General features: G+C 40.3%; 2 protein-coding genes across 5 annotated transcripts; both read left to right on the forward strand.

The window, feature by feature from the left end:
• The first annotated feature begins 2355 nt into the window (after nt 1-2355).
• On the forward strand, nt 2356-64599 carry LOC308394998 (uncharacterized protein). Of its 2 annotated transcripts, XM_080879649.1 has the most exons (34): nt 2356-2492; nt 16219-18669; nt 20125-20186; nt 20493-20531; nt 20642-21052; nt 21253-21476; nt 21747-21916; nt 22135-22269; nt 22848-22946; nt 23049-23916; nt 24104-24205; nt 24307-24341; nt 29014-29166; nt 29319-29450; nt 29735-29782; nt 30324-30449; nt 30916-31042; nt 33388-33558; nt 33633-33667; nt 33861-34025; nt 34139-34279; nt 35256-35294; nt 35376-35516; nt 38152-38231; nt 38356-38379; nt 38614-38962; nt 39642-39695; nt 39915-42554; nt 42644-42722; nt 50575-50685; nt 55846-56133; nt 63864-63980; nt 64067-64188; nt 64277-64599. In XM_080879649.1, the coding sequence occupies exons 2-34, from the start codon at nt 16492-16494 to the stop codon at nt 64349-64351; spliced, it is 9540 nt and encodes a 3179-aa protein (XP_080735775.1). In that variant the 5' UTR covers nt 2356-2492; nt 16219-16491; the 3' UTR covers nt 64352-64599. The 2 variants fall into 2 exon arrangements, with proteins under 2 accessions (XP_080735775.1, XP_080735776.1); XM_080879650.1 differs by lacking the exon at nt 29735-29782.
• Nucleotides 64600-67997: 3398 nt separating this feature from the next.
• On the forward strand, nt 67998-104180 carry LOC308394981 (uncharacterized protein). 3 transcript variants are annotated; one of them, XM_080879627.1, is made up of 35 exons: nt 67998-68134; nt 74825-76974; nt 77143-77319; nt 78762-78823; nt 79130-79168; nt 79279-79689; nt 79890-80113; nt 80384-80553; nt 80760-80894; nt 81493-81591; nt 81694-82561; nt 82749-82850; nt 82951-82985; nt 83536-83688; nt 83869-83997; nt 84218-84256; nt 86179-86307; nt 86786-86912; nt 87656-87826; nt 87901-87935; nt 88170-88334; nt 88454-88588; nt 89571-89609; nt 89691-89831; nt 90447-90526; nt 90649-90672; nt 90914-91262; nt 91638-91691; nt 92155-94791; nt 94881-94959; nt 97842-97952; nt 101889-102176; nt 102892-103008; nt 103095-103216; nt 103305-104180. In XM_080879627.1, the coding sequence occupies exons 2-35, from the start codon at nt 75106-75108 to the stop codon at nt 103377-103379; spliced, it is 9390 nt and encodes a 3129-aa protein (XP_080735753.1). In that variant the 5' UTR covers nt 67998-68134; nt 74825-75105; the 3' UTR covers nt 103380-104180. The 3 variants fall into 3 exon arrangements, with proteins under 3 accessions (XP_080735753.1, XP_080735751.1, XP_080735752.1); XM_080879625.1 differs by having other exon boundaries at nt 74825-77319; XM_080879626.1 differs by having other exon boundaries at nt 74825-77319; nt 86182-86307.
• The last annotated feature ends 39999 nt before the right edge of the window (nt 104181-144179 follow it).

Genomic DNA, 144179 nt, shown 5'->3' on the forward strand with positions numbered 1-144179 from the left:
AACTACTGTTGTTGATAAAAGGACTGTGAGGGGAGGCCGAATTCAGAGTTGGCTGAGTTCGGGTGAAGAGCTTACAACTCTAGACCTGACTGGACTTCCCTTGCAAGTAAAAACCGATGGAGCTCTGAGTGTCTTGCTTCCTTCACAGTAACAGGCCACTGAGACAGCGAGGTCTGCAAGTTTAGACCTAACACTCACCATCTACACTGGGTCCAGAGGGGATCCTAGAACAGAGCTGGCCCTCCATATCAGCCTGTTCTCTTCCTGTCCCCAGCAGAGATGCTGCCGCCCCCGCAGACAACACCGTAGCAGATGGCCTAGGCCAGGGGTCAGCAACCTTTAACACCCAAAGAGCCACCGGGTTTCCACGCAAAAAAAACACTGGGAGCCGCAAATACTTTTTGAAATCTAAAATGAAGATAACACTGTATATATTGTTGTTTTTTTACCTTTATGCTTTGTGTGAACAACTAAAGTAAGTAAAGTTTATTTATTAAGCGCTTTTCACAGACAGTCAGTCAAAGCGCTGTACACAAATATTAAATTAAACAATACAATCAATAGACATTGTACACAATGTAAAAGATCAAATGTAAATAATGTAAAGAATATAAAATATGTAGATCAACAAAAGGCTTGTTTGAACAGAAAAGTTTTTAACTGCTTTTTAAAATAATCCACAGAGCAACTAAGGTGTGTTGCTTATGAAATCCATGAAGTGCTACAGAGAAAATTACATTTTATTTATGTAATTAACACATTTTGAACTCTTAAAGGAATATAACAAAAGGAAAGACACCCAGCTGAACTAAAATGATACATGTAGCAAACAAAAACTGTTGTGAGCTGCCACCCTCATTTCGCCTTTGGGCTTTTGGAGCCTTGACCTGACTTTTCAAAAGTAATGAGAGCATGAGGGTGGTAATGGATGTTTGTGTCTGTGTGTGCCTGTATGTCTGTGTCTATATGTCAGGTTGGGTATCAGACGCCACCTCTCTGGGGACATCTCAGGCCCTCCAAGGTTTGGAGGCCTATCTCCCCCCACCACCACTTCCCCTCCCGGTGGCGGACTCCCTCAGACATTGGTGCGTTGGTGGTTCTTTGTGTCTGGGGATGGGCGTCCAGGTACACACCGGCTCACTCCTTGGCGGCCGCTTATCGGGGCCTGGAGCCTGGGGCTCGCTCGGGCCACTTCGGAGGTAGGGTGCCCTCGGCCTGAGGCTCGGTCACTCAGGCACAGCTGGCTGCCGGCGGAGCTCACGGGCACATCACTGCAACTCCCCCTGGCTTCTGCTCCGCTCCTGCTGAGTGACCCGTCATCTGGGACTCTCCTCAGCTCTTTCTGGGACAGTGGCGCAGCTGCCCCTCTGTGGGTCTTCCTTGGTCTCTTGTGTTCTGGGGGCCTCTGGATGTCTGGAGTTTTGATCTCCTCCATACCTGCTTCATGCCCTGGAGGACGGGGCTGTGCCCCCCCCCCCCCCCCCCCCCCACCCTCTAGCAGATCATTACATGAAGGAACCTTTTAAAAAAACAAGCGCGTCCATGCTCACAGGTGTACACACGGGTGATCACACCCACAAACTACACCCCTTTTGGCTCCTACCTCAAAGCACACTGTGTTCTGTTGATCTTATGTGCTGCACAATAATGTTTAATATTTAGTATTTACTGTCATATTCCCATATATCATTGTGATGTTGTTTATTATATTACTCTTGTTCTCTTCTGCTTGTTTTCTGCTTGTGGTCAATAAAGAGATGCTGAAAAGCATGTTCATGGAAACATCGTCGGATCTGCCGTGGTATGTTTACAATAAGACTTATGGTCCCAAACCTCTGCGCATAGCGTCTGCAAATCGGGGCTTCAATCTTTACGGAGGACTAAGCAGTCATCATTCAATATATTAAAATTTTATGAATAAAAGGGGAACTTGTGATATTATTACTTGTGACTGCATTAGTATTATAATTATTTGGCAGAAAGCTTATTTCAGGGAGAATCATACCTTATTTCCCCCCTTTGCCATGCTTCCTTTTCGCAAACTTACTCATGTCTCACAGTCACAACATAAATTATATTTCTATAATGTAAAATTAATCTGTGCAGCATTGGTGATGGGGTGTAAAAGTAATTTCACATATTAAAATGCAGGCTGTGTTATAGTGGTAAAAAAAGATATGATAGATCATCATCAAGGACATTTATATATGAGTTGTTTTCAGAAAAACAAGTGCTAATTCCTTCTAATAATAAGAATAATATCAATAGTATGATGCACGGAATGCGTTAGTGGAATTACGACAGTATCTTGAAAGTTGTCGTTTCCCTTCGTGCTTTTATTTTGAAGGCAGACCATTGAAACGGAAATCGTTGCGCTGGGTCACGTGGTTAGCGTTTCCTTTCCGTTAGCAAAGCTGTAGATTGCAAGAAGTTCTTCGTGAGGATTCATTTGAGCACATCAGAACAAACGGATTCCACACATATAAAGCACGGTATGTACCCCGAGTTGTTGTAAAAAAAAAAAAAAAATCCCAAACAAACCTGCAAGCGATCAGCTTTTCCTTACAGCCGCTGTTTGTCGAGTTGTGGTGGTTAGTGATGGGCAGATGAAGCCCCATGAAGCACTGAAGCTTTTCATCCAATTGGTTCACCCCAACGCGAAGCTTCATGAAGCTTCATTTGCTCTAGCAAAAATAATAGCTGGCATGAATTTGAAGAGTGTGGCATTTTGCACACAGCCTGTAAATGTCAACAACAAAAGGAGTGTGTAAAACATGTATATTGTAGTGATGGCAGTATACTGTGTATATTTATAGTGGCAGTATGGGAAATGATTATTTGGAAATGCTTGAAATGGAAATGATCATTTACTGTGAGGTGAGGTGTGGTTGGGGTGTGGACAGTGGTTGTGCTTTTGTAACGTTGAGGTATGGACAGCTACACACTACCTGTTCACATTTTATTCTGTAAAAACTAAATTTTCACTGCTTTTATGACCTTTTTAGTGGGGAGAACATAGCTAGGATTTAATGATTTAACAAATCTTTTGAATCCTTTGTCCTCCACAATGCTAAATGGCTGGGAGTCCTCAATCACCATGCTGACCAGGTCTTCGTCTATTTGAGATTGTTCTCCTGAGGAAAGACAATAAAGATAAAGCACAAATATAAATATCACATACGTAACTTATAACAGTTGTATAATATTGTTATATCATTTAGTAACATTACTGCATCCTATATTATCATTGCATTTGATGGCTCACCTGGTCTTGCTCCACAATCGGTGTCCCCCTTATTCTCATGCAAAGCTCTGTAGTGCCTAAGCATGGATAAGGTGTTGTTGTTGTTATATCCCAGCTCCCTGGCACATAGAAAACACTTCACCTTGTACAAAAGTCAAGACAGCTCAACATAAATTGTATTGCACCATCAGTATCATGAAAATACATCTTCTGTAGAAATTTACATACCTTGTTGGGAGGAATAAGATCAAAATGTTCCCACACAGGGGAGGACATCCTCCTCTTCTTAGCTGGCTCCATTCTCTCCTGACTTTCCTCACTCTCATAAACCTCCAAACGGTCTCCAAACTCTCACTAACCGCAACTCTCCATCAAACACCCACATTTTGATTGAAGTCTGAGGGGTTTATATCGCTGTCATATCTCGCGGCAAAGTTCGAACCACTTCATGAACCAGTCACGTGGTACAGCCGGGCAGCGAGGCTTCGGACGTCATCATTTTCAGCTCCTCCCATAAATGAAGCAAGCCTCGATACGCGCTTCGCGGAAACGCCCCCTCCATTACTCGACACACGCTCCGAAGCCTCGATACAGAACGTCCCATCACTAGTGGTGGTAGTTTGTAAGCGGGCCTGCAGGACGTTGCATTGCTCCTCGGTAGCTGCATACATTGCCTTGCCTTTTTGCCTCCTTGTGGCTGGACTGGTGGATTATGGTCTCGCCTCATATCTCACTGCTGCACGGATTTTGCGCAATCCGACTTAACTCAGTGGCATGACTGTCGTTATCCCACGTATCTCCGCAGCCACCGTTTTCCTTTATTTTCATTGCAAGCTAGTTAGGTGGGAAAACCCACGGGAACAGCCATACTACACTATGTGACTGCATTAGTATTATAATTATTTGGTATATAGCTTATTTCAGGGAGAATCATATAGCTTATTTCAGGGAGAATCATACCTTATTTCCCCCCTTTGCCATGCTTCCTTGTGTGGACGCTTCACCTCTTTGCTCTTGAATGCTTTGCTTCTTATATTGATTTTTATTGATTTTTATGCTGATTTTTTCCCTTTTTTCCGTGTGAGCTTACCTGCGATAACTTCTGGACACTTGTAGATCATTAGGACTAGAGTGTTCTTAACAGAAACAGCAACATTTTATGGTTACCTTATCCTCAGCGCTCCGTGTGTCTGTGGCCTAGACACAGCTGAAGCCTGATTACAGCGTCTGGGCACCGAGCAGCCTCAATAGCCTGGAAAGGTGCTAACCGCTAGGCTAACTAGCAACAAGATGCCTTCCCTCTCCACAGATGACTACCACAGCCTCCTGCAGAAGATTGCAGTACTGGAGACAAAAATTCATCGCTTAGAAGTAAACGTGGAGGTAAATGGACTGTGTGGAAATGAAACAACCTTGCCTTTGATTCAAAACAATGGCGATGAGCAAGCTAGTACACAGCTAAGGAGCACAGATAACATGACCAAGAAAGTAGACTCTGTGCATTATTATAAATCCTCAAGTGATAATCCCCCCTTAGACTGTCTTGGTGCAAAACCAAGACATAAATCATGTCTCCTGGAAGGGGGAGGACGTATCACAGGCAGGGCACAGCGAGCTGAAATCTCTGAAACCGACTGGCCTTCACTTCCTACGAGACAGAGAAGCTCTTCTACCCCTGTATACGGGAGGAAACAGGACTGGACAACCGTGAATAGGAAGGTTAACAACAAACCTCCAAAACAACTGAATGTGAAACTGCAAAACAGATTTGCTCCACTATCAAAGGACCCTGGATCTATATCGGACAACCATCCATCTAAAAGCAGCGAAATAAGGTCTGAAAATCTGTTGAAAAGTGAAAGGCCACAGGGAAAGCTAAAGGCTAGGCCTGAAACTCTGATTGTGGGTGACTCTGCCGTAAAGGATGTACAAAGGATGTGCGGTAAGAACACTAAAGTCCTCTGCTTTCCTAACGATATGGTCAACAACCTGAAGGAGAGAATTCTTCAAATTGCAGATGAATATCCAACTGTGACAAACATTGTTCTGCATACAGGGTCAAACGATGTGTCCAAACAACAGTCGGAGGTTCTGAAACGGGACTTTACTGGATTATTAAATACTGTAAACTCTCTGAATGCAGCTGTATTCATCAGTGGACCTGTACCGCCGGTCAGAGGAGGAGACGAGAGATTCAGCAGGTTGTTTACACTGAATAAATGGCTTATATCAGCATGTGCTGACCACTCAGTGCATTTTATCGACAACTTTAATATTTTTTGGGAACGCAGGCATCTGTTCAAAGCAAATGGATTTAATTTTAACAAGTCAGGGGTGAAACTGTTCACCTCCAACTTGTTTTATTCCATACGTCATCCATCCGTGCTTGGTGCCAAGGCTGAGATAAACGAGGAGTTATCTCATAAAGAGGAACAAACAGTACTCCAAGAACAGACAAAGCCCAGCAGAAACCTTGAGGAGGAGCTCCATTTGCCCCCACCCGGGAAGAGCCTCAGAAAGGAGAGACATCCATGGCATCTGAGGAAGAGCCTCAGAAAGGAGAGACATCTAAGGCAAGAAGAGGGGTCCCTATTTGCCTCCAACTCTCTCAACAACACCAACGACCAGGACAAGGGACCACGACCTTCCCCAGTCCCCCAAACCCCTGACAGGCCATCACCCTCCTCCCCCTCCCTTTCTCCCTCCTCCCCACACCTGAAATTCACTGAGGAGATGATGGAGCAGGTCAATGCTGGGCTCAGATCTACCCCCCGTCCCAATCCCTTTTTGTCCCCCATAAACCCCCCACCAGAGCGGCCAAAGGTTCGCCATCGAGCCCCACCCTCAACAGAGCAATCGAAGTCACATTGCCCAGCCTCGCCCCCCTTAGTTCCTCTTCATGCCCTGTCTCCGCAGTCTGATATGTGATATGTGAAGGGTCCGGGCTGTGAGGATTATGGCAGTGATGACTTTTCCCAGGAGAAGCTGGGACCCTGTTTACTAGAAGGTTTTAAAATTTCTGTACTTTTAGGTGACAGGAGACATGTGGCCTGGTCAAAACACAGAGAGCTGCACTCTAAAAGATCTTTAAACATAGTAAACATACCTTGTGTGCCACAGACTGCTCCCAAACATGAGGGGACAAGTAATACCTCTAAAACACTTAAGTTGGCTTTATTAAACATTAGATCTCTAGCTGGGAAAACATTTTTAATTAATGATTTAATCACTGAGCACAGCCTTGATTTTATGTTTTTAACTGAAACTTGGTTGGACCAAAGTAACAGTGGAGCTGTTCTCATCGAGACGACCCCTCCTAACTACAGTTTTATCAGTGAGGTCAGGGCGAGCAGGAGAGGAGGAGGGGTTGCTGTCTTATTTAATGAATCATTTCAATGTAAGCAGCTATCTCCTGGAAGTTTTCAGTCTTTTGAATATGTGGCTTTACAGCTGAAGGCCCCATCCAAAGTTGTGTTTCTTAATGTTTACAGGCCTCCCAAATACTGCACAGACTTTTTTAATGACCTCAGTGAACTGCTGTCTGTGATCTGTGTTGATTTTGACTGTGTAATTATTGCTGGGGATTTTAACATTCATGTGGACAACCCTCAGGACAAAGGGACTAAAGACCTGAGTAACACTCTGGGCAACTTTGGGCTGACTCAGCATGTAACAGAGGCCACACATAATAGAGGACACACTCTTGACCTACTGATCTCCAAAGGCCTGAGCATTTCAAAGGTTACTGTGTCTGATGTGGGCCTGTCTGATCATTACTGTGTTTTCTTTGAAAGTAAAATCTCAGCCCACACAAATATATCAACAACAGTGATCACAAAACGGTGTATAACTGAACACAGTAGTGCAATTTTTAACCAGGTCTTCCCATTAACACCTGACCTGCCCAGAGGGTCAGTCAATGAGCTCGTCAATAGCTTCAATGCTAACATGTTAAATGTAATGGACACTATTGCTCCCATTAAGGTGAAGGTTATCTCTGGAAGGAAAAAGTCTCCATGGAGAAACTCCACACTGCTGAAAAATGAAAAAAGAGAGTGTAGGAAAGCTGAGCGCAGATGGAGAAAAACAAACCTCCAGGTTCATTATGACATTTATAAAGAGAAACTTCACAATTATAATTTACAACTGAGGAATGCAAGGAGGTCCTACTTCTCTGACATCATCACTAAAAACAGCCATAATGCTCGGGTCTTATTTTCTACAGTTGACAGGCTAACAAACCCTCCTGTGTCAGTGGCAGCTGAACTTCATTCGACCATGGCCTGCAATGACTTTGCCAAATTCTTCACTGAAAAAATCCAAAAAATTAGACAAGCAATTGGTACATCAACAGCAGATCCAGGATATGTACTGTGTCCACCAAAAAACTGTTTAAACACCATGAAACAGTTTCAACCTATTAACAGCAAAGACCTGGAGGACATCTTAGGTCAACTGAACTCCTCCTCCTGCTGTTTAGATGTCCTGCCAACAAGTTTTTTCAAAAAGGTCTCAAAGACTTTAGAGTCAGACCTGTTACAGATCGTCAACTTTTCTTTATTATCAGGTGTGTTTCCAGAATCACTAAAAACTGCTGTAATCAAACCTATACTGAAAAAGGACAATCTTGACAAGACACAAATGAACAACTACAGGCCGATCTCAAATCTCCCGTTTTTAAGTAAGATCATTGAAAAAGCAGTTTCCCAACAGCTCAGTTACTTCTTAAAACAGAATAATTGCTACGATGCCTTCCAGTCAGGTTTTAGACAGAACCACAGCACTGAAACCGCTCTGACCAAAGTGTTTAATGACATATGTCTGAATACAGACAGTGGAAAAATGTCAGTCCTAGTTTTACTGGATCTCAGTGCAGCATTTGATACAGTTGACCACAACATATTACTCAAACGACTGGAGAACTGGACAGGTCTTTCAGGAACTGTACTAAACTGGTTCAAAACATACGTAGAAAACAGGAAATACTTTGTATCAATAGGTAACTTCACATCTGAGCAGACAAGTATCACATGTGGAGTTCCCCAAGGTTCCATCTTGGGACCCCTTCTGTTTAACATCTACATGCTCCCACTGGCACAGATTATAAACAACAACAAAATAAACTATCACAGCTATGCAGATGACACACAAATATATATCACAATGTCACCAGGAGACCGAGGCCCTGTACAGGCTCTTGGTAAATGCATTGAGGAAATCAATGACTGGTTGTGCCACAATTTTCTCCAGCTAAACAAAAACAAAACTGAGGTAATAGTCTTTGGCGCCAAAGAAAAACGATTACAGGTCACCAGAGAACTTCAATCTATACATCTAAAAACCACAAACCAGGCGAGAAATTTGGGTGTAGTGATGGATGCAGACCTAAACTTAGAAAAACACATTAAGACAATAACAAAGTCAGCTTACTATCACCTCAAGAATATATCAAGGATAAAAGATCTGATGTCTCAACAGGACCTGGAAAAACTAGTCCATGCATTCATCTTTAGTAGGCTTGATTACTGTAACAGCATCTTTACAGGTCAACCTAAAAATACAGTCAGAAAACTACAGCTCATTCAGAACTCTGCTGCTCGAGTCCTCACTAAGACCAAAAAAGTGGACCACATCAGTCCAGCTCTGAGGTCCTTACACTGGCTGCCTGTCCGTCAGAGGATAGACTTTAAAGTTCTGATGCTGGCCTATAAAGCTCTGAATGGTTTAGGACCAAAATACATCAATGACCTCCTGACCCAGTATGAACCATCCAGATCCCTCAGGTCATCTGGATCCGGTCTTTTATCAGTTCCCAGAGTCAGAACCAGACACGGAGAAGCTGCATTCAGCTTTTATGCTCCTTATATCTGGAACAAACTCCCAGAAAGCCTCAGATCAGCTGAAACACTCAGTTTATTTAAATCCAGGTTGAAGACTCACCTGTTCTCAGCTGCATTTGAATAAAGCACCAAATCCACACTTTAAGCTTAAATTTCAAAACTTACATTTAACTACTGATTTTATCTACTGTTCTGATTTTATCTGTTTTGATTTTATATACTGTTGTTTGTTTGTTTGTTAATTAGTTAGTTAGTTTATTTGCTTGTTTTATTCAATTTTAAATCATGCTTTTTATTTGTTCTTGTTTCTAATGTCTCTGTAAAGCACTTTGAATCACCTTGTTGTTGAATTGTGCTATACAAATAAACTTGCCTTGCCTTGCCTTGCCTTCCTTTTCGCAAACTTACTCATGTCTCACAGTCACAACATAAATAATAATTTTATAATGTAAAATTAATCTGTGCAGCATTGGTGATGGGGTGTAAAAGTAATTTCACATATTAAAATGCAGGCTGTGTTATAGTGGTAAAAAAAAGATATGATAGTAGTGATGCGCGAAGCGATTCGTTCAATACCTGAGAATCACTTTACTGACTCATGAATCATGATTCACAAGCTCAAGTGACTCACTGACTCATCCCTGTTGCTGTTAGCAACAATGTATCTAGCTTATAATTACAATTGTGGAGAAAAACACAACATCCAGTATCGTAACAAAAAAATTTCTGCTCTGAACTGGAAGAAAAACCCCCGAGTAGAAGCTCACGTCAAGAAAATAGCTCCTCTGCTAGCATCGCTCTGCTAACATGCTAACAGCACATTTGAGCTACTCACCCCCTCCCTTCCTGTGCTGAATCGTAAGCATAAGCGAATCACTCAGGACTCGCTCACCCCCTCCCTCCTGTGCGGAATCATAGAGCGAACGAATCACTCACTCACTCACTCACTCACCCCCTCTCTCCCTCCTGGCTCACAGCTTCTTCTTCTTCTTGGTTGGCAACCAATGTTAAGGTGCATTACCGCCCCCTGGCTCACAGCTCAGTGGACATTTAGATGAGAAAATATATATTTAACACATTTAAGGAAAATACTAATAAAGTATGTACCCAGAGTTGTTGTAAAAAAAAAAAAATCCCAAACAAACCCACAAGCGAACAGCTTTTCCTTACAGCCGCTGTTTGTCGACTTGTGGTGGTAAGCGGGCCTGCAGGAGGTTGCAGTGCTCCTCGGTAGCTGCATACATTGCCTTGCCTTTTTTGCCCCCTTGTGGCTGGACTGGTGGATTATGGTCTCACCTCATATCTCACTGCTGCACAGATTTTGCGCAATCCAACTTAACTCAGTGGCACGACAGTCGTTATCCAACGTATCCCCACAGCCACAGTTTTCCTTTATTTTCATTGCAAGCTAGTTAGGTGGGAAAACCCACGGGAACAGCCACACTACACAATCCCACAACACATTTTAAATGCATTCATAAAAGGCAGCATTTACAACAAATACTGACAACATGAATTCTACTGATTGAGGAAAAACAACCACTTGTCCTTCACTTATGATAAGCCCCCACTCCACAGACCTGGCTTGTATTAAAGTTTTCTCTCCTTTAGTGATGCACGTTCAGGGCTCGCAAAATTTCAAAATCCCTGGTAGCCCTTCGGGCAGGGACTCTTCAGCTTTTGGTAGCCCAAAATAAATTTAAGTAGCCCAAATAAAAGAGAGAGCAATTTTTTGATTGATGTTTTGTTTCCGTTACAATATTATACATTAAAGTATAATATTGTAATGGAAACAAAACAATCAAAAAATTGTTGAAACACAAATTACAACATTGTATAAAAATTACAATCGTCAACTCAAATACTTGGTTCTAATTGAACAGAAATTTCTATGAACTTGTAAGAACTGTGTAGAACATGAATCAGTCTGTTTCAGATCCTGAATTTGAAATTTCCACTGAAGTTACGGTTAAGAGGCAAGTGGAACCAAGATCTAGGACATTTGCTTTTCTTTTTTTTTTTAAAGTTTGCAAAGACTGCTAAATTTTGCCAGTGGTAGTTCACTCTTTGCAACATAGTACGCTGTTCTAAACAGATTTTTCAGGTTTATTTTTAGTATGTTATTTGCAATTGATGTTTGTTCTGGGAAAGATATTGCAGACTGAGCAATAATGCATTTCTTGCATTTCTCATGGGTTCTAATGGGGGCCTTTCTTAAAATGACTGGTCCCAGTAACAAAGGCGCTTGTCGACTCAGAAATCGAGGGAAAACCAACAACACACCCAGCAGAACATTATGTTATTTACACGGGTGCACATAAGTGGTCCGCATGTGCGCATTCACTGTCAAAATAAAAGACACTCACCAGATAAGAAGTTGCAATGCGCGTTTGCGTCCTTATAAAAGGCAGTGTTTTTGTCCGCTAGAGTGGGACTTTCACGGCACATTCTGCACCACATCTCTGTGCGTTCATCATTTGTTTGAAGCCAGCTCACCTCCTGCAACCACTTTTCCGAGAATACGCGCTTCTTTTGTGGTTTGGACTCCTTCTGACATTTCTTTGGAGATGGAAGAACACCAAAGTAATTGCTTAAAGGAGCTTGCTTCAACATCTTTAAGAGTTCTAAACAAATGTCTGTCCATGTTTAAGCTTGCTGCGGGAGATTTCACTCGTCATGTTTGCATAGTAAGCTAACGACTGATAAGACGATGTCAGAGGAATTGGTGTGCAAATGATCGTCACTCACCAATCAGTACTGTCGCTCTCTATACACAGTTCGCACGATTGCAAAGTGAAAGCAAAAAACAAGCGCAAATTCTTGCTCACTGATGCCAATGACATAATTATCCAGCTACATTTCCGAAAGAATGCAAAAGCATTGACATATATTTTTCCTTCCTATGATAGCCCGACGGGCAGGGCAGAAAAAGATTTTGGTATCCCGACTGGAAAAATCACTAGCCCCGGGACGTCGGGCTAGCGATTTTGCGAGCCCTGACGTTAACCCCGCTCTTAAGACTCATCCCAGACGTAATGGTATTGGTTATCAGTGGCCTGGCATTAGACATTAAGACAGTTGGACGCTCAGACTATGGAAAAGATCGCCTGTCATTAACCTGCTCCCACGCATGTGCAGTGAGCAAAAATCACTTATCCACTGCTGCAGGTGCTTACTTAAAGGCAGTGTAAAGACAGCTGCAATGTAGGGTAGGCTAACTAAATCCTTGACTAAAACTACAGATGTCATTAAGGCCTGCACAATAAATTGAAAATTGATTGTCATCGCGATACCAGCCTGTGCGATGGGCCCATCGCAAAAGATGACGTATACTGCGATAATTGGGTACCTTAAAATGTTTACACACGTGCTTTAGAGAATTTACCAATCAAAGAAACCCCTTTATACATTTGACCAGTCGAATAGAGCCCTTCACGGCATTAACCAATTAAATGGATTAGAGGCCCGCCTCCTACGCAGGTGGTGAGCGAACAACGCTGCAGCAACGAGTCAGAGTTGTAAAGGCTGAGAGCGAGACGCATGACGAGAACGCTACTGAATATGAACTCGTGCCTAAAAAAAAAGATAGTACCTCGCTTATTTGGAGGTACTTTGGATTTGATAAAGACAACGTTCTCCAAACACAGGTACTCTGCAAAACTTGCCGAACACTCGTGGCAACCACCAGAGGAAACATGACTACTCTGAACCATCATCTTCAATACAACCACAGAGAACTGTTTGAAGAGTTCCAGAAAGACAGGGCAAACCAAACAAAGGTTGCTAATGTTAAGACAAAGAGCACCGCAGTCCAAAAGCCGTCTCTGTATTAGTTTTTCAAGTGGGACTCCTTATGAGAAAGCGTCAAAGCGCTACAAAGAAATAACAGAGGTCATTACACATTTTTTGACAAAGACATGATGCCTATAAATACAGTTAGCAGAGAGTGCTTCACCAGTCTGATACATAAAGTGGACCGGAGACACCTCACAAAATTACTTTTCCCATGTCGCCATTCCACAAGTGTACGAAACATGCCGCAAGACCGTCATGTTTGAACTGAGCCAAGCTGAAAACTACGCAAACACTACAGTAAAGTTTCCTCTCCAGTTTTGACTTACATCATAACTACTTTGTGAGTTGTAAAATGATGAACAACTGCATTGAGATAATTTGCAGTATAATTTAAGTTATGTATTTAAAACTAATTCTAGAGACCAGGAAGGATGTCTTTCAGAATTCAAGCCTCAGAATTTTTTTTATGGGGGCAATGTTTCAATGTTAAAGTGCACTTTGTTGTTACACTGCTAATACAGCAGCTTTATTTAAATAAAACTTGCAGTAAAACGGAAACTATGTATTTGTTTTTTTTATATTTATTTTATCGCAAGTCATATCGTTATCGCAGTATTGATCATAGTTATCGCACATCGCAGGTTTTCCTAATATTGTGCAGCCCTAATGTCATTAACAACTAATCATGTTGTGTTTAGCTGAGCTGTTGGTTAGTTGTGTTGTTCTATATTACCACTTAAGGATCTATGTTTTTTTTTAAACATTTATTTATTTCAGTCTTTTCTCCTATTGCGTTATTCTTCTTTACATCTGGTAGGTGTGTGTATCTATGCAATTCACTTTCTCTTAAATTACTTTTAAGCATAACCTAGCTAACACAAGCAATACAACCACCCCCCCCACCCCCCAAAACAAACAAACAAACAAAAATAGTAACATTGAGGGAAATCATTGAGTCATCATTGATGTCATCATTGATGACTTTGGTAGTAAGGATCTATATAGAAGACATGCACCAGTCCAGTTTTGCACTGGATAACAGTTTGTCCCTAAAATTAGAGAGCCATCAAAGCACAAAGGGAGCAAACAGCAAACGTTCAGTAGTTTGTAGCTGCAGTTTTACCAACTAATTTTCTTTTGAGGTTTGCAAAGGTTTTCAAAAAAATAGTCATTGGTTTTCATTCGTGACAATGCTTTCTCTCACTGTTGCTGTTGTTTAATGTAAGAATTGTTGGGACGCTTTTACTGCACTTCTCGGAACATAGCCTGTTGCATATGTGAAAAGTTTGTAAAAAGTCCTTACATAATGATCAGGACAATGTCTGTGCAGATAGTGTATGGATTAATTAAATTATTCCACGGTGTAAAATGATTTTACAGTGACACTAAAGTCACTGAAAGTGGAGAGAGCTTATATAACCAGTTAAATTAAGTGCAAGCAGACAACAGAGCATCAATTATGGTACTCAACTTTAGTCCCTTATCTGCTGCAATTCAAGATGAGCGGAGGAGTCTAATCATGTCCTCTGAGGAGACAGAAGATCATCATAAGCTGCTCTATGCCACCAACCTGCCACTGAGCATGCTCCTTTGGTTTATGCGATCATGTTTAGGGGGTAGGAGGATGTGTTCATGACAATGGCAGTTTGCACCGGTTGAGGTCCATCTGTGTGCTGTCATTACCAGAAAGTCAACAGCAGATCCAGCTTCCTTCACCAACTTTCCAAGCCATACGTCATCTCTCTTCTGAATGCTGCCTATCCAGCACAGCACTGCAACTTGTGGACTGGACTTGAAGATCGTCATAATAAAAAAACACACCCGTGTAGCAACATATGCACACAAATTTGTGTGCATATGTTAGTTCAACCTTATTGGGTACTAATCATGGGTCTTGTTAGAATCATCTGGACATTGGACGACTAGCGTGTATGTTCTGTGTCTCTATCCACAGATCAGGGACATGCAAAGGATAGAGAAGGATAAGATAACCTGCTTTGGAAGATCTAAACTCAACAAAAATATAAACGCAACACCTTTGTTACTGCTCCCATTCCCCATGGGATGGACGTAGAGACCTAAAATTCAGTCCAGATACACAATATAACCATCCCTCCCAAACAGTGGTCACAAATCAGTCCAAATGTGTGGTAGTGGGCACATCTGCCATATTGAGATAATCCATCCCACCTCACAGGTGTGCCACATCAGGATGCTGATCTGACATCATAATTATTGCACAGGTGTACCTCAGACTGCCCACAACAAAAGGCCACCCTGAAATGTGCAGTTTTTTTGCGCTATTGGGGGTCTGGGGACCCAGAACCGGTCAGTATCTGGTGTGACCACCATTTGCCTCATGCAGTGCAACACATCGTCGCATGGAGTCTATCAGATTGTCAATTGTGGCCTGTGGAATGTTGGTCCACTCCACTTCAATGGCTGTGCGAGGTTGTTGGATATTCGTGGGAACTGGTACACGCTGTCGTATACGCCGGTCAAGCACATCCCGAACCTGCTGGATGTGGAGGTCCTGGGCTGGTGTGGTTACACGAGGTCTGCGGTTGTGAGGCCGGTTGGATGTGCTGCCATATTCTCTGAAACGCCTGTGGAGACGGCTTATGGTTGAGAAATGAACATTCAATGCACGGGCGACAGATCTGGTTGACATTCCTGCTGTCAGCATGCCAATTGCACGCTCCCTCATTGCTTGTGGCATCTGTGGCATTTTGCTGTGAGACAAAACTGCACATTCCAGGGTGGCCTTTTGTTGTGGGCAGCCTGAGGTACACCTGTGCACTACCCATGATGTCAGATCAGCATCCTGATGTGGCACACCTGTGAGGTGGGATGGATTATCTCAATATGGCAGATGTGCCCACTACCACACATTTGGACTGATTTGTGACCACTGTTTGGGAGGGATGGTTATATTGTGTATCTGGAATGAATTTTAGGTCTCTACGTCCATCCCATGGGGAATGGGAGCAGTAACAAAGGTGTTGCGTTTATATTTTTGTTGAGTGTATTAACCTTATTCTTCTGAGATTAACACCTCCTTTCTATTTTGTTGTTGTTGTCTCCTGTGTCTCTATTGTTTTAATCTCTTGTTTTTTCTTTTTCTCTGTTTTTGATGCTTTTGTTTCTACCTTTCCTTCTTACTAGTGAAGCCCTGAAGATGATACTAACAGAATGAATCCGAATGAATGAATGATCTTCGGGAAGTCTGCAAATTAAGAAAAGGCCTCCCAGACGATGGATTTCATCTTTCCAAGATTCTGAGGCCCAGTACAACTGATTAACCTTAATTCTTTGTTTTCTTTATTTTTAACTTTCCAGCTTTCCATTGTCATTGAAGCGTTACACCCCTTCTCCTGCACCAGGGCCCCAACAGAGCCCCCTACTGGGTGGGCTCCCAGGAAGCTTTTTACTGATCGGACAGCAAGCTGCATGCTTGCGGCTGGCTCAGCTGAAAGCCCACGTTGCGTTGACACAGATAAATAACGCTATTGCTGTTGATGGTCGAACCAACACACCTGCCCCATTTATACCCACAACACCCCCACAGCTGCAGCCATCAGTCTACTAAACCTTCTGAAGGTTGCTAACACCATGTCCCATCCCTCATATAACCCCTATGCCTCTGGGAAACAAAGTTCAGCAAAGGGGCACTATGGACAGTCCAGTATGCAGGCAGAGAGAGACTCTCATAAGACATCTCCTCATCTTGGGCCTGGGTCCAGCTTTAGCTCTTCCGGAGTTTCATCTGCGACTCCTGCAAAATCTGGGGGAATAATGAGCTACAGGCCAGAAGCGAGTAAGACTTCAATGGAAGAGGACATAAAGAGGTCCATAGACATGCATATAAGTAGAGCCAGAGAGGATGTGAGTCATCAGCCTGTAGACAAGAGCAGTCATTTTACTCAAAGACATGAGTATCATTCTTCAAGCAAAGATGTGACTTCCTACGTGTTGTCCTCAAACTCTCGAAGACCCCCTGATGTTGCAAGTAGCACTAGCTCCATGGACTGGTTGCCAAGCTACAAACGGGAAACTGAGGATGATTCGTCTAAATACTGTTCATCATCTGCTTCATTGAGCTATCAAAGCACTGGCGACAGTAAGTTTAATGCCTCGAATGAAAGAGAGCGCAATGTGCAATCCATTCCAGGCTTAGGTGATTATGACTACCCAGTGCCAGACAAACCTGTGGGTTCTGCAGAGTCTACTCGTCCCAAGTACACTTCAGAAACAGCTGTGAACATCCTTATGCAGTTTGGACTTGAAAAAGGGGACCTGGAACATCTGATCTCATACCCAGAAGATCAGATGACTCCTGACAACCTGCCTTTTATCTTACGACAAATCCGCATGGAAAAGGCAAAGAGATCTGCCACAGCAGATCCATCAAAATCCTACTATGATCCTCATTCCACCACAAGTATGAGTGGAAAGGAAAGGTTAAGTACTTCAAGAGGGGAAGGGATGTGCCGGGATGAATTGTCACCTATTGTCCAACCAAGTAAAGTGATTGATTATGGACATACTGGAAAATATACTGGAAGCTTTGGGGATGAAATTGGAAGGAGCAGCAGTGGAGCCAGTAGTGGTGGAACTGGAGGTACGCTGCTGATGGGCTCCTATGATAGTAGCGGTCACAGTCGAGAATCACTGCAAAAAAGTATGACAGAGGTGAAAAACAGCACCTTGGTTTCTTCCCGTGATCAAGGCAGCTCTTTTACCAGTCATGGCTCAATGCGAAGTAGTGGTCCAGCTCAACAACTGCACACCCAACCGAACCAGTCATCTCAAGAAATCTTCAAAGGTTTCTCTCTGCCGAAGACGGACACAGACATAAGATCTCTTAAAGCAGAAGTCACTAAAGCCCTTCCGTTGAAAAATCCAGAGCCAGATCGCTATTCAGCATCAAAAAGCCAACTAACTCCTAATATAGTTCATAGTGTGCATCCAAGCCGACCTGGCCTTGTACTCATTGGCAGCAGCAGCAGCGACAGTCACATCAAAGACAAGAGTAAGACTCACGGGCAAGTATCAAATGTTTCTGAGCAGATGAACAAACAGCAAATGAAGCAGAAGCAGGTACAACAGCAACAAGTGAAACAGACAATGCAACAACCACCACCAAAGCAGCAGCAGCAGACGCAACAACTGAAGCAGCAGCAGACGCAACAGCAACAACTGAAGCAGATGCAACAACTGAAGCAGCAGCAGACGCAACAACAACAACTGAAGCAGCAGCAGACGCAACAGCAACAACTGAAGCAGCAGCAGACGCAACAGCAACAACTGAAGCAGCAGCAGACACAACAGCAACAACTGAAGCAGATGCAACAACTGAAGAAGCAGCAGACGCAACAGCAACAACTGAAGCAGACGCAACAGCAACAACTGAAGCAGACGCAACTGAAGCAGCAGACGGCCCAGGTACCTAACCTGCCGATTGGGTTGCAGCAGATGCAGAATCAGCCAGCTGTGCATATGGGACAAGCTTTGCAGTCTCAAGTTTTTTCGGCTGCAAAGCCAGTTCCACAGCCGTCCCTCATGCCAGGGCTCATGATGCCCGCTCCTCCGGGTCTCTCTCCGCTAATGCAGAACTTCATGAATTTCATTCATATACCGCAGCCCGCTTCCACGAAGCAGCTTCCAGCAAAGGTAGAAGTGACAAGGAATATCCCAGTGCTGGCCCAGATGCAAGACTACACTGGCGCTTCACCTATGGTCTTTCCTCATACCTGCTCTTTATGTAACAAGGAATGTACTCAGATGAAGGTAAGTGGAAGATTGTTCGATGTTTTTGCTTTCTGTCGGTTTTTATTTATTTGACATGCAATGTTTTTTGTTTTTGAATTGATTTTGGATCCCATTATAGAATTGTAGTTTTGAAAAAACTTCATGTATGCTACTTTAAAGTCTATTTGGTTTGTTTTATACACTATTCCTTCATAATGATGACTGTAGGAAGACTACCAACTTGGAATACAAACATTTGGACAAATTTTTCACATATTTCTGCAATTCAGTATTCTGTACCAGAATTTCTGAAGGATTACAGCGCAGACTAAAGTTAACTATATGTCTATCAGATATTGTAATTGAAAAACACTACTAATAAGAGACCTTCAGAATATTCAGTGGTCTGTACTTGCAATTGATAGATTTAATCTCTTTTAAAATGACATAAACTGATGCGAAGACATTCAAGGCTTTTGCTAACAATGGAACCAAGGCCTCGGATGACATGATGAGGAGAAACCTGCAAACCTGATGAGCCTGTGCATCAGAAAATGTTGGAAGATGGCTGTTTTTTCATTTGTCTCTGTTCTTGGGCTGCTGTTCCACAGTGCACATTCAGCTTTGCTTTTTCTGGAACTGTTGCTGAATGTAAAAGTTTCCCTTTTTGTCTTTTGTCATTAGAGTTAAGAATAGTGTGTTTTGTCCTTTATTTCACATTAGTAGGCACCTTGTTTTTGTGTAATACTTGCTTCTTTTTCTTTTTTTTTTTACTCATACTTTCTTTTTAAGTTAGTGTTTTTGTGTCCCAAAAGGCAACATCATTTACTACCACAAACATAAGCACCCGCTGCGCCCAGTCATGAGCTACACAAGCACCAGATTTGATTTGTTGTTGAATCTCTCTTTATGGATCGGCCTTCCTTCGCTGCACCAAATTTCACATTTGAGCTCCTCGTCAAAGAAACAGCGCCTTCCTCTTCTGGCCTATTTCAACATCATCTTCCTGTCGCTACTCCAACTGTGATCGTCATAGGTGGTGCATTTTGTCCTAATCCAAACTTGGCCTCTACTGCGCTGACCTTCTTGGAGCCTCGGGAAAGTTTGATGACATAAGAAGAGCCTGAGAGTCCAGAATCCAGAGCCTAAGATGATCCTTTCGTTTTGGTTGTGTGTAATCAGATGTTTGACTTGTGTTTTCTATATATACTAAATAATTTCACTTTTAAAATTTTATCCCAGGAGAGGTATAATGTGTCATGCTTATTTGTTCCTGGTTTTTGGCCTATGAAGGTTTAAATACAATCCAAACTCCTGGCTAATGTTATAATGCTTCTGCGTTCAGTGAAGGACTAACTGTTAATATTTTAAGAATTTTTTTAAGGCCACTGCAAAGTTTAGTGACCTTTTATCAGCAAGTGATGTCAATGACAAACGTTGCTCCTGATAATAACAAACCTTGTCTAAATGTTTGTGTTTTGTTGTGACCACTAGGATTGGGTCTCCCACCAGAATACCAGCCTTCACATCGAGAACTTCAAACTTCTGCGAAAGCGGTCAATCTTTCTTCTCTGTACTTCGTGATTATGAACCGATATCTTTGGGGCAGCACAACCATGGGTGTGCCAAAATGATGCCGGGGTTGTAATGCTAGGATAGCTTCCTAAGAACTGTTCATTTGTATTTTTTTAATTTAAAGCAACTTAATGATTTGCAGCATTTACCATGCGCCATTTTCCCTAACCTAAATTGTTGAAAGGCTGAATACATTTCTGAGTTTCTGGATTAATGAACAATAATATATTTTTAAGGACATTCTACCTTGCAACATCTGACAAAAATGTATCTGTGTTTTTCCACAGATACCCAGAATGGAACGGTGAAATAGCATCACTGCTAGAGTAATTATCTTCATTTGAAGTCATTTGGCAAATAAAAAAACATGCCAGTATTGGAGGCTTTCATTTTCTTTGATTTAACATGTGCCTTTCTTTTTATATGCAATTGTTAGTGCATCAGGTGCCAAGCCCTCTCCCTCAACTTCTGCTGAGACTTCCCAGAAGAAAACCAGACATGAGAGTCGTTCCCGTTCCTGCAGCCCCCGGAGCCATCGTGACTCGGAGCGTAGCAGGGACAGGCAAAGTAGCCGTTCCCGCTCTCGCAGCCCCCGCACTCATCGTGACTCGTTGCGAAGAAGAAATAGACGAAGTAGCCGTTCCCGCTCCCGCAGCCATCATGACCCGGAGCGTAGCAGGGACAGACGAAGTTGCCGTTCCCGCTCCGGCAGTTCACGTCGCCTCCGTGACTTGGAGCGTAGGAGGGACAGACGAATTAGTCATTCCCGTTCTCGATCACGCAGCCCCCGAAGGGAGAGACACAGAAGCCGATCACGATCTCCGTACAGCTCCAGACGTAATCGCAGGTCTGTCCAACATACATTTTGAGAACTAGGATCAATCAAAAAGATTTAGCTCTCCAGTGGAGAGGGCGAAATGTAATTTATTTAATAATGTAAACTTAAAAACACTTAATTGGTGGACTATTTTCCTTTTGTATCCATGCTGCATGTGTGCTTTGAGATGTTTATGAGTCATTAAGTTCTTTGATCCATACTTCTTTCAGGTCCCGGTCTCATTCTGACTCCTCATGGTATGACCGTCCTTCCTCTTCACGATATCGATCACGCTCAAGGGGACGTGAGAGACGATCCTCGCCGAGAAGAAGAGATGAGAAATGTTCATCACCAAGGAGAAGCTGGGAGAGGCGATCGTCGACAGAGAGGTCATCTCCTATGCGAAAGTTGAGCAGCTCGAAGATCTTGGCAAAGAAACTGCTGGAAACATCAGGTTTGAAAATTGCTTCTTGGTATTTTTTGGTATGTACTCATTAGGTTTTTCTAAGCTCAAAGCCCCCCCCCCCCCCCCCCCCCCCCCCAACACACACACACACACACACAACATTAACTTTACTAATGCAAATTATAAATAAAGACCAGTACCACCAGAAATGTCAGTATAGTTTTTTCTACTATTATAAAACTTTCAGAAGCAGTAGATGATTTTTGAGACTTGGGACCCACCAATGTGTGAATCTCTTTTGTACCTGTGGTATTTTAGCTCTCCAGTCCTTATCAAAACAGTCTGACCTGGAGACTGTCGTCAAAACTTTGGCTCCTGCCCTGCTGGCTGAGCTAGCCAAGATGAAGTCGTCCCCATCAACATCATCGTCCTCACGTTCTGCATCTCCAGAATCACTTAAAGGGAGGCCTAGCACAGAGAAGACCAAGGTGACTTCACATGATGCCTTTTTTCATGAATGGACAGTTTTGGACAATTTATAATGTGGTCAGTGACAGGTGACAGTGACGTGATTGTTGATGCCACAAAACCAAGATTAAATCCTTCAGCACAAATTTATACAAGCACAAACTTTGAGTCCAGTTGTCATGATGAAATCTGCATTTGGTTCATATTGTTCATATTTTTCTTCGCTGTGTTTCCGCAGGCTGCTAAATCTTCCCCTCCAACCATGGTGAGGCTACAAGGGATTGTCAGTAGTCTCTCTCACAGTGAAGTGATTTCTGCTGTGGAGAAATTCGGAAAAACCAAGTCAGTTGTTTTGTTTAGGTCAAAATTACAGGTATGTACACTGAAATTTGTTCACTGTTATAGATGGATGACTTCATTGACCTGCTTGTGAATCTAGAGAAAATGTGTCTCCTGGTTTGCTTCTGCAATCGAAGATAGATATTTATGCATCGTAGCTACAATTCTCTATAAATGTACTGTCCATTCATGGTTGTTGTCCTGCATTCATCATGCGGTTTAAAGTCAGTTGGTTATCCTTACTTTCCTTCTGTGGTCTTGCAGCCCTCACATTCAAGGCTACTTTGGATTATACTGAGCTTTTATATAGACATCGCAATGTCAGAAAGTTTCTGCTCAAGTCTAATCCTATGAAAGCATACACAATGTATTTTGTTTTTATTTTGCTGCTTTGCATTATGCATTTTTTAAAATCTATATATACACATTGCACTAAAAACATCCTTGGAATCGCACTGGTTTCTTGCAAGTTGCCACCGTTGCTTGTAGTTTGCTTGGAAAACTCAAACTTGTCATCAAATACTTGTAAGCTACTGACAAGTGCTCATATATGATTTTAATAGTTTTGGTAGTAATCCAAATTAATGTGTGTGTGTGTTTGTGCACACCCAGGCAGTTGTGTGTTTCAAGAAACAGGAAGATGCTGAGAAACTGAAGAGCTTAAAGAACTTTGACATAAAAGAAGTAACTGTCAGTGTTGTTAATGAAAAGGTAACTTTGTTTTCCCTTGAGAAATACAAATATTAACATTGCAGCTCTTCTGTGGCAAAATAATCAGTTATCTGATTAATCCGAAATTATCTTTGTTTGCAGGAAATTGCATTCAAGAAAACCACAAAAACTAAACTGGAAACTACAGCAAAAGTCTCGGTTTCCAAAGCGAAAAACATCTCAGCTGAGCAGAAAGCTAAAACTGTAAAAACTGGTGATAAGGCTGAAGAAGCAGCTTCAAGCCTCGAAAAATCTAAGAGTAAATCTACGAAGAGTCCCGAAAAGCAGCCTAACACCAGTGATTTGAAAGGAAAACGTAAACCCAAAGGGTCTCAAACCGGTGCTAAAGAAGCTGTGGTGGCACCTAAAAATACAGCCAATACTATGAAGGCTGTTGAACCAATTAAAGGTGCTGCAGTTGATGGTGAGCCAAAAGTCTTGACTTCCAAAGCAGAAACGGCCTCAACGACGCAGAAATCTAAATCAGCAGGAACTCTGAAAAAAGAAAAAGTGGATCATTCTAAATCAACAACGTCAGAGGATAAGCCTGATGTAGAGACAAAACACAAGAAACCTGAAACAAAGATTCATGAATCTGCGATGGGGCCTAAAGGTGAAGCACGAAAATCATCAGCTTCTGAAAGGGAGGACCACACAGAAGTTGAAACTTCTACTGACGGCAAAGATAATCAGACGTCACCAACTATATCAAGTGAGAATCAACTACCAACTAGTGCAGCTGAGACCAAGCCAAATACATCGCCACCAAAACCCACTGATCCACCTCAGAAACCACAAACTGTCATCAAAAGTCCAGAAGATTCACTCAAAGCTTCAGAACAGACCGAACAGAGCTCAGATTCTGCTCTACAAGAAGAAACACAACAGCAGACTGCAGGAAAATCACCTGAGATTTCTGTGGAGGCAAAGCAAAGAGTTGAAAGTGTAGAAACGGTTACAAAGGACAAAGGTAAGTGGACAGAAAACACCTTCAAGTGTGGAGTATCTTTGACAGCAGGATGTTGGACGGAATCAAAAGCTAAAGACTGTGCTTCATGACGAGAACAGTTTTCAGATTTTTATTTAAATCAGCTGGGTAATTTGCATCCTATCTAAACTACCACTATTTAACTTAACTACATTTCCTTTATTCTAAGTCTCTGTGACTGCAAAGAAGATCTCAAAGGATCAGCCGGTCGCTCCTACCCACCCAACATTTGAGGAACTGATAGAAAAGCAACTATGTCCAGAAAAAATCCGTAAGAAATCCCCAAAGATCTGTATGAAAGATTTCCCAGTGTGAACATAATTTTTATTTTATAATTACTTTTTTGTTTTTCTTTTGCTCTGCACTTTACAGTTTGTCTCAAGACAGTCAGACTTCCCCGTAAAAAGGTAACATTAAAAAAACACTTAAATTATACCTGTAAGAAAAACATGCTTTGTCAAAGTGGTTAAGTTTTGATCTGAAATAGTTCAATTTGTTTTAAAAGTTTATAGTTGGGTTATATCTCATTGTCAGGTGACACTCAAGTGGGTGTAAATGTAGAAAAATGTTAAAAATTCAGTAGGTATGTCGCAATACCAGAGATTTACATACACTAATAGAATTACACAAAGCATGGTTACCAATTTAGTACCAAAACAAAATAATTATCGTGTATCTCCAAAAGTTGATTCTGTTCATCTGGACGTAGCGTTTTGTGGGAGAACCGTTTTGTCACCCATCCAACTGACTTCTTCAGTCTCAGCTGACTGCAGGTTTCCCCAAATCTTATAAACAGTACATTTGCATAATGACTGAAACCAGCCCACTGAAAGAACAGTGGGCTGGGAAGTCAGTCCCTTAATTTTAATTATGCAAATTCTCATGACCATTGATCAACAACCACTGATCAAAACCCATTGATCAATGGCCATGAGTACTATTCACAGAGAGTTGGAGAATGGCTGCAATCACAGCATTGTAAGATGGCGAAAAATTATCTTGTATACTAACACATATTAAAAGTCTGTACACCTCACCCCTGGCGTCGTTGCCCACCTCTCAATTTTAAATACACATATACATTGAGGGCTAGCAGGAGGGGCTATGCGCTTACCTGCTGCTCTCTGGCAGGTAGCTCCATGCCCTCCTGGGTTTTAAATGCACCTTAGAACACATATGCATCAACACTACATATAAGCGGCCGGAGGGAGGTTTGGAGTCTTCTCTCACCCCTGTTCTCTGCGGCCTGCTGGAGCGGGGGGGCTAGGAGGAGGAGTTGGCCGTCCAACTGCGGCCTGGAATGTGGGGCCTCCCTGCTGCTGTGGAGTCGGGCGGTCTGCTTCTCCCCACCACAGGGAAAAGGGTAACACCACCTGGGTCTGGGTGCAGTTCCCCCCTCCAGGGGCAAGGGTACCTAGACCTGGTTCATAGACAGTATTGGGAAGGTTACTTTTAAAATGTATTCCAATACAGAATACATGCCCCAAAATGTATTCTGTAACGTATTCCGTTACGTTACTCAATGACAGTAACGTATTCTGAATACTTTGGATTACTTAATATATTATCATGCTTTTTACAACTACGTGAATGTACTATTGCTGTGTGATTTATTACTATTACTGAAGGTCCGCGACTCCGAACTGTAGTAAAGGACCTCTGACTAATACGGCGGGGTCCCTGTCGGCTCGTAGCCAAAAAATAGCTTTACTTTGTTGTGTGGGTCAACTTTTCTTGCGAGAGACAGAGAGAGGCGTCGAAAGGCTGCTCCAACGGAACTTATTGTTTTCGGAGGAAAACATGAACACGGTGTACAGTCGAGTCTTAATAGCTTACTTACAACTGGGCTCGTCAGCCACTCTTCTTGGCTGAAGTGGTTATTATTATATTTACATGCTTCCAGCTCCCGTTTTTCCTCGATGACAACTCGTACCTTTCCACTCCCCTTTTTCTCCCTCCTCGCGCTCACAGACCCATAACGTGTATGGCAGTCCATTCTCCCTGCAACACGGACTACACTGCCCATGATGCTACATTCTTTAGAGCTATGCTTGTAGCATTCCGCCTGTTAGCTTAGCACAACAACAACGAAAAGGCGCTCTCTCACCCAGGAAACACACAGTTGCAGAGAGAGAGCGTTGCCCTGTAACCATGGCAACCGTAACGCTGCCGCCTGGAACAACAGAATGTAGCTGTCAAACAAAACCCAAACAGTCCTGACCCGCGACAATATGAAACAGGAAAGTACCGCAGTGTAATCCATTTATTTCAACAAAGTAACTGTATTCTGAATACCACCTTTTTAAACGGTAACTGTAACGGAATACAGTTAACAACAATCAACAACAATCTTTATTTATAGAGCACATTTAAAAGCCTTGGGCATACCAAAGTGCTTTACATAAAACAATAAAAAATAAAACAGTTCACACATTAACATCAAATTCATAAAAGTAACGGATTATGTTCACAGGTAAAAGCCACCAATAAGAGTAAACTGCAACACATAGGTTATAGCAAGGTAAGACTGTACCACCATGATAAAAGACACCAATAATGGAAAGAAAGCAGAGAATTTAATACAATAGGTCACTGCAAGCAAGCCAGCATTTAACTGGTAGAAAAGGCAAGTTTAAAAAGATATGTTTTGAGCCGTGATTTAAAAGAATGAATAGAATCAGACGCCCGGATGCCAATCGGGAGATTGTTCCACAGCTCCGGTGCAACTAGAGCAAACGATCGATCACCTCTAGATTTCAGTCGAGATCTGGGCTGAACCAACAGTAACTGTGAGGATGACCTTAAAGCCCTAGCAGGAGCATATGGGTTTAAAAGTTCCTTAAGATAGCTTGGTGCAGTGTTATTGGTAATTTTAAAAGTAAACAACAAAATTTTAAATTGAATTTTTACTCATATTTTGTATTTTAAATACGTAATGGCGGTACATGTATTCCGTTACTCCCCAACACTGTTCGTAGAGTACGCTTGGGGAGTGTGATTGTGTGTACAGCGTCTCTTTATGTCTGTCTCCACGTTGGTTGAGTGTGGAGTAAGTGCATATGAGAGCATGAGGGTGGGAATGGATGTTTGTGTCTGTGTGTGCCTGTATGTCTGTGTCTATATGTCAGGTTGGGTATCAGGCGCCACCTCTCTGGGGACATCTCAGGCCATCCAAGGTATGGAGGCCTATCTCCACCCCCCACCACTTCCCCTGCCGGTGGCGGACTCCCTCAGACATCGGTGCGTTGGTGGTTCTTTGTGTCCGGGGAAGGGCGTCCAGGTACACACCGGCTCACTCCTTGGTGGCCGCTTATCGGGGCCTGGAGCCTGGGGCTCGCTCGGGCCACTCCGGAGGTGGAGTGCCCCGGGCCCCTTGGCCTGGAGCTCGGTCACCCAGGCACAGCTGGCTGCCGGCGGAGCTCATGGGCACGTCACTGCAACCCCCCCTGGCTTCTGCTCCGCGGCTGCTGAGTGAGCCCTCATCTGGGACTCTCCTCAGCTCTTTCTGGGACAGTGGCGCGGCTGCCCGTCTGCTGGTCTTCCTAGGTCTCTTGTGTTCTGAGGGCCTCTGGATGTCTGGAGTTTTGATCTCCTCCATACCTGCTTCATGCTCTGGAGGACGGGGCTGTGGCCCCCCCACACCCTCTAGCAGATTATTACATGAAGGAACCTTTTAAAAAAACAAGCGCGTCCATGCTCACAGGTGTACACACGGGTGATCACACCCACAAACTACACCCCTTTTGGCTCCTACCTCAAAGCACACAGTGTTATGTTGATCTTATGTGCTGCACAATAATGTTTAATATTTAGTATTTACTGTCATATTCCCATATATCATTGTGATGTTGTTTATTATATTACTCTTGTTCTCTTCTGCTTGTTTTCTTTTTTCTTTCTCAACAGGTGATCGATATATGCATTTTTTTTTTCTCTCTGCTTATTCTGTTGGTTTTTGGGGGGTTTTTTTTGCCCTCCCCCCCCCCGTCCCTCTTCTCAGCTGTTTTTTTTTCTCTCCCCCTTTCCTTCTCCCCTTCTTTCCCCCAGTCAAGTCTGTCCCGTATTCAGCAAATGAAAATAAAATAAACAATAAAAGGTGAATCAAATGGACCATTATGGCAAGGCTGGGATGGTCAATTTGGTAAATCCGTAAAGTAAATCCGTTGGGCATCTTTCCTCGCCTTTAGACAATAATTCTGATGGCAAAAGAGCCAAACGGGACAGGCAAAAAAAAAGTCTGTTATTAAAAAGCTAATTTGAAATGTTCAAATTATATGCACAATCATCCAGGACATGGTGGTTTTGAGTGCTTAAAAAAAATAGGGGTTTAAGTAGGGGGCTTGAATACCTCAGCAAGTTGTTTTAAAACTAAAGAACCTTTTAAGAAGCATAAGAGATGAAAGTTCCTCACAAATTAATAGAAGCCCAGCTTTTCTTTTTAAGCAGTCTACTATCAAATCAAATCAAATCACTTTTATAATCACATCACATGTGCAGGCACACTGGTACAGCACATGTGAGTGAAATTCTTGTGTGCGAGCCCCACAAGCAACAGAGATGTGCAAACACAACAACACAAACGAGCAAAATACAAGAATGGCCAACCTGAAACGAATAAATATATGTACAATATATAATAGTGTATGCATTTCTGGATGTGTATACTAAATATTTTACTACAGAAACAGTTTTTCCTTCCTGAGTTTGAAAAGCGCAGTAGTGCTGTTTACACATTGCCTTTTGTGAATCAGTTATCACTCTTTAAGGATCCACCTTAAATGAAAAGTACTTTCATAGCTGACTCTTACTGCCTTTTTTTTATCAGTGAGTCAAGGTTGAGCTGTACTATGTTTAAAAAAGAAAAAAGAAAAAAAAGAAATCAAACCAAAATCAGCATCAGAAACATTTTGTACTCAGTATTTTATTCTGATGTACCTCATTGTGTTCATAGTTGTAGACAGTGCTCAAAGTGAGGCACAGTTTCTAACTGAATGTTTTGCCTTTTTGAGATTTCTGTCCGGAATTTCTTCAATTGTAAACTAATCTAAAACGCTGACTTTATTCTTTTCTTTTGCACAGCTTGTTTCGCTTAAATGCAAGATGCTGTTAATAAGCAACCTGCCTAAGTATCGTGATGGCTGTTATGAAGAGGAGGACATCGCCGATCTGCTCACTCCACACAGATTTGAATATTACGACGATACGATCTACGTTATACCACAGGCGCGCATGGTAAGCACCAGGCCATGGATTTGCATTGGGCTGGATTATTACCTTCATTTTAATGGGATTCTAAATGTCTTTTCTAAGACGACCTAACTAACATTTAGTTATTACGTATTTTGTGAGCGCAGTGTGTCAGTGTTTGTTTGTTTTTCCTTCAGGCTTTTGCCCTAATGCCGACAGCAATGGCAGCCAAAAACATCGTGCTAGCATCAGAAGATAAACATTTTTTTCTCAATGGGTCTAAACTTCGACTGCAGGTTGTGAAGAACAAGAATTTTTTAACGACCCCGGTGAGCACTGTGTTTAGATAATACACTTTACTGTTGTGAGATATGTTATTAAAAATAATTGAAAATCTGTTTCTGCTTGTTGATGGAAACAGTATCCTTAAAAGCAAGCTGATGTTTTTAAATGTTCAATCTATTTAAAATGTGGTTGTAAGTAAAAAAAAAAAAAAAAGTAATATTTTGTAGAGGCTATAAGTAATAAAAAATACTCTTTGAACTGAAATCAATTTAACAGAATCCAACATTTATTTGATGTAATGACTTTTAACTATTTGTTTTTCTTTCAGCTTGAGTTTTATATATATCTGATGAATCGGCTGTGTTATGTTAAGAAGGTAACACGCACACATATCTCAGAAACAAAGACTACACTAGAATACCTTATAAAGTATAGAGTATAAAGTTATAACTGGCAGCACTCACATCCAAGTCAAAACACCTTGAAAAATATGAGCATATATTAACACATGGCTAGGAAAGGTTTGGATAACTTTTTTCCTGCAATAAGTTAAATCCTCATTCAAAACTGCATTTTGTATTTTAAAAAAAATGTGGTTTTTTTTGTTTTTTTTGTTTTTGTCTTTTTATTTGAAACATGCAAAAAACTAAGAACCCAGGAAAGGGCCAAAAGTGGTTTTCTGTGTACACAGCTAAGTTTAAATATTTTCTCAAACAATGTTATCAACAAAAGCAAGAGCTGCAATTATAAATTGTTTGGATAATGAAGATAGCTGCCAGGGTGCATACTGTTGTGTGACTATATGTGCAAACTTATGACCTTGATCTTGGAACTGTAGTTTAAGAAAGCATGAAATATTGTTAAACTAAATACTGTTTCTGGTTTGTTTTAATGTTCACCCGGGTTTATCGAAACAGATAGGGATAGATATTGGAGAACGGACAATCTACATCAGGAACATCTCACCAGACGAGTTCCGGGATCTCAGAGAAGCTTTGGGAAAAATCGGTATTGTAAGAAACTACCTGCCTCTTCTCTACAAGGTATAAACACACTTATAAGCAGCAACAAGTGCATGTTTTAAAAGTCTGTGAAAGGCTGTATGAGATGTATGTGTTTATGTAAGTGTATTCTTAACTATCCCCCCAAAATTGACAGACACATTAAAACAAGATAATGTGACTGGTTTTGGATGCTACTTATCTTGATGAAAGCACAACTGCAAAACTATAAAGATAGTAAAGAGAGACTGCAGGTAATCTGTTCGCTGTAGCACATGATTCTTCATATGCTCATGCGCACTAGTGTTCATCACATTAGAGCATTAGTGCAGGGGTCACGTTGAGCATGGCTCCAGTGCTTCATTGATCCAGGATTTCTGACTTTTGAATCCAGTGAACTCCACAATAAAGCTGTGCTTAGCTCACTGTTTCCATGTGTTCCATTTTCTACCATTTAGAATGTGAAATTAAAATGTTTAGAGTAAATTTTATCTTTCTTGTGTTTCAGGTGTTAATTGAATTTGAGTCTGTGTGTGATGCTGATCGCCTTGGTGTTTGGTACAGCCTTCTAAAACGGGCCACTGGCCACAAATTGTCAAGGGTGGAAATACCACACAGTGGATTTACATCACTGCGTGAGTGTGTTTTGAATGGGGTTTTAAATAAATGTGATTTAAACGGGGGAAAAAAGGTGAAGTTGATGGAAGGTCATCTGGTAATACCCTGAATATGGTGGGTTGTTTTTTTGGCTGTAAAACCTGTCTGGTAAGGGTAGCTGCTTTTGTCCTGCTGGCCTTCCTGTACTGTGGGATTGCTTTGGGTGAGGTACAGTGGGGCAAAAAAGTATTTAGTCAGCCACCGATTGTGCAAGTTCCCCCACCTAAAATGATGACAGAGGTCAGTAATTTGCACCAGAGGTACACTTCAACTGTGAGAGACAGAATGTGAAAAAAAAATCCATGAATTCACATGGTAGGATTTGTAAAGAATTTATTCGTAAATCAGGGTGGAAAATAAGTATTTGGTCAATAACAAAAATACAACTCAATACTTTGTAACATAACCTTTGTTGGCAATAACAGAGGTCAAACGTTTACTATAGGTCTTTACCAGGTTTGCACACACAGTAGCTGGTATTTTGGCCCATTCCTCCATGCAGATCTTCTCGAGAGCAGTGATGTTTTGGGGATGTCGCCGAGCAACACGGACTTTCAACTCCCGCCACAGATTTTCTATGGGGTTGAGGTCTGGAGACTGGCTAGGCCACTCCAGGACTTTCAAATGCTTCTTACGGAGCCACTCCTTTGTTGCCCGGGCGGTGTGTTTTGGATCATTGTCATGTTGCAAGACCCAGCCTCGTTTCATCTTCAAAGTTCTCACTGATGGAAGGAGGTTTTGGCTCAAAATCTCACGATACATGGCCCCATTCATTCTGTCCTTAACACGGATCAGTCGTCCTGTCCCCTTGGCAGAAAAACAGCCCCATAGCATGATGTTTCCACCCCCATGCTTCACAGTAGGTATGGTGCTCTTGGGATGCAACTCAATATTCTTCGTCCTCCAAACACGACGAGTTGAGTTTATACCAAAAAGTTCTACTTTGGTTTCATCTGACCACATGACATTCTCCCAATCCTCTGCTGTATCATCCATGTGCTCTCTGGCAAACTTCAGACGGGCCTGGACATGCACTGGCTTCAGCAGCGGAACACGTCTGGCACTGCGGGATTTGATTCCCTGCCGTTGTAGTGTGTTACTGATGTTATACATTGGTCGTATTGTCCAAAGAGACTCTTGTCTTTGGACAATACGGCAAATATTGTCGTCTTAGTGGGTGATGCACAAAAAAAGCAAGTGAGTTGAAGATTACAAGGAGTGGCAAAAGCATACTGATACTAGAGACAGATTAAAATCCATCTAATTACGGGCGCTATAGAGCAAGACATGGTGTAACACACAACTTAGTAGAGCTGCAGAATTCTGAAAAATTCTCTTATAAATGTCACTTTCTGAACTCCTAAAGTTTGCTTAGAGAACAAAATAAGGACTTATTGGGCTGAACCACAGACTACTGTGAGACTTTCTGGTGGAAAGAAGACACCTCACGGCCTGAAGAACCACGCGCCAACGTGATACAGATGAATCGAACTAAGTCTCATCCGACCTAACTGAAACGGCAGGCATGACTGCTGAAGAACTGAAAGCCAACACTAAACCCCCTGCGAGGAGAACTTTCTGAAGTCATAAAAGAGGAACTTAGAGATATTTTCAGAGTTCAGTTTTATCAATACTGAAATACAAGTAGTCAGGTCCGAAATAACTAACACTGCCAGTAACCCCGGTTATTCTGAAGTTTCCTCAAAAATTTCAACAGTATGATTGAGCTCAGGGCTGTGGCTCCTCACTACCAGATATTGCAAAATCTATTTTGTCTCCAGTGCTGCACCAGCTGCTCCCATCTCCACCATCGTGGAAACACATCACATCTATCACACAGAGTCTGGATAATAATCTTTCCTTCACTTTCTGTTTGTGAAACAGTCATGGATATATTTTTCAGTTCTTCCCTGGACTGTGGATAAAGTGAAGTCCGAGAAAGGTTGCAACATATGCAAAACTGCTGCTTTATCGTCATCCACAATAAATTATTGCAACGCATTCCCTCAACTTTTATCCACTAACACTGTGATTCTCCTTCCCACAAATCCTTTGATGCTCATTGGCCCCTCCAGAAATCTTTGGTCCATCAGCGGTCAATTCCCTTCTGCTTGTCTCTGCCCTAGACACATGAACCAGAGCCATTACTTAAACTCCACTTTTTCAGACTGGCATTTGGTCTAACTCTCTAATCATTTTTCTCTGATGCCTATGATACCTTGGATATCTGTAAAGGTGCTTAAAGTTAAACTGAAAGTCAGTTAAAAACCTGACACACACACAGAAAATAAAAAATAAACAAAACTTATTTTTTCTTGTGCAGCACCAAGATTGCCACACAAAGCTTTGCCAGACAGCGATGTTGCTGTTGACGGGGCAGCTGTCCCAACAGAAGATATTACCGTCCCACAACGCAGCACTTCACCATATTGGATCACAATGACAACTAGTCCCTTTGTGTTCCCCACTGTCGCTCCTTGGTTCACAATCCCAGGTGAGAGAAACTAAAATTAACTTCCAGATATAAAGTGTTGACTGTTACTAACTGTGTGTGTTTTACACTTCTAGAGTATTTAACTGTCAGGGAACCTGATGACATTGAGGTGAGTGCATTTTATAAACCAAGGTTTCATGTGTTAAACAGGAATCCTTGAGTAAATACCAAGAGGCGTCCATTTTTTTCATTGGTTTCATTTTGTCTTCTCTATGTGGTCAGTTATAGTAATATATTTTTTAAAAAGTACTGCAAAGTTTCTCTTCACATAAACTTTGGTTCTTGAACCTTGTGTCTTGTAGAAAGCCCAATCTCAAGGTTCTACGTTCTCCACGATCATGTTGACTGGTTTGCCAGAAGGAAACTACAGACAGGAGGATGTCGCCAAGCTGGTGTGGCGTTACTTCCCTGATCAGACTGTTCAGACTCTGTACTACAACATAATCGTTTTATCACTGCAGAGGAGGGTGAGGAATAGACCCAGCAGGCTGATACAGAGAAATTTGCAAATTTAATTCAATTTAATGATTAATATTGAATGTTTCCTCTGCATCATTTTGTCCCCTTTCTTCCTCTCCAGGCCTTTGTGTTTTTTAACAGCTGGGATGCGTGCTGCGATTTCGCCAGAGATTACCTCAAAGATCCAGTTACAGTTGAAGAGCGGAGACGGAGACTAGGAATCCACATTGTTTTACAAGACGTGCATCCTGGTTCAAGTGAGGTATGAAAATGGAGCAATCGGGGGCTGTTAAATCAGGGGCATGCTCCTGTTTCACTGAAACTATTCAGATGACAATCAAAAAAGATTCCTCCTCTAATGAGTGAGCACAGCATCATCCTTCTCTGGGCTAATATTAATAGAATGAGACTCAGAATACTTTATTGATCCCTAGGGGGAATTACGTTGGTTACAGTACAAACGGTAACAAAGACAGATAATACAAGAAGTAAGAAATAGCACAATATATACATACATATAAGTCACTTATTGATAAATATCTGAATAAGAAATGGAAAAACTAAAAATATGGATGAATTTCAAATCAAGTATTTATTATTATTTTGTCTGTATTTGTTCCTTCCTTTTTGCGACAGCAGCACAAAAGCTGCATGAACTTTATCCACTTTTCTGTTCATAGACGACAGCCCACGTCATTCCGCCACCACTTTAAAGTTTCCACAGAGCTTCTTGTGAAGTCAGTCCTGTGTAAACGTTAAAGACCCAGACATAGGTTATGGAGTGTTTCACTGACTATTAAGCAATGCCCTCACTTATTTTGAAACTTCAGTTGCTGCTAACCTTCTAGCTTCAGCGTTTCCCATCTCAAGGTTCCTTGCGGGCTAGCTATTCAGGCCCTTTGTGAGATCTCTCTCCACAGCTACATGTTAAGAGGAATTGAGGTCTGACGACTGTTGCGGAAAGTCACTGAGACTCAAATAGCATCAAATAGTTCCTGGAAAACTTTGGTTATATGTTATGTCGTTACTGTCCTGAAGTATGAATCCTTTGCCACAAAGATGCAAACCAGGATCGAGTTACTTCTCACTTACAGTGGAGTCCAATATTTATCTTATTAAATGGGGTCAATAGAACATTAAAAACACTCTAACCAGGAGGAGAGTTATTCAATAGTTATTTTACAAACAGAGGATAAGTAATTGATGTGAGCCGCTTTCATCTTCTACTCTTTTCACAGGAGAGCATGTACAGAAGCATGATGAAATGGAGCAGCACTGTAAGTCAGCAGTCACATAAATCTGTCCTGTAAAAGCAGCAGGCTCGGGTCTCCCTGATCTTAACACTGGTTGTTTTTCAGCATGTTCCAGAGTCTGAGTCTCTGGAGGACCGGCTGCTGATTGTGGAGGTCTCCGAGGTGAATGTGGACCTTGTCATGATGATCATGAAAGTGGTGGCTCCCATTGCTGCTTTTGTCAGATTTTTGCCGCTTGCCAACAGGGTACGATTTCATAAACACCTGCAAATTTTTCACGTTTTACATCTGCAAGGCTTGTTATGGTGTCTGCTGCTCTTAAAATGCAGCTTTTTCTGAAAAGTCTTCAGAAGGTTTTAAGCCTTACATTTCACCCGCAAAGCTGGTACAGTTTGGTTCAATTTAAACTGCTTAATAAAATTAAGGGAACACTTGATCAATGTTCCCTCTAAGCTGCGTGCGTGCGCAATTGCGCACTTCTGGCACGGTCTCTGCGCACAGGGTTAGGGTTAGAAAAAACCTAAAAAAAAAAAAAATCTAACCTGAATTGAAATTAAATTAAAGCTTTAACAATTCTGGTTTGCAGTGTTAGTCAGTAAGTGACTGGCTGCCACCTTATCCCATAGTCCAGCCAATCACGCGATTCACATTCGTATATACGCAGCTAATCAACGTCATTGACAGGCTATGACAGCGTCCTTATGTGCCAACACCGGTGTTTTAGCTAGCAAAGCGGCGTGGCTGATGTGGAGTGAAGCCACGTTAATGACAACGTGTACAACCATTGGAGATGTGAGCAGGACAGACGGAACAATTGATGGAAAACGTGTGGACGTTACACCAGTTTTTAAATTGTGTTGATTGGCCACGTAAAACCAGAGTTATGATAAAATATATGCAATGTTTGGTTTTCTTCCTGAATACTATCATTGTTTATATTTACTGCGGGAAGAAACGGTAAAAACTGCGTTTTATAAGGAAAACATTTGAAAGCACTCTGAGCCTGTGAGCAAAAACAAAACCAAAAAAACCCTACCCTTTCCTATTGGTGGAAAAATGTACCATCTAGACCAATCAAAAAATGATATGGCAACATGGTATTTAGTTGTTTAGGAAGGGGGATGTTTTGGAGTGGCACAAAAAATTTGTTTGGCATCAAATTTGATGCAGAACAGCTGATTGTTCTGTAAATAGTTTGAAATGTTTGTTTAAAAGAAGCCTGGACTGCATTTTGGGGTAAACAGCTGCAAAAACCTTTGTTTGCATAACTCAGTTACTTTGTGAAGAACTATATAATTAATTGCCCAACATTGGTCATTATATACTGTATTTTGCAGTCAGAGAGTTACAGGACTCTCTACCAGACCACAGACTCATAATACAAGTCAGAGCTTTATAATCTAACAAAAAAGAAAGTTGTTTTCAAAAAGTTATTTTTCCTTCCAATAGTGTTAACATACTACACAGATCATGAACACGATTTCTTTTCTAATTTTCATTATAAGTGGGCTAAAGCAGTTAATTAAAAGTAGTCTAACATAAATGTAAATGCTGTAATTTGACTATTTTTAATAAACCATGTAACATGGATGGATTCGTTGCTGGCGTGACCACAGTGCACACGTCTGCTGTTGCTCACAGTGGTCCAAGGGACCGTTCATGGAATTTGTGCGTTCGCTCAGACACATGAAAAATTAGAGGGAACATTGCACTTGATCATTGCAGAATAACAGTCAGTTAGAATTCAGAGAACTTCAGTTTGGCTTTAGCAGTCCTTCTCCTTGTACAAAGTAGAGGATACCTGCTGAATGGTCATTGCTCTTCTATGGCCCTGTCATGAACCAAGCAGCCAGGAACACACAGGCACAAATGTAATCTTCAAAAAATGGGTTTTATTATACCCCAAAAGGACAAGATGATTACAAAAATTCTAAATTTTTAGTGATCCGAGCCGAAAGAACCGGTTCTCTAAAAAGAGTTGGAAATCCCATCACTACAAACCATTATAACACACCATCTCCTAATATTTTCTCCACACTGTTGAGGCCGCACTGTTAGACACGGCAGATCTTCTTGTGACTGCCATTCAGGAGGAGCTGGACTGCCTATGCAACCTGAGTGAACTGCATGCACAATTCCACCAACAGTGAAAATCAGAAAAAATTCAATCAGGGAGGATAAAGAAAGCAATAAGTGGTTAACATGGAAAATGAAGACATTAAAAAAGTTTAACTGGTGTAACTTTCTTATACTGTGATGATCAAGTGGTTTTTAAACTATGTTTTTAAGTTTATCTTATTTTATTCTGTTTCCAGCTTTAAGCAAGACTTTTAACATTGAGAAACATTTTAAATGAGTCTGAAGGAGACTTTGTTTTTTTAACACTAGTTCAGCAAGTTTTAATATTCAGACAGTCCCTGCAGCAGGCAATCTGAATTTTACATGCCTTTGCAAATACTGGTGAAGGACTGCCTGAAATGCACTAAGTTCTCAACCAAGTGATAATCTTATGACCTGTCCAGCCTTTCGTCCTGGCCCATCTAGCAGGGAAGATGCCTGCAGTTTGAGACAGCACTAAGTTATTCTTTTATTGTTTCTTGCTCAGTGGTTTTATTCTCTAATCAAAAACTTTACAAAAGTATAGAAATATGTTTGCGTTTATTTTCCATTTGCAAGTTTAAAACACCAAGATTTTTTTGTTCTTTTAACAAAAAGTTGTACTATCGTAGAGGGCAGTAAAGAAACTCGCCAGGACCTCTGTCCTGTTACTTTCACAAATTGGGCCTGTAGCGCACCCTTTGAGTACCACTGTGTTGCTCAAATATCCTCAGGAAGAAAACAATTGTACTGTCACTGATGTAATATCTTTCTGTTTTCTCAGATATGCATTGAGATGGCTGAACCTGGTGGATTAACACAGGTGATGGAGAGCAATGTCACCAAGGACTATTTATCTTCTTGGTAAGTGTGTCCCACAATCAGAAGTGAGACAAAGAGGAAATTGATTTTAGACTGTGTGTTTTTATTTTCTTTAAAGTGTCTTCATGCTTGTCTGACCTTGTGCTTTTTTCTCTCCTCTTCATAGGAGTAAAGTCGGACGTATTGAGTCGTGAGTATCTTTCATTTTCAGGTTTAATGGCAGAGTCAAAACAGTCATGATGACTGCTACACTCCTCAAGGTTGTGCTATAGTAAACAGTTCCCAAAGATCCAGAAAGAGAAGAGTGTGATTTAGCAACTCTAGATTAGAAATTTGAAATGGAATTTCTTATTTCACATTAACATTTTGTGACAACGAACCTCTTTTCATAGTAACCTACTGGCATCTTTGCTTTTAAATTCAGTTTGAAGAGTCTGAAACAGCGTCTGCAAGACTCGGGTGAGAACACACTTAACCTCGAACTGGAAACCGAGAAGGCCGCAGAATCGACCGCTGTCCCGCAGCCAAGTGAGGAAGGCCAGAAAGCAGCAGTGAAGGAAGAGGGGCCACCACAAACTTTGGTCACTACTCCTGATGCAAACGCCGCCCCCGCCGCTTCTAGCGCTGCTCCTTCAGCAACAAGCCCAGTCAAGTCTGAGGAAAAAGACTCAAAACTTCATCGCATCAACTATGACCTTTTCATGGCCATTACAGCGGCGCTTCGTGAGCATAGACAGGGTCGAGAAAGTAGGGCACAGAGCAAGGACAGAGAGGTAACACTTTAAATTTCACTGTGTTGTCCCAAAATATCTTAAGACACTAAAAGCCTTATGTTGGAGATCACATATGAGCATTGTATAGTAGTACACTGTTGATTGTTGCGGTAAAGCTGCAGGCTGTATGAATAATTAATGCTGATAATAATAACAATAATGTATACTTTATTGATCCCCCTGGGGAAATTACTCTCTTTGCATTTGACCCATTCACTCAGTGAAGCAGTGGGCAGCCACTAAGCAGGCGTACCTTGCTCAGAGTAGCCGTTTAGTGGATTTGAACCCCCGACCTTCCGATCACGGGGAAAGTGTTTTCGAAGTCTGTATTTCACATAAGTAGTAGACTGGCAGTTTACGTCTGTGACACCTGATCAGCCGAAGGCAGAGCAGAGAAGGAGATTACTCACTCCCCATTGTGACAGGCGGAGATACTGTCCACTATACTAATGAGGAAGATACCATTTTTAGATTTGCATTATTTCTGGAACAGATAAATTAAAGCGAAGGTCATCACTACATATAGTCTTATTTATTTTTTGCAAGCTTGTGTATGTCCAATTTTTGGCGTCACCACTCATTAAACACCTTTCAGGCTATATTTTAGGTGTTTATCAAAACCAGCACAGAATAATACGAAATTAATTCAGTAAATTTTTTTTCTTATCTTCATTTCCAGAGCAAAATCAGCAGCCCTAGTAGGGCACAGGATGAAGACGCACCAAACGAAAAGGTAAAAGTTCATCAGACCCACGAGGATTTCTCTTGTGGGTGGTGGGGGTGGGCGGCTGGGCTAACTCAAACGCTTAATCACTCTGAGAATATTGGTCATGTGGTTACTGGTCATATAGGAGGTTTTTGTGGACAGAGGGACATTTGTTGATAGTTACACTCTGATTACAGGGTAAGCTGTTTCATGGCTCCACAGACTGTTTTTGGTTTTTCCATCTAGGTTCAAGTTGATAATTTAAAGAAGAAAGTTTCTTCAGAGAGCCGCCCTTTTGGTGAGCTGGATTTCAATGTGGACGACTTTGTCACTGTTGATGAAATTAACGATGACGCAGCAGACGCAGACCCCAATGGTGAAAGCTCCTCTTCAACTAAGCCAAAGTCCACAGAGAATGCAGAAAGTCAAAGTTCAGCTGCATCTCCTGCTTCCAAACGAACCTCAGCAGGGTCCTCCAAAGACTCCAGCAGCTCAGCCTCTCCCTCATCCAAGCCCACGAAATTTTCTGAGAAAAGCAGTTCAACCTCCTCACTACGAAAAAGTAAAGACTCATTTGACTCCACCAAACCCGAATCCTCTGTGAGTGTCAGTAAGCCTGTTTCCTTTTCTGGTGAGAAAACGCAGCCAAGCAAACCTCCAGACAAATTGACGCATTCTTTGTCCTCGGGTTATAGGACCCGTTCAAAAATGGCATCAACCGCTGCTGCAGAGCTAACAGAGGAGAGTGCAGCAACAAAGTCTGACCTCAAAGTGTCAGCAAAGGAAAATCAAACTAAAATGGAAACATCATCAGAGACACAGCCACCTGCAGAGGGATTAGGGATGAAGAGCCAAACACAAACTCTGGAGACTGAATGTAAGAATGACGCACACAAAGAGTCAAAGAAAAGCAAAGAAGATGGGGAAAAAGACAATGCGGGGAAATATCCACAGGAGGAGGAGGATGATGGTGAAAGTTACCAGATCCTTGATTCGATCGACGAGCCAACAGATGAACAGATAGATGAAGATTCAAACCAAGAGACTAAAACAGAGTCATCAGGGCCTGAGCAAACCCAGAGTTCGCATGAGGGGGAAAGTCAGGTCTTGAACAGCATTGATGATAAAGGCTCAGAGGAGTCCAGTAAAACAGAAACGGATGCTCCTCTCTATGTGATAGACAACGTTAGTGAAGACCAAGCCAGTACAGTCCAAGGGGACAGTCATCTGATCAAAGATGAAGGTGCCACAGCAAAGCAGCTGTCTGAGGAAAAGATTCAAGAACCAGATGCAGCTGATAAAAAAGAAGGGTTGGATCCAAGCATGAACCAAACTCCAAGGTCCAGTGGAGATGGAAAAGAAATGAATGAGGAGATGCTCTCAGAAAAATCAAGCAAAGCTTCCAAAGCATTTTGCCAAACTCTAAATAATGAAAAACAAGAAAACAAAGGCAGTTCAGCAGATGTTACTAAACAGAAAGCCTCTGAGAAGTTAGATTCAGTCAATGATCACACCAGAGGAGAAGATGACGAGAAGAAACTTAATACTTCGAAAGCAGTCACTGAAGGAACTGAAGAAGAGGAAGAAGCTTACCAGGTAATTGATTCTGTGGAAGAAGAGCCACCGACCACAGAGACCCAGGCAGAGGCTGAGAACAAGGAGGAAAAAACCAAGAAAGACGTTGAAGTGGCTAAACAAGCTGAAAGACCAACAAGAAGGGGTAGACCGAGAACAAGAACATCTAAAAGAGAGGAGAAAGAGACACAGGAGGAGATGATCTTTGAGGTAGTGGATTCTGTTGAAGATGAATTTGTTCAAGATGTCTCCACCACAGAGAGGCCTGGTAGAAGGAGGTCGGCCAGAGGAAACAAAGACAATAAAAAGACGCCAACTTCCACAGTTACATGTATAAAAACCGTCAGGGAAGAGGAATCTACGTCCGAGATCCTAGACTCAGTGGAGGGTAAGGCTGCCATGAACGAACCAACCATCACAACAAGGTCAACCAGAGGAGGAAGAGAAACTGAAGAAGACGTCTCAAAAAAAGACAAGACACCAACGAGAAGGAGGCCGACACCTGCCAGAGATTCTCAGGAACCAAACAAGGAGGAACCTCAGCAGACTCAAGTGAAAGAGAGCACACCAACAAAGAAGAGCGAGGAGAATGCCACCTTTACAATAGTAGACCCAGTGCAGGATGAAGTTATTAAGGATGAACGGGCCAAAACTCCGGAAAAAAGAAGAAGGGGAAGACCAAAGAAGGATACTAAAGTAACTAAAAAACAAGCTGCCTTAAAGAATGCTGCATCTAGTAAAGTGGCTGATGAGGAGGAGGCCATTTATCAGATTGTTGACTTGGTTGAGGATGAGACGGCTGACAATGAGCCTTTGAAAGACCAGAGTACAGAAGAGCCAACAGTGCCTAAAGACGATAAGGACTCAGCATCGCCAAAAAATGCAGATGAGGAGGAGGTGGTCGATAAAGAGGAGTGTTTGGATCACACTGCTGAGGTTAGTGATGCTCTATCTACTGAAGACGAGTCTGGTACAGCAACGAAGGAAGAGAAGCCAAAAACAGATACTAAAGAGGCCACTGGGTCCCAAAGTGAGGCTGCTGCACCAGAAGAAAAGACAAATCTGGAGGAAGACACCCTGGAGCTGGTCACTCTGGATGAGGTGGGAGCAGATGATGCTGGGGAGGAAAGAGCAGTGGAGGGTCAGGACTGGAGCAGGGAGATCACCAAGGGAGAACCTGCAGAGCTCATCACTCTGGATGAGATTGTTGAAGAAGAAGAAGAGGAGGAGGGGGAAAAGGCAGAGGAAAGCACAGTGGAGCCCCGCCCACCAACACAGGAGAGCCAATTGGTGGAGGCCGCAGACATAGAGGTAATGTTGAGATTTATTTGAACATCTTTGTTTCCTCTTTAGTAAAAACAGAAAACTCGATGGTCGTGATTTCGTGTCTTTGTTTTTAGACTTTTGCGACAGCAGCTGAGGTAGAAGAGGAAGCAGAGAAGACATCAGGATCTGCTAAACGCAAACATGATGAAACAGGTCAGTTTCATTCTCCATCCATCCATTTTTTTAACTGCTTGTTCGAGTTCGGGTCGTGGGGGCAGTCGGAAGTTCAGACTTCCCTGATAGCCTCATTGCTGGATCTGCCCCGGGGCCTCCTCCCAATAGGACACAAATGACCTTGAACAAGAAAGCCTGCTCTGCTGTTCAGAACTGAAGAAATGTAAACCAAAGCACCTAGGAGTCTCCCAGGAGGCATCCTAGTCACACACTCAAACCACCACCTCAACAGAGTTTGATTTGCACGGTCAGATTTTGTGGAGGAGAAGCGAATGTGTACAGCATAGTTTTTGTTGGCAGGGCTCTAGAGTGCGTCACAAATGTGACCAAATTTTTCAATGGTGCGACTAAAATAAACCTTAGGTCACACCGGTGCGACCAGCTGTTCGAGTAACAAAAAAAAAAGTCTCTGCAACTCTGAAAGTCCAGATATTCCTGTAGTCTTTAGTACATGTTTGAAAGTGCAGGTGGATAGAGAGAGTTGAGTATCTTGAATTAAGCGATATTGATTCATTAAATCCTGAATAGAGTTTTAAATATAAATGTATTTTGCCAGAAACACCAGAATCTCGGGTTAAAGCTCACAAAACTATTTCAACAACCACCAAACAGCAAACGAGAGAGCAGGTAAATGGATTCCACACAAAGACGTAAACACAGAGCGGACCCGACACATCAGAATCAGCTTTCTCTTTCTCGGCTTTCTCACCCAACGGCCTGTACACGGACACACCGTCGGGCTGAAAGCCGACAGCTCACTGATTCTGATGCGTTGGTGGGTCTGCGCTTTGTGTTTGTCTTTTTTTTTTTTTTCTTGATTCTGAGTAGCAGGTTTTAGGGCTGAACGATTATGGAAAATAATCTAATTGCGATTTTTTGCCCCAATATTGCGATTGCGATGCGATATGCGATTATTTTTTAAGGTCTTTGTCTTCTGTATTATTAAACAAAGACAAGCAATACATCATATAGTATGGCCAATACTATATTACATTAATTTTAAACTGTTCTTTCCTGGAAGACAGACCTCTGTTATGATGACATGAGGTGATGCATGAATTGATGACTGACATTTTTATTTAACTTCTTCAATCACAACAGTATATTTGAACATACACAATAGTTTATTTTTAGCTTACAAACATCTGAGCATAAAGTGCTGACAAGGAACCCTGGTGTAAACATTAAAATGAAAGTCAGTACAATGTGCAGATTGCAGAAATATACATAAAAAAAATCAGTGGCTTTACCACACTCAGTTTTTCGACATCTGTGAACTACTAGACAGTCATTCAATTAAAAAATAATATTAAATAAATAAAACTAATAAATAAAAAATACACACATCTTACTGATCTCTGCAGTCAGTAACATTACACATAAAGTGCAAACATAATAGCAATTGTATAAACACACACACAAACACGCCTTTAAAATTTAAAGGCGTGAAATTGGACGGTCTAGTTCTGATTAGCGTCACCGCTGTCTCGGTGGAGTTTAATAAACTCGGCCGTCTGCTTCTTGCTATCTAAAATATAACCAGACACTGGTGTAAATTCTCGACTGTCTCATACTTCTGTTTAATAAGTTTTCTGTTTGACGTTTAGTCAGCTGTGTGAAAACCAAGGGGGAACCCACCCGGGGGATTAATAAAGTTTTATTTTATCTAATCTAATAACTTTAATCTCAGCCAAACCGATTTACTCACGAACAAACAAAACACTGAAAAAAGCCCAACAATAACATTTTTAGGTTGTCTAAGTGACTTATATATTACGTTTAACCCGAGCGGCGAAACTCCGCGGTGATCTGAAAATGATGTGCCGGGAGTTGTGCCGTTCTCGGCCGCATCAGTAACCCTCGAGCTCCCGGCTAGCTGTCGAGCTGGTGGGTAGCAGACGCCTCTGAAAACGTCGAAGCACTTTTGCAAATATGGGATATCTTGATAAACCGAGCAGATATTTGATGTTTACACAACTACTTTCTCGCCTGAAAATATGTTAAAAGTTTATTTTGTGACCCTGAAAGATTAGTATGAGTAATTTTAAAACTTAGTAGCGGCCGCCATTGCTGGAAACTGGAGTTTGGCTGGGCCGCGCTATGAATTCTGGGATATGGTAGTAATTTGGACAGCCTTCGGCGCGTCGCTGTGACGTAATCGGTCTACAAATGCGGCCTCAGGAGGATGCAGCCCATGAATTTGGACATGTCCAGAGTATAATCGCAGCCTTTGCGGTTAGAAAATTGCACTTGATCATGTCGCGATATTATCGCAAATGCGATATATCGTTCAGCCCTAGCAGGTTTTGTCTCTCTCAGACCAAAATTCACTGATCCAGCAGCAAAAGAAGCAGCAAACTGCGCTTCACATTTGATAAACATCGTCATGAATTCCCTCTGACATTAGGGCTGTTCGATATAACGATATATATCGGATGACGATATAAAAACATCTATCGTTTCATTTTACGCTATCGTTTGTTTCGTGGTGTCGCAAAATAAACGGTTTACGGTAATATTTTTTAATATTTCTCTTATATTTATCTGCTATAAAAAGCCAGGCCAGGAAAATTTCCTTCATGTCATAGAAATCAGTGATGATACCCAGCCCTAGTGAGTAGCCTAGGCCCAATAGAAGTGGATGTAGCTGTGGGTAATGAGAAAAGATGAAAAGAACTATTGATAACTTTTTTGTTAAGTCCTGATCCGTCTGAAATTCATAGCCAGTGCTCTGACACAGAGCCATCAACCTCTGAACGCTGAAAAAGCACAATGTATCCAGAAAGCGCATTATATGTCGTGATGAATGCACTGCGCAAGTGTCCCCTCTCGCCACTGCCTTTCAGCGGCAGGCAGCAGCAAACAGGTCGTCAGAGGAGGCTGATGTGATGATTAAGTTTAATATTGTCTACAATATTGCCAAAGAGTGCCAAAGCACTTTAAGCACAAACACAAAATTGTTAGTTAATCATTTACAAATCAATATTGTCTTTATGGACATCAATTTCCCCCCCAAAACTATACTTCAGCAATGAGCAGGGCAGTGTTGGAAGGAAATTGAATGCAAAACAATAACCAATATGCACATACAGGTAGAAATCTACAGGACTACATTTCCAAAATAAGAAATCCTTGGCTAAAGGCCACACTAGGTGTTTGGAAAATGGTGGCAAAAGAAAATAAGCTGCAGAAGAATATAAAAATATTAAAATGGTGTGCATATGATTCGGAATTTACACCAAATCATGTAGACCCTAGTTTTAAAAACTGGATAGGTAAAGTAATTACATTCATATGCGGTATTGTAAAGGAAGATGAAATTGTGAGTTTCCAAACTTTAAAGCAAACATTTCATTTAGAAAACCAAAACCACTATAGATACTTACAGTTAAGAAACTTTTATACTCAAAACATTAAAAACCAAATACCTACTACAGCGAGGCCATTTATCCAACTCTTTTTAAATGCTCATAAGTCAGAAATTAGGAAAGGTGTAATCTCACAAATATACAAAAGTCTTCATGATCTCAGCAATTATTCAACCAAGTATATAAAAGAAAGATGGGAGAAAGAGGGAGGTCTGGTGATTACAGAAGAGGAATGGCAAAACATTTGTTCTTTTCATTGGAGAAGAACAAAATCACATATTTGGAAGTTCAGCTAGAAAGGTTTTGCTTGTTTTTTCATTACCCCAGCTTTAAAGGCGCATTATGATGATGGAAGTTGTGAATGTTGGAGGAACTGTGGCTACGAAACCTCACACCACTACCATATAATTTCGGTTTGTAAGAATATTAAGAATTACTGGATAGACGTCCATACAGTGATGCAAAACACATTTAGTACATATTTACACTTTGATTTCAAATCCATATTTTTAGAATACATACCCTCAGACATAAAGGGTATGTATAAATACTTACTTTGTGTGCTGCTAGCTGCAAATAAAAAGGCACTGACCAAAAGGTTCCACCAACATTAAACAGCTGTATTGATGTAACTTTGGAGATTCATAATATGGAAAAGATTACTTATTTTAGTGAATTTTGAGTATGAGAAATATGTAAAACACTGGGGAAAATGGCTCCACTGTGTGAGTTCCATAAGGCCATCATTGATCATCAATATCATTGATATTCATCACTGAAGGAATGGCTGTTTAAATATTTGTTTATTTTGTTTGTTTGTTTATAATAACGTACTAATCAGCTACTTAGTGTGTTGGCTTTTCAATTGCCATCTCTCTGGATGTATATAGTTACAAACTGTATCTAGTGGCATTTGATTAAAGCATTTATTCAATACATTTCGTATATAGTTTCAGTTAGGTTGTTACACATATGAGAGTGGCTTCTATCTGCTAAGAGGTCATGAGTTTAGTTGGCGAGGGGAGACAGAATGCATTTGAGGTCGAGACACACATACACACATACACACACATACAGTGGGGCAAAAAAGTATTTAGTCAGCCACCGATTGTGCAAGTTCCCCCACTTAAAATGATGACAGAGGTCAGTAATTTGCACCAGAGGTACACTTCAACTGTGAGAGACAGAATGTGAAAAAGAAATCCATGAATTCACATGGTAGGATTTGTAAAGAATTTATTTGTAAATTAGGGTGGAAAATAAGTATTTGGTCACCTCAAACATGGAAAATCTCTGGCTCTCACAGACCTGTAACGTCTTCTGTAAGACGCTTTTCTGTCCCCCACTCGTTACCTGTATGAATGGCACCTGTTTGAACTCATCATCTGTATAAAAGACACCTGTCCACAGCCTCAAACAGTCAGACTCCAAACTCCGCCATGGCCAAGACCAAAGAGCTTTCGAAGGACACCAGGAAAAGTATCGTAGACCTGCACCAGACTGGGAAGAGTGAATCTACAATAGGCAAGCAGCTTGGTGTGAAAAAATCAACTGTGGGAGCAATCATCAGAAAATGGAAAACATACAAGACCACTGATAATCTCCCACGATCTGGGGCTCCACGCAAGATCTCATCCCGTGGGGTCAAAATGATCATGAGAACGGTGAGCAAAGATCCCAGAACCACACGGGGGGACCTGGTGAATGACCTGCAGAGAGCTGGGACCAAAGTAACAAAGGTCACCATCAGTAACACACTACAACGGCAGGGAATCAAATCCCGCAGTGCCAGACGTGTTCCGCTGCTGAAGCCAGTGCATGTCCAGGCCCGTCTAAAGTTTGCCAGAGAGCACATGGATGATACAGCAGAGGATTGGGAGAATGTCATGTGGTCAGATGAAACCAAAGTAGAACTTTTTGGTATAAACTCAACTCGTCGTGTTTGGAGGACGAAGAATACCGAGTTGCATCCCAAGAACACCCTACCTACTGTGAAGCATGGGGATGGAAACATCATGCTATGGGGCTGTTGTTCTGCCAAGGGGACAGGACGACTGATCCGTGTTAAGGACAGAATGAATGGGGCCATGTATCGTGAGATTTTGAGCCAAAACCTCCTTCCATCAGTGAGAACTTTGAAGATGAAACGAGGCTGGGTCTTCCAACATGACAATGATCCAAAACACACCGCCCGGGCAACAAAGGAGTGGCTCCGTAAGAAGCATTTGAAAGTCCTGGAGTGGCCTAGCCAGTCTCCAGACCTCAACCCCATAGAAAATCTGTGGCGGGAGTTGAAAGTCCGTGTTGCTCGGCGACAGCCCCAAAACATCACTGCTCTCGAGAAGATCTGCATGGAGGAATGGGCCAAAATACCAGCTACTGTGTGTGCAAACCTGGTAAAAACCTATAGTAAACGTTTGACCTCTGTTATTGCCAACAAAGGTTACGTTACAAAGTATTGAGTTGTATTTTTGTTATTGACCAAATACTTATTTTCCACCCTGATTTACGAATAAATTCTTTACAAATCCTACCATGTGAATTCATGGATTTTTTTTTTTCCACATTCTGTCTCTCACAGTTGAAGTGTACCTCTGGTGCAAATTACTGACCTCTGTCATCATTTTAAGTGGGGGAACTTGCACAATCAGTGGCTGACTAAATACTTTTTTGCCCCACTGTAGTAGGTAGTAGGGCTGCACGATTTTGCATAAAATGAGAATCACGATTTTTTGGCTTAGAATTGAGATCACGATTCTCTCACGATTTTCTTTTCCAATATAAATATTTATTGCACTTATTAACTGCACATCAACTTCGTAACAGTTGAAACTGAACATAAAAACAATAAATAAACATAAAAACAACAATTGTCTCACGTTTTGTTGTTGCCGCAAAATGTTGTACTGTTTGAAATTCCGTCTCCACCGTTGCTCGACACTGCGTGTATAGAGCAGGTAGTGCAACAATAGAAAAATAGTTGCGGGACGGCACTGTGTAGCGTTTGTCTAGGGTGTTGATCATTTTCCTAAATCCCTCGTTTTGCACAGTGTTGATGGGAGCCATATCTTTGGTCAGGTGATAAGTGATAGCCTCCGTAATTTCTTTGTGCCTGCGGGAGTTCGACGGGTATAGGGAAGCGCTGTATAAGGTTCCCGTTATTGATGTTTGGGTGGTTGACTGGGACGGATTTTCTCCTGTCACTTTCTCGTCATCCCTGACGTTCTCTCCGTTGTTTTTTCCTTTTTTCCTTGCTAATTTTAGCATCACACGGCACAGCTTCTGTATCACGTGGTATAAGGCTCCGCCCTTGTCATTTGTTGAGCAGGAAGAGTGAGCGCTTGTTTTCACGCAGATTACGTCCCGGATTAAAATGCGGTACAGTCGTCGTCGTCTTTTTTTTTTCTTTTTCTTTTTTTAATCGTTGCCATTTGGAAATGAGATCGCACATAAGTATGAATCGAGATCGCGGTTTTCTAACGATTAATCGTGCAGCCCTAGTAGGTAGACTCATTTCTAGGTAAGAGTTCATGCCTAGTTTGCAAGCTTGTAACTGCATTTTGTGCCTGCATAAGTGACAGTTTGTTGCAGGACGTGCGTCTGATGTTCCAGAGATAAGCAAGAGCAAGAAGATCTACAGGAAGCACCTGGCGTGGAGACGGAGACAATGTTCTTTTCAAATGAGTCAAAAGTCATTAACAGAACATTTGTGGTTCCGAAACTTATGCATGTGTTGTATCTGCTTGACGCAAGAGGGGGCGTAATAATACCCTGATGATATAATACAACGCCTTGTGTATTGTTAGGAGGAGATCTATGCTGATTGTGTGACAGTGTTCATCTTCCCACGCGTGTGTTCATTAAAATCATTGTTTGACCTAACCCTCCTGGACCAGTGTTGTGTTGTACCCCTCCTCAATATCTGAAACAGTAACACTGTACACATGTTTCTTTGTTTGTGTGTTTTGTTTTTTCCTTTTCTTTCTCTGTTTTTTCATACCTGCATGAAGGAAAACTACTTGAAGTGATGGCGGTCATCCAGACAACTGTACATATGAGTCTTAGAACAAAGGAAGCCATCAAATATTGTACATTTTATTTTATGCATAACTTCAATAAACACTTAAATAAAAAAGCAAAAAAAGTGTACATGTCAAACTGCAGTGTTAAGTGAGGCGCTTGAAAAATTTGGGTGTGCCTAACTAAGGTAGTCATCTACCTTGCTAAGAATTGTCTCATTCAACTAGTTCAACTTCAAGAAAAGCATTTAGATTAAACTTAAACCTATATCATCCCTTAGGAGAAACAGGAAACTTTATGCTTGACAGAAATATTGTTTTATTTAAATGGAGATTTTCCCACATCGCCCTCTTAGAAGACAGCATTTAACTTGGGTATATTTCAACACAAAATGAAAGTTTTTACTGTCAATACTGCCTGTGACCTCTGATTTCTTGTTTTAGAGGAGAGTTTCAATTTTGTGATGGTGGACGAGGTGGGAGAGACTGTGGAGAAGGAGGCGGTAATTGCCAGGACAAGAGGTCGACCCAGGAAGAGAACCAAGCAGACCCCGGGTCAGTGTTGGGAAGGTTACTTTTAAAATGTATTCTGTTAAGTTACTCAGTGTGAGTAACGTATTCTGAATACTTTGGATTACTTAGTATACTGTCATTGCTTTTCACAACTACATGAATGTAGCAATCACATCCTGCAAATTCCTGTTTGTTCTTGGCTTGTAAGCCCAAATCTGACTGAATAGACAATATATTTACTGTAGGGGAGAAAAGACTTACAGTGGGGCAAAAAAGTATTTAGTCAGCAACTGATTGTGCAAGTTCCCCCACCTAAAATGATGACAGAGGTCAGTAATTTGCACCAGAGGTACACTTCAACTGTGAGAGACAGAATGTGAAAAAAATCCATGTATTCACATGGTAGGATTTGTAAAGAATTTATTTGTAAATTAGGGTGGAAAATAAGTATTTGGCCACCTCAAACATGGAAAATCTCTGGCTCTCACAGACCTGTAACGTCTTCTGTAAGACGCTTTTCTGTCCCCCACTCGTTACCTGTATGAATGGCACCTGTTTGAACTCATCATCTGTATAAAAGACACCTGTCCACAGCCTCAAACAGTCAGACTCCAAACTCCGCCATGGCCAAGACCAAAGAGCTTTCGAAGGACACCAGGAAAAGTATTGTAGACCTGCACCAGACTGGGAAGAGTGAATCTACAATAGGCAAGCAGCTTGGTGTGAAAAAATCAACTGTGGGAGCAATCATCAGAAAATGGAAGACATACAAGACCACTGATAATCTCCCTCGATCTGGGGCTCCACGCAAGATCTCATCCCGTGGGGTCAAAATGATCATGAGAACGGTGAGCAAAGATCCCAGAACCACACGGGGGGACCTGGTGAATGACCTGCAGAGAGCTGGGACCAAAGTAACAAAGGTCACCATCAGTAACACACTACAACGGCAGGGAATCAAATCCCGCAGTGCCAGACGTGTTCCGCTGCTGAAGCCAGTGCATGTCCAGGCCCGTCTGAAGTTTGCCAGAGAGCACATGGATGATACAGCAGAGGATTGGGAGAATGTCATGTGGTCAGATGAAACCAAAGTAGAACTTTTTGGTATAAACTCAACTCGTCGTGTTTGGAGGACGAAGAATACTGAGTTGCATCCCAAGAACACCATACCTACTGTGAAGCATGGGGGTGGAAACATCATGCTATGGGGCTGTTGTTCTGCCAAGGGGACAGGACGACTGATCCGTGTTAAGGACAGAATGAATGGGGCCATGTATCGTGAGATTTTGAGCCAAAACCTCCTTCCATCAGTGAGAACTTTGAAGATGAAACGAGGCTGGGTCTTCCAACATGACAATGATCCAAAACACACCGCCCGGGCAACAAAGGAGTGGCTCCGTAAGAAGCATTTGAAAGTCCCGGAGTGGCCTAGCCAGTCTCCAGACCTCAACCCCATAGAAAATCTGTGGCGGGAGTTGAAAGTCCGTGTTGCTCGGCGACAGCCCCAAAACATCACTGCTCTCGAGAAGATCTGCATGGAGGAATGGGCCAAAATACCAGCTACTGTGTGTGCAAACCTGGTAAAGACCTATAGTAAACGTTTGACCTCTGTTATTGCCAACAAAGGTTATGTTACAAAGTATTGAGTTAGAGCTGGGCGATATATCGAGTTTTTAAAAAATATCGATATATTTTTATACGAGATATAAGATGTGACAATATCCTTTATATTGATATAGTCTGTTACGTTATAATTATACTTGTGGAGCCGCAAGTTTGCGTCTCTTTCCTCCACTTTCGTCTTTACAAAGTTACTCGGCCTCGCCTCTCCTTCACTGAACACAACTCCCCTCCTCCCCCATCGCTTCACCTGCAGGAAGCGACAAGATCAACACGGCAAATCTCCGTTAACGAGTTACTGCGCGCATCGACCCGTGCGTGGGGCTGGACGCCGTCAACGTGTTAGCTAGCTAACCACGCTAACGAGCTAACCACGCTAACGAGCTAACCACGCTAATGCCATGCAGCCCAGAGGTGCTGCACGGACTAAAATCCTTTCATTTTCTCAAAAGTTGACAGCGCGCCTTATGTATGAATTCTGGTTGTGCTTGATGGCCGCGAACTGATTTTATGCTGAACACGGTGCTCAGCAATCTGTCAAAAAATGTTTTAGTACGACTTTGGTAAGCTACGGAGCTGCACCGCTTGATGGATTGTCGGAGCATTATGGCTGAGCCTCGCGGAGTGATACGTACGTGCTTCAACGTAATATTACCTTACTGTGTTTAGGGACCATAAATAGCACCTGTTAAGAGACGTGGTTGCACAATTGTGAGCTTTTTGTTATGCACAAAAACAACATTGTTTTCTTTTATTTATGGAGCATTATTATTTAATAAATGCTCATAATTTATTTTTGAGTAAATTTTATGTACATCTGCTCTATGTTAATAAAAGTGCCTGTGTGACATCTGGGACACAGCTTTGTCTAAGAACTCTCTTTTTGTTCTTACTTTATGGCTTTAAAAAATATATTGAGATATATATCTTATATCGCCATCCAGCTAAAAAATATCGAGATATGAATTTTGGGTCATATTGCCCAGCCCTATATTGAGTTGTATTTTTGTTATTGACCAAATACTTATTTTCCACCCTGATTTATGAATAAATTCTTTACAAATCCTACCATGTGAATTCATGGATTTTCTTTTTCACATTCTGTCTCTCACAGTTGAAGTATACCTCTGGTGCAAATTACTGACCTCTGTCATCATTTTAGGTGGGGGAACTTGTACAATCGGTGGCTGACTAAATACTTTTTTGCCCCACTGTATGTTAACATAAGATAAGATGTTTGCTCGGTGGCGAGTAGCCTTCCGTAATAGTAATAAGTCACGTAGATACTGAAGTGGCACATAACCCAGGAAGCTACCACAACTAAAGCAAGGTAGTTGCAGCAGGCTAACGTTAGTTTTTTAAAAAGAACTTCCAGATGTTTCTTTAGGTTGGAGCCTTTAGACCAGGAGTGTCAAACTCAATTGCACAGGAGACCAAACATCAAGGCACACTTTAGGTCGCGGGCCAAACAAGATAAACATTTATTGAACACTAAAACAATGTTTTTTAAACATGAATATGAATTAAAAACAGACAGGAATATTATTCCAGATTAAATAAACTTAAAAAAAAACAAAACTTTAATTTTAAATAATTTGCTCTCCATAAAAACATATCCTGTCAAAATTCTGCAATTTAGAAATATGAACATGCTGCCAAAACCCCAGAAAAAAATAAATGAAAGCATTCACAAGGTTGGAGCCGCATGTAGACGGAGCTGGGGCGTTGCTTCAGGAATGGAACTAATAACCCGAGGGCCATTCAGTGTCGTAATTTTCCATGCTGTACAGTGCAGCGAGGAATGCCCAGACCTCTACATTGGAGAGACCAAACAGCCACTTCACAAGCGCATGGCACAACATAGAAGAGCCACCTCCACAGGACAAGACTCAGCAGTCCATCTGCATCTTAAGGATAAAGGACACTCTTTCGAGGATGCCAATGTTCACATTTTGGACAGAGAGGACAAATGGTTTGAAAGAGGAGTGAAAGAAGCCATCTATGTCCACTGTGAGCGACCATCTTTGAACAGAGGCGGGGGTTTACGACACCAACTCTCTGCCATCTATAATCCAGTTTTGAGATCCCTTCCCAGACGCCTTAACGCCCACTCACATCCTGGGCCATCTGATCTCAGGAATTCACATGATAAGGTGGGGCCAGGTTTCACAATGAACTCACCCGAAACTCTGGCTGATTGGGGCCCACACCCAGTTTCACACCTTGGCTCAGGCGATTAGAGGATCATCAGGGGGTCCTTTTGTCCCTCTGTGGGGGGTTACTCCCACTAGGTTTATATCTGGGACTCTCCACCATTTGACCTTAGAACTGAAGAAGCTTCTCGGATGAGAGGTGAAACGTCTCTTAACTTAAAGAAGTCCAGACGCTTTTCTTTGCAAGTCACTTGAAATGCCTTCACCGCATCATACATGCCATGTCCATGAACTGACAGGTTTCCTTGCTGAGCTCAAAACCTCTATTGAGAACTTTTCCCCAACTCAGTCAGCAGACCTCTGTATGATGAGGAATGTCGGCAAACTCTGAATCTATTTCCCACATAAAAGACTGAAACTGACGGTGATTTAAACTTTTAGCTCAGATAAAATTTACGGTTTGTGTTACGGTGATCATTACATGCTCCATTTTTGGGACTTTACCACACAGCCTTTCCTGGTGTGTGATATGCTGTCAACTCACCGGTACATTTCTCCTCCTGCATCAGCATCCTGCTGATTAGTCTGCTTTTTTCACCGCACAACACCAGCGCTCCATCTGTTGTAAGTCCAACAAGTTTGTCCCAGAGCAGTTTCATGTCGGTTACACTTTGACATACGTTTCTGCTCAGGCTCACATTTGCCAAAATCTGCGTTTTGTCTGGACACAAGATGTTGCACACCTTCATCATGAAGCTCTTCAGAGTGCAAGGCTGATGTGGCTTTCTCCTCTGATGCAATAAAACTTGCTTTCACAACAGCTTCACTTTGTGATTTTGCTCTGGTGAAAAAAGTCTGCTGAAATGTCAGATTCTTCTTTAGCTCTTCTACTTTCTGTAGTTTCTGCTCAGCATTTAGGTTTTTCAGCTTATCCTGACGTTTTGTCTCGTAGTGCCGTCTTAAATTAAATTCCTTAATTACAGCCACATTAGCTCCACTAATAAGACACACGGGTTTACCAGCATGTCTGTAAACATATATTCAGTCTCCCGCTGCCGGCGCTGAAAGGCTCTGCTTTCAGAATCAACTTTCCATCTCTTGTGCTGGCTCCAGGTCGTGTAACTGGCGCACATACACAGGACACTTACATTAGACCCTCTCATTGTGTGTTTTGTTTGGGTTTCCAGCAATGTACCAAAAGTAGAGAGGGCCTAACATATGAAACAGAAAAATACGGCAGTTTAATCCATTTATTTCAATAAATTATCACCTATTTAAGGAGTAACTATAATGGAATACAGTTACTCATATTTTGTATTTTAAATGCATAACATCCGTACATATATTCTCCAGTGGCTGGCATCTGGGATAAAGTCGTGTCAGAGCTCTGAGACATGAAGCTTAATTAATGTTTTTTTTCCTCCCACAGTGAGAAAATCTGCTAGAGGGAAACCAGGGAGCACAAAAGAGACGGAAGAGGAGGAAACAACAGAACCACTGCCTCCAGCTTCTGTTAATCCCACTTTATCACAGGACCGAGACTCATCTGCGCCACCAGGTGACGGCCAGGCGGAGAGCCAGAGGACCGAAGAGGAAGCAGAGACCCAGCCTGATGCTGCACCTGCCTCTGCTGGACAGCAGCCAGAGTCTAAGTGTCCTGATAAGGAGACAGAGGAGGGAGAGGAGAAGGATGGATGGAGCACGGTTGGCATTAAAGGTACAAAGAGCTGCTTTAAATCAACAAACTGCATCACTCTGACAGCGAAAACACAGTAAACTGAATATTAAAAGAAAAATTGTATAGCCTGCTTCTGTTAGCCTACTAATAGCTTTGAGATGCATTTCCACTACCTTGTGGTGGTGGTAATATGTTTTGTGGTTGGTGCTAAGGGCCCCAGTGTGTGCCAAGAATATATCCCACACCATCATCCGCCTGAAATTTTGATACAAAGCAGGATGGATCCAAGCTTTCTGACCCTGCCTGTTAACTTGTTATTTTCTGTTTTATCGCGAGAGTTCTGTTGCCCGCGAGAGGGTTGTTGTTGTTGTGAGTGAAAAATGGCGGAACGAATAAAGCGCTGTGGATGAGAGTACGACGTCGTGTCTTTTCAGTTAACATTGGTAGCAGAGGATGGTTTCCAATTACAAAGTACCACCAAAGCTTGATGAAGCCAGGCCATACGAATGCTGGAAGAATGAAGTCAATATCTGGAGACGAGTTACGGAGCTGGATAAAAAGAAACAGGCACTCGCGGTGGCGCTGGGGCTCGAGGGAAGAGCCAGAGAAATGGCCATGGAGATACCCGTGGAAGATTTGGACAAAGATGACGGTATGGAAATACTGCTTGCAAAACTTGACGCGGTGTTTCAGAGAGAAGAGAAAGACCGCGCTTATGAAGCCTACTCGTGTTTTGACTCCATTGCAAAGAACCACAGCGTGTCCATGGCAGACTACATTATAGACTTTGAACAGCGTTATAACCGGATGAAAAAGTACAACATGACGCTGCCTGACGCTGTGCTAGCATTTAAGCTTCTAGATACAGCTAGTCTTGATGAGAAAAGTCGACAGCTTGCACTGACAGCGTGCACGGACTTAACGTTTGCGTCTATGAAGTCTGCACTGAAACGGATTTTCGGAGGGAAAGTAACCGGAGTTTTCAGCGGAATTCAACTGAACCAAGAAGCAGTTTTCTTTACGGAACAAAAAGGTCCCAAATACAAACGAAACAACGGTACTTCGTCGCGGAGTGGACAGCGACAACCACTACAAGGTACCAACCCACTTGACAAGTTTGGCAAGCGAACAAGATGTGCTATTTGTCAGAGCACTTACATATGTTATATATATATATTATATATATATATATATATATATATATATATATATATATGAAAGCCCAACAAGAAGAGGGCTTTCAGAGGGGGCAACAAAGAGGAGGTGAGGAAGATCCAGGTGTTACTAAAGGACAAGATCAGAGAGGCTAAGGACAATTACAGGAGGAAGCTGGAGTGGAAACTCCAGCAGAACAGCATGAGAGAGGTGTGGAGGGGCATGAAGACCATCACTGGATTCAGGCCAACCAACAGCAGGGGAGCTGAGGGAGGTGAGAATAGAGCCGACGAGTTGAATCTGTTTTTCAATAGATTCGACACCACAGTGTCTGCTCCCACCCCCACAACCTCACCTGCAGTCAGCCTGGAATCCAGAGCCACACCACTGTGCCAGCCTCTCTCTTCACATGTTGCCTCCTGTGAGAGTCCTGACACCCCTCCCCCACCCATCACCTTCACTCAATACCAGGTTGAGATGCAAATGAGGAGACTTCACTCAGGCAAGTCTGCTGGACCAGACGGAGTGAGTCCCCTTGTCCTCAAGACCTGTGCCCCCCAGCTGTGTGGAGTCTTTCATAAACTGTTTATGCTGAGTCTGAGTCTACAGAGGGTCCCGGTGATGTGGAAGACATCATGCCTCGTCCCTGTACCAAAGACGCCTCGTCCCAGTGGCCCCCAGGATTACAGGCCCGTGGCACTGACCTCCCACATCATGAAGACCCTGGAAAGGCTCATCCTGGACCAGCTGCGACCCATAGTAAGACCACATCTGGATCCCCTTCAGTTCGCTTATCAGCCTCGTCTCGGAACAGAGGACGCCATCATCTACCTGCTCAATCGTGTCTACACCCATCTGGACCAGCCGGCGAGCACTGTGAGGGTCATGTTTTTTGACTTTTCCAGTGCTTTCAACACCATCAGGCCGACCCTCCTGGGTGATAAGTTAGCAGCGATGCAGGTGGATGCTTCTCTGGTGTCCTGGATTGTTGATTACCTGACAGGAAGACCACAATATGTACGTCTCCCACAGTGTGTGTCTGACAAGGTGATTAGCAACACAGGGGCACCACAGGGGACTGTCCTCTCCCCCTTCCTCTTCACCCTCTACACCACAGACTTCAGCCACTGCACAGAGACCTGCCATCTTCAGAAGTTTTCTGATGACTCTGCGGTGGTTGGATGCATCAGCAGGGATGATGAGACAGAGTACCGGGCTGTGGTCGACTCCTTTGTCACGTGGTGTGAGCAGAATCATCTGCAGCTCAACGTGGCAAAGACCAAGGAACTGATCGTGGACTTCAGGAAGACCAGGAAACACTTGACCCCTGTTTCAATCCATGGGGTCAGTGTTGACATTGTGGAGGACTATAAATACCTTGGAGTACACATTGACAATAAACTGGACTGGGCTAAAAACACCACAGCACTTTACAGGAAGGGCCAGAGTCGTCTCTATTTTTTGAGGCGACTGAGGTCCTTCAACATCTGCCAGAAAATGCTGAGGATTTTCTATGAGTCTGTTGTGGCCAGTGCGATCCTCTATGCTGTTGCATGCTGGGGGAGCAGGCTGAGGGTCGCAGATGCCAACAGACTTAATAAACTGATCCGTAAGGCCAGCAATGTTGTGGGGATGGAGCTGGACTCCCTCAAGGTGGTGTCGGAGAGGCGGATGCTGTCCAAGATAAAGACAATGTTGGATAACACCTCCCACCCACTCCATGACATGTTGGTCAGTCACAGGAGCTCGTTCAGTGAGAGACTGAGATTACCAAAAAGCACCACTGAACGACACAGGAAATCTTTCCTGCCTGTGGCCATCTCCCTGTACAACGCATCCACTTAACACAGTGTTTGCTGCTACAACTACACATGTTTCTTTTCCAAATATTTATTTATAAGTGACTTATGTATGTATGTATGTATGTATATATATATGTATATATTGTACTATTCTTAGTTAGTGTATTGTCTGTCTTGTCTTAATGTTGGTTTAAAATGGAGCACTGTAACAAAAAATAATTTCCCCCAGGGATCAATAAAGTATTCTGATTCTGATTCTGATACCACTGGGCGAAAGACTGTCCTCATCGTAATGGTGACCAAGTAAAGCTAACTGAAGATGGGAAAGTGGAGGAGTGTAACATTACTTTGTACACTAAAGCCTCAATGACAGACTCTGAAATCTTCCTGACTGAGGCATTGGGGTCAGCCATTATTGATACTGCATGTACACGTACAGTTTGTGGTCAGAAGTGGCTAGATAGTTACATGCGTGACCTCAGCCAAGGCCAAGTAAACAAGCTGTTGCAATCAGAAACCCCCAGCTCCAGACCATTTCGCTTTGGGGATGGTATTGTAGTGTATTCCAGCAGAAAAGTGAAACTTCCAGTCAAAATTGGACAAACAAAATGTGACATTGAAAGTGAAGTAGTTCCTGTTGACATTCCACTACTACTGAGCAAAACGTCTCTCAAGAAAGCAGGGACTGTTCTAGACATGGAGAATGACAGTGTTGTCATGTTCAAGCAGCCTGTTCCCCTAGAGCTCACTAGTTCGGGACACTATTGCGTGGACATTAGAGATGAAAATACTACAGAAAACTGCAATGAAAATGAAGTTCTCATGGTAACTGCTGAAATGTCTACAAAAGAGAAACAGAAAGTCCTTGTGAAACTTCATAAGCAGTTTGGTCATGCATCTGCAGAGAGGTTATTGAGGCTCATCCAAAGCTCTGGCAATACAGATAAACAATGTGCAGTTATTCTACAAGAGATAGTTCGTGACTGTGACATTTGTCAGAAATATTGCAAAACCAAGCCGAGACCTGCTGTTGGTCTACCCCTGGCTTCTGAGTATAATGAGACAGTAGCGATGGATCTACATGAGCTGGAGCCCAATGTGTGGTACCTTCACATCATCGACCACTTCACACGCTTCAGTGCCGGCAGCATCGTAAAGACAAAGAAAGCTGCAGAGATTGTCAACTCCTTCATTCACACCTGGATAAGCATTCACGGTGCCCCCAGACGGCTCTACACAGACAACGGCGGAGAGTTCAACAACACAGACATCCGGGACATGGCTGAAAACTTCAACATTGAGGTAAAAACAACGGCGGGGTATAGTCCCTGGAGCAACGGACTACTGGAGAGACATAACATGACACTTACAGAAATCCTCCTGAAGGTAAAAAAGGAACGTGGATGTGACTGGCACACTGCGCTAGACTGGGCCCTTATGGCCAAAAACAGTATGCTTAATGTACATGGTTATAGTCCACATCAACTTGTGTTTGGCCAAAACCCCAACCTTCCTTCTGTGTTGATGGATAAGCCACCTGCCTTAGAGGGCACAACTGTAAGTGCAAGAGTAGCTGAACATATCTCAGCATTACATGCTTCCAGGAAAGCATTTACTGAGGCAGAGTGTTCAGAAAGGATCAGGAGAGCACTACGCAAACAACTTAGGCCTACAGATGACAAATATGAGGCAGGAGATAAAGTATACTACAAACGAGTCGACTGTACAGAGTGGAAGGGTCCAGGTGTAGTTATTGGGCAGGATGGAACTGTTGTATTTGTAAGACATGGGGGGACTCTTGTAAGAGTACACCAGTCAAGATTGACTAAAGTGGATTCACAGACTGGAGATAAACAAAAACCACACAGTACTACTGATGATGACAACAAAGACGCAGTTGAAAATGATGACACTGACACACCCGATGGTGAACAGAGTATTAGTGAGGAAGAAGACATCACTATTGACAGAGAAACTAACACTACAGAAAACATGTCTGTCACACACACTACAGAAAACATGTCTGTCACACAAACTGCAAATGAGCCCTCTACACCCACTGATCATGTCTCTGCAAATGTAAAGTTAAGATCAGGACAGCTGATTGCTTTTACCAACAGAGACAACGGTGTTCAACACACAGCCAGAGTGCTAGGCAGAGCGGGAAAAGCAAAAGGGCAATACAAAAACTGGTACAATGTGCAATATCTTGAGCATGATGGTAGTGAAGGTGAAAAGAAAGCTGTAGACATGTCACTTGTTGATGGTCTTTGCACTGAAGCTGAAAACAGAGATGCAGATGTACTCATAACAAAAGATATTTCCTTTGATTCTGCTAAGCAGCAGGAGATTGAGAGCTGGCAAAGTAATGGTGTGTTTGATGAAGTGAAAGACCTGGGTCAAAAATGTGTGTCTACTAGATGGGTCTGTACACTCAAAGAAACTACTAATGGTGTTGTCCCAAAGGCTCGACTTGTGGCACGGGGGTTTGAAGAGGTAAATACTAAAGAACTACAGAAAGACTCTCCAACATGTGCGTCTGAGTCCCTCAGACTGGTGCTAGCTGTGATATGTCAAAACAAGCGGAGAGTAAATTCAATGGACATTAAATCTGCCTTCTTGCAGGGAATGGAACTGTCAAGAGACGTCCATCTTCGTCCCCCACCTGAAGCTGGCAAGGACAATGTTCTATGGAAACTGAAAAAGTGTGTTTATGGACTTGCAGATGCTTCACTTTATTGGTACAATAAGGTCAAAGACATTATGCTCAAAACTGGTGGTAAAATATCACAGGTTGATCCTGCAGTGTTCTATTGGCAGAATGAACAATCTGAGGTTACAGGAGTGCTTGCATGTCATGTTGATGATTTCCTTTGGGCTGGTTCAAGTCACTTTGCAACTCATATCATTCCTGTACTGAAATCTACCTTCCTTGTGGGCCGTGAAGAACATGACAGTTTTTCTTATGTTGGTATGGACATTTGTACAGTTAATGATGTAATAGAGGTGCATCAACAACTTTACATTGACAACCTACAACCGGTTCAGTTACAAGCAGCACGGGCTGTACAGAGGGAGGCTTCCTTAAGTGACACAGAACGTGAGCAACTCAGGTCAAAAATAGGACAGATTTTGTGGGTTGCCAAACAAACAAGGCCTGATGTTATGTTTGACACATGTAGCCTTGGATCTAATATCAAAGATGCAACTGTACAGTCTATTCATGAAGTGAACAAAGTTATCCGTAAACTTAAGGCAGAGAAAGTGACTCTTAAGTTTCAGCACTTGGGTAACAGTGAGGATCTGGCATTGATTGTTTTCAGTGATGCTTCATTTGGCAACCTTCCTGATGGCGGTACTCAAGGAGGGGCATTAATCGTCCTTATGGGTAAAGGAGGAAAGTTTTGTCCTCTCTTCTGGCAGTCTAAAAAAATCAGGCGCATGGTCAGAAGTACACTGGCAGGAGAAACTCTTGCCATGTCAGATGGAATAGACAGTGCGCTCTTCCTGGCAACACTTTTTTCTGAGCTTACAACTGGTAACTGGTAACACTGGTCTGAACGCTCTTCCTTTGATCTGTGTGACTGATAATCATTCCTTGTTTGATGCACTCAAGTCTACTAAGCAGGTTACAGAGAAGAGACTGAGGCTAGAAATGAGCAGCATTAAAGAGCTCATACAAGCCAAGAAAATCAGACAGGTTTGTTGGTCTGATTCAAAATCTCAACTTGCTGATTGTCTGACAAAAAAGGGAGTTTCACCTTTAGCCCTTCTAAAGGCGCTAGATGAAGGACTCTGGATACTGTAATCCTTTATTTACAAAGTTGTCTTTGCATTCAAATGTACCATTGTTTATTGTGTGCAATGATAGTATGCTTCAAGTAAAGCAAAGCACTTTTGAAATGTTTTTTTGTTTATATAAATATATACATATATGTATACAAATGTTTACAGGGATGTGTTTATACTTTTATTTTTTTTTTTTTTAAGAAAGAGGGAGATTGTTAACTTGTTATTTTCTGTTTTATCGCGAGAGTTCTGTTGCCCGCGAGAGGGTTGTTGTTGTTGTGAGTGAAAAATGGCGGAACGAATAAAGCGCTGTGGATGAGAGTACGACGTCGTGTCTTTTCAGTTAACACTGCCATCCTAATGTCACAGCAGAAATTGAGACTTTTTTTTTCTTTTACAGCGTTGCTGATCCTGTGTGAATTGGTCCCTCAGTTTTACGTTCTTAGCTTAGAGAAGTGGAACCCAGTGTGGTCTTCTGCTGTTGCAGCTCATCTGCTTCAATGTTGGATGTGCTGTGTGTTCAGAGATACTCCTCTGCATACCTTGGTTGTAATAAGTGTTTATTTGAGTTATTACATTCTCATCTGAACTCAAAAGTGCATTTTCTTCCAGTGAACTGCTGCTCATTTTGTCTTTCAGACGATTTTGTGTAAACCCTAGAGATGCTTCTTTGGGAAAATCCCATCAGTGAAATGCTAAGATTAGCAAACATGCCACATTTAAGTCCACGAAATTACTTTTCTTCTTCATTCTGATGCTCAGTTTGAATTTCAGCAGGTCATCTGACCATGTCTACATACCTAGGTCACTGAGTTGCTGCCATGTGATTGGCCGATTAGAGATTTACATTAATGAGCAGTCAAACAAGTGTACCTAATAAAGTGGCTGACAAACATTTCACCTTTTCAAATAAATCAAAAATCATTTGTTTAATTACTTAAGTTATATTTTAATATTTTACAAACCCGGTGGCTCCTGCAGCAGATTTGTTGATGATTAATGTGTCGCTCTTTCCATTTTCAGTTGTGGGCAAACGCAGGAGGGAGCTTGTTGGACCTGAGGCAAAGCGATCTCGCTCTCAGTCTCCGTGTGTTGTAGCAGACTTCAGACTGCCTCAGTTCAACCCCAATAGCCCCCTCGGTGAGACACACACATAAACACACACGCACGCGATTCAAATGCTGTGTTAACACTTGTCTAATTTTCCTGTTTCTACTCCTCTGCAGGTCAGGAGTTTGTGATCCCAAAATCAGGATTTTTCTGTAACATCTGCTCTGTTTTCTACCTGAATGAGAAGACCGCCAAGGAACTCCACTGCTGCAGCCAGAAACACTACAACAACCTGCAGGTACGCATGCGCACACACCATTCAGTACACAAAATCACACTCTTGGCCTAACAATGTTTGGTTTCTCACTTTTCTGTTTTTTTTGTAGAAATATTATGAGAAACGTCGACAAAGAGCTTCAAAAACGTCATCTCAGATGTCTCAAGGCGCCGTTTCTGACTGATGGACCTGATCTACTGATTATTTTAACACATCACTGTGGAGAACAAGCCAATGTTTTTGATCCTACTAGTTCAGAAACTAAACTAATCACCGTGTGGTACCTTTTGTTGTAAATGATATGTCTTCATTCATAAATTGTTTTGTTTTTGTTTGTACAGGCTGGTGAAGAGAACAGTTTTAAAATGTTGTTATTATTTTATCTTTTATGTGAAAATGTTATTGAAAAATTAATAAATTTACTTAACAGGTCATCAGGAGGTACCTGACAGGTGTTAATAGTTTATTAAATCTTTTTTTTTTTTTGGTCATTTACATCTTTGGCTTCAGTTTCTTTAGAAGAAAAGGGTCCATCAACCTGAGTGTGTCTCACACTTTCCAGACTCACTGGCTCAAGTTTGAAGCTGAACAAACCACCAAATTCGGTCAGAAGCTGTGAGGTTCAAAATGAGAAAGCTGAACTCTTGATAAGAGAGGTTTAAGGCTTAAGAGAATTTTAAGTGTCTGTGTCGTTGTTTTCACTCTCTAACCCAGCATTTTAACATTGAGACAGTAATATTATACATACCACATTTCATTACAAGGCAAATCAGTGTGCTTAACGGAGAAGAACACAAAATCTTGGTTTACGATGCCAAATGGAAAACGGCAAAATCTAATTTCAAAAAAACAATGTCACCTTACTGCCACTAGAGGTCAGTAAATAAAGCCCAGAGTTTGTTTGAGGCTGGTTGAAGGCACTGAGATGTAAATACACTGTGCGGAGGTGGAGCAGTGCCTTGTGAGAACAACACATCTGCTTAACCTCCTCTCATAGTAGGTGTGGGGCTGGAGATGAGAATGGGAAAGCACTCAGACAACCGGACACAAAGACCCCAAAACACAAACAGGACAAGTAGACCATCAGTGGTACATTTATTTAAAATAAATCAGTCCCCTCATCAGAGTATATGATTCTTTCTCACGCACCTTTGTTTTGTGTCACCCTGTTTTTTCATCTTTGATGACACAGAATTCCTGACTATCTTTCTGGTGTGCTATAATTTTATTATTTTTATATAAGATAAGATAACCGTTATTAGTTCCACACGTGGGAAATTTGTTTCGTTACAGCCAAAACTGGACAGTGCAATGTTACAGCAGCGAAAATTTAGAAAAAATACTGCAATATATGATAATAAGAATAAGATACTGTACACAATAAAACAGAATAAAATACAATTTAGTCAGAAAAAGAGAATTGCACATGTGTGGATTTGTGTGTTTGGTCAGCTGCAAAATCTTTGTTGTGGAGTCTGACAGCAGTAGGAAAGAAAAGACCGGCAAAATCTCTCCATCCCACATCATGGGTGCCAGAGCCTGCCACTGAAGGAGCTGCTCAGTGCTGTCAGAGTCTCCTGCATGGGCTGGGAGATGCTGTCCAACAGGGATGACGGCTTAGCCTCCATTCTCCTGTCACTCACTGTTAGAGAATTGTAGATCAATATGGTTGTCATTGTGCAAGATGATTAGATCTTTAGCAAGAATGCTCACCTCTGTTTTCTACACACTGGTTCGTTAAAAGGTTACGCCATACATGGGGTGACTAGGGACATCAGTGAAAGGTCACAGTGATATGTGGTGTAGCAGAAAATGTCACACACACACATCACAGACGTACATGTTCACATGTGAGTGTCTTAACTGTCATATGATAAATGAAATGTTTGTGTAACTACTGTTCTTGATAAAAGGACTGTGAGGGGAGGCCGAATTCAGAGTTGGCTAAGTTTACAACTCTAGACCTGACCGGACTTCCCTTGCAAGTAAAAACCGATGGAGCTCTGAGTGTCTTGCTTCCTTCACAGTAACAGGCCACTGAGACAGCGAGGTCTGCAAGTTTAGACCTAACACTCACCATCTCCACTGGGTCCAGAGGGCATCCTAGAACAGAGCTGGCCCTCCATATCAGCCTGTTCTCTTCCTGTCCCCAGCAGAGATGCTGCCGCCCCCGCAGACAACACCGTAGCAGATGGCCTAGGCCAAGGGTCAGCAACCTTTAACACCCAAAGAGCCACCGGGTTTCCACGCAAAAAAAACACTGGGAGCCGCAAATACTTTTTGAAATCTAAAATGAAGATAACACTGTATATATAGTTTCTTTTACTTTATGCTTTGTGTGAACAACTAAAGTAAGTAAGTAAAGTTTATTTATTAAGCGCTTTTCACAGACAGTCAGTCAAAGCGCTGTACACAAATATTAAATTAAACAATACAATCAATAGACATTGTACACAATGTAAAAGATCAAATGTAAATAATGTAAAGAATATAAAATATGTAGATCAACAAAAGGCTTGTTTGAACAGAAAAGTTTTTAACTGCTTTTTAAAATAATCCACAGAGCAACTAAGGTGTGTTGCTTATGAAATCCATGAAGTGCTACAGAGAAAATTACATTTTATTTATGTAATTAACACATTTTGAACTCTTAAAGGAATATAACAAAAGGAAAGACACCCAGCTGAACTAATCCATGTAGCAAACAAAAACTGTTGTGAGCTGCCACCCTCATTTCGCCTTTGGGCTTTTGGAGCCTTGACCTGACTTTTAAAAAGTAATTGGAAAAAAAGCACTATGCTTCTAAAAAAACTAGATGTTTCCAAAATTCTGCCTAAATATGTATTTTACCTGGTTAATGTGTGTGGCGGGGCGTGGTCTGCAGGGGAGTCGGACGCACCTGAGGCGCAATCACGCCTCGCCGCCTTAAAGTCTGTGCTCTCTCTGCTGTTGTGTTGTCGGGCTGTGAGCTGAAAAGCTACAGCCGGCTGTATGCGTACAGCAACCGTGTGTGAAAAGTGGTCAATAAAGAGATGCTGAAAAGCATGTTGATGGAAACATCGTCGGGTCTGCCGTGGTATGTTTACAATAAGACTTATGGTCCCGAACCTCTGCGCACATCGGGGCTTCAATCTTTACGGAGGACTAAGCAGTCATCATTCAATATATTAAAATTTTATGAATAAAAGGGGAACTTGTGATATTATTACTTGTGACTGCATTAGTATTATAATTATTTGGCAGAAAGTTTATTTCAGGGAGAATTATACCTTATTTCCCCCCTTTCCCATGCTTCCTTTTCGCAAACTTACTCATGTCTCACAGTCACAACATAAATTATATTTTTATAATGTAAAATTAATCTGTGCAGCATTGGTGATGGGGTGTAAAAGTAATTTCACATATTAAAATGCAGGCTGTGTTATAGTAGTAAAAAAAGATATGATAGATCATCATCAAGGACATTTATATATGAGTTGTTTTCCTATGGAAATAGCGCCACCGTGTGAAAAATTAATTATAGTACACTTATCCTGCGGCCACTATAAGCCATCACAGAGAAAGATGTAGTGAAACTTCCAATAACACACTCAATAAAACATTTAGAACTCACAGTTGTATTTTTCTAAAAAGTAAACAAATTTTAAAAAAGAAAAACAAGTGCTAATTCCTTATGATAATAATAATAATAATAATAATAATAATAATAATAATAATAATAATAATAATAATAATAATAATATGATGATGCATGGAATGCGTTAGTGGAATTACGACAGTATCTTGAAAGTTGTCGTTTCCCTTCGTCCTTTTATTTTGAAGGCAGACCACTGAAACGGAACACGTTGCGGTGGGTCACGTGGTTAGCGTTTCCTTTCCGTTAGCAACGCTGTAGATTGCAAGAAGTTCTTCGTGAGGATTCATTTGAGCACATCAGAACAAACGGATTCCACACATATAAAGCACGGTATGTACCCCGAGTTGTTGTAAAAAAAAAAAAACCCCAAACAAACCTGTAAGCGATCAGCTTTTCCTTACAGCCGCTGTTTGTCGACTTGTGGTGGTAGTTTGTAAGCGGGCCTGCAGGAGGTTGCGGTGCTCCTCGGTAGCTGCATACATTGCCTTGCCTTTTTTGCCTCCTTGTGGCTGGACTGGTGGATTATGGTCTCACCTCATATCTCACTGCTGCACGGATTTTGCGCAATCCGACTTAACTCAGTGGCATGACTGTCGTTATCCAACGTATCCCCACAGCCACCGTTTTCCTTTATTTTCATTCCAAGCTAGTTAGGTGGGAGAACCCACGGTAACAGCCACACTACACAATCCCACAACACATTTTAAATGCATTCATAAAAGGCAGCATTTACAACAAATACTGACAATATGAATTCTACTGATTGAGAAAAACAACCACTTGTCCTTCACTTTGTCCTTCACTTATGATAAGCCCCCACTCCACAGACCTGGCTTGTATTAAAGTTTTCTCTCCTTTAGTGATGCACGTTCAGGGCTCGCAAAATTTCAAAATCCCTGGTAGCCCTTCGGGCAGGGACTCTTCAGCTTTTGGTAGCCCAAAATAAATTTAAGTAGCCCGAATAAAAAAGCGAGCAATTTTTTGATTGATGTTTTGTTTCATTTTTTGTTTCCTTTACAATATTATACTTTAATGTATAATATTGTAACGGAACCAAAACAATCAAAAAATTGTTGAAACACAAATTACAACATTGTATAAAAATTACAATCATCAACTCAAATACTTGGTTCTAATTGAACAGAAATTTCTATAAACTTGTAAGAACTGTGTAGAACATCAATCAGTCTGTGTCAGATCCTGAATTTGAAATTTCCACTGAAATCACAGGTAAGAGGCAAGTGGAACCAAGATCGAGGACATTTGCTTTTTTTTAAAGTTTGCAAAGACTGCTAAATTTTGTCAGTGGTAGTTCACTCTTTGCAACATAGTACGCTGTTCTAAAGAGATTTTTCAGGTTTATTTTTAGTATGTTATTTGCAATTGGTGTTTGTTCTGGGAAAGATATTGCAGACTGAGCAATAATGCATTTCTCATGGGTTCTAATGGGGGCCTTTCTTAAAATTACTGGTCCCAGTAACAAAGGCGCTTGTCGACTCAGAAATCGAGGGAAAACCAACAACACACCCGGCAGAACATTATGTTATTTACACGGGTGCACATAAGTGGTCCGCATGTGCGCATTCGCTGTCAACATAAAAGACGCGCACCAGATAAGAAGTTGCAGCGCGCGTTTGTGTCCATATAAAAGGCACTGTTTTTGTCTGCTAGAGTGGGATTTTCACGGCACATTCTGCACCACATCTCTGTGCGTTCATCATTTGTTTGAAGCCAGCTCACCTCCTGCAACCACTTTTCTGAGAATACGTGCTTCTTTTGTGGTTCGGACTCCTGACATTTCTTTGGAGGTGGAGGAACATCACAGTAATTGCTTAAAGGAGCTTCTTGACATCTTTAAGAGTTCTAAACAAATGTCTGTCCTCCTCCAGAAAATCCTATGTGCGCAAACACGCGTTGCAACTTCTTATCTTGTGTGCGTTTTTTATTTTGACAGCAAATGCGCACCTGCGGACCACTTATGTGCAGCCCTGGTTATTTAGCTCGTCATATTGCAGCCACAGAAATTCTTTTGTCCATGAAACCATAAAGCTGCACTTTCTTTTTGCCTTATAGTCTGATTTGCCATAACTTTTCCGTTTTGTGGTAAGCTTTTCTTTGGCTGTCACTTCTTCACCCTGACCTGTCTTATTTGGCTCAGCAAAACTAAAATATATATCCTGCTGCTTTTACACACGCGCTCACATAACGCTGAGCGATTCTCTGCGCGATCAACCTATCACATGTTTAAGCTTGCTGCGGGAGATTTCACTTATCATGTTTGCATAGTAGGCTAACGACTGATAAGACGATGTCAGAGGAATTGGTGCGCAAATGATTGTCACTCACCAATCAGTACTGTCGCTCTCCATACACAGTTCGCACGATTGCAAAGTGAAAGCAAAAAACAAGCGCAAATTCTGGCTCACTGATGCCAATGACATAATTACCCAGCTACATTTCCGAAAGAATGCAAAAGCATTGACATATATTTTTCCTTCCTACAATAGCCCGACGGGCAGGGCAGAGATAGATTTTGGTAGCCCGACTGGAAAAATCGCTAGCCCCAGGACGTCGGGCTAGCGATTTTGCGAGCCCTGACGTTAACCCCGCTCTTAAGACTCATCCCAGACGTGATGGTATTGGTTATCAGTGGCCTGGCATTAGACATAGAGCTGGGCGATATAAGATTTTTTCATATCACGATATGTTTTTTTCATTTCAGGCGATAACGATATCTATCACGATATAAGCCAAATAACTATATTTGTAAAATTTAAATGTGCCGTTGCTCACAAGTAAAATGTGAAATAATCAGCAGCTTGTTTTTATTTAAATATTTATTTCCCATAATAAGTTCAACAGGGTAGATGTACTTAAGGAACATGAGACTTTTTCAGATAAATAAAGGCAAATATTGCAAACTACACAAAAGGCAGCCGCTAAATCGTTTAAGTTTCAAAAGAGAACAAACGAAACAAACTAAATTGTCAATTCCACTTAGAAACAAAATATTAATTCTAAAAATAAATCTTAGTTTGTTTTACAGAAGAACAGACAAAACTGACTAACTTTTGTCAATATCAAATAAACTGAGAACTAAAAGGAAATTCTCAATCTCTCCTTGTTGTATAGCTTAGCTTTTCAAACAGTTTTAACAGTTACTTTAGTCTGACAAAAGCCGAATGACGAATTAGCGCTTCCAGTCAGAGACTGAGGCTACGTCCACACGTACACGGGTATTTTTGAAAACGGAGATTTTCCGTTTTCGTTTTAAAAAATAATCCCGTCCACACATAAAGGCAGAAATGAAGGAAAACGCTGCTATGAACATGCCAAAGCAGCAGGTGGAGCTAGATTCCTAACCGTGCAGAAATGTTGGCCAATCAGAAGTCTAGAAGCCTCGGTGGGAAAAAGTAAACAAAGCTGGGGCATAGAAGCAGAACAGAGTCGTATGTGTGGACGGACAGTAACTGTGTATATGTAAGCATTTAAACACTGCAGAGAGTAGAATTAACAGTATTGTAGAAATTCATTTAACCGAAACAATAACGTGGCGCACAGTGTGACGCATGCACCAGTTCATTGTATTTCCAGACTTGCTTTCGGCACAATTTACAGTGCACGCTACTCTGTTTTTTGTCAGACTTGAAATAGCCGAAATACCTTCACACTACGGAACTTCTATGGCTCTTCCGTTCGACAATCTCTCCGGCATTGGAACCATCATCTGTTTTCTCTTCGGTCACGCTCGGTTGATTTTTCTAGTCGGCACACTCATTTCCTCCATTACCCGGGCGGTACGGTGGCTGGCTGCTTCCCAAACAAATACACATGTGCGGCTTGGCACTTGTGCTGTACGTAACAAGTCACGTGACGTGACGCCGCGGCTGTGATTGGTTCGGCTCTGCGCTACTTAATTTGGATTGGCTGACCCTTTTTTTTTTTATTTTATTTTTTTTTTTTTAAAAGGACAAGAGCGGCGAGGTCTATCGCAATAGTTTAATTTCTCTATCGAGTAAAAGGTATATCGCGATACATATCGTTATCGTTCTATCGCCCAGCTGTAATTAGACATTAAGACAGTTGGACGCTCAGACTATGGAAAAGATCCCCTGTCATTAACCTGCTCCCACGCATGTGCAGTGAGCAAAAATCACTTTTCCACTGCTGCAGGTGCTTACTTAAAGGCAGTGTAAAGACGGCTGCAATGTAGGGTAGGCTGACTAAAACTACAGATGTCATTAAGGCCTGCACAATAAATTGAAAATTTATTGTCATCGCGATATCAGCCTGCGCGATGGGCCCATCGCAAAAGACGACGTAAACTGCGATAATTGGGTACCTTAAAATGTTTACACACGTGCTTTAAAGAATTTACCAATCAAAGAAACCCCTCGTGCCTAAAAAAAAAAATAGTACCTCGCTTATTTGGAGGTACTTTGGATTTGATAAAGACGACGTTCTCCAAACACAGGTACTCTGCAAAACTTGCCGAACACTCGTGGCAACCACCAGAGGAAACATGACTAATCTGAACCATCATCTTCAATACAACCACAGAGAACTGTTTGAAGAGTTCCAGAAAGACAGGGCTAGCCAAACAAAGGTTGCTAATGTTAAGACAAAGAGCGCAGCAGTCCAACAGCCGTCTCTGTATTAGAGTTTTTCAAGTGGGACTCCTTATGAGAAAACGTCAAAGCGCTACAAAGAAATAACAGAGGCCATTACACATTTTTTGACAAAGACATGATGCCTATAAATACAGTTAGCAGAGAGTGCTTCACCAGTCTGATACATAAAGTGGACCGGAGATACCGCATCCCCTCACGAAACTACTTTTCACATGTCGCCATTCCACAAATGTACGAAACATGTCGCAAGACCGTCATGTTTGAACTGAGCCAAGCGGAAAACTACGCAAGCACTACAGTAAAGTTTCCTCTCCAGTTTTGACTTACATCATAACTACTTGGTGAGGGGTAAAATGATGAACAACTGCATTGAGATAATTTGCAGTATAATTTAAGTTATGTATTTAAAACTAATTCTAGAGACCAGGAAGGATGTCTTTCAGAATTCAAGCCTCAGAAATCTTTTTATGGGGGCAATGTTTCAATGTTAAAGTGCACTTTGTTGTTACACTGCTAATACAGCAGCTTTCTTTAAATAAAACTTGCAGTAAAACAGAAATTATGTATTTGGTTTTTTTTATATTTATTTTATCGCAAGTCATATCGTTATCGCAGTATTGATCATAGTTATCGCACATCGCAGGTTTTCCTAATATTGTGCAGCCCTAATGTCATTAACAACTAATCATGTTGTGTTTAGCTGAGCTGTTGGTTAGTTGTGTTGTTCTATATTACCACTTAAGGATCTATGTTTTTTTTAAACATTTATTTCATTCTTTTCTCCTATTGCGTTATTCTTCTTTACATCTGGTAGGTGTGTGTATCTATGCAATTCACTTTCTCTTAAACTACTTTTAAGCATAACCTAGCTAACACAAGCAATACAACCGCCCCCCCCCCCACCCCCCAAAACATACAAACAAACAAACAAACAAACAAACAAAAAAAAAAACCAGTAACATTGAGGGAAATCTGTTGTGTTCACTTTTGGCCTCCAAATATTGTCATTGTCTCTTATTTTGGCATTGATGTCATCATTGATGTCATCATTGATGACTTTGGTAGCAAGGATCTATATAGAAGACATGCACCAGTCCAGTTTTGCACTGGATAACAGTTTGTCCCTAAAATTAGAGAGCCATCATAGCACAAAGGGAGCAAACAGCAAACGTTCAGTAGTTTGTAGCTGCAGTTTTACAAACTAATTTTCTTTTGAGGTTTGCAAAGGTTTTCAGAAAATCGTCATTGGTTTTCATTCGTGACAATGCTTTCTCTCACTGTTGCTGTTGTTTAATGTAAGAATTGTTGGGACGCTTTTACTGCACTTCTCGGAACATAGCCTGTTGCATATGTGAAAAGTTTGTAAAAAGTACTTGCATAATGATCAGGTACACGGTCTGTGCAGATAGTGTACGGATTAATTAAATTATTCCACGGTGCAAAATGATTTTACAGTGACACTAAAGTCACTGAAAGTGCAGAGAGCTTATATAACCAGTTAAATTAAGTGCAAGCAGACAACAGAGCATCAATTATGGTACTCAACTTGAGTCCCTTATCTGCTGTAATTCAAGATGAGCGGAGGAGTCTAATCGTGTCCTCTGAGGAGACAGAAGATCATCATAAGCTGCTCTATGCCACCAACCTGCCACTGAGCATGCTCCTTTGGTTTATTGCGATCATGTTTAGGGGGTAGGAGGATGTGTTCATGACAATGGCAGTTTGCACCGGTTGAGGTCCATCTGTGTGCTGTCATTACCAGAAAGTCAACAGCAGATCCAGCTTCCTTCACCAACTTTCCAAGCCATACGTGGTCTCTCTTCTGAATGCTGCCTACCCAGCACAGCACTGCAACTTGTGGACTGGACTTGGAGATCGTCATAATAAAAAACCACACCCGTGTAGCAAAATTTGTGTGCATATGTTAGTTCAACCTTAATGGGTACTAATCATGGGTCTTGTTAGAAACATCTAGATGTTGGACGACTAGCGTGTATGTTCTGTGTCTCTATCCACAGATCAGGGACATGCAAAAGATAGAGGAGGATAAGATAAGCTGCTTTGGAAGATCTGTTAACCTTATTCTTCTAAGATTAACACCTCCTTTCTATTTTGTTGTTGTTGTCTCCTGTGTGTCTATTGTTTAAATCTCATGTTTTCTCTGTTTCTCTGTTTTTGATGCTTTTGTTTCCACCTTTCCTTCTTACTAGTGAAGACCTGAAGATGATACTAACAGAATGAATCCGTATGAATGAATGATCTTCGGGAAGCAGAGTCTGCAAATTAAGAAAAGGCCTCCCGGACGATGGATTTCATCTTTCCAAGATTCTGAGGCCCAGTACAACTGATTAACCTTTATTCTTTGTTTTCTTTATTTTTAACTTTCCAGCTTTTCCATTGTCATTGAAGCGTTACGCCCCTTCTCCTGCACCAGGGCCCCAACAGAGCCCCCTACTGGGTGGGCTCCCAGGGAGCTTTTTACTGATCGGACAGCAAGCTGCATGCTTGCGGCTGGCTCAGCTGAAAACCCACCTTGCGTTGACACAGATAAATAACGCTATTGCTGTTGATGGTCGAACCAACACACCTGCCCCATTTATACCCACAACACCCCCCTGCCCGACAGCTGCAGCCATCAGTCTACTAAACCTTCTGAAGGTTGCTAACACCATGTCCCATCCCTCATATAACCCCTATGCCTCTGGGAATCAAAGTTCAGCCCAGGGGCGCTATGGACAGTCCAGTATGCAGGCAGAGAGAGACTCTCATAAGACATCTCCTCATCTTGGGCCTGGGTCCAGCTTTAGCTCTTCTGGAGTTTCATCTGCGACTCCTGCAAAATCTGGGGGAATAATGAGCTACAGGCCAGAAGGGAGTAAGACTTCAATGGAAGAGGACATAAAGAGGTCCATAGACATGCATATAAGCAGAGCCAGAGAGGAGGTGAGAAATCAGCCTGTAGACAAGAGCAGTCATTTTACTCAAAGACATGAGTATGATTCTTCAGGCAAAGATGTGACTTCCTACATGTTGTCCTCAAACTCTCAAAGACCTCCTGATGTTGCAAGTAGCACTAGCTCCATGGACTGGTTGCCAAGATACAAACGGGAAACTGAGGATGATTCGTCTAAATACTGTTCATCATCTGCTTCATTGAGCTATCTAAGCACTGGTGACGGTAGGTTTAATGCCTCGAATGAAAGAGAGCGCAATGTGCAATCCATTCCAGGCTTAGGTGATTATGACTACCCAGTGCCAGGCAAACCTGTGGGTTCTGCAGAGTCTACTCGTCCCAAGTACACTTCAGAAACAGCTGTGAACATCCTTATGCAGTTTGGACTTGAAAAAGAGGACCTGGAACATCTGATCTCATATCCCGAAGATCAGATGACTCCTGACAACCTGCCTTTTATCTTACGACAAATCCGCATGGAAAAGGCAAAGAGATCTGCAACAGCAGGTCCATCAAAATCCTACTATGATCCTCATTCCACCACAAGTATGAGTGGAAGGGAAAGGTTGAGTACTTCAAGAGGGGAAGGGATGCATCAGGATGAATTGTCACCTATTGTCCAACCAAGTAAAGTGATTGATTATGGACATACTGGAAAATATACTGGGAGCTTTGGGGATGAAATTGGAAGGAGCAGCAGTGGAGCTAGTAGTGGTGGAAGTGGAGGTACGCTGCTGATGGGCTCCTATGATAGTAGCGGTCACAGTCGAGAATCACTGCAAAAAAGTATGACAGAGGTGAAAAACAGCACCTTGGTTTCTTCCCGTGATCAAGGCAGCTCTTTTACCAGTCATGGCTCAATGCGAAGCAGCGATCCAGCTCAACAACTGCACACCCAACCGAACCAGTCATCTCAAGAAATCTTCAAAGGTTTCTCTCTGCCAAAGACAGACACAGACATAAGACCTCTTAAAGCAGAAGTCACTAAAGCCCTTCCGTTGAAAAATCCAGAGCCAGATCGCCATTCAGCATCAAAAAGCCAACTAACTCCTAATATAGTTCGTAGTGTGCATCCAAGCCGACCTGGCCTTGTACTCATTGGCAGCAGCAGCAGCGACAGTCACATCAAAGAAAAGAGTAAGACTCACGGGCAAGTATCAAATGTTTCTGAGCAGATGAACAAACAGCAAATGCAGCAGAAGCAGGTACAACAGCAACAGGTGAAACAGACAATGCAACAACCACCACCAAAGCAGCAGCAGCAGACGCAACAACTGAAGCAGCAGCAGACGCAACAGCAACAACTGAAGCAGATGCAACAACTGAAGCAGCAGCAGATGCAACAACTGAAGCAGCAGCAGACGCAACAGCAACAACTGAAGCAGACGCAACAGCAACAACTGAAGCAGACGCAACAGCAACAACTGAAGCAGACGCAACAGCAGACACAACAGCAACAACTGAAGCAGCAACAGCAACAACTGAAGCAGCAGCAGCAGCAGCAGCAACAACTGAAGCAGCAGCAGCAACAACTGAAGCAGCAGATACAACAGCAGCAACTGAAGCAGCAGCAGCAGATGGCCCAGGTACCTAACCTGCCGATTGGGTTGCAGCAGATGCAGAATCAGCCAGCTGTGCATATGGGACAAGCTTTGCAGTCTCAAGTTTTTTCGGCTGCAAAGCCAGTTCCACAGCCGTCCCTCATGCCAGGGCTCATGATGCCCGTTCCTCCGGGTCTCTCTCCCCTAATGCAGAACCTCATGAATTTCATTCATATACCGCAGCCCGCTTCCACCAAGCAGCTTCCAGCAAAGGTAGAAGTGACAGGGAATATCCCAGTGCTGGCCCAGATGCAAGACTACACTGCCGCTTCACCTAGGGTCTTTCCTCATACCTGCTCTCTATGTAACAAGGAATGTACTCTGATGAAGGTAAGTGGAAGATTGTTCGATGTTTTTGCTTTCTGTCGGTTTTTATTTATTTGACATGCAATGTTTTTTGTTTTTGATTTGATTTTGGATCCCATTATAGGATTGTGGTTTGGGAAAAACTTCATGTATGCTACTTTAAAGTCTATTTGGTTTGTTTTATACACTATTCCTGCATAATGATGACTGTAGGAAGACTACCAACTTGGAATACAAACATTTGGACAAATTTTTCACATATTTCTGCAATTCAGTATTCTGTACCAGAATTTCTGAAGGATTACAGTGCAGACTAAACTTAACTATATGTCTATCAGATATTGTAATTGAAAAACACTACTAATAAGAGACCTTCAGAATCTTCAGTGGTCTGTACTTGCAATTGATAGATTTAATCTCTTTTAAATTGACATAAACTGATGCGAAGACATTCAAGGCTTTTGCTAACAATGGAACCAAGGCCTCAGATGACGTGATGAGGAGAAACCTGCAAACCTGAAGAGCCTGTGCATCAGAAAATGTTGGAAGACGGCTGTTTTTTCATTTGTCTCTGTTCTTGGGCTGCTGTTCCACAGTGCACATTCAGCTTTGCTTTTTCTGGAACTGTTGCTGAATGTGAAAGTTCCCCTTTTTGTCTTTTGTCATTAGAGTTAAGAATAGTGTGTTTTGTCCTTTATTTCACATTAGTGGGCACCTTGTTTTTGTTTTTGTTTTTTTTTACTCATACTTTCTTTTTAAGTTAGTGTTTCTGTGTCCCAAAAGGCAACATCATTTACTACCACAAACATAAGCACCCGCTGCGCCCAGTCATGAGCTACACAAGCACCAGATTTGATTTGATTTGTTGTTGAATCTCTCTTTATGGATCGGCCTTCCTTCGCTGCACCAAATTTCACATTTGAGCTCCTCGTCAAAGAAACAGCACCTTCCTCTTCTGGTCTATTTCAACGTCATCTTCCTGTCGCTACTCCAACTGTGATTGTCATAGGTGGTGCATTTTGTCCTAATCCAAACTTGGCCTCTCCTGAGACGACCTTCTTGGAGCTTCGGGAAAGTTTGATGCCATAAGAAGAGCCTGAGAGTCCAGAATCCAGAGCCTAATTGACCTTTTGTTTTGGTTGTTTGTAATCAGATGTTTGACTTGTGTTTTCTATATATACTAAATAATTTCACTTTTAAAATTTTATCCCAGGAAAGGTATAATGTGTCATGCTTATTTGTTCCTGGTTTTTGGCCTATGAAGGTTTAAATACAATCCAGGCTCCTGGCTAATGTTATAATGCTTCTGCGTTCAGTGAAGGACTAACTGTTAATATTTTAAGAATTTTTTTTAAGGCCACTGCAAAGTTTAGTGACCTTTTATCAGCAAGTGATGTCAATGACAAACGTTGCTCCTGATAATAATAAACCTTGTCTAAATGTTTGTTTTTTGTTGTGACCACTAGGATTGGGTCTCCCACCAGAATACCAGCCTTCACATCGAGAACTGCAAACTTCTGCGAAAGCGGTCAATCTTTCTTCTCTGTACTTCGTGATTATGAACCGATATCTTTGGGGCAGCACAACCATGGGTGTGCCAAAATGATGCCAGGGTTGTAATGCTAGGATAGCTCCCTAAGAACTGTTCATTTGTATTTTTTTAATTTAAAGCACCTTAATGATTTGCAGCATTTACCATGAGCCATTTTCCCTAACCTAAATTGTTGAAAGGCTGAATACATTTCTGAGTTTCTGGATTAATGAACAATAATATATTTTTAAGGACATTCTATCTTGCAACATCTGACAAAAATGTATCTGTGTTTTTCCACAGATACCCAGAATGGAACGGTGAAATTGCATCACTGCTAGAGTAATTATCTTCATTTCAAGTCATTTGGCGAATAAAAAAACATGCCAGCATTGGAGGCTTTCATTTTCTTTGATTTAACATGTGCCTTTCTTTTTATATGCAATTGTTAGTGCATCAGGTGCCAAGCCCTCTCCCTCAACTTCTGCTGAGACTTCCCAGAAGAAAACCAGACATGAGAGTCGTTCCCGTTCCTGCAGCCCCCGGAGCCATCGTGACTCGGAGCGTAGCAGGGACAGGCAAAGTAGCCGTTCCCGCTCTCGCAGCCCCCGCACTCATCGTGACTCGTTGCGAAGAAGAAATAGACGAAGTAGCCGTTCCCGCTCCCGCAGCCATAATGACTCGGAGCGTAGCAGGGACAGACGAAGTAGCCATTCCCGCTCCGGCAGTCCACGTCGCCGCCGTGACTTGGAGCGTAGGAGGGACAGACGAATTAGTCATTCCCGTTCTCGATCACGTAGCCCCCGAAGGCAGAGACACAGAAGCCGATCACGATCTCCCTACAGCTCCAGACGTAATCGCAGGTCTGTCCAACATACATTTTGAGAACTAGGATCAATCAAAAAGATTTAGCTCTCAAGTGGAGAGGGCGAAAAGTAATTTATTTAATAATGTAAATTTAAAAACACTTAATTGGTGGACTATTTACCTTTTGTATCCATGCTGGATGTGTGCTTTGAGATGTTTATGAGTCATTAAGTTCTTTGATCCATACTTTTTTCAGGTCCCGGTCTCATTCTGACTCCTCATGGTATGACCGTCCTTCCTCTTCACGATATCGATCACGCTCAAGGGGACGCGAGAGACGATCCTCGCCGAGAAGAAGAGATGAGAAACGTTCATCACCAAGGAGAAGCTGGGAGAGGCGATCGTCGACAGAGAGGTCATCTCCTATGCGAAAGTTGAGCAGCTCGAAGATCTTGGCAAAGAAACTGCTGGAAACATCAGGTTTGAAAATTGCTTCATGGTATTTTTTGGTATGTACTCATTAGGTTTTTCTAAGATCAAAGTTGCGCCCCCCCCCCCCCCCCCCCCCCCACACACACACACACACACAACATTAACTTTACTAATGCAAATTATAAATAAAGACCAGTACCACCAGAAAATGTCAGTATAGTTTTTTCTACGATTATAAAACTTTCAGAAGCAGTAGATGATTTTTGAGACTTGGGACCAACCAAAGTGCGAATCTCTTTTGTACCTGTGGTCTTTTAGCTCTCCAGTCCTTATCAAAACAGTCTGACCTGGAGACTGTCGTCAAAACTTTGGCTCCTGCCCTGCTGGCTGAGCTAGCCAAGATGAAGTCGTCCCCATCAACATCATCGTCCTCACGTTCTGCATCTCCAGAATCAGTTAAAGGGAGGCCTAGCACAGAGAAGACCAAGGTGACTTCACATGATGCCTTTTTTCATGAATGGACAGTTTTGGACAATTTATAATGTGGTCAGTGACAGTGACGTGATTGTTGATGCCACAAAACCAAGATTAAATCCTTCAACACAAATTTATACAAGCACAAACTTTGAGTCAAATTGTCATGATGAAATCTGCATTTGGTTTGTTCATATTTTTCTTCGCTGTGTTTCCGCAGGCTGCTAAATCTTCCCCTCCAACCATGGTGAGGCTACAAGGGATTGTCAGTAGTCTCTCTCACAGTGAAGTGATTTCTGCTGTGGAGAAATTTGGAAAAACCAAGTCAGTTGTTTTGTTTAGGTCAAGATTACAGGTATGTACACTGAAATTTGCTCACTGTTATAGATGGATGAGTTCATTGACCTGCTTGTGAATCTAGAGAAAATGTGTCTCCTGGTTTGCTTCTGCAATCTAAGATAGATATTTATGCACCGTAGCTACAATTCTCTATAAATGTACTGTCCATTCATTAGTTATAGTCATGCATTCATCATGCGGTTTAAAGTCAGTTGGTTATCCTTACTTTCCTTCTGTGGTCTTGCAGCCCTCACATTCATGGCTACTTTGGATTATACTGAGCTTTTATATAGACATCGCAATGTCAGAAAGTTTCTGCTCGAGTCTAATCCTATGAAAGCATACACAATGTATTTTGTTTTTATTTTGCTGCTTTGCATTATGCATTTTTTTAATCTATATATACACATTGCACTAAAAACATCCTTGGAATCACATTGGTTGCTTGCAAGTTGTCACCGTTGCTTGTAGTTTGCTTGGAAAACTCAAACTTGTCATCAAATACTTGTAAGCTACTGACAAGTGCTCATATATGATTTTTAGTGTGAATGTAGTAACGTAATAGTTTTGGTAGTAATCCAAATTAATGTGTGTGTGTGTTTGTGCACACCCAGGCAGTTGTGTGTTTCGAGAAACAGGAAGATGCTGAGAAACTGAAGAGCTTAAAGAACTTTGACATAAAAGAAGTAACTGTCAGTGTTGTTAATGAAAAGGTAACTTTGTTTTCCCTTGAGAAATACAAATATTAACATCACTGCTCTTCTGTGGCAAAATGATCAGTAATCTGATTAATCCAAAATTATCTTTGTTTACAGGAAATTGCATCCAAGAAAACCACAAAAACTAAACTGGAAACTACAGCAAAAGTCTCTGTTTCCAAAGCGAAAAACATCTCAGCTGAGCAAAAAGCTAAAACTGTAAAAACTGGTGATAAGGCTGAAGAAGCAGCTTCAAGCCTCGAAAAATCTAAGAGTAAATCTACGAAGAGTCCCGAAAAGCAGCATAACACCAGTGATTTGAAAGGAAAACGTAAACCCAAAGGGTCTCAAACCGGTGCTAAAAAAGCTGTGGTGGCACCTAAAAATACAGCCAATACTATGAAGGCTGTTGAACCAATTAAAGGTGCTGCAGTTGATGGTGAGCCAAAAGTCTTGACTTCCAAAGCAGAAACGGCCTCAACGACGCAGAAATCTAAAACAGCAGGAACTCTGAAAAAAGAAAAAGTGGATCATTCTAAATCAACAACGTCAGAGGATAAGCCTGATGTAGAGACAAAACACAAGAAACCTGAAACAAAGATTCATGAATCTGCGATGGGGCCTAAAGGTGAAGCACGAAAAGCATCAGCTTCTGAAAGGGAGGACCACACAGAAGTTGAAACTTCTACTGACGGCAAAGATAATCAGACGTTACCAACTATATCGAGTGAGAATCAACTACCAACTAGTGCAGCTGAGACCAAGCCAAATATATCGTCACCAAAACCCACTGATCCACCTCAGAAACCACAAACTGTCATCAAAAGTCCAGAAGATTCACTCAAAGCTTCAGAACAGACCGAGCAGAGCTCAGATTCTGCTCTACAAGAAGAAACACAACAGCAGACTGCAGGAAAATCACCTGAGATTTCTGTGGAGGCAAAGCAAAGAGTTGAAAGTGTAGAAACGGTTACAAAGGACAAAGGTAAGTGGACAGAAAACACCTTCAAGTGTGGAGTATCTTTGACAGCAGGATGTTGGACGGAATCAAAAGCTAAAGACTGTGCTTCATGACGAGAACAGTTTTCAGATTTTTATTTAAATCAGCTGGGTAATTTGCATCCTATCTAAACTACCACTATTTAACTTAACTACATTTCCTTTATTCTAAGTCTCTGTGACTGCAAAGAAGATCTCAAAGGATCAGCCGGTCGCTCCTACCCACCCAACATTTGGGGAACGGATACAAGAGCAACTGCGTCCAGAAAGAATCCGTAAGAAATCCCCAAAGATCTGTATGAAAGATTTCTCAATGTGAAGATATTTTCTATTTTATAATTATTTTCTGTTTTTCTTTTGCTCTGCACTTTACAGGTTGTCTCAAGACAGTCAGACTTCCCCATTCAAAGGTAACATTAAAAAAACACTTAAATTATACCTGTAAGAAAAACATGCTTTGTCAAAGTGGTTAAGTTTTGATCTGAAATAGTTCAATTTGTTTTAAAAGTTTATAGTTGGGTTATATCTCATTGTCAGGTGACACTCAAGTAGGTGTAAATGTAGAAAAATGTTAAAAATTCAGTAGGGATGTCGCAATAACAGAGATTTTGTAGTCAGTATAGACACTTAATAGAATTGCACGATTCTTGATTACCAATTTAGTATTGTAATAAAACAATTATCTCATGTACTAACACATACTAAAACTCCTTTATTAAAAAGCTAGTTTAAAATGTTCAAATTATATGCAAATTATATGCACAGTAAAAAGAAAGTTACCATCAGAAACATTTTGTAATAGGTATTTTATTCTGATGTACCTCATTGTGTTCATAGTTGTAGACAGTGCTCAAAGTGAGGCACAGTTTATAAGTTAATGTTTGCATTTTTCAGATTTCTGTCTGGAATTTCTTCAATTGCAATTGTAAACAGATTCTGAATTTCTTTTCTTTTGCACAGCTTGTTTCGCTTGATTACAAGGTGCTGTTAATAAGCAACCTGCCAGAGTATCACGATGGCTGTTACGCAGAGGAGGACATCGCCGGTCTGCTCACTCGACACAGATTTGAATATTACGACGATACGATCTACGTTATACCACAGGCGCGCATGGTAAGCACCAGGCCATGAATTTGCATTGGGCTGGATTATTACCTTCATTTTAATGGGATTCTAAATGTCTTTTCTAAGACGACCTAACTAACATTTAGTTAGTTAATACATATTTTGTGAGTGCCTGTCTTCATGATTATTCAGTTGAAATCAGTGTTTGGTGGTTTGTTTTTCCTTCAGGCTTTTGCCCTCATGCCGACAGCAGTGGCAGCTAAAAACATCGTGCTAGCATCAGAAAATCATGATTTTATTCTCAATGGGTCTAAACTTCGACTGCAGGTTGAGAAGGGCGACATTTTAATGACGCCGGTAAGCAATGTGTGTAGATAATGCACTTTACTGTTGTGACAGATGTTATTAAAATTATTCGAAAATAATCGGTTTCTGCTTCTTCTTTTTTTAAAGTGTGATTATAAATTTTTAAAAATATTTTCTTTTTGTAGAAAAAAAACATCTTTAAGCTGAAATAAATCAAACAGAATCCAAAGTGATGTAATGATTTTTAACTTTTTTTTTTTTTTTCTTTCAGCTTGAGTTTTATAAGTCTCTGATGAAACGGCTGTGCTATGTAAGTAACACACATATCTCAGGAACAAAGACTACGCTAGAATACCTTTAGATTTATTGGTCAGAGTTAGAGCTGGGCGATATGAGATTTTTTCATATCACGATATGTTTTTTTCATTTCAGGCGATAACGATATCTATCACAATATAAGCCAAATAACTATATTTGTAAGATTTAAATGTGCCGTTGCTCACAAGTAAAATGTGAAATAATCAGCAGCTTGTTTTTATTTAAATATTTATTTCCCATAATAAGTTCAACAGGGTAGATGTACTTAAGGAACATGAGACTTTTTCAGATAAATAAAGGCAAATATTGCAAACTACACAAAAGGCAGCCGCTAAAGCGTTTAAGTTTCAAAATAGAACAAATGAAACAGACTAAATTGTCAATTCCACTTAGAAACAAAATATTAATTCTAAAAATAAATCTTAGTTTGTTTTATAGAAGAACAGACAAAACTGACTAACTTTTGTCAATATCAAATAAACTGAGAACTAAAAGGAAATTCTCAATCTCTCCTTGTTGTATAGCTTAGCTTTTCAAACAGTTTTAACAGTTACTTTAGTCTGACAAAAGCCGAATGACGAATTAGCGCTTCCAGTCAGAGACTGAGGCTACGTCCACACGTACACGGGTATTTTTGAAAACGGAGATTTTCCGTTTTCGTTTTAAAAAATAATCCCGTCCACACATAAAGGCAGAAATGAAGGAAAACGCTGCTATGAACATGCCAAAGCAGCAGGTGGCGCTAGATTCCTAACCGTGCTGAAATGTTGGCCAATCAGAAGTCTAGAAGCCTCGGTGGGAAAAAGTAAACAAAGCTGGGGCATAGAAGCAGAACCGAGTCGTATGTGTGGACGGACAGTAACTGTGTGTATGTGTAAGCATTTAAACACTGCAGAGAGTAGAATTAACAGTAACAGTATTGTAGAAATTCATTTAACCGAAACAATAACGTGGCGCACAGTGTGACGCATGCACCAGTTCATTGTATTTCCAGACTTGCTTTCGGCACAATTTACAGTGCACGCTACTCTGTTTTTTGTCAGACTTGAAATAGCCGAAATACCTTCACACTACGGAACTTCTATGGCTCTTCCGTTCGACAATCTCTCCGGCATTGGAACCGTCATCTGTTTTCTCTTCGGTCACGCTCGGTTGATTTTTCTAGTCGGCACACTCATTTCCTCCATTACCCGCTGGCTGCTTCCCAAACAAACACACGTGCGGCTTGGCACTTGTGCTGTAGTAACAAGTCACACGACGTGACGCTGCGGCTGTGATTGGTTCGGCTCTGCGCTACTTAATTTGGATTGGCTGACCTTTTTTTTTTTTTTTTTTTTAAGAGGACAAGAGCGGCGAGGTCTATCGCGATAGCTTAATTTCTCTATCGAGTAAAAGTTATATCGCGATACATATCGTTATCGTTCTATCGCCCAGCTCTAGTCAGAGTATAAAGTCGTAACTGGAAGCACTCACATCCAAGTCAAAACACCTTGAAAAATGGGGACATACCCGTTTTTTCAGATATTCATACAGGGTTAGGAAAGGTTTGGAGAACTTTTTTTCCTGGAATAAAAATTTAAAACTGCATTTTGTATGTTTTTTTTTTTTAAACATTTGTTTAATGATTTGAAACGTGTGCAAAAAAACTACAAAATTGGGAAGGCGCCAAATGCGTTTTTCACAGCACTGTGTGTACATTGGTTTAAATATTTTTTCAACCAGTGTTATCAAAAACAGCACGAGCTGCAATTATAAATTTGAATAAAGAAGATAGCTGCCAGGGTGCATACCTGCTGTGTGAATATAAGTGCAAACTTATGACCTTGATCTTGGAACTGTAGTATGAAAATGTTTCGAATGTCATACTGTTTGTGGGTTTTTTGTTTTTTTCACGTTAACCCGGTTTTCTCGAAGCAGCAAGTGACTGACAATGGAGCACGAACAATCTACATCAGGAACATCTCACCAGGCGAGTCCCGGGATCTCAGAGAAGCTTTGAAAAAAATGGATTTTATAAGAAACTACCTGCCTCTTCTCAACAAGGTATAAACACTCATAAATGCCAACAAGTGCATGTGTTAGAAGTTTGTGAAAGGCCGAATGAGATATGTGCTTGTGTAAGTGTATTCTTAACCATACAGAAAAATTGACAGATTAACTGCTTACACACCAAACTAAATGACATGCACCAACCCTCATAAATCCATCCTTAAAAAGAGATAATGTGTCTGGATTTGGATGCTACTTATCTTGAGGAAAGCACAACCGCAAAACTATAGAGATAGTAAAGACAGATTGCTGTGAAGCACTAGTGTTCATCACATTAGAGCATTCGTGCAGGGGTCACGTTGAGCACGGCTCCAGTGCATCATTGAGCCAGGATTTCTGACTTTTGAATCCAGTGAACTCCACAATAAAGCTGTGCTTAGTTCACTCTTTCCACGTGTGCTTAGCACTTATTTTTAACATTTAGAAGATAAAATTAAAATGTTCAGAATAAATTTTCTTTCTTGTGTTTCAGGTGTTTATCGAATTTGAGTCTCTTCGTGATGCTGATCGCCTTGGTGTTTGGTACAGCCTTCTAAAACAGGCCACCGGCCACAAATTGTCAAGGCTGGAAATACCACACAGTGGATGTACCTCACTGCGTAAGTGTGTTTTAAATGGGATTTTAAACAAATATGATTTTTTTTTTTTTTTAAAGATAGGTAAAGTTAATGGAAGGTCATCTGGTAAGGCCTTTCTTTAGCTTTCTGTTTGTGAAACACTTTTGAATATATGTCTGTGAAGGTTCTCAGTCATCCAGGTCATCGTAGTCAAAGGAGCTTGCAAAGAAAGGCGTCTGGACTTCTTTAAGTTGCTTGAAGACGTTTCACCTCTCATCCGAGAAGAATATATTTTTCTCTTGAATATATTTGTCAGTTCTCCCCTGGACTGTGGATAAAGTGAAGAAAAACTCCTGCTTTATTGTTGTCCACAATAAATTATTGTGACACATTCCTTCAACTTTGATTCACTAACACTGTGATTCTCCTTCCCACAAATCCTTTGATGCTCATTTGCCTCGTTATCTCTCTGACCTCTTTTCTGGCCCCTCCAGAAATCTTTGCTCCATCAGCGGTCAATTCCCTTCTGCTTGTCTCTGCCCTAGACACATGAACCAGAGCCATTACTTAAACTCCACTTTTTCAGACTGGCATTTGATCTAACTCTCTAATCATTTTTTTTCTGATGCCTATGATACCTTGGGTATCTGTAAAGGTGCTTAAAGTTAAAATAAAAGTCAAAACATTGAAATTACTGGATCACTGTAAACATTAAAAACCTGTTGTGCTTTTTCCTTTTCTTCCCCCCACAAAAAATTAAACAAAACGTATTTTTGCTTGTGCAGCACCAAGATTGCCACACAAAGCTTTGCCAGACAGCGATGTCGCTGTTGACGGGGCAGCTGTCCCAACAGAAGATATGATCATCCCACAACGCAGCACTTCACCATATTGGATCACAATGACAACTAGTCCCTTTGTGTTCCCCACTGTCGCTCCTTGGTTCACAATCCCAGGTGAGAGAAACTAAAATTAACTTCCAGATATAAAGTGTTGACTGTTACTAACTGTGTGTGTTTTACACTTCTAGAGTATTTAACTGTCAGGGAACCTGATGACATTGAGGTGAGTGCATTTTATAAACCAAGGTTTCATGTGTTAAACAGGAATCCTTGAGTAAATACCAAGAGGCGTCCATTTTTCCAAATACCGACCTCAAAAGCCACATTTCTCTTTTTCTGCTAAACTTGGTTTCATTTTGTCTTCTCTATGTGGTCAGTTATAGTAATATATTTTTTAAAAAGTACTGCAAAGTTTCTCTTCACATAAACTTTGGTTCTTGAACCTTGTGTCTTGTAGAAAGCCCAATCTCAAGGTTCTACGTTCTCCACGATCATGTTGACCGGTTTGCCAGAAGGAAACTACAGACAGGAGGATGTCACCAAGCTGGTGTGGCGTTACTTCCCTGATCAGACTGTTCAGACTCTGTACTACAACATAATCGTTTTATCACTGCAGAGGAGGGTGAGGAGTAGACCCAGCAGGCTGATACAGAGAAATTTGCATTTGCAAATTTAATTCAATTTAATGATTAATATTGAATGTTTCCTCTGCGTCATTTTTTCCCCTTTCTTCCTCTCCAGGCCTTTGTGTTTTTTAACAGCTGGGATGCGTGCTGCGATTTCGCCAGAGATTACCTCAAAGATCCAGTTACAGTTGGAGAGTGGATGCTCAAAATCCACGTTGTTTTACAAGACGTGCATCCTGGTTCAAGTGAGGTATTAATATTGGAGCTGAAAAATCGGGGGCTGTTAAATCAGGGGCATGCTCCTGTTTCACTCAAACTATACAGATCCCAATCAAAAAAGATTTCTCCTCTAAGGAGTGAGCACAGCATCATCCTTCTCTGGGCTAATATTAATAGAATGAGACTCAGAATACTTTATTGATCCCTAGGGGGAATTACGTTGGTTACAGTACAAACGGTAACAAAGACAGATAATACAAGAAGTAAGAAATAGCACAATATATACATACATATAAGTCACTTATTGATAAATATCTGAATAAGAAATGAAAAAACTAAAAATATGCATGAATTTCATATCAAGTATTTATTATTATTTTGTCTGTATTTGTTCCTTCCTTTTTGCGACAGCAGCACAAAAGCTGCATGAACTTTATCCACTTTTCTGTTCATAGACGACAGCCCACGTCATTCCACCACCACTTTAAAGTTTCCACAGAGCTTCTTGTGAAGTCAGTCCTGTGTAAACGTTAAAGACCCAGACATAGGTTATGGAGTGTTTCACTGACTATTAAGCAATGCCCTCACTTATTTTGAAACTTCAGTTGCTGCTAACCTTCTAGCTTCAGCGTTTCCCATCTCAAGGTTCCTTGCGGGCTAGCTATTCAGGCCCTTTGTGAGATCTCTCTCCACAGCTACATGTTAAGAGGAATTGAGGTCTGACGACTGTTGCGGAAAGTCACTGAGACTCAAAAAGCATCAAATAGTTCCTGCAAAACTTTGGTTATATATTATGTCGTTACTGTCCTGAAGTATGAATCCTTTGCCACAAAGATGCAAACCAGGATCGAGTTACTTCTCACTTACAGTGGAGTCCAATCTTTATCTTATCAAATGGGGTCAATAGAACATTAAAAACACTCTAACCAGGAGGAGAGTTATTCAATAGTTATTTTACAAACAGAGGATAAGTAATTGATGTGAGCCGCTTTCATCTTCTACTCTTTTCACAGGAGAGCATGTACAGAAGCATGATGAAATGGAGCAGCACTGTAAGTCAGCAGTCACATAAATCTGTCTTGTAAAAGCAGCAGGCTCGGGTCTCCCTGATCTTAACACTGGTTGTTTTTCAGCATGTTCCACAGTCTGAGTCTCTGGAGGACCGGCTGCTGATTGTGGAGGTCTCCGAGGTGAATGTGGACCTTGTCATGATGATCATGGAAGTGGTGGCGTCCATTGCTGCTTTTGTCAGATTCTTGCCGCTTGCCAACAGGGTACGATTTCATAAACACCTGCAAATTTTTCATGTTTTACATCTGCAAGGCTTGTCATGGTGTCTGCTGCTCTTTTAATATTGAGAAACTTTTTAAATGAGTCTGAAGGAGACTATATTTTTTTAACACTAGTTCAGCAAGTTTTAATATTCAGACAGTCCCTGCGGCAGGCAATCTGAATTTTACATGCCTTTGCAAATACTGGTGAAGGACTGCCTGAAATGCACTAAGTTCTCAACCAAGTGATAATCTTATGACCTGTTCAGCCTTTCGTCCTGGCCCATCTAGCAGGGAAGATGCCTGCAGTTTGAGGCAGCACTAAGTTATTCTTTTAGTGTTTCTTGTTCCGTGGTTTTATTGTTCAATCAAAAACTAGCAAAAGTATAGAAATATGTTTGCACTTATTTTCCATTTGCAATTTTAAAACGCCAAGATTTTTTTTCTTTGCCTTGTACTATCGTAGAGGGCAGTAAAGAAACTCGCCAGGACCTCTGTCCTGTTACTTTCACAAATTGGGCCTGTAGCGCACCCTTTGAGTACCACTGTGTTGCTCGAATATCCTCAGGAAGAAAACAATTGTACTGTCACTGATGTAATATCTTTCTGTTTTCTCAGATATGCATTGAGATGGCTGAACCTGGTGGATTAACACAGGTGATGGAGAGCAATGTCACCAAGGACTATTTATCTTCTTGGTAAGTGTGTCCCACAATCAGAAGTGAGACAAAGAGGAAATTGATTTTAGATTGTGTGTTTTTTTTCTTTAAAGTGTCTTCATGCTTGTCTGACCTTGTGCTTTTTTCTCTCCTCTTCATAGGAGTAAAGTCGGACGTATTGAGTCGTGAGTATCTTTCATTTTCAGGTTTAGTGGCAGAGTCAAAACAGTCATGATGACTGCTACACTCCTCAAGGTTGTGCTATAGTAAACAGTTCCCAAAGATCCAGAAAGAGAAGAGTGTGATTTAGACATAAGCAACTCTAGATTAGAAATTTGAAATGGAATTTCTTATTTCACATTAACATTTTGTGACAACAAACTTCTTTTCATAGTAACCTACTGGCATCTTTGCTTTTAAATTCAGTTTGAAGAGTCTGAAACAGCGTCTGCAAGACTCGGGTGAGAACACACTTAACCTCGAACTGGAAACCGAGAAGGCCGCAGAATCGACCGCTGTCCTGCAGCCAAGTGAGGAAGGCCAGAAAGCAGCAGTGAAGGAAGAGGGGCCACCACAAACTTTGGTCACTACTCCTGATGCAAACGCCGCCCCCGCTGCTTCTAGCGCTGCTCCTTCAGCAACAAGCCCAGTCAAGTCTGAGGAAAAAGACTCAAAACTTCCTCACATCAACGAGGACGTTTTCATGGCCATTACAGCGGCGCTTCGTGAGCATAGACAGGGTCGAGAAAGTAGGGCACAGAGCAAGGACAGAGAGGTAACACTTTAAATTTCACTGTGTTGTCCCAAAATATCTTAAGACACTAAAAGCCTTATGTTGGAGATTACATGTGAGCATTGTATAGTAGTACACTGTTGATTGTTGCGGTAAAGCTGCAGGCTGTATGAATAACTAATGCTGATTATACAGTTTTTAGATTTGCATTATTTCTGGAACTGATAAATTAAAGCGAAGGTCATCATTACATATAGTCTTTTCTTTTTTTTTTGTAAGTTTGTGCATGTCCAGTCCTTAGCATCACCACTCACTAAACACATTTTAGGCCATATTTTAGCGCTTGCCAAAACCAGCACAGAATAACGCAAAATCAGTTCGGTTTAATCTTTTTTCTTATCTTATCTTCATTTCTAGAGCAAAAGCAGCAGCCCTAGTAGGGCACAGGATGAAGACACACCAAACAGAAAGGTAAACGTTCATCAGACCCACGAGGATTTAAAATAGTAATGAAGTATTAATGTTTGGTGTTTCTTTTTGTTTTGTTTTGTTTGGTTATTGTGGGGGGGGGGGTTGTTGGTTAACTCAAACACTTAATCACACTGACAAAATTCAATGCTGTTTTTTCAGTGTAGATTGTCTTTCACTGCCTATTCTTACATGGCCTCTTAACCATTATTGTTGTTAAATTAAAATGTGATGCTTTTCTAAGGTGTTATAGGTATGTAAATGCTACAAAATGGCCATTTCTGAGGGGCATAATTTGTTTACTGACATCCTGATCATATAGGAGGAGACATTTGGTATATTATAGTTTTCTACATACAAGGAACCATATACAATGTCAGTAAGGTTATATTTGTGATAGTTACACTCTGATTATAGGGTAAGCTGTTTCATGGCTCCACAGACTGTTTTTGGTTTTTCCATCTAGGTTCAAGTTGATAATTTAGAGAAGAAAGTTTCTTCAGAGAGCCGCCCTTTTGGTGAGCCGGATTTCAATGTAGACGACTTTGTCACTGTTGATGAAATTAACGATGACGCAGCAGACGCAGACCCCAATGGTGAAAGCTCCTCTTCAACTAAGCCAAAGTCCACAGAGAATGCGGAAAGTCAAAGTTCAGCTGCATCTCCTGCTTCCAAACGAACCTCAGCAGGGTCCTCCAAAGACTCCAGCAGCTCAGCCTCTCCCTCATCCAAGCCCACGGAATCTTCTGAGAAAAGCAGTTCAACCTCCTCACTACGAAAAAGTAAAGACTCATTTGACTCCACCAAACCCGAATCCTCGGTGAGTGTCAGTAAGCCTGTTTCCTTTTCTGGTGAGAAAACGCAGCCAAGCAAACCTCCAGACAAATTGCCGCATTCTTCGTCCTCGGGTTATAGGACCCGTTCAAAAATGGCATCAACCACTGCTGCAGAGCTAACAGAGGAGAGTGCAGCAACAAAGTCTGACCTCAAAGTGTCAGCAAAGGAAAATCAAACTAAAGTGGAAACATCATCAGAGACACAGCCACCTGCAGAGGGAGAGGGATTAGGGATGAAGAGCCAAACACAGACTCTGGAGACTGAATGTAAGGACGCACACAAAGAGTCAAAGAAAAGCAAAGGAGATGGGGAAAAAGACAATGTGGGGAAATATCCACAGGAGGAGGAGGATGATGGTGAAAGTTACCAGATCCTTGATTCGATCGATGAGCCAACAGATGAACAGATAGATGAAGACTCAAACCAAGAGACTAAAACAGAGTCATCAGGGCCTGAGCAAACCCAGAGTTTGCATGAGGGGGAAAGTCAGGTCTTGAACAGCATTGATGATAAAGGCTCAGAGGAGTCCAGTAAAACAGAAACGGATGCTCCTCTCTATGTGATAGACAACGTTAGTGAAGACCAAGCCAGTACAGTCCAAGAGGACAGTCATCTGGTCAAAGATGAAGTTGCCACAGCAAAGCAGCCGTCTGAGGAAAAGATTCAAGAACCAGATGCAGCTGATAAAAAAGAAGGGTTGGATCCAAGCATGAACCAAACTCCAAGGTCCAGTGGAGATGGAAAAGAAATGAATGAGGAGATGCTCTCAGAAAAATCAAGCAAAGCTTCCAAAGCATTTTGCCAAACTCCAAATAATGAAGAACAAGTAAACAAAGGCAGTTCAGCAGATGTTACTAAACAGAAAGCCTCTGAGAAGTTAGATTCAGTCAATGATTACACCAGAGGAGAAGATGACGAGAAGAAACTTAATACTTCGAAAGCAGTCACTGAAGGAACTGAAGAAGAGGAAGAAGCTTACCAGGTAATTGATTCTGTGGAAGAAGAGCCACCGACCACAGAGACCGAGGCAGAGGCTGAGAACAAGGAGGAAAAAACCAAGAAAGACGTTGAAGTGGCTAAACGAGCTGAAAGACCAACAAGGAGGGGTAGACCGAGAACAAGAACATCTAAAAGAGAGGAGAAAGAGACACAGGAGGAGATGATCTTTGAGGTAGTGGATTCTGTTGAAGATGAATTTGTTCAAGATGTCTCCACCACAGAGAGGCCTGGTAGAAGGAGGTCGGCCAGAGGAAACAAAGAAGATAAAAAGACGCCAACTTCCACAGTTGCATGTATAAAAACCGTCAGGGAAGAGGAATCTACGTCTGAGATCCTAGACTCAGTGGAGGGTAAGGCTGCCATGAACGAACCAACCATCACAACAAGGTCAACCAGAGGAAGAAGAGAAACTAAAGAAGACGTCTCAAAAAAAGACAAGACACCAACGAGAAGGAGGCCGACACCTGCCAGAGATTCTCAGGAACCAAACAAGGAGGAACCTCAGCAAGTGAAAGAGAGCACACCAACAAAGAAGAGCGAGGGGAATGCCACCTTTACAATAGTAGACCCAGTGCAGGATGAAGTTATTAAGGATGAACGGGCCATAACTCCGGAAAAAAGAAAAAGGGGAAGACCAAAGAAGGATACTAAAGTAACTAAAAAACAAGCTGCCATGAAGAATGCTGCATCTAGTAAAGTGGCTGATGAGGAGGAGGCCATTTATCAGATTGTTGACTCAGTTGAGGATGAGACGGCTGACAATGAGCCTTTGAAAGACCAGAATACAGAAGAGCCAACAGTGCCTAAAGACGATAAAGACTCAGCATCACCAAAAAATGCAGATGATGAGGAGGTGGTCGATAAAGAGGAGTGTTTGGATCACACTGCTGAGGTTAGTGATGCTCTATCTACTGAAGACAAGTCTGGTACAGCAACGAAGGAAGAGAAGCCAAAAACAGATACTAAAGAGGCCACTGGGTCCCAAAGTGAGGCTGCTGCACCAGAAGAAAAAACAAATCTGGAGGAAGACACCCTGGAGCTGGTCACTCTGGATGAGGTGGGAGCAGATGATGCTGGGGAGGAAAGAGCAGTGGAGGGTCAGGACTGGAGCAGGGAGATCACCAAGGGAGAACCTGCAGAGCTCATCACTCTGGATGAGATTGTTGAAGAAGAAGAAGAGGAGGAGGGGGAAAAGGCAGAGGAAAGCACAGTGGAGCCCCGCCCACCAACACAGGAGAGCCAATCGGTGGAGGCCGCAGACATAGAGGTAATGTTGAGATTTATTTGAGCATCTTTGTTTCCTCTTTAGTAAAAACAGAAAACTCGATGGTCGTGATTTCGTGTCTTTGTTTTTAGACTTTTGCGACAGCAGCTGAGGTAGAAGAGGAAGCAGAGAAGACATCAGGATCTGCTAAACGCAAACATGATGAAACAGGTCAGTTTCATTCTCCATCCATCCATTTTTTTAACTGCTTGTTCGAGTTCGGGTCGTGGGGGCAGTCGGAAGTTCAGACTTCCCTGATAGTCTCATTGCTGGATCTGCCCCGGGGCCTCCTCCCAATAGGACATCAAATGACCTTGAACAAGAAAGCCTGCTCTGCTGTTCAGTACTGAACAAATGTAAACCACAGCACCTAGGAGTTGCCCAGGAGGCATCCTAGTCACATACTCAAACCACCTGAATAGAGTTCGATTTGCACGGTCAGATTTTGTGGAGGAGAAGCGAATGTGTACAGCATAGTTTTTGTTGGCAGGGCTCTAGAGTGCGTCACAAATGTGACCAAATTTTTCAATGGTGCGACTAAAATAAACCTTAGGTCACACCGGTGCGACCAGCTGTTCGAGTAACAAAAAAAGTCTGCAACTCTTAAAGTCTCCGTGTGGTCAACAACAGACACATGATGCCCACATTATGGTCCAGATAGTCCTTCGTGTACGTTTGAAAGTGCAGGTGGATAGAGAGAGGTGAGTAGCTTGAATAAAGCGATATTGATTCATTAAATCCTGAATAGAGTTTTAAATATAAATGTATTTTGCCAGAAACGCGAGAATCTCAGGTTAAAGCTCACAAAACTATTTCAACAACCACCAAACAGTAAAAGAGAGCAGAGAAACTGATTCCACACAAAGATGTAAACACACGTATCACCCCGTCGTATCAGAATCAGCTTTCTCTTTCTCGGCTTTCTCACCGACGGCACGTAGACGGATATGCAGTCGGGACTGGGAGCCGACAGCTCACTGATTCTGATGCGTCGGGTTCGCGCTTTGTGTTTATGTCTTTTTTTTCTAGATTCTGAGCTGCAGGTTTTGTCTCTGTCCAACCAAAATTCACTGAACCAGCAGCAAAAGAAGATCCAAACTACGCTACAGATTTGATAAACATCGTCATGAATTCCCTCTTACTTTTGCCGTTTTGCTTCCACCACAATAAAAATCGCACGTCATGTACACACCCTCTCTCTCTCTGTACTTCAAGAACAGTTTCCCATCTCAAATTAGTTTTCTGCATTATTCATTCACTTATTACCCACCAGTGTACAGCTGTTTACAGCGCTGTCGGCCGCTGTCTGTTTTTTTTTTTTTTTTGTTTGTTTTTTTTTGTTTGTTTGTTTTTTATACTTAAATGACCTTGGAGAACAAAGCCTAATTTCTGCTGTTCAATACTGAAGAAATTTAAAATTTTTAAAATTATGTAAAGTTGCAGAATATTTTTAAGGTTATCTGCTATAAGAAGCCAGGCCAGCAAAATCTCCTTCATGTTTTTCTGTGTTTTATTCTCAGTTACTTTGACACAAAGGCATCTGCTGTGATGCTCACACCTCTGATAAAGTCTCACAGTATCGGTACTGATAAATGATCAGAATTATAATATTTCTGACTGTCTGAGGCAAAAATGAGTCTAATCGAATTGGGACCTCGTGAATTGGAATCGAATGGATTATATAAATCAGTGATGATACCCAACCCTAGTGAGCAGCCTAGGCCTGACAGAAGTGGATGTAGCTGTGGGTAATAAGAAAAGATGAAAAGAACTATTGATACATTTTTTATTAAGGCCTGATCCATGTGAAATTCATAGCCAGTGCTCTGACACAGAGCCATCAACCTCTGAACGTTGAAAAATGTATCCAGAAAACACATTGTTTTTTTATTTTTATTATTTATCACATATGTCGTGATAAATGCACGTCCCAAGTGTCCCCTCTCCCCACTGCCTTTCAGTGGCAGCCAGCAGCAAACAGGTCATCAGAGGAGGCCGAGATGATTAAGTTTAATGTTGTCTACAATATTGCCAAAGAACTTTAAGCACAAGCACAAGATTGTTAGTTAATCATTTACAAATCAATATTGTCTGTATGGACATCAATTCCCCCCCCCCCCCAAAAAAAAAAAAATGCACATGTAAAACTGCGGTGTTAAGTGATGCAGTTGAAAAATGTGGGTGCGCCTAACTTTTGTGCTGGCACCAGTGCAACCGTGGAAACAAGTTAGTGTGGAGCCCTGGTTGGTGTCATGTATTTGGATTTATCAGTCCATTTAAATAATTTTAAAGTATCTTCAGGTGTTTAAAGGCTGTTCAAATTCACTTTTTCTGTGTATTTGATCCAAAGGAAGAATCTAAAAGACTAAAGAACATGAAGTTAAAAGACAACATTAGTTTGTGTGGAAGCCGGGTTACGATTTATGGGTTGAATAACCAGAAAATCTGAAGTTTAAATCAGTTTGCTTTCATCAAACTTAATAGAGACATTAAGAGCAATCCCTGCTTCCAAAAGTGAGTTAGATTGATATTTTACTGATCCAGAGCACATTGAAATAGAAATAAAGAGCAGGATCTGCTGATAAAGCAATAAAAAGTATTAGTGTGCAAAAACATTGCTCTACAGCGACGTGAAATACAGTCACAGTAAAGTCAACAAAGTTTGATTCATCCGTGTTTTGACAGACAACGCAAAAGACTGTTGACAATCAGACACTAACCTAATCATGTGGTTAGACCAGAGTTAGGAAGTCCTCTAGGAAAGTTGGAAAAACAGGATTTGTCTTGCTTCTGAGCAAGGTAGTCATCTACCCTGCTAAGAATTGTCTCATTCAACTAGTTCAACTTCAACAAAAGCATTTAGATTAAACTTAATCCTATATCATCTCTTAGGAGAAACAGGAAACTTTATGCTTGACAGAAATAGTTTTATTTAAATGGAGATTTTCCCACATCGCCCTCTTAGAAGACAGCATTTAACTTGGGTATATTTCAACACGAAATGAAACTTTTTACTGTCAATACTGCCTGTGACCTCTCATTTCTTGTTTTAGAGGAGAGTTTCAATTTTGTGATGGTGGACGAGGTGGGAGAGACTGTGGAGAAGGAGGCGGTAATTACCAGGACAAGAGGTCGACCCAGGAAGAGAACCAGGCAGACCCCGGGTCAGTGTTGGGAAGGTTACTTTTAAAATGTATTCCACTACAGATTACATAATACATGCACCAAAATGTAGTTTGTAATGTATTCTGAATACTTTGGATTACTTAATATACTGTCATTGCTTTTCACAACTACATGAATGTAGCAATCACATCCTGCCAATTCCTGTTTGTTTTTAGCTTGTAAGCCCAAATCTGTCTGAATAGACAATATATTTACTGTAGGGGAGAAAAGACTTATGTTAACATACAGGGAGTGCAGAATTATTAGGCAAGTTGTATTTTTGAGGGATAATTTGATTATTGAACAACAACCATGTTCTCAATGAACCCAAAAAACTCATTAATATCAAAGCTGAATGTTTTTGGAAGTAGTTTTTAGTTTGTTTTTAGTTTTAGCTATTTTAGGGGGATATCTGTGTGTGCAGGTGACTATTACTGTGCATAATTATTAGGCAACTTAACAAAAAACAAATATATACCCATTTCAATTATTTATTTTTACCAGTGAAACCAATATAACATCTCCACATTCACAAATATACATTTCTGACATTCAAAAACAAAACAAAAACAAATCAGCGACCAATATAGCCACCTTTCTTTGCAAGGACACTCAAAAGCCTGCCATCCATGGATTCTGTCAGTGTTTTGATCTGTTCACCATCAACATTGCGTGCAGCAGCAACCACAGCCTCCCAGACACTGTTCAGAGAGGTGTACTGTTTTCCCTCCTTGTAAATCTCACATTTGATGATGGACCACAGGTTCTCAATGGGGTTCAGATCAGGTGAACAAGGTGGCCATGTCATTAGTTTTTCTTCTTTTATACCCTTTCTTGCCAGCCACGCTGTGGAGTACTTGGACGCGTGTGATGGAGCATTGTCCTGCATGAAAATCATGTTTTTCTTGAAGGATGCAGACTTCTTCCTGTACCACTGCTTGAAGAAGGTGTCTTCCAGAAACTGGCAGTAGGACTGGGAGTTGAGCTTGACTCCATCCTCAACCCGAAAAGGCCCCACAAGCTCATCTTTGATGATACCAGCCCAAACCAGTACTCCACCTCCACCTTGCTGGCGTCTGAGTCGGACTGGAGCTCTCTGGCCTTTACCAATCCAGCCACGGGCCCATCCATCTGGCCCATCAAGACTCACTCTCATTTCATCAGTCCATAAAACCTTAGAAAAATCAGTCTTGAGATATTTCTTGGCCCAGTCTTGACGTTTCAGCTTGTGTGTCTTGTTCAGTGGTGGTCGTCTTTAAGCCTTTCTTACCTTGGCCATGTCTCTGAGTATTGCACACCTTGTGCTTTTGGGCACTCCAGTGATGTTGCAGCTCTGAAATATGGCCAAACTGGTGGCAAGTGGCATCTTGGCTGCTGCACGCTTGACTTTTCTCAGTTCATGGGCAGTTATTTTGCGCCTTGGTTTTTCCACACGCTTCTTGCGACCCTGTTGACTATTTTGAATGAAACGCTTGATTGTTCGATGATCACGCTTCAGAAGCTTTGCAATTTTGAGACTGCTGCATCCCTCTGCAAGATATCTCACTATTTTTGACTTTTCTGAGCCTGTCAAGTCCTTCTTTTGACCCATTTTGCCAAAGGAAAGGACGTTGCCTAATAATTATGCACACCTGATATAGGGTGTTGATGTCATTAGACCACACCCCTTCTCATTACAGAGATGCACATCACCTAATATGCTTAATTGGTAGTAGGCTTTCGAGCCTATACAGCTTGGAGTAAGACAACATGCATGAAGAGGATGATGTGGACAAAATACTCATTTGCCTAATAATTCTGCACTCCCTGTAAGATAAGATGTTTGCTCAGTGGCGAGTAGTCTTCAGTAATAGTAATAAGTCACATAGATACTGAAGTGGTGCATAACCCAGGAAGCTACCACAACTAAAGCAAGGTAGTTGCAGCAGGCTAACGTTAGTTTTTAAAAAAAAACTTCCAGACCTTTCTTTAGGTTGCAGTCTTTGGATGCTGAGAGCACCTTGGTTGAGTAGAGAGGGCCTAACATATGAAACAGAAAAATACGGCAGTTTAATCCATTTATTTCAATAAATTATCACCTATTTAATAGGGGTGCAACGATACACAAAATTCACGGTTCGGTTCGGTTCGATACTTTGGTGTCACGGTTCGATATTTTTTCGATACAAAAAAATGTTCATGCATTTTTAATTTGTCATTTATTAAAATTATAAATATATATTTTAACTCAAAAGTACAGTTTTTAAATTTAACCCTAACCCTTGTGCGTGTTTTTTATTTTGACAGCGAATGCGCACCTGCGGACCACTTATGTGCAGCCCTGGTTATTTAGCTCGTCATATTGCAGCCACAGAAATTATTTTGTCCATGAAACCATAAAGCTGCACTTTCTTTTTGCCTTATAGTCTGATTTGTCATAACTTCTCCGTTTTGTGGTAAGCTTTTCTTTGGCTGTCACTTCTTCACCCTGACCTGTCTTATTTGGGTCAGCAGAACTGAAATATATATCCTGCTGCTTTTACACACGCACTCACATAAGCTCAGCGATTCTCTGCGCGATCAACCTCTCACATGTTTAAGCTTGCTGCGGGAGATTTCACTTGTCATGTTTGCATAGTAAGCTAACGATTAATAAGACGATGTCAGAGGAATTGGTGCACAAATCATCATCACTCACAGATCAGTGCTGTCGCTCTCTATACACAGTTCGCACGATTGCAAAGTGAAAGCAAAAAAACAAGCGCAAATTCAAACGCGACTTCAATATGTCACAGATTGACAGTGGCTCACCGATGCCAATGACATAATTACCCAGCTACATTTCTGAAAGAATGCAAAAGCATTGACATATATTTTTCCTTCCTACAATAGCCCGACGGGCAGGGAAGAGATAGATTTTGGTAGCCCGACTGAAAAAATCGCTAGCCCCAGGACGTCGGGCTAGCGATATTGCAAGCCCTGTATCTGATTGAGGAATCACTCATCTTTGGAAAAGAGAGTTTATTACAGAGAAATGGCTCTTTCCAAAATAAAAGCTATACTATCCGCTTCTTCTGGGCTATATTCTCAGCAGCATAAGGAGAATCATGTGCTAACAGCTGTCTAAATGACTCGGCTAAAGTTAGTAGCATGCTTGTTGTTTTTGTCTTTGCACTAGGATGATGTCGGCGTAAATGTGCAGTCATATTCGTCGTGTTCCCACTAGTGCTTTCAGGTTAATCTCGTTGAAATGACCTTAACGCCACAACACGGCAAATCTCCGTTAACGAGCTACCGCCGATCGCTCCGTGCATGGGGCTAGACGGCAAACACGTTAACGAGCTAACTGCGCTAGCACACTAGTTCACACCAATGTAATTGAGCATTGCAGGGCACATCCAACATACTGTTTTACTTTAGTCCATGACTCGCTTACCTTCAGGGTCATACTTCACATGAAAACCAAAATAATTCCAAACGCCAGATCTGAATGAGGGTGGGGGAGGTTCAATTTGCCATGTTGCAAGGAGAGCTTAACTTCTGTCTTGCTAGCTTGCCCTGTGCTCCTCCTTCTCCATGCTGTCTGTGTTGAGCGCTCAGTGGATCTGCGCTCGACAGTGCAGCCTAGGCGGAGTAGTCGAACACAGATTCACTGAGCGCTCAACACAGACAGCATCGTCAGAAGGAAAATTGATAAAATAAATTACGAATGTTGTATTGTTCGATACATATGCGTACCGAACCGAAAGCACTGTATCGAACGGTTCAATATCGATACGAATATCGTTGCACCCCTACTATTTAAGCGGTAACTATAATGGAATACAGTTACTCATATTTTGTATTTTAAATATGTAACATCCGTACATATATTCTCCAGTGGCTGGCATCTGGGATAAAGTCGTGTCAGAGCTCTGAGACATGAAGCTTAATTAATCTGTTGTTTCCTCCCACAGTGAGAAAATCTGCTAGAGGGAAACCAGAGAGCACAAAAGAGACGGAAGAGGAGGAAACAACAGAACCACTGCTTCCAGCTTCTGTTAATCCCACTTTATCACAGGACCGAGACTCATCTGCGCCGCCAGGTGACGGCCAGGCGGAGAGCCAGAGGACCGAAGAGGAAGCAGAGACCCAGCCTGATGCTGCACCTGCCCCTGCTGGACAGCAGCCAGAGTCTACGTGTCCTGATAAGGAGACAGAGCAGGGAGAGGAGAAGGATGGATGGAGCACGGTTGGCATTAAAGGTACAAAGAGCTGCTTTAAATCAACAAAATACATCACTCTGACAGCGAAAACACAGTAAACTGAATATAAAAAGAAAAATTGTGATATTTTATGGCTCTGATCTCATGTTTGTGTTCCTCACTGTGCTACATACATTCAGCCTGCGTGATGCCTGGTAGTTTTTTTCCTTCTTCAGTGATTACCAACAGCCTTGAGATGCATTTCCACTACCTTGTGGTGGTAGTAATATGTTTTACATATGTGGTTGGTGCTAAGGGCCCCAGTGTGTGCCAAGAATAATACAAGGGAGGATGGATCCAAGCTTTCTGACCCTGCCATCCTAATGTCACAGCAGAAATTGAGACTTTTTTTTTCTTTTACAGCGTTGCTGAACTTGTGTGAATTGTGCCCTCAGTTTTGCGTTCTTAACTTAGAGAAGTTGAACCCAGTGTTCTTCTTCATTCTGATGCTCAGTTTGAATTTCAGCAGGTCATCTGACCATGTCTACATACCTAGATCACTGAGTTGCTGCCATGTGATTGGCCGATTAGAGATTTACATTAATGAGCAGTCAAACAAGTGTACCTAATAAAGTGGCTGACAAACATTTCACCTTTTCAAATAAATCAAAAATCATTTGTTTAATTACTTAAGTTATAATTTAATATTTTATAAACCCGGTGGCTCCTGCAGCAGATTTGTTGATGATTAATGTGTCGCTCTTTCCATTTTCAGTTGTGGGCAAACGCAGGAGGGAGCTTGTTGGACCTGAGGCAAAGCGATCTCGCTCTCAGTCTCCGTGTGTTGTAGCAGACTTCAGACTGCCTCAGTTCAACCCCAATAGCCCCCTCGGTGAGACACACACATAAACACACACGCACGCGATTCAAATGCTGTGTTAACACTTGTCTAATTTTCCTGTTTCTACTCCTCTGCAGGTCAGGAGTTTGTGATCCCAAAATCAGGATTTTTCTGTAACATCTGCTCTGTTTTCTACCTGAATGAGAAGACCGCCAAGGAACTCCACTGCTGCAGCCAGAAACACTACAACAACCTGCAGGTACGCATGCGCACACACCATTCAGTACACAAAATCACACTCTTGGCCTAACGATGTTTGGTTTCTCACTTTTCTGTTTTTTTTGTAGAAATATTATGAGAAACGTCGACAAAGAGCTTCAAAAACGTCATCTCAGATGTCTCAAGGCTCTGTTTCTGACTGATGGACCTGATCTGATTATTTTAACACATCACTGTGGAGAACAAGCCAATGTTTTTGATCCTACTAGTTCAGAAACTAAACTAATCACCGTGTGGTACCTTTTGTTGTAAATGATATGTCTTCATTCATAAATTGTCTCGCAGCCTTTCAGTTAATGTTTTGTTTTTGTTTGTACAGGCTGGTGAAGAGCACAGTTTTAATTTTCTGTTTTCTATTATTCTATCTTTTATGTGAAAATATTATTGAAAAATTGTCCCTATTACTTTAGTTAACAGGTCATCAGGAGGTACCTGACAGGTGTTGATAGTATATTAAACTTTTTTTTTTTTTTTTGCTCATTTAGATCTTTGGCTTCAGTTTCTTAAAAAGAAAAGGTTCCAGCATTATATGTTTGCTGCTGTTCTGTTAAACATCAATTAAAACCTGAACAAACCACCAAATTCATCGAGACATTTGTGCCTGTTGTGTTCATAGTTTTCTGGACATCAAGAAATGCTCTGCTTTTCTTTTTGGAGAGGGTTAGTTTTACAGCTCAGTTTGCAAGTTTTTTCTCTAGCCGGTTTATTTTTTTATGTTACTTGAATCCTAGCATATTGTATAAACTGCTGCATTGGGCCTGCTTTATTATTATTATTATTAATGAATCAATAAATCAATTAGTTTGTTTATTCAAGTGTTTATTAGAGATGGCACGATACCAGCTTTTAATGTCCGATACCGATATCATAAATTTGGATATCTGCCAATACCAATATGAATCCGATATAGTGTATTTCTTAATCAATAAAATGTTTTTTTTATATATTGCTGCATTTTGTATAAGTTCATACTCAAGTTTAAATAAACAACAACACTAAAGCTATGCTGTTATACCTGTATGTAAAAAATACACTACACCCAAAATATTTCATAGTTCAGCAATACTGATCAATCTAATAAACTTAAACCTACACCATCCTCCCTATTCTGGTATTTTAAAGAGTGCTTAAAAGAAATATTAAACAACCTAACTAATAGGGTTGCCAACTCCCAGCAAAAAAAAAAAAAAAATAGGGAACCACCCTCCACCTTGTGATACTTAATCGGGGTAATCAACTTTAACGCATGTGGAAAAAAAATGCACAGAAATCAATTATTTTTCCACAATAATTAAATAGATTCAACATTTTTCTTCAACAGAACTGCAGACTGCACAGATGGTACCGTCCCAAAGGAAAAAGTACTATAGCTTACTAGGGTATATTAGACTTAACAGTTACTATATACAGTAATGGACTTCTATACATTTTAGGTCAGATTAAAACTTTGGGTGTAAGATTCAGATAATTATTTATTAAAAGCTAGACATTTTAAATGAGAATAAGAAAGAAAAGTATGTCTTTGTGCCCCCTTTTCCCTGTTCATGCCCTATCGGCCCCCCTGGCAAAACTTTGCTAGACCCGCCCCTGCACAGTTACCAGCGTCAGCTACGTAGAAAAAGATCCTGAAAGTAATATTAAATAATTTCTATGACAGCTTATCAAGCTTAAAGGTGCGGCTATTGTTTAGCCGCTGGTTTCGTCTTACTGGTGCAAAGTGGGCCAACAACAAACGAGAGACGGACTTGCGACAGAAAAGCCGATCAGCTGATCACTGATCAGTTTCATGATTGAAGTAGCAGCAGGAGAGGGAGGGGGAGAGAAGAGGCAGTCGCTCCATATATCGCTTGTTAAGCTTAATGCCAGAATGCTTTACAAACATTCAGAGATGAACTTACACACACTTGCTTTACTTCTCTCTGGGATAACTTCCTCGGAGATGAAATGCTGGATGAGGCTACAAATACACACAGCCGCTCTATCACGTGAGCACACTGCTCCCACGTGCTACGGTTATGAGCCGAGTTACGCCGTGTCGAAAGTTTTGTGAGGTGCTTTTTTTGAAACATGAAAGGGAAGGGAAGAATCAGAGCTGAAATGAAAGATCCCACGACCAGGACAACTAAAACTAGAAAAATTTGCATTTCCTGCGAAAATGCAGTGTGGATGCTTTAAAGCTGAAGCTGTATGCAAAAAGTAGCTGAAAAAGCTGAAAAGTTGCAGAAATTGTAAAAACTTTGCAGAAGCAAAGGAACTTTGCTAAAATGGAATAACTTAGCAGAACTGCAATATCTTAGAGGAAACATAATACTTGGCAGAAATACAATAGCATAGCAGAACTTAGCAGAAATATTGTAACTTACCAGAAACATAACTTCTCAAAAATACAAGAATTTAGGAGAAATAGTATAAGATAACAGAAAGAATATATATATATAGCATAATAACAATGATTTAGCAGAAATACTATGATTGAGCAGAAGTACTAAGATGTAGTAAAAGTACTTTGATTTAACAGAAATACAATTATGGAGGAGTAATACTTTAAAATGGGAGAAATATTGATACACACACACACATACACAGAGCCTAAAGGTAAGAGTATTTGTGCCATGGAGTGTTAAGAATGTGAGGTCCATATTAGAAAAGCTGGTAAAATCATAAAAGTTTGCAGAATTGTAATAAATGATGAATATGAATTACTGGTCTGTGACAGTGTATTAATTTGTAGGGAAAAAAACATGTTGACCAAGGTGGAATCGAACCCACGATCTTTGGCTTGCAGACCCGTGTCATTACCAACTGCGCCACTGGGAAAGAGAGGAGCCGTTTTGAAAAACAGGGTGATGAGCAGTCAGAATTAGATCCCGGTGAGAAGCGAAAAACGCCGTTTTTTGGAGTTACAAAACGTTGTGTAACTCAAAAACTAGGTGGACTAGAGGAATAATTCTTGTACTGGGTGAATCAGCGGACTTTGGTGTACTTTGACTGCGATTTTCATTGCTCTTTGTACAACCGTCGCTGAGATATGACGAGAGAGGAAACGGAAGACCTCAGACATGATTGGCTGGCTGGGAAGCCGTGCAGGCCCTGATATGTGATATGTGTCTGAGTCCGCACAGAGGATTGGCTGCCTGGCAGAAATATATAGAAATAGTATGATTAAGCATAAATACTACATTTAGCAGAAATACTATATTAAGCACAAATCCTATAAAAAGCAGAAATAGTATATTAAGCACAAATCCTATAAAAAGCAGAAATACTATATTAAGCACAAATCCTATTAAAAGCAGAAATAGTATATTAAGCACAAATCTTATAAAATAGCAGAAATAGTATGATTTAGCACAATAGTAATAAGTTAAACAGAAAAATTGGAAAAGCAAAATGGACAGCTGAAGAAATGCTGAACATGCTGAGGGTCCCTCAAATATACTTGTTAAATGAAAAAAATCAGCAAAAAAATATATAACAGCCACACAATCAGAAATATGTACACATAAGGAAACACACATGCACAGAGAGACACACACACAAGATCCAATTCAGTCAACCAGTCTAAATATATTGAATTTGAATCTTAGAATGAGATCATCCCATTAAAAGGCCTTCTCTCTCTCTCTCTCTCTCTCTCTCTTTCTCTCTCTCTCTCTCTCTGTCACACACACACACACACACACACACTGCTGAATTTGAATCCACCAATCAGAGAGCCTGTGCACTTTTTCCCGCCAAAACAGGTGCATCTATTTACATACGCAGCACAGAGAGACACAGGATTATCCGGTTGTTCAGTCTGACGTCACTAGCCGTGTCTGGGTCTAAACTCCGCTGCAGGTCCATATATCAAACGATCACTATGGCATTACTGTGAGTTGAAAAACTGTCTAAAGTCTTTCATCTTTAATAAAATGATCAGCGTTCTGCTCTACCAGGTGTAACAATTGAGTTTAACATCCAGGCATCCATGAAAACAGAATTTATGACATTTAACGGAGTTAGAAGTTAGCAGGGAGTTAGCTCGCTAGCTTCTATCTAAATACAATATAGCATGTCCTGACTGCGGGGTTTTGGAAACAAATTAAAACGTACAGCTCTGTTATCACTTCCAACATAAATGAAGACAGAAAGCTAAACAGCAGTGACGTTTGTAGGGTTACTGAAGTTTGGCTAGCTGGTATATAATGATGTGCTACGTGACCGCTAGCGACACAGCTATGTTAGCATAATATAAACAAGCTAACTTTTTTTCCACTTGATAAAAGTTACCGTGAGTGTTCTCGGTGGTCAGGAACAAATGTAATTGCATGGCAGGATGCTGTAAACGGACCAAACTTCAGCCAGGAGAACAACTGAGATAATCCATCCACAATACGAGGTTAGTCATTCATATACTGCTGCATGGGCTGGGCTGTAGTTACATCCTAAGGTTTTAAAAACTGAGCTTAAATAAATGATTAGCGGTAATAAAAGCCGAGGGAGGTCAACAGTGATCGCTGACTGTTTTAGGAGCTTTTTGAGATCAAATAGAAGAAAATACATAACATTAACCCTCCTGCCTTCTTGGGACCTTTTTGTGCCACTGCTATGTGTTAAATGGCTGCCATTTCCACTGTGTTCAGTGGAATATAACCAAACTTGCCACAGGATAGTTTTTACCTGTCAATGTTAATATTCCAGTGTGAATTCCTTAAATCAGCCTAAAATGGCTGAGCAGCAGAAATCCCCACACCCATCACCCTGGGGACCATTTTCTGCCCATTGACTTCCATTATAAACGCTATTTTTCAACCCCAAATTATCATCATATGATTTTATTTTTTCTTCTTTTCTTGGATGTCAATGAAGACTCAGGGCCTTGAAGTTTTAATTTTTAAATTGCAAAAAAAATGCAAAAAAAATAATGGCAGGTCAAAATGTATGTTGGTGCCAATCTTTGGTCCATCTAAAGGCCTACTTATAATGACAATCACATATTACTTCAACTGGTTTTTTGTGGAAATATTTAGTTTCGTTTTTTGGTTTTTGGGGCTTATAACACAGGGCGCTCATGTAATAACACTGGGATTTGAAGGGTTAAAACAACGAAAATATAATTAAAACTTTACATGAATATTTCAGGGAGAAGTAGTTTTACAAGGTTGGCTAATTTAAAGTGGAATAAAATATGGATATATGGTCTTTTTATGGCGTGGCTGAGAATGGTCCCTAGGGTGATGGGTGTGAGTTTTTTAAAGGATGGCAGGAGGGTTAAACATGTTAACAACACAAATGCCATATTAAACGCAGACTACTTTAGACCCGGAAGTAGGATTCGTCACGTCATCACTGAACAACCGGATTGCAGTCTATTTCTCATAATGACGACTCCCCTCAAACAAATGACCATAATTTCCTAACCGTAGGGGCTAGAGCGGTCATTCTTACACCGTTTTGTTCAGAAGAGATGGGGGAATCTTCAAGTGTTGACAATTTATCATTAAAATATGAATTTTTAGAGATATATGACATGGATGACTTGTTGACTTAGAAGCCACGAATTCCCCAATATGCAAATTTGAATGCCTCAGACCACATATATGATTGGCTGGCTGGGAAGCCGTGCAGGCCCTGATTTGTGGATTTGAATTCCTCAGCCCTCAGATATGATTGGCTGGCTTAGAAGCCATGAAGGCCCCAATATGCAAATTTGAATGCCTCAGGACACATATATGATTGGCTGGGAAGCCGTGCAGGCCCTGATTTGAAAATTTGAATGTCTCAGTCCTCACAGAGGATTGGCTGCCTGGGGACCTGGCAGAAATATATAGAAATACTATGATTAAGCATAAATACTACATTTAGTAGAAATACTATGTTTTAGCACAAATACTATAAAAAGCAGAAATACTATAATTTAGCAGAAATACTATATTAAGCACAAATAGTATAAAAAGCAGAAATAGTATGATTAAGCATAAACACTACATTTAGTAGAAATACTATGTTTTAGCACAAATACTATAAAAAGCAGAAATACTATATTAGGCAAAAATCCTATAAAAAGCAGAAATAGTATGATTAAGCATAAATACTACATTTAGTAGAAATACTATGTTTTAGCACAAATAGTATAAAAAGCATAAATACTGTAATTTAGCAGAAATACTATATTAGGCACAAATTCTATGAAAAGCAGAAATAGTATGATTAAGCATAAATACTACATTTAGTAGAAATACTATGTTTTAGCACAAATCCTATAAAAAGCAGAAATACTGTACTATGATTTAGTAGAAAAACTATAAATAATCAGAAATACTATATTTGGCAGAAATACTATATTTTGCACAAATCTTATAAAATAGCAGAAATAGTATGATTTAGCACAATAGTAATAAGTTAAACAGAAAAATTGGAAAAGCAAAATGGACAGCTGAAAAAATGCTGAACATGCTGAGGGTCCCTCAAATATACTTGTTAAATGAAAAAATCAGCAAAAAAAATGCACAGGGAGAGAGAAGTAAGTTTCTAGGTCAGCCTGGGAGCTGCTGAATTTGAATCCACCAATCAGAGAGCCTGTGTACTTTTTCCCGCCAAAACATGTGCATCTATTTACACATGCAGCACAGAGAGGCACAGGATTATTGCAGCCTATTTCTCATAATGACGACTCCCCTCAAACAAATGACCATAATTTCCTAACCGTAGGGGCTAGAGCGGTCATTCTTACACCGTTTTGTTCAGAAGAGATGGGGGAATCTTCCAGTGTTGACAATTTATCATTAAAATGTGAATTATTAAAGCTATTTGACTTCTAATGCACCATAACTGAGTAGAGCGAAGCAAAAACTGGCTTGACTTGCCCTCAAACAACGCTTTGTAACTCGAAATCTATTTGGAGTATCGATATCATTCTTTCACCGTAAGAGACAGCAGGCTTTGGTGAACAGTCATGGAAATTTTCAGGTCTCTGTGGAAATCCAACAAAAAGTTATGACGAGAGAAAAAAGTGGTTCATTTCCAGGGTTTGAAATTTGAAGAAATCTGAGCGACGGACGAATTTCCTACCCTCAAACAAGTCCAACTCATTTCAGAACGGTAATACGTGAGAAAGAAATTCTTGAATTGTGAGCGTCACGAGTGTCTGAAGATATACCGGGACAAGCCTCATGTCTTAACTTTGCTTCGTTAAGGAGATATGACGATTCGAATATGCCTCTCATTACAGAAATGCAGCGGTGATTTTGAACAAACTCTCCATTGACTTTATATGGAGAGTTTTCCGACATTGTGTTGGTCTGAGGAGATTTGCGAAAGTTCTATGAATACCACAACAATGATAGTGACATTTTCGGAAACCCAGCAAAAATACCTATGTTTTGATGTATAATTTGTGGAAGTTGAGTGAAGATTGAGCAAGTAGCAAGAAGTTGTTCGGACATGAAGAGAAGACTGCAAAACCTTCAGTGGCACACTGGAAGCCAAGTGCATAGCAACCATAACAACGCATGTATTTTGTGAAAAATCACAATTTTGCAACTGAAAACTTTAAGAGGCATAAAGGTAAAACGGTAAAAGATTTGAAAAAGCTGAATCATACCTGAATAGCCCAATAATTTGAGAACATTTTAAAGTTTGAATGGTTGTTCTACGTGAAAATATGAGGAAGTAGTTAAGTTTCAGAAACAAGCAAATTTTAGCAGAATTGCAGAAGTTTCCCATTCATTTCAATGGGACAAATTAAGCTTAATATTTTAAAAAGTATAATAGTGAAAAATACCAAAAGACATAGCAGGAATTAGCAGAAATAGCAGAATATTTTAAAATTTGAACGGTGAAAATCGGCTGAAAATTGCGGAAGTAGTTAAGTGCCAAAAAGTGTACGGAAGTCCCAAGAGGAACTCAATAGTGTGGATGCTTAAAGCATCCACACAATAATAAAGAACTAGAAAAATTTGCATTTCCTGCGAAAATGCAGTGTGGATGCTTAAAGCTGAAGCTGTATGCAAAAAGTAGCTGAAAAAGCTGAAAAGTTGCAGAAATTGTAAAAACTTTGCAGAAGCAAAGGAACATTGCTAAAATGTAATAATTTAGCAGAACTGCAATATCTTAGAGGAAACATAATACTTGGCAGAAATACAATAGCATAGCAGAACTTAGCAGAAATATTGTAACTTACCAGAAACATGATAACTTCTCAAAAATACAAGAATTTAGGAGAAATAGTATAAGATAACAGAAAGAATATATTTAGCCAAAAATACTTAAACATTACAGAAACACTATGATTTAGAAAAATAATACAACATAGCAGAAATACTGTGATTTACAGGAGACACTGTGATGAACTATGAATATTGTAATTTTAAATTAATACTATGTTTTAGCACAAATACTATAATTTGACAGAAATACTATCATTTGGCAGAAATACTGTTTCAGCACAAATACTCTGGTTTAGCACAAATATTATAACATAGCAGAAATACAATTATATAGCAGAAATGCTATATTTAGAAAGAAAAATATAATATAGCAGAAATACTGTATTTAGCACAAGTACCAAAAAGTAGCAGAAATACTATGATTTAGCAGAAATACTATGATTGAGCAGAAGTACTAAGATTTAGTAAAAGTACTTTGATTTAACAGAATTACAATTATGGAGGAGTAATACTTTAAAATGGGAGAAATAGCCTAAAGGGAAGAGTATTTGTGCCATGTAGTGTTAACAAGAATGGGAGGTCCATATTAGAAAAGCTGGTAAAATCATAAAAGTTTGCAGAATTGTAATAAATGATGAATATGAATTACTGGTCTGTGACAGTGTATTAATTTGTAGGAAAAAAACATGTTGACCAAGGTGGAATCGAACCCACGATCTTTGGCTTGCAGACCCGTGTCATTGCCAACTGCACCACTGGGAAAGAGAGCAGCCGCTTTGAAAAACAGGGTGATGAGCAGTCAGAATTAGATCGCGGTGAGAGGCGAAAAACGCCGTTTTTTGGAGTTACAAAACGTTGTGTAACTCAAAAACTAGGTGGACTAGAAGCATAATTCTTGTACTGGGTGAATCAGCGGACTTTGGTGTACTTTGACTGCGATTTTCATTGCTCTATGTACATCCGTCGCTGAGATATGACGAGAGAGGAAACGGAAAACCTCAGATATGATTGGCTGGCTGGGAGGCCGTGCAGGCCCTGATATGTGATATGTGTCTGAGTCCTCACAGAGGATTGGCTGCCTGGCAGAAATATATAGAAATAGTATGATTAAGCATAAATACTACATTTAGCAGAAATACTATAGTAAGCACAAATCCTATAAAAAGCAGAATGAGTATATTAAGCACAAATCCTATAAAAAGCAGAAATACTATATTAAGCACAAATCCTATTAAAAGCAGAAATAGTATGATTTAGCACAATAGTAATAAGTTAAACAGAAAAATCGGAAAAGCAAAATGGACAGCTGAAAAAATGCTGAACATGCTGAGGGTCCCTCAAATATACTTGTTAAATGAAAAAAATCTGCAAGAAAAATATATAACAGCCACACAATCAGAAATATGTACACATAAGGAAACACACATGCACAGAGAGACACACACACAAGATCCAATTCAGTCAACCAGTCTAAATATATTGAATTTGAAGCTTAGAATGAGGTCATCCCATTGAAAGCCTTTCTCTCTCTCTCCCTCTTTCTGTCACACACACACACACACACACACACACACAGGGAGAGAGAAGTAAGTTTCTAGGTCAGCCTGGGAGCTGCTGAATTTGAATCCACCAATCAGAGAGCCTGTGCACTTTTTCCCGCCAAAACAGGTGCCTCTGTTTACACACGCAGCACAGAGAGAGACACAGGATTTTTGCAGTCTATTTCTCATAGTGACGACTCCCCTCAAACAAATGACCATAATTTCCTAACCGTAGGGGCTAGAACGGTCATTCTTACACCGTTTTGTTCAGAAGAGATGGGGGAATCTTCAAGTGTTGACAATTTATCATTAAAATATGAATTTTTAGAGATATATGACATGGATGACTTGTTGACTTAGAAGCCATGAATTCCCCAATATGCAAATTTGAATGCCTGGAGCCCACATACATGATTGGCTGGCTGGGAAGCTGTGCAGGCCCTGATTTGTGGATTTGAATTCCTCAGCCCTCAGATATGATTGGCTGGCTTAGAAGCCATGAAGGCCCCAATATGCAAATTTGTATTCCTCAGACCACATATATGATTGGCTGGGAAACCGTGCAGGCCCTGATTTGAAAATTTGAATGTCTCAGTCCTCACAGAGGATTGGCTGCCTGGGGACCTGGCAGAAATATATAGAAATACTATGATTAAGCATAAATACTACATTTAGTAGAAATACTATGTTTTAGCACAAATCCTATAAAAAGCAGAAATACTATAATTTAGCAGAAATACTATATTAAGCACAAATCCTATAAAAAGCAGAAATACTATATTAGGCACAAATCCTATAAAAAGCAGAAATACTATATTAGGCACAAATCCTATAAAAAGCAGAAATACTATATTAGGCACAAATCCTATGAAAAGCAGAAATAGTATGATTTAGCAGAATAGTAATAACTTACAAAATTACAAATATGGAGGCATATTGAAACACAAATGCACAGAGGGACACACAAACACAGGCTCTAATCCAGTCAACCAGTCTAACTATATTCAATTTAAATCCTACAATGACATGCTGCCAAATAAGGGCAGGGTCCTCTCTCTCCCACTAAACACACACACACACACACACACACACACACACACACACACACACACACAGACAGACACAGAGGGAGAGAGCTGCCGAATTTAAATCCACCAATCAGAGTGGCTGTTTACGCTTTCCCGCCAAAACAGGTGCATCTTTTTACACACGCAGCAAGGAGAGGCACAGGATTATTGCAGTCTATTTCTCATAGTGAGGACTCCCCTCAAACAAATGACCATAATTTCCTAACCGTAGGGGCTAGAGCGGTCATTCTTACACCGTTTTGTTCAGAAGAGATGGGGGAATCTTCCAGTGTTAACAATTTATCATTAAAATGTGAATTTTTAGAGATATATGACATGGATGACTTGTTGACTTAGAAGCCACGAATTCCCCAATATGCAAATATGAATGCCTGAGACCACATATATGATTGGCTGGCTGGGAAGCCGTGCAGGCCCTGATTTGTGGATTTGAATTCCTCAGCCCTCAGATATGATTGGCTGGCTTAGAAGCCATGAAGGCCCCAATATGCAAATTTCAATGCCTCAGGACACATATATGATTGGCTGGGAAGCCGTGCAGGCCCTGATTTGAAAATTTGAATTTCTCAGTCCTCACAGAGGATTGGCTGCCTGGGGACCTGGCAGATATATATATAGAAATACTATGATTAAGCATAAATACTACATTTAGTAGAAATACTATGTTTTAGCACAAATACTATAAAAAGCAGAAATACTATAATTTAGCAGAAACACTATATAAAGCACAAATCCTATAAAAAGCAGAAATACTATATTAGGCACAAATCTTATAAAAAGCAGAAATACTATATTAGGCACAAATAGTATAAAAAGCAGAAATACTATAATTTAGCTGAAATACTATGTTAGGCACAAATCCTATAAAAAGAATAAATACTATAATTTAGCAGAAATACTATATTAGGCACAAATCTTATGAAAAGCAGAAATAGTATGATTTAGCAGAATAGTAATAACTTACAAAATTACAAATATGGAGGCATATTGAAACACAAATGCACAGAGGGACACACAAACACAGGCTCTAATCCAGTCAACCAGTCTAACTATATTCAATTTAAATCCTACAATGACATGCTGCCAAATAAGGGCAGGGTCCTCTCTCTCCCACTAAACACAAACACACACACACACACACACACACACACACAGGGAGAGAGCTGCCGAATTTAAATCCACCAATCAGAGTGGCTGTTTACGCTTTCCCGCCAAAACAGGTGCATCTTTTTACACACGCAGCAAGGAGAGGCACAGGATTATTGCAGTCTATTTCTCATAGTGACGACTCCCCTCAAACAAATGACCATAATTTCCTAACCGTAGGGACTAGAACGGTCATTCTTACACCGTTTTGTTCAGAAGAGATGGGGGAATCTTCCAGTGTTAACAATATATCATTAAAATATGAATTATTAAAGATATTTGACTTCTAATGCACCATAACTGAGTAGAGCGAAGCAAAAACTGCCTTGACTTGCCCTCAAACAACGCTTTGTAACTCGAAATCTATTTGGAGTATAGATATCATTCTTTCACCGTAAGAGACAGCAGGCTTTGGTGAACAGTCATGGAAATTTTCAGGTCTCTGTGGAAATCCAACAAAAAGTTATGACGAGAGAAAAAAGTGGTTCATTTCCAGGGTTTGAAATCTGAAGAAATCTGAGCGAAGGACAAATTTCCTACCCTCAAACAAGTCCAACTCATTTCAGAACGGTAATAGGTGAGAAAGAAATTCTTGAATTGTGAGCGTCAGGGGTGTCTGAAGATATTCGGGGACAAGCCTCATGTCTTAACTTTGCTTCGTTAAGGAGATATGACGATTCGAATATGCCTCTAATTACAGAAAGCCAGCGATGATTTTGAACAAGCTCTCCATTGACTTTATATGGAGAGTTTTGAGACCTTGTGTTGGTCTGAGGAGATTTGCCAAAATTCTATAAATCCCACAACAATGATAGTGACATTTTCTGAAAGCCAGCAAAAATACCTACGTTTTGATGTATAATTTGTGGAAGTTGAGTGAAAATTGAGCAAGTAGCAAGAAGTTGTTCGGACATGAAGTGAAAATTGCAAAACCTTCAGTGACACACTGGAAGCCAAGAGCATAGCAACCATAACAACGCATGTATTTTGTGAAAAATCACAATTGTGCAACTCAAAACTTTAAGAGGCATAAAAGTAAAACGGTAAAAGATTTGAAAAAGATTAATCATACCTGAATAGCCCAATAATTTGTGAACATTTTAAAGTTTGAATGGTTGTTCTAGGTGAACGTATGAGGAAGTAGTTAAGTTTCAAAAACAAGCAAAATTTAGCAGAATTTTGGAAGTTTCCCATTCATTTCAATGGGACAAATTAAAGGAAAAAAGCTTAATATTTTAAAAAGTATAATAGCAAAAAATAGCAAAAATCATAGCGATGTTTAGCAGAAATAGCAGAATAGTATAAAATTTGAACGGTGAAAATAGCATAAAAATTGTGGAAGTAGTTAAGTGCCAAAGAAAGCACAAAAAGTGGCAACTAGAATAATAATAACTAGAAAAATTTGCATTTCCTGCGAAAATGCAGTGTGGATGCTTAAAGCTGAAGCTGTATGCAAAAAGTAGCTGAAAAAGCTGAAAAGTTGCAGAAATTGTAAAAACTTTGCAGAAGCAAAAGAAGTTTGCTAAAATGGAATAACTTAGCAGAACTGCAATATCTTAGAGGAAACATAATACTTGGCAGAAATACAATAGCATAGCAGAATTTAGCAGAAATATTGTAACTTACCAGAAACATGATAACTTCTCAAACATACAAGAATTTAGGAGAAATAGTATAAGATAACAGAAAGAATATATTTAGCCAAAAATACTTAAACATTACAGAAACACTATGATTTAGAAAAATAGTACAACAGAGCAGAAATACTGTGATTTACCAGAGACACTGTGATGAACTATGAATATTGTAATTTTAAATTGAGACTATGTTTTAGCACAAATATTATAATTTGGCAGAAATACTATAATTTAGCAGAAATACTATATTAAGCACAAATCCTATGAAAAGCAGAAATAATATGATTAAGCATAAATACTACATTTAGTAGAAATACTTTGTTTTAGCACAAATCCCATAAAAAGCAGAAATACTGTACTATGATTTAGTAGAAAAACTATAATTAATCAGAAATACTAAATTTAGCAGAAATACTATATTAAGCACAAATCTTATAAAAAGCAGAAATACTATATTAAGCACAAATCCTATAAAAGCAGAAATAGTATATTAAGCACAAATCTTATAAAATAGCAGAAATAGTGTGATTTAGCACAATAGTAATAAGTTAAACAGAAAAATTGGAAAAGCAAAATGGACAGCTGAAAAAATGCTGAACATGCTGAGGTTCCCTCAAATATACTTGTTAAATGACAAAAATCAGCAAAAAAATTTATGACTGCCACACAATTACAAATATGTACACATGAGGAAACACACATGCACAGAGAGACACACACACAAGATCCAATTCAGTCAACCAGTCTAAATATATTGAATTTGAATCTTACAATGGGATCATCCCATTAAAAGGCTTTCTCTCTCTCTCTCTCTCTCTGTCACACACACACACAAACACACACACACACACACACACACACACACACACACACACACACAGGGAGAGAGAAGTAAGTTTCTAGGTCAGCCTGGGAGCTGCTGAATTTGAATCCACCAATCAGAGAGGCTGTGCACTTTTCCCCACCAAAACAGGTGCATCTGTTTACACACGCAGCAGCACAGAGAGACACAGGATTTTTGCAGTCTATTTCTCATAGTGAGGACTCCCCTCAAACAAATGACCGTAATTTCCTAACCGTAGGGGCTAGAACGGTCATTCTTACACCGTTTTGTTCAGAAGAGATGGGGGAATCTTCAAGTGTTGACAATTTAATATTAAAATATGAATTTTTAGAGATATATGACATGGATGACTTGTTGACTTAGAAGCCACGAATTCCCCAATATGCAAATTTGAATGCCTGAGACCACATATGTGATTGGCTGGCTGGGAAGCCGTGCAGGCCCTGATTTGTGGATTTGAATTCCTCAGCCCTCAGATATGATTGGCTGGCTTAGAAGCCACGAAGGCCCCAATATGCAAATTTGAATGCCTCAGGACACTTATTTGATTGGCTGGGAAACTGTGCAGGCCCTGATTTGAAAATTTGAATGTCTCAGTCCTCACAGAGGATTGGCTGCCTGGGGACCTGGCAGAAATATATAGAAATACTATTATTAAGCATAAATACTACATTTAGTAGAAATACTATGTTTTAGCACAAATACTATAAAAAGAAGAAAAACTATAATTTAGCAGAAATACTATATTAAGCACAAATCCTATAAAAAGCAGAAATACTATAATTTAGCAGAAATACTATGTTAGGCACAAATCCTATAAAAAGCAGAAATACTATAATTTAGCAGAAATACTATGTTAGGCACAAATCCTATAAAAAGCAGAAATACTATAATTTAGCAGAAATACTATATTAGGCATAAATCCTATGAAAAGCAGAAATAGTATGATTTAGCAGAAATACTGTATTTAGCACAAGTACCGAAAAGTACCAGAAATACTATGATTTAGCAGAATAGTAATAACTTATTGAAACACAAATGCACAGAGGGACACACAAACACAGGCTCTAATCCAGTCAACCAGTCTAACTATGTTCAATTTAAATCCTACAATGACATGCTGCCAAATAAGGGCAGGGTCCTCTCTCTCCCACTAAACACACACACACACACACACACACACACACACACACACACACACACACACACACACACACACACACAGGGAGAGAGGACTAAGTTTCTAGGTCAGCCTGGGAGCTGCTGAATTTGAATCCACCAATCAGAGAGGCTGTTTACGTTTTCCCGCCAAAACAGGTGCATCTTTTTACACACGCAGCACAGAGACATAGACCTGCTTCTTTCAGTTTATTTCACATAGTGAGGATTCCCCTCAAACAAATGACCATAATTTCCTAACCATAGGGGCTAGAGCGGTCATTCTTACACCGTTTTGTTCAGAAGAGATGGGGGAATCTTCAAGTGTTGACAATTTATCATTAAAATATGAATTTTTAGAGATATATGACATGGATGACTTGTTGACTTAGAAGCCACGAATTCCCCCAATATGCAAATTTGAATACCTGGAGCCCACATACATGATTGGCTGGCTGGGAAGCTGTGCAGGCCCTGATTTGTGGATTTGAATTCCTCAGCCCTCAGATATGATTGGCTGGCTTAGAAGCCATGAAGGCCCCAATGTGCAAATTTGAATGCCTCAGGACACATATATGATTGGCTGGGAAACCGTGCAGGCCCTGATTTGAAAATTTGAATGTCTAAGTCCTCACAGAGGATTGGCTGCCTGGGGACCTGGCAGAAATATATAGAAATATATAGAAATACTATGATTAAGCATAAATACTACATTTAGTAGAAATACTATGTTTTAGCACAAATACTATAAAAAGCAGAAATACTATAATTTAGCAGAAATACTATATTAAGCACAAATCCTATAAAAAGCAGAAATAGGATGATTAAGCATAAACACTACATTTAGTAGAAATATTATGTTTGAGCAAAAATCCTATAAAAAGCAGAAATACTATATTAGGCACAAATCCCATAAAAAGCAGAAATAGTATGATTAAGCATAAATACTACATTTAGTAGAAATACTATGTTTTAGCACAAATAGTATAAAAAGCAGAAATACTGTAATTTAGCAGAAATACTATATTAGGCACAAATCTTATAAAATAGCAGAAACAGTATGATTTAGCACAATAGTAATCAGTTAAACAGAAAAATTGGAAAAGCAAAATGGACAGCTGAAAAAATGCTGAACATGCTGAGGGTCCCTCAAATATACTTGTTAAATGAAAAAATCAGCAAAAAAATGCACAGGGAGAGAGAAGTAAGTTTCTAGGTCAGCCTGGGAGCTGCTGAATTTGAATCCACCAATCAGAGAGGCTGTGCACTTTTCCCCACCAAAACAGGTGCATCTGTTTACACACGCAGCAGCACAGAGAGACACAGGATTTTTGCAGTCTATTTCTCATAGTGAGGACTCCCCTCAAACAAATGACCGTAATTTCCTAACCGTAGGGGCTAGAACGGTCATTCTTACACCGTTTTGTTCAGAAGAGATGGGGGAATCTTCAAGTGTTGACAATTTAATATTAAAATATGAATTTTTAGAGATATATGACATGGATGACTTGTTGACTTAGAAGCCACGAATTCCCCAATATGCAAATTTGAATGCCTGAGACCACATATGTGATTGGCTGGCTGGGAAGCCGTGCAGGCCCTGATTTGTGGATTTGAATTCCTCAGCCCTCAGATATGATTGGCTGGCTTAGAAGCCACGAAGGCCCCAATATGCAAATTTGAATGCCTCAGGACACTTATTTGATTGGCTGGGAAACTGTGCAGGCCCTGATTTGAAAATTTGAATGTCTCAGTCCTCACAGAGGATTGGCTGCCTGGGGACCTGGCAGAAATATATAGAAATACTATTATTAAGCATAAATACTACATTTAGTAGAAATACTATGTTTTAGCACAAATACTATAAAAAGAAGAAAAACTATAATTTAGCAGAAATACTATATTAAGCACAAATCCTATAAAAAGCAGAAATACTATAATTTAGCAGAAATACTATGTTAGGCACAAATCCTATAAAAAGCAGAAATACTATAATTTAGCAGAAATACTATGTTAGGCACAAATCCTATAAAAAGCAGAAATACTATAATTTAGCAGAAATACTATATTAGGCATAAATCCTATGAAAAGCAGAAATAGTATGATTTAGCAGAAATACTGTATTTAGCACAAGTACCGAAAAGTACCAGAAATACTATGATTTAGCAGAATAGTAATAACTTATTGAAACACAAATGCACAGAGGGACACACAAACACAGGCTCTAATCCAGTCAACCAGTCTAACTATGTTCAATTTAAATCCTACAATGACATGCTGCCAAATAAGGGCAGGGTCCTCTCTCTCCCACTAAACACACACACACACACACACACACACACACACACACACACACACACACACACACACACACACAGGGAGAGAGGACTAAGTTTCTAGGTCAGCCTGGGAGCTGCTGAATTTGAATCCACCAATCAGAGAGGCTGTTTACGTTTTCCCGCCAAAACAGGTGCATCTTTTTACACACGCAGCACAGAGACATAGACCTGCTTCTTTCAGTTTATTTCACATAGTGAGGATTCCCCTCAAACAAATGACCATAATTTCCTAACCATAGGGGCTAGAGCGGTCATTCTTACACCGTTTTGTTCAGAAGAGATGGGGGAATCTTCAAGTGTTGACAATTTATCATTAAAATATGAATTTTTAGAGATATATGACATGGATGACTTGTTGACTTAGAAGCCACGAATTCCCCCAATATGCAAATTTGAATACCTGGAGCCCACATACATGATTGGCTGGCTGGGAAGCTGTGCAGGCCCTGATTTGTGGATTTGAATTCCTCAGCCCTCAGATATGATTGGCTGGCTTAGAAGCCATGAAGGCCCCAATGTGCAAATTTGAATGCCTCAGGACACATATATGATTGGCTGGGAAACCGTGCAGGCCCTGATTTGAAAATTTGAATGTCTAAGTCCTCACAGAGGATTGGCTGCCTGGGGACCTGGCAGAAATATATAGAAATATATAGAAATACTATGATTAAGCATAAATACTACATTTAGTAGAAATACTATGTTTTAGCACAAATACTATAAAAAGCAGAAATACTATAATTTAGCAGAAATACTATATTAAGCACAAATCCTATAAAAAGCAGAAATAGGATGATTAAGCATAAACACTACATTTAGTAGAAATATTATGTTTGAGCAAAAATCCTATAAAAAGCAGAAATACTATATTAGGCACAAATCCCATAAAAAGCAGAAATAGTATGATTAAGCATAAATACTACATTTAGTAGAAATACTATGTTTTAGCACAAATAGTATAAAAAGCAGAAATACTGTAATTTAGCAGAAATACTATATTAGGCACAAATCTTATAAAATAGCAGAAACAGTATGATTTAGCACAATAGTAATCAGTTAAACAGAAAAATTGGAAAAGCAAAATGGACAGCTGAAAAAATGCTGAACATGCTGAGGGTCCCTCAAATATACTTGTTAAATGAAAAAATCAGCAAAAAAATGCACAGGGAGAGAGAAGTAAGTTTCTAGGTCAGCCTGGGAGCTGCTGAATTTGAATCCACCAATCAGAGAGCCTGTGTACTTTTTCCCGCCAAAACATGTGCCTCTTTTTACACACGCAGCACAGAGAGGCACAGGATTATTGCAGCCTATTTCTCATAGTGAGGACTCCCCTCAAACAAATGACCATAATTCCCAAACCGTAGGGGCTAGAGCGGTCATTCTTACACCGTTTTGTTCAGAAGAGATGGGGGAATCTTCCAGTGTTTACAATTTATCATTAAAATATGAATTATTAAAGATATTTGACTTCTAATGCACCATAACTGAGTAGAGCGAAGCAAAAACTGCCTTGACTTGCCCTCAAACAACGCTTTGTAACTCGAAATCTATTTGGAGTATCGATATCATTCTTTCACCGTAAGAGACAGCAGGCTTTGGTGAACAGTCATGGAAATTTTCAGGTCTCTGTGGAAATCCAAAAAAAAATTATGACGAGAGAAAAAAGTGGTTCATTTCCAGAGTTTTAAATCTGAAGAAATCTGAGCGAAGGACGAATTTCCTACCCTCAAACAAGTCCAACTCATTTCAGAACGGTAATAGGTGAGAAAGAAATTCTTGAATTGTGAGCGTCAGGGGTGTCTGAAGATATTCGGGGACAAGCCTCATGTCTTAAAGTCGCTTCGTTAAGGAGATATGACGATTCGAATATGCCTCTCATTACAGAAATCCAGCGATGATTTTGAACAAGCTCTCCATTGACTTTATATGGAGAGTTTTGAGACCTTGTGTTGGTCTGAGGAGATTTGCGAAAATTCTATAAATCCCACAACAATGATAGTGACATTTTCTGAAAGCCAGCAAAAATACCTACGTTTTGATGTATAATTTGTGGAAGTTGAGTGAAAATTGAGCAAGTAGCAAGAAGTTGTTCGGACATGAAGTGAAAATTGCAAAACCTTCAGTGACACACTGGAAGCCAAGAGCATAGCAACCATAACAACGCATGTATTTTGTGAAAAATCACAATTTTGCAACTCAAAACTTTAACAGGCATAAAAGTAAAACAGTAAAACATTTGAAAAAGCTGAATCATACCTGAATAGCCCAATAATTTGTGAACAGTTTAAAGTTTGAATGGTTGTTCTAGGTGAAAATATGAGGAAGTAGTTAAGTTTCAAAAACAAGCAAATTTTAGCAGAATTGCAGAAGTTTCCCATTCATTTCAATGGGACAAATTAAAGGAAAAAAGCTTAATATTTTAAAAAGTATAATAGTTAAAAATAGCAAAAATCATAGCGTAAATTAGCAGAAATAGCAGAATAGTTTAAAATTTGAACGGTGAAAATCGGCTGAAAATTGTGGAAGTAGTTAAGTGCCAAAAAGTGTACGGAAGCAACTAGAATAATAATAATAATAATAATAAAGAATAAAGAGAAACAGGAACTCAATAGTGTGGATGCTTAAAGCATCCACACAACTAGAAAAATTTGCATTTCCTGCGAAAATGCAGTGTGGATGCTTAAAGCTGAAGCTGTATGCAAAAAGTAGCTGAAAAAGCTGAAAAGTTGCAGAAATTGTAAAAACTTTGCAGAAGCAAAAGAAGTTTGCTAAAATGGAATAACTTAGCAGAACTGCAATATCTTAGAAGAAACATAATACTTGGCAGAAATACAATAGCATAGCAGAATTTAGCAGAAATATTGTAACTTACCAGAAACATGATAACTTCTCAAAAATACAAGAATTTAGGAGAAATAGTATAAGATAACAGAAAGAATATATTTAGCCAAAAATACTTAAACATTACAGAAACACTATGATTTAGAAAAATAGTACAACAGAGCAGAAATATTGTGATTTACCAGAGACACTGTGATGAACTATGAATATTGTAATTTTAAATTAAGACTATGTTTTAGCACAAATATTATAATTTGGCAGAAATACTATAATTTAGCACAAATACTATAAAAAGCAGAAATACTATAATTTAGCAGAAATACTATATTAAGCACAAACCCTATAAAAAGCAGAAATACTGTACTATGATTTGGTAGAAAAAACTATAATTAATCAGAAATACTATATTTGGCAGAAATACGGTATTTGGCACAAATCTTATAAAATAGCAGAAATAGTATGATTTAGCACAATAGTAATAACTTAAACAGAAAAATTGGAAAAGCAAAAATGGACAGCTGAAAAAATGATGAACATGCTGAAGGTCCCTCAACTATACTTGTTAAATGAAAAAAATCAGCAAAAAAATCTATAACAGCCACACAATCACAAATATGTACACATAAGAAAACACACATGCACAGAGAGACACACACACAAGATCCAATTCAGTCAACCAGTCTAAATATATTGAATTTGAATCTTAGAATGAGATCATCCCATTAAAAGCCTCTCTCTCTCTCTCTCTCTCTCTCTGTCACACACACACACACACACACACACACACACACACACACACACACACACACACAGGGAGAGAAAAGTGAGTTTCTAGGTCAGCCTGGGAGCTGCTGAATTTGAATCCACCAATCAGAGAGCCTGTGCACTCTTTCCCTCCAAAACAGGTGCATCTTTTTACACACGCAGCAGAGAGAGGCACAGGATTATTGCAGCCTATTTCTCATAGTGAGGACTCCCCTCAAACAAATGACCATAATTTCCTAACCGTAGGAGCTAGAACGGTCATTCTTACACCGTTTTGTTCAGAAGAGATGGGGGAATCTTCAAGTGTTGACAATTTATCATTAAAATATGAATTTTTAGAGATATATGACACGGATGACTTGTTGACTTAGAAGCCACGAATTCCCCAATATGCAAATTTGAATACCTGGAGCCCACATACATGATTGGCTGGCTGGGAAGCTGTGCAGGCCCTGATTTGTGGATTTGAATTCCTCAGCCCTCAGATATGATTGGCTGGCTTAGAAGCCATGAAGTCCCCAATATGCAAATTTGAATGCCTCAGGACACATATATGATTGGCTGGGAAACCGTGCAGGACCTGATTTGAAAATTTGAATGTCTAAGTCCTCACAGAGGATTGGCTGCCTGGGGACCAGGCAGAAATATATAGAAATACTATGATTAAGCATAAATACTACATTTAGTAGAAATACTATGTTTTAGCACAAATCCTATAAAAAGCAGAAATACTATAATTTAGCAGAAATACTATATTAAGCACAAATCCTATAAAAAGCAGAAATAGGATGATTTAGCAGAAATACTATAATTTAGCAGAAATACCATATTAAGCACAAATCATATAAAAAGCAGAAATACTATATTAAGCACAAATTCTATAAAAAGCAGAAATACTATATTAAGCACAAATCCTATTAAAAGCAGAAATACTATATTAAGCACAAATCTTATGAAATAGCAGAAACAGTATGATTTAGCACAATAGTAATAAGTTAAACAGAAAAATTGGAAAAGCAAAATGGACAGCTGAAAAAATGCTGAACATGCTGAGGGTCCCTCAAATATACTTGTTAAATGAAAAAATCAGCATAAAAATGCACAGGGAGAGAGAAGTAAGTTTCTAGGTCAGCCTGGGAGCTGCTGAATTTGAATCCACCAATCAGAGAGCCTGTGTACTTTTTCCCGCCAAAACAGGTGCATCTTTTTACACACGCAGCAGAGAGAGGCACAGGATTATTGCAGCCTATTTCTCATAGTGAGGACTCCCCTCAAACAAATGACCATAATTTCCTAACCGTAGGGGCTAGAGCGGTCATTCTTACACCGTTTTGTTCAGAAGAGATGGGGGAATCTTCCAGTGTTGACAATTTAATATTAAAATATGAATTTTTAGAGATATACGACATGGATGACTTGTTGACTTAGAAGCCACGAATTCCCCCAATATGCAAATTTGAATGCCTGAGGCCACATATATGATTGGCTGCCTGGGAAGCCGTGCAGGCCCTGATTTGTGGATTTGAATTCCTCAGCCCTCAGATATGATTGGCTGGCTTAGAAGCCATGAAGGCCCCAATATGCAAATTTGAATGCCTCAGGACACATATATGATTGGCTGGGAAACCGTGCAGGCCCTGATTTGAAAATTTGAATGTCTAAGTCCTCACAGAGGATTGGCTGCCTGGGGACCTGGCAGAAATATATAGAAATACTATGATTAAGCATAAATACTACATTTAGTAGAAATACTATGTTTTAGCACAAATACTATAAAAAGCAGAAATACTATAATTTAGCAGAAATACTATATTAAGCACAAATCCTATAAAAAGCAGAAATAGGATGATTAAGCATAAACACTACATTTAGTAGAAATACTATGTTTGAGCAAAAATCCTATAAAAAGCAGAAATACTATATTAGGCACAAATCCCATAAAAAGCAGAACTAGTATGATTAAGCATAAATACTACATTTAGTAGAAATACTATGTTTTAGCACAAATAGTATAAAAAGCAGAAATATTGTAATTTAGCAGAAATACTATATTAGGCACAAATCTTATAAAATAGCAGAAATAGTATTATTTAGCACAATAGTAATAAGTTAAACAGAAAAATTGGAAAAGCAAAATGGACAGCTGAAAAAATGCTGAACATGCTGAGGGTCCCTCAAATATACTTGTTAAATGAAAAAATCAGCAAAAAAATGCACAGGGAGAGAGAAGTAAGTTTCTAGGTCAGCCTGGGAGCTGCTGAATTTGAATCCACCAATCAGAGAGCCTGTGTACTTTTTCCCGCCAAAACATGTGCCTCTTTTTACACACGCAGCACAGAGAGGCACAGGATTATTGCAGCCTATTTCTCATAGTGAGGACTCCCCTCAAACAAATGACCATAATTTCCAAACCGTAGGGGCTAGAGCGGTCATTCTTACACCGTTTTGTTCAGAAGAGATGGGGGAATCTTCCAGTGTTTACAATTTATCATTAAAATATGAATTATTAAAGATATTTGACTTGTAATGCACCATAACTGAGTAGAGCGAAGCAAAAACTGCCTTGACTTGCCCTCAAACAACGCTTTGTGACTTGAAATCTATTTGGAGTATCGATATCATTCTTTCACCGTAAGAGACAGCAGGCTTTGGTGAACAATCATGGAAATTTTCAGGTCTCTGTGGAAATCCAACAAAAAGTTATGACGAGAGAAAAAAGTGGTTCATTTCCACAGTTTGAAATCTGAAGAAATCTGAGCGAAGGACGAATTTCCTACCCTCAAACAAGTCCAACTCATTTCAGAACGGTAATAGGTGAGAAAGAAATTCTTGAATTGTGAGCGTCAGGGGTGTCTGAAGATATTCGGGGACAAGCCTCATGTCTTAAAGTCGCTTCGTTAAGGAGATATGACGATTCGAATATGCCTCTCATTACAGAAATCCAGCGATGATTTTGAACAAGCTCTCCATTGACTTTATATGGAGAGTTTTGAGACCTTGTGTTGGTCTGAGGAGATTTGCAAAAATTCTATAAATCCCACAACAATGATAGTGACATTTTCTGAAAGCCAGCAAAAATACCTACGTTTTGATGTATAATTTGTGGAAGTTGAGTGAAAATTGAGCAAGTAGCAAGAAGTTGTTCGGACATGAAGTGAAAATTGCAAAACCTTCAGTGACACACTGGAAGCCAAGAGCATAGCAACCATAACAACGCATGTATTTTGTGAAAAATCACAATTTTGCAACTCAAAACTTTAAGAGGCATAAAAGTAAAACAGTAAAAGATTTCAAAACGCTGAATCATACCTGAATAGCCCAATAATTTATGAACATTTTAAAGTTTGAATGGTTGTTCTAGGTGAAAATATGAGGAAGTAGTTAAGTTTCAAAAACAAGCAAATTTTAGCAGAATTGCAGAAGTTTCCCATTCATTTCAATGGGACAAATTAAAGGAAAAAAGTGGAATATTTTAAAAAGTATAATAGTTAAAAATAGCAAAAATCATAGCGTAAATTAGCAGAAATAGCAGAATAGTTTAAAATTTGAACGGTGAAAATCGGCTGAAAATTGTGGAAGTAGTTAAGTGCCAAAAAGTGTACGGAAGCAACTAGAATAATAATAATAACTAGAAAAATTTGCATTTCCTGCGAAAATGCAGTGTGGATGCTTAAAGCTGAAGCTGTATGCAAAAAGTAGCTGAAAAAGCTGAAAAGTTGCAGAAATTGTAAAAACTTTGCAGAAGCAAAAGAAGTTTGCTAAAATGGAATAACTTAGCAGAACTGCAATATCTTAGAGGAAACATAATACTTGGCAGAAATACAATAGCATAGCAGAATTTAGCAGAAATATTGTAACTTACCAGAAACATGATAACTTCTCAAACATACAAGAATTTAGGAGAAATAGTATAAGATAACAGAAAGAATATATTTAGCCAAAAATACTTAAACATTACAGAAACACTATGATTTAGAAAAATAGTACAACAGAGCAGAAATACTGTGATTTACCAGAGACACTGTGATGAACTATGAATATTGTAATTTTAAATTGAGACTATGTTTTAGCACAAATATTATAATTTGGCAGAAATACTATAATTTAGCAGAAATACTATATTAAGCACAAATCCTATGAAAAGCAGAAATAATATGATTAAGCATAAATACTACATTTAGTAGAAATACTTTGTTTTAGCACAAATCCCATAAAAAGCAGAAATACTGTACTATGATTTAGTAGAAAAACTATAATTAATCAGAAATACTAAATTTAGCAGAAATACTATATTAAGCACAAATCTTATAAAAAGCAGAAATACTATATTAAGCACAAATCCTATAAAAGCAGAAATAGTATATTAAGCACAAATCTTATAAAATAGCAGAAATAGTGTGATTTAGCACAATAGTAATAAGTTAAACAGAAAAATTGGAAAAGCAAAATGGACAGCTGAAAAAATGCTGAACATGCTGAGGTTCCCTCAAATATACTTGTTAAATGACAAAAATCAGCAAAAAAATTTATGACTGCCACACAATTACAAATATGTACACATGAGGAAACACACATGCACAGAGAGACACACACACAAGATCCAATTCAGTCAACCAGTCTAAATATATTGAATTTGAATCTTACAATGGGATCATCCCATTAAAAGGCTTTCTCTCTCTCTCTCTCTCTCTCTGTCACACACACACACAAACACACACACACACACACACACACACACACACACACACACACAGGGAGAGAGAAGTAAGTTTCTAGGTCAGCCTGGGAGCTGCTGAATTTGAATCCACCAATCAGAGAGGCTGTGCACTTTTCCCCACCAAAACAGGTGCATCTGTTTACACACGCAGCAGCACAGAGAGACACAGGATTTTTGCAGTCTATTTCTCATAGTGAGGACTCCCCTCAAACAAATGACCGTAATTTCCTAACCGTAGGGGCTAGAACGGTCATTCTTACACCGTTTTGTTCAGAAGAGATGGGGGAATCTTCAAGTGTTGACAATTTAATATTAAAATATGAATTTTTAGAGATATATGACATGGATGACTTGTTGACTTAGAAGCCACGAATTCCCCAATATGCAAATTTGAATGCCTGAGACCACATATGTGATTGGCTGGCTGGGAAGCCGTGCAGGCCCTGATTTGTGGATTTGAATTCCTCAGCCCTCAGATATGATTGGCTGGCTTAGAAGCCACGAAGGCCCCAATATGCAAATTTGAATGCCTCAGGACACTTATTTGATTGGCTGGGAAACTGTGCAGGCCCTGATTTGAAAATTTGAATGTCTCAGTCCTCACAGAGGATTGGCTGCCTGGGGACCTGGCAGAAATATATAGAAATACTATTATTAAGCATAAATACTACATTTAGTAGAAATACTATGTTTTAGCACAAATACTATAAAAAGAAGAAAAACTATAATTTAGCAGAAATACTATATTAAGCACAAATCCTATAAAAAGCAGAAATACTATAATTTAGAACAAATAGTATAAAAAGCAGAAATACTATAATTTAGCAGAAATACTATGTTAGGCACAAATCCTATAAAAAGCAGAAATACTATAATTTAGCAGAAATACTATGTTAGGCACAAATCCTATAAAAAGCAGAAATACTATAATTTAGCAGAAATACTATATTAGGCATAAATCCTATGAAAAGCAGAAATAGTATGATTTAGCAGAAATACTGTATTTAGCACAAGTACCGAAAAGTACCAGAAATACTATGATTTAGCAGAATAGTAATAACTTATTGAAACACAAATGCACAGAGGGACACACAAACACAGGCTCTAATCCAGTCAACCAGTCTAACTATGTTCAATTTAAATCCTACAATGACATGCTGCCAAATAAGGGCAGGGTCCTCTCTCTCCCACTAAACACACACACACACACACACACACACACACACACACACACACACACACACACACACAGGGAGAGAGGACTAAGTTTCTAGGTCAGCCTGGGAGCTGCTGAATTTGAATCCACCAATCAGAGAGGCTGTTTACGTTTTCCCGCCAAAACAGGTGCATCTTTTTACACACGCAGCACAGAGACATAGACCTGCTTCTTTCAGTTTATTTCACATAGTGAGGATTCCCCTCAAACAAATGACCATAATTTCCTAACCATAGGGGCTAGAGCGGTCATTCTTACACCGTTTTGTTCAGAAGAGATGGGGGAATCTTCAAGTGTTGACAATTTATCATTAAAATATGAATTTTTAGAGATATATGACATGGATGACTTGTTGACTTAGAAGCCACGAATTCCCCCAATATGCAAATTTGAATACCTGGAGCCCACATACATGATTGGCTGGCTGGGAAGCTGTGCAGGCCCTGATTTGTGGATTTGAATTCCTCAGCCCTCAGATATGATTGGCTGGCTTAGAAGCCATGAAGGCCCCAATATGCAAATTTGAATGCCTCAGGACACATATATGATTGGCTGGGAAACCGTGCAGGCCCTGATTTGAAAATTTGAATGTCTAAGTCCTCACAGAGGATTGGCTGCCTGGGGACCTGGCAGAAATATATAGAAATATATAGAAATACTATGATTAAGCATAAATACTACATTTAGTAGAAATACTATGTTTTAGCACAAATACTATAAAAAGCAGAAATACTATAATTTAGCAGAAATACTATATTAAGCACAAATCCTATAAAAAGCAGAAATAGGATGATTAAGCATAAACACTACATTTAGTAGAAATATTATGTTTGAGCAAAAATCCTATAAAAAGCAGAAATACTATATTAGGCACAAATCCCATAAAAAGCAGAAATAGTATGATTAAGCATAAATACTACATTTAGTAGAAATACTATGTTTTAGCACAAATAGTATAAAAAGCAGAAATACTGTAATTTAGCAGAAATACTATATTAGGCACAAATCTTATAAAATAGCAGAAACAGTATGATTTAGCACAATAGTAATCAGTTAAACAGAAAAATTGGAAAAGCAAAATGGACAGCTGAAAAAATGCTGAACATGCTGAGGGTCCCTCAAATATACTTGTTAAATGAAAAAATCAGCAAAAAAATGCACAGGGAGAGAGAAGTAAGTTTCTAGGTCAGCCTGGGAGCTGCTGAATTTGAATCCACCAATCAGAGAGCCTGTGTACTTTTTCCCGCCAAAACATGTGCCTCTTTTTACACACGCAGCACAGAGAGGCACAGGATTATTGCAGCCTATTTCTCATAGTGAGGACTCCCCTCAAACAAATGACCATAATTCCCAAACCGTAGGGGCTAGAGCGGTCATTCTTACACCGTTTTGTTCAGAAGAGATGGGGGAATCTTCCAGTGTTTACAATTTATCATTAAAATATGAATTATTAAAGATATTTGACTTCTAATGCACCATAACTGAGTAGAGCGAAGCAAAAACTGCCTTGACTTGCCCTCAAACAACGCTTTGTAACTCGAAATCTATTTGGAGTATCGATATCATTCTTTCACCGTAAGAGACAGCAGGCTTTGGTGAACAGTCATGGAAATTTTCAGGTCTCTGTGGAAATCCAAAAAAAAATTATGACGAGAGAAAAAAGTGGTTCATTTCCAGAGTTTTAAATCTGAAGAAATCTGAGCGAAGGACGAATTTCCTACCCTCAAACAAGTCCAACTCATTTCAGAACGGTAATAGGTGAGAAAGAAATTCTTGAATTGTGAGCGTCAGGGGTGTCTGAAGATATTCGGGGACAAGCCTCATGTCTTAAAGTCGCTTCGTTAAGGAGATATGACGATTCGAATATGCCTCTCATTACAGAAATCCAGCAATGATTTTGAACAAGCTCTCCATTGACTTTATATGGAGAGTTTTGAGACCTTGTGTTGGTCTGAGGAGATTTGCGAAAATTCTATAAATCCCACAACAATGATAGTGACATTTTCTGAAAGCCAGCAAAAATACCTACGTTTTGATGTATAATTTGTGGAAGTTGAGTGAAAATTGAGCAAGTAGCAAGAAGTTGTTCGGACATGAAGTGAAAATTGCAAAACCTTCAGTGACACACTGGAAGCCAAGAGCATAGCAACCATAACAACGCATGTATTTTGTGAAAAATCACAATTTTGCAACTCAAAACTTTAAGAGGCATAAAAGTAAAACAGTAAAACATTTGAAAAAGCTGAATCATACCTGAATAGCCCAATAATTTGTGAACAGTTTAAAGTTTGAATGGTTGTTCTAGGTGAAAATATGAGGAAGTAGTTAAGTTTCAAAAACAAGCAAATTTTAGCAGAATTGCAGAAGTTTCCCATTCATTTCAATGGGACAAATTAAAGGAAAAAAGCTTAATATTTTAAAAAGTATAATAGTTAAAAATAGCAAAAATCATAGCGTAAATTAGCAGAAATAGCAGAATAGTTTAAAATTTGAACGGTGAAAATCGGCTGAAAATTGTGGAAGTAGTTAAGTGCCAAAAAGTGTACGGAAGCAACTAGAATAATAATAATAATAATAATAAAGAATAAAGAGAAACAGGAACTCAATAGTGTGGATGCTTAAAGCATCCACACAATAATAAAGAATAAAGAGAAACAGGAACTCTATAGTGTGGATGCTTAAGCATCCACACAATAAAGAATAAAGAGAAACAGGAACTCAATAGTGTGGATGCTTAAAGCATCCACACAATAAAGAGAAACAGGAACTCAATAGTGTGGATGCTTAAAGCATCCACACAATAATAAAGAATAAAGAGAAACAGGAACTCAATAGTGTGGATGCTTAAAGCATCCACACAACAAGCAGAAAATCGTTAAAGAACTTCTGATCAACAAAACAGATTTTTCTTTTAAAAGCACACAAAGATTTAGTCAACCTGATTGGCTGACAAATGCTGTCACAAAGTTAAGAATTATATTTATATCACCTCTGGTTACATTTAAAAAGGTGCTGAATACATAATTAAAGATAAAATAAAGTCTGGGTGGTTCTTTTATAAAAGCAGGGCCATGGCAACACAAATCCTTTTATTAGCAGGTAATATTCACAATCAGCCATAAAGTTGATTCAAAATAAACTCAGTTTTAGTTAGGTGTAGCCTTGTTAGTATTCTCCCAGTTAAAATTCAACGGTCAGATATTCAGGAACACTAGTGGTGTAGATTTGTGCTGATCTGGAAATTATTTTGAACCACCAAAAACATGTTTTTATTTGTAATTGGGCTACAAGGAAACCATGTTGCTTAATGCTTAATGATCCCCCTGTTAGAGGAGGAACAGTGAATTTAAAAATAGCAACAGTGTGCCGCACCTTTAGCAGCGACTTTTTAAATTTGGTATCAAGTCTATAATGTTTTTAACAGTCAGTGTTCTCCATTTAAGTTAGTGATGAGTTTCACACTGCAAATTTTGAGGATGAAATGTTAAATATGATAACGGCCTGTTAACAGCAGAATGCGCTACTAGCAAGTTAGCTGGTAAACACCAGATCTTTCCAAAACTGGCTAACAGAAAATAATTCCTGAGCATGATAATCTATTTTCTTGGAGGCAGAAATGATTTTCTGTTAGCTATTTGCTAGCTATTTGTTGAACAGTCTGGTGTTTGCTAGTGTGGAACTTTACTTCTTTTTAGTCTTAGCTACAGTTTGATTTTAGCTAACAGGGTGAGAACAAATCAGTGGCATTTGTATAGATTTATTGAATTTAGGTATTGTGTTTTCTGTTTAATTTTGAATCCTCTGACCAGGGAATAAAATGTTAAGTGTTTAACAATTTGAATATTTTAAAATTTGAACATTTTTTTCTTGCTTTGGCTCTTGGAGGAGGTGGACGCATCTTTCACCCTCTCCTTGCCTTATCTTCCCTGCTGCTACTTCTATTTCTTTTGTCTAGTCTCGTCTAACTCTAACTCTAACCCTCAAAGAGTCTCTCAGTCTTGTTCTCTAAAACCTAAAGAATTATGGATTCGATTAACTGGTCCCGTAACGAAATTGACACCCTCCTGGGCTTTGGAGAGCCCATTGTCCTGCAGAGATGTTTGCTGCCGGATACTCGATGGTTGTTTGCATTGTGTGTCTGGCGACACTCTCGATGAAGGACAATGAATGACATCTACCAATTTGAAACCATTATAACAGAGTTCTGGCTGATTGGAGCTGGCTCGGACCTGGTTTATCGAAGAACAAGAAGCGGCTACAGCTGTTCAAAATCCCACAAGGCTGGCCGACATGATAGACGATGGGCAGGGCTGTCAGTACTCAGACTGTGTTTACTATTGAACGCAATATGAATAACATCTTGGAGAAGAAGAACGGGAATTGAGAGAATTGGTGACTAGTGATGGACATTAGACCAACTGTAAAAACTGAATGCAGTTGTTCGCACTAAAACAAAACATTCACCATCTTCACTCATGCGGCTATCTCACTGGCACCAGCTGAAGGCCTGGCAAGTTGAAGCTGACTGGAACAACAAAAATTCTTCCCATGATAACAGGACTGTTGTGAGAACTATTTGTCCCACCTTCAAGGCCACTTGGGTCCACTGGAGACTGTTGACCTTCGCTTAACCAAGCGTGGTGACACTTTCTCTCAGCTGAACATGGGATACACGCACACACATGTACACTGATACTAATATGCACTATCACCCTCCCTCCTCTAAATCCAACGCCTCCTCCCATGCTTACCATCCGATGTGGACAGCGGATCAGCTGGAGGCGTGATCAAAGATTGCAGCGGTCCCAGATCCAGCTGTGCACTCTGGAATACTCTCCCATGTTGCTTGTCTCTGTTTTATTGTGTTATAGTATGATGATATCTGTGCATTAGTGGATTATCCTTTTGTGTTACACATTTCACTGTTTTTTTGGTTTTTTTGCTACCTAGCCTGACCTGTCTCCCCAATGTGATGATGTGTATTGCATGTATGGTTGGCAAGGTCTGTCATCTCGGTTGTGGGCAACTGCAACTGACAAATAAAGGCTATCTCTTCTCATCATCTCATAATCTACAATGATTTTAGGCTTTTTTATCTTTTCATTTCTTCTTTTTTTTTATATATATATTTTTATTAGTTTTTCTGTTTTCACAAATAGTACATAATTACATAACATAATAAAGTGTACAATTCAGAACCAAAAATAAATGAATAAAAATAAATAAATAAATAAACAAAACAAAAACAAACAGACTGATAACTAAGCACAGAACACCAGCTCAGTTCCATCTAAAAAATAAATAAATAAATAAATAAAGAGAGAATACAATACAGTACAATACCTGTGGTCCCAGTAGTACGTTGCAGTTTGAACACTCAAGAGAATCCTTGTGACATAATATTAGAAACATTAGGTTCCACATAATTCAAGTATGGTTCCCACACCTTAAAGAATTGATCTGTTTTTGAGTGCAGTATACATGTAAGATATTCCAATGGCACTAGATCCAACACTACTCTTTGCCAACCTTTAATAGTTGGTGCTTTTTCATAAATTCATTGGAGTAGTATATTCTTCCTCGCCGCATAGGTGAGAACACAGTACAATCTCCTATTATTCTTGGATATTAACCGCTGGCTGGGGAGACTCAGTATGAGAGACAGAGGGTCCATCTCCAATTCACAACCGAAAATCTTCTCCATTTCAGATAACACATTAGACCAATATTCTTGCAATTTCAAACATGACCAGAAGCTGTGAGTTAGGGTACCAATTTCTGTCTTACATTTGAGGCACATGGGTGAAATGGTAGGATTATATTGATGTCTGCGAGATATGGATATATGCATTCTGTGTATGATTTTTAACTGTATATCTTTTCATTTCTAATTATTGACTCTTGCAACAATATCAAAATTATTTAGAAATACCCAAATTACCGTAGTTTGAGTTGAATTAATTGAAACTGACAAAAAATGTTGCTGTTTTTATATATTTGTTAACAGTTACTTCCTGTCATTGATACTTAGAAGCTGAAGCACTGGCTGGGGCACCATTTCAAACAGTCACACTGACACATCGAATATCTGAGTGATACTTGGTTTACCTATGGACATGAATCAGAACAGTGATTCCATTATTTCTTTCAGATTCCATTTTTATTATTATTTTAAGATTGTCTTTCCAGTTAAAGACACAAATGACATGTAGTTTGGGTCTGTTTGTTGAACATTTCAAGATGACCCTTAGTTTGATGCCAATAGAAGACTCATACACTGATCTGCCTGATTAAAGCATTTTCTGCACTGCAACTTTAAAGGACTTTTGCAGCGAGGAATGCTGCAAAAGTCCGAGACCTCTACATTGGAGAGACCAAAAAGCCACTTCACAAGCGCATGGCACAACATAGAAGAGCCACATAGAAGAGCCACCTCCACAGGACAAGACTCAGCAGTCCATCTGCATCTTAAGGATAAAGGACACTCTTTTGAGGATGCCAATGTTCACATTTTGGACAGAGAGGACAGATGGTTTGAAAGAGGAGTGAAAGAAGCCATCTATGTCCACTGTGAGCGACCATCTTTGAACAGAGGCGGTGGTTTACAACACCAACTGTCTGCCATCTATAATCCAGTTGTGAGTTCCGCCTTAACGCCCACTCACATCCTGGGCCATCTGACCACAGGAATTCGCATGATAAGGTGGGGCCAGGTTTCACAACGAGCTCATCCGAAACCCTGGCTGATTGGGACCCACACCCAGTTTCACACCTTGGCTCAGGCGATTAGAGGATCATCAGGGGGTCCTTTTGTCCCTCTGTGGTGGGATACTCCCACTAGGTTTATATCTGGGACTCTCCACCATTTGACCTTAGAACTGAAGAAGCTTCTCGGATGAGAGGTGAAACGTCTTCAAGCAACTTAAAGAAGTCCAGACGCTTTTCTTTGCAAACTCCTTTGACTACGATGACCTGGATGACTGAGAACCTTCACAGACACTTTTGCTTTCCTTTCTAACAGGTAAGATATTTTTCCTGTTTTAGTATGTTTACTTGTCTTCACGTAATCTTGTAATCTGCTCAGATAAAAAAAACTGTGAGGACAGCTAAACCAGTCAGTCAGCAGCCTTGGGTGCAACACATTCCAAAGTAACGTGTTACTGTAATCAGATTGTATTTTTCACTAAAGCAATAATATATTTTACTGTTCTAAATTTAGTAATAACATATATAGTTACAATGTTGTTACTAAGGTTTTTAAATTGTTTGAAAACTAAAATTTAAAAAAATTAAGCAAAACGTTTTTGGGTTTTTTCCCCACCATAGTTGCACTGTAACCAGCTGATGTCAGGAGGAAAGGGGTGGAACAACCTTAATCCTCATGAAATTTTCATGTGGATATCATTTCTGAAAACGTGTTTGGGCTTATCAGTAAATTCACACGTACTCCAAATATCATGATCTAAAGTTAAAATTTAACCATGTATAACCAAATTGGAGCATAAAAGCATCACATCATAGCTTCAACAGCACAACTCCCATTTAATGTATACGATGCAGTGTAACATAAACAAGCATTGGCGTCCTGGATGCTCTTTTTATTTTCTGATAACTCACTGATCAAGTGTGAGACAAGTAACTATTCAAGAAAAGCATGAGTGGTCATCATTTTACTGTTTGATATTTGGGTAATTTTCTAGCTATGATTGGGACAGAATGGTTTTCTGATAAAGTAAGACTTTAACATTCCTGAATGTAGTTTACGGCTGGAAAATGAAGAAATGGCATCAGCCTTTTTTTTTCAGCCTCAGTTTTGTATGATAAGACAATTAAACATATCACATTCAAAAAGAAACTTTCTACTTTCTCTGAATGTTTTCACATATCCTCGTTGGGACTTTTTAAGGTTAAAGTAAAAGTAAGGTAAAAGTTACTGATTTGGAAAGTGTGTGGACAAAAAAGCAGAAGGGCTGACTTTCTCCATCCTGTCTTTCAAACGGTGTCCATCTCAGGGTGAACTGTCCTGGTCCAGTTGTACTCAGAATTGTATTATACGGTCCAGCGATCAGCAGCTCAGAGATGTTTCAACAAAAAGAAAAGCAAAAGATTCATTAACTTAATTTTCAAAGCCTCCTCAACTACAAACAAAGTGTTTTTCTGTGAAATAGCACTACATCTCTTCTTTTCTCCTGCGATCTGAGTAATTTAAGCACATTTATGTATGGCTAAGTTAATGAGCTAGGTTTTACTAGTGTACTTTTGCTATTCATTTATATTAAAAAAAATAGCAGTATGGTGAGCTGGTTGTTAGCACTGAAGGTCCTGACTTTGACTCCACCATCTGGCATTCTGCTCCCGTGTGTGAGTTCTCTCTGGTTAGTGAGGCTTCCTCCCACAGTACAAAGACAAAAAGTCAGTGGGGTTAGGTTAACTGGTGAATCTAAGTTGCCCATAGGTGTGAGTAAATGCTAAAGGTTGTCAGTCTCTCTGTGTTAGCCCTGCATCAGGCACCTGTCTCTCGCCGTATTGTGGCTAATGAGAAGCAGAGGATGATAGATGCATTAAAGTACTATTAAACGTAAAAAGCATTTGATTTCTCATTAGGTTAAATGTGTGTCTCTTGATATATGTTGCTGTATTTTTATATCTCATACAGCCTTGTATATATCTGACCGTGTTACGCTCGTATGTGTCTTGTTAAACCTATATTGTGTGCCAGTGCAGGACTGATGCACAGATTAAACACAAAGCAACTGATAGAATCTTGACTTGATAAGTTGACAGAAACATGACAGGAACCCACTGATGTGTGAATGTATTTCTTGTCTAACCTGAAACAGTAGTACATAGTAGTTAACCTTACTGTAACATGTAACTTGTGTGTAACTTGTGTGTTTTTCCCCTAAGATGTATTCTGTAACGTATTCCGTTACGTTACTCAATGAGAGTAACGTATTCTGAATACTTTGGATTACTTAACAAATTATCATGCATTTTACAACTACATGAATGTACTATTGCTGTGATTTATTACTGTTACTGAAGGTCCGCGGCTCCGAACCCATAGTAAAGGGACCTCTGACTAATATGGGTTCCGTGTCGGGCTCGTAGCCGAAAACTAGCTTTACTTTGTTGTCTGGGTCAACTCTGCTTGCGAGAGACAGAGAGAGGCGTTGAAAGGCTGCTCCAACGGAACTTATTGTTTCGGAGGAAAACACGAACACGGTGTACAGTCGAGTTTTAATCTCTCACCGAGGAAACACGCAGAGCGAGAGCGTCACCCCGTAACCATGGCAACCGCAACTTGTGCGGAGACTAACTATTCATTTTAGCTAAAGTTATTAAGTTGGCTAAAGAGTTGGGATGCTGTGTAAGACATAAATAAAGCTAAAATACAAAGGTTTGGACACCATTTTGCATGTTTCCCTACTGTAGGGGTCTCTGCAAGCATACAGAGGGGGTACTCTGACAGGGTACAAAATGACAACTCTGGAATTCTACTAGAAACAGTCGATCATATTTGTTGTCAAAGCTGAATTCAGGGCAAACTATGCTAAATTAGCGTTTTTAGCTAGCAGCTACAATAAGCATAAAAGTTACCTTACGGCTATCTTTTGTTAACATGACGCTTGTTCTTATACATGTAATACATTTATTACCAACCTGAGAGTTTATCCGCTGGTCATTCGACATGACGAATGACTTCTGAAGTCTTAATTCAGCTCAAGACGCTGTAGATTCCCGTCAGTAACACTTTCGGTCCGCTAGTAAAACGTAGTTCTATTAATCTGTGCTTGAACCGGAACCGGATGTAAGTTCCAAAAAACAGAATTTTGGAACTGAAATTGAATTGTAGAACTGAAACTGAATGGTGAGAAGTGAAACTGAAATTATTCGAGAGCTGAATTTTTTTTTTTTTTCCTCCACCCACCACCGCTTCCCCTGCCAGTGGCGGACTCCCTCAGGTGTCGGTGCGTTGGTGGTTCTTTGTGTCTGGGGGTGGGCGTCCAGGTACACACCAGCTCACTCCTTGGTGGCCGCTTATCGGGGCCTGGAGCCTGGGGCTCGCTCGGGCCCCTTCGGAGGTGGGGTGCCCCCGGCCTCTCGGCCTGGGGCTCGGTCACCCAGGCACAGCTGGCGGCCGGCGGAGCTCATGGGCGCGTCACTGCAACTCCCCCTGGCTTCTGCTCCGCGGCTGCTGAGTGAACCCTCATCTGGGACTCTCCTCAGCTCTTTCTGGGACAGTGGCGCGGCTGCCCCTCTATTGGTCTTCCATGGTTTCTTGTGTTCTGGGGGCCTCTGGATGTCTGGAGTTTTGATCTCCTCCATACCTGCTTCACACCCTGGAGGACGGGGCTGTGGCTCCCCACACTCCCTAGCAGATCGTTACATGGAGAAACCTTTGGAATACAAGCGCGCTGATCCACACAGGTATGCACACGGGTGTTCACTGCTCATAGACCCAAATTACACCTTTCTTGGCTGCTACTTCGAAGCACATCTGTCCTGCGTGCTGCACAACAACATTGAATATTTAGTATTTACTGCTGTTTACACTTAGCTAGATTAATGCGATGGTGTTGTGTTTAGTATGTTGCTTTGTTTTTTTTTTGTCTTTTTTTGCTTGTTTTCGATTCTTCTCTCAACAGGTGATCCAGGAGATTTTTATTTTTTTTCTCCCCCCCTTTCTCACTGTCCCTCTCCCCTTCTGTTTTTCCTTTCCTTCCTCTTTCTTTCTCCCTTTCCTATCTCTCACTCATGTCTGTCCCGTCTGTAACATCTGAAAATAAAATATAATAAATAATAAAAACAAAGATCGACCAAATGGACCAATACGGCAATGCCACGATGATCCATTTGGCAAAGTAAATCCATTGGGTATCCTTGTTGGTCTTCAGACAACAATTCTGATGGCTAAAGAACCAAATGGGACAGGCAGGAAAAAAAAAAAAAAAGAAGAGAGCTGAATTTTTAAAGGATAAAATGCAGTTTCAAAGCAAATCAATTCATTTTCAAAATATAAAATTCAATTTCAATTTAGTGATGATCATTTTCAAACCATAAATTCAATTTCAAATTAGACTAATTCAAATTCAGTTTTCAAAAGCATTTATTCATGTTACAATTCAGATTCAATCTGAGCAATTCAAATTCAAATTTAACTTATTCAAATTCAGTTTCTGATGGCACAGATTTCTGCCCATACATCTTTGCATCCTGTGAGAATCACCTTAACTTCTCTGTATTCTTCCAGTTGATCCTGCAGTGCCATCCTGCACAGAAGGACTCTTTCTGCCCAAGTTTCTTCCAAGTTTATGCTCCTGTTGCAGATGTATAGATTTTGGAAAAAAGAAAGTTGATGAGTTTTTTGATTTTGTTTGTTGAAGGATCTCTGAGCTGCTCTACAGCGGGCCGTACAATTTAATCAACAGTACATCAGGACCAGGACAGTTCACCCTGAGATGGACACCATCTGAAAGTGAAGAAGGACAAAGCCTCCCCATCTGTTTTGTTGTCCAGGCAGTTTTCAAGTTACTCTCATGTTTCATACAAATGACTCTGTAGAAATCTATATGGGAAAACAGCTGAAATTCAGTGAATACATTTTTCTAAAGACACAATTTTTATGTTATTTAACGTGTTTCCTGTTGTGAGGATTGTTCGGTCATTAAAAGGTAGTTAGCTGTCCTTTGCATCAACAAATATTTTTTATCTTTTGAGATTACAATTGCAGTCAGAAGGCAAAATGAAAACCAGGAACTTGATAACAAGAAAAAAACAGCTGTTAGATATGAAAACAAAGGACACCAAGAACCTGGGTAGAGGATCATGATGCTCACTGGGACCTTCAAATAGAAAGAAAAGAAGAGAGAAAAGACTGAAGAAGATTCATTGATGTAGTAAAGGAGCACATCCAGAGGGTTGGTGTGACAGAGCAGGATGTTAGAAACACAGTGAGATGGAGGTAAATCTTCTGCTGTAGTGACCAGTAAAAGGTGCAGCTGAAACAAGAAGAATATAAAATCTTTCTACTCAATTTTGAGCACAAAGCACTTTCTAGTACAAGTCTCATTGACCCTATCATACGTACACACAGACATGCGTCATACACACATGTTCATACAGCGGTTTTATTCATAGCTAAGTACTTTCTATCTAACATTCACATGGATGCTTTGGGTGAGTATCACGATACACATGGACAGAAGGCGCTGGACTGAACCACTGCTGTAGTGCCTGAGCCAACTGACAGGGTTGTCCAAAACTAGCACCTCAGTGGGAACAAGAATGAGAAAGCAGCTGGTCTGAAAACCACCATGTTGTGAAAGCATGTGCAATTAAAATACGAAGTGTCAGTGGTTAAATGACTTCAATTTATCATGGGATCAGAGGCCTGGGGTGGCTGTAGCTCAGGTGGCAGAGCAGGTCAGCCACTAATCAGAAGGTCGGTGGCTGCCTCCTGGCTGCATGTCAAATATCCTTGGGCAAGATACTAACCCCATGTTTGCCTACCTACTGGTGGTGGTCAGAGGGCCCGGTGGCGCCAGTGTCCGGCAGACTCACCTCTGTCAGTGCGACCCAGAGGTGAGGCAAGCTACATTATAGCTGTGACTGAGTGTACTGTAAAGCATTTTGGGGTCCTTAGGGACTAAGTAAAGCGCTATACAAATGCAGGCCATTTACCATCTATATAATGAAACATTATATAGACCATATCATTATTTGCTTCAACATCTTTTACTCAAGTTATTTCCTAAACAGACTACAAGTCTGTTTATTTTTTGTTATATTTATTGTATTTTGGTCACATTTAAAGCATCAAAGCATCAGATTTCTCTTTACTTTTAACTTTTTTAGTATCGTGTTTCTGTTTCAACTTTTCTGCTTATACTTGTCTTTGGGTGATTTAAGCATGATCATTAAGGAGTGTTGGACAGGTACACTGGTATACTTGAAAAGGAAAGAGGATGGGAAACTACATAAAGAATATTTTGTACACTAAATAACGGAGCTATTGCACTGACTTATTTCTGCAGTGGGACCAAGTATCACTCAGAGCTTCGATGTGTCAATGTGACAGTTGTAAAAGGTGAGTAGAGTCCGTCACCATTTCAGCCACATTTTAAATCTAATTTACTGGATCAGTGTAACAGAGTTATAAGGTCTAATTCTGACTGTTTACAGGACCAGTAATAACCACAACACCCGAAACAACAACTACACCCAGTGAACCATCTTGTTAGTATGACTGAAGTGACATGATGTTTACAGAGTTACTTTGTCTTAGTGCAAGATATATTAATCTCACTTTGGTTCATGTCTATTAATTGTGTTACGATTCGATGTTGTCAGTGTTTTGTTTTAGGCGTGACTGTTATGTGTTTCCTGTTTTACTTTGAAGGTCTGTCTTATCTCAGAGTGTTCAGTTTACGCTTCCTTGTCTCGTCAGTTCTGATTTGCCCCAGCTGTGTTTCCCTCCTGTTGTCCATTCCCTGATTGC

Source organism: Rhamphochromis sp. 'chilingali' (genome assembly GCF_963969265.1).
Source record: "Rhamphochromis sp. 'chilingali' genome assembly, chromosome: 1".
NCBI classification, from domain to species: Eukaryota; Metazoa; Chordata; class Actinopteri; order Cichliformes; family Cichlidae; genus Rhamphochromis; species Rhamphochromis sp. 'chilingali'.

Bases quoted from the DNA above. Each gene is read 5' to 3' on its own strand.
- LOC308394998 (XM_080879649.1), top strand. From the start codon at position 16,492: ATGTCCCATCCCTCATATAACCCCTATGCCTCTGGGAAACAAAGTTCA. The intron at 18,670-20,124 runs GTAAGTGGAAGA...TGTGACCACTAG, and splicing joins AGGAATGTACTCAGATGAAG to GATTGGGTCTCCCACCAGAA. The intron at 42,723-50,574 runs GTCAGTTTCATT...TTCTTGTTTTAG, and splicing joins ACGCAAACATGATGAAACAG to AGGAGAGTTTCAATTTTGTG.
- LOC308394981 (XM_080879625.1), top strand. From the start codon at position 75,106: ATGTCCCATCCCTCATATAACCCCTATGCCTCTGGGAATCAAAGTTCA. The intron at 90,673-90,913 runs GTGAGTATCTTT...TTTTAAATTCAG, and splicing joins AAAGTCGGACGTATTGAGTC to TTTGAAGAGTCTGAAACAGC. The intron at 94,792-94,880 runs GTAATGTTGAGA...CTTTGTTTTTAG, and splicing joins TGGAGGCCGCAGACATAGAG to ACTTTTGCGACAGCAGCTGA.